Source organism: Pezoporus wallicus, unplaced genomic scaffold, assembly GCF_028554395.1.
Source record: "Pezoporus wallicus isolate ANWC-B61680 ecotype Strahan unplaced genomic scaffold, APGP_CSIRO_Pwel_v1 scaffold_7402, whole genome shotgun sequence".
Lineage (NCBI taxonomy): Eukaryota > Metazoa > Chordata > Aves > Psittaciformes > Psittacidae > Pezoporus > Pezoporus wallicus.
In genome coordinates, this window is record NW_026641037.1 from 1,368,204 (window position 1) to 1,511,975 (window position 143,772).

The window sequence follows — 143,772 nt, forward strand, 5'->3', positions numbered from 1 at the left end:
AATTCAAAAGCCAAGCAGTAAATTACTGCTTTTGAGATATTTAATTATTCACATCACAAGCTAGTGAGGGCTAAAACCCTTTTCCAGGGTCAGTGCCTGGAGGGTTTTGATCTAAGGATGAGGACCAGCCAGAAGCGTGAAGAGAGGAGCTGGCCAGGACCCTCCCACAGCTGGACCCACTGCAGGATACATGGCAAGGAAGGATCTCAGAAGTGATGTGATGACCCAGGAGCCTGCAGCTCAGTCAGAGATTCTCTGAGGGGGCCATGTTATTGATTTACAGCAGAAGACAAGCCCAAGTAGGGACAGACATGAAAATGTAAACCAAGCAACCCAGGTAGGTGAGATCACAGGGGCTCACCAGAACAGGCATGTCCTCATTCCACCAGGAGAAAAAGCTTTTCCACAGGTCTGGCTCATGTGACCACAACACAGAAGTTACCACACTTTCCCCTGAATGAAGAACAAAAAGAAATTCAGTTATTTCTTGGTTTGGTTTGATCACTGCCCTCTTTAGAACAAGATCCCTGCTAATGAACCCCTCATGGTTTCCTCACTCTCCTGGGAGATTCAGGGGGTATATTGGGTACAAACTTCAAAAACAACACACACACATTTTGAGCAAACCCCTGCCCAGCCTGGGTCTTCAAGCGAGGCCACCTATGCCTAGCCATGGAGTTTGTTTTCTTGTGCTGCTATGGGCAAGTTGCAAACTCACCTCTTTTTAGCCAACCTGCATGAAATGCCAAACCAGCAGCAGACTCACGCACTGCCTCTTGCAAAACAGGTGCTCACTTGAGACCTTTCCTCAAATGCCCTCCTCAAGTAATCGAAACTCAGAGGAATTTCAGTATGTGGCAGAGCCTGCATTTGCAATAAACTTCATTGAAGCGCCCTTGCAATACAGTGTTGGTTGGTGCCCAAGGGCATATCACCAGGTGTTTGCAGCACTCACCGCTTTGGTTTAATTCAAACAGTAACAGTGACACACCATTTCCATTGCAGTTTCATCTCTTCAGAAGGTTGTTGTGTACTTTAATTAGGATTTTACTGATTTCTTTGAGGTAGCAAGGGGCAAGAGTGGCAAATGACTTGTCGGGTGTTCGTGTTTCTATTTCTGGCGGGTAGAGCGAAAGCTTTAAAAAGCAACAGAAAAGCAGCACATGGTGCCTAAAGCTGCACCCAGCAATGAAGGGGCCGAAAGAAATGGAGAACAGTGCCTCAGGAAAGGCTCTGTGCCCTCTTGTGGAAAGCTATAAATACATCTTATTGCACCTTATAGCTAGATCTTCATGCTGCGGCCATACTGTGGCTCAGCTGTTGCCATGCCAAGGACTGGACCTGCACCACCATCCACCTAGCGAACCTGGCTGTGACAGACCTGGCCCTATCTCTTCTCTTTGCCCTTGCTCATCATCAACTACATCCTGCAGAACATGCGGCCTTTTGGAGAGCTGCTCTGCAAACAAGGAACATTTCTTGGTTTATGACAACTTGTACAGCAGCATCCTGCTGCTTACTTGCATCAGTGTCCACTGCTTTCTAGGCATCTCCTATCCCATCTGCTTCCTACCCTACCAGAGCTGGCACTTGGCTGCTACTGGCACGGATACATCCTGCATATTTGTGTTCCTGCAGCTCCTGCCCATCTTGATCTATGCTCGCAGTGGCATTATCAATAACCATGCTGTCTGCTACATGATGAGCCTTGAGACCCTCACAACTATTTCCCCTATGGCATGGCTCTCATCACATCTGTTTTCCTCTCTCCTTTTCTCATCATTTTAGTCTGCTATGGTCTGATGATCAGAAGTCTCACATGGCACTCTGGAGACACTAACCCCACCTTACTGCCGCCTGAGCCCAGTTGATCCAAACCATTCTCCTGGCCTGTGGGCTTTTTGCTGCCTGTTTACTGCCATTTCACATCAACCACAGAATTTACCTCTTCATTGACATGTATTGTGTAGCTGACTGCCAGCTCTTAAAGTGATAGAGTTTGCTCTACAAGATCTGGAGGCCACTGGTGGGCCTCAACAGCTACATTGACCCACTCCTCTACTTTCTTTCCAGTCAAACTAATGGAGCCAGGCTCACTTTGGAGCCGAGACTGCCCAAAGCAGGTCCTCTAGCCAGGCCTCCTGCGAACACAGAGGGGACAGATGCCCAGCAAGACTGACCCCTTGCTGAGGAAGCACATCCTGCTGCCCTCTAATAGTGATGCAGATCTGTTCCACTTCACCATATGTGATACTTGGAGAAAAGCCATAAAACTTACCTGCACAACAACTAAAAGACACCCAAAAAGCGTAATTTCAAATCCCCCAGAATGAGGGCAAACTAGCAAAGAGAAGTTTGCGAGAAGACGTCGTATTTTTATGAAGGACTGAAAGGCAAGTTGTCATCATTTCCTTGGCCAGCTGTAACCAAATAAAGCTGAAAAGCACCCTTTCCAAAAGGCACAGACACTGCTTCCAGTTGTTAAGAGGGCTGTAAAGAAAAAGATAGTGAATAACTTAGGAAGACACCGGAACAGAGGCAAGCAGTTGTCTCCAGCCATTAGCTAGATAATGAATTTTTTAAATGCTATGAGCATATTTCAGAAAGCTACTTCAAGGATGATTACCACCTAGCTGCTATCTCCTTGATAGGGTCCATCACATCAGCACCTTTGTTAAAGGGTAGCAACCCCTCCAGATGCTAGCCAGGACTATTCACACTAAATGCACTGTGGAAAGGGGTGGTTTTTTACCTTACACGTAGTGCATTTCAGAAAAGGTAACAGCACCTCCACAGTACCTTCAAACGCAGCTTGGCTGCCCTGCAGTTCATAACAACAGCAGGTGCCAAAGGTTTCAGGGAGTTCAGTAGCCAAGAAGCAGGGGTTTGCCTAACATAAGGCAATTAGAAATGTGAACACTCTTTTTGAACCCAAATGATTCTATGACCATATGGTCACATTTTAATGCCACACCTACAGCACAGTCACTGCCACTGCAGTAACAGTCTGGATCAAGCTGTTCTGTTCTCTCCACAAATGCAGCTCAATAAAATAGCTAACCCAGTGCTCAGAGGAGCATGGAGCTTCTAATTTCTTCCCTCCTAGAATGTCAGTTATGGGATAGAAACAAGCTATATGTACAAAACTTAATGTGCAAAAACCTGATAAGGACCTTGGCAGGTACCATAACAAAAACCTAATCTGTTGTTCCCAGGAAGTGCCAATTGCTTAGGATACAGGCAACTGCAGACCCACCGCTGCCCACAGTGGCTGAGTCACACTTCTTTGCTCAAGCCAGCTGGGGGCAGCAATTATTCAGAGAGGAAGCAAGGTGAGACAACAGGAGCTGCCAGCCACATGAGACCTAGAAAACACACTAAAAGCATAAGAGGAATTGTCCTTGAGGCTGAGAACAAATGATCCAACTGGGACGCTGCCTGACCACATCCCCCACAAGCATCAGAACAAAAAAAAAAGGCAGAAAAGCAGTCCCCTTCTACACCTGAGGAGCAGAGACAAGGTAGCAGAGGTAGGAGAAAGCAAGTTTAAGAAAACCCAAGAAACTGGGTCCTGTTTGTTCAAAACTTCTTCATAACATTCAACTTTCAGGACCTTTCAGCTCATTTGAATAGCTGTGCTTTGCCTCTTTGCTTGACCATCTGCACAACAGGAAAAGCAACAAAAGAGCACCTACAGTGGTAAGATACACAATGAAATATTAACCAGTTTTTTAACTGAGAAAGCCTACTGAAACATCCAACAATAACCCCTGAAGAAAAGACATGTCAAAAGGAGAAAAGACATTAAAAGATAACAAAAATAAAATCAGAACCAAACACCACACCCACTGGAAAAGAACAGAATCACCCAAAAGCCACAGCAGCTCTGGGAGCCCCCTATGCCCAGGGTTACCTCACATGAGAGCAGAAGTAATAGCAGAGATGGGTAACACCATTTATAGTCTTCATAAGTTACACCTCCCTTGGAAATGTGCTCAGATAAATTTAACAAAATACCACGTTGAACTACTGTTTATTACCATGTTTACTAACTCTTCTATAAATATCTCCAGACGAGTGTGCATATCCACCAGCAGATTTTAGTCAGACCATTACAGACCAGTAGAGCCCAACCCATAAAGTCGGTATTCAAAAAAAGCCCATCAAAGTCAGGAAAGTCATTCTCTGTACTCTACCAACAGCTTCTCAGGCTGGTGGGGGTAGAAGCCATTAAGGGAAGCTTTGCAGGGGCAAAAAATACCTGGCAGTCTTACAAAGATAAACAGCTTTCAGCTCGAGCCATTCCAAATTCACTGCAGCAGGACTTGCACAGACATTGTCAAGTAACACTGCAGCAGCACATGCTCAGACAGTCCCTGCCCTAGCCAAGGCAAGCAGCCCACTCACTTGCTGGAGCTGCTGGCCTTACCCCTCCTGCAACAATCACAATCCAATTTTCTCTATCAAAAAAGAAACTGCATTTCAGAATTTAAAACCCCATTTTCCTTTCGATAATCAACCTGAAACTATGAAGTACACATTGGATGTCTGAAGGACAAATAGTGTCATGACTTTCTAATGTAGGGCTAGAAGCAAAAGGACTGTTGATAGAAAGAGGAAGGCTTTACAAGGGAACAAAAGCCAGATAGCTCCCATGCTCCATATCCACAACTGAAAAAAGCAAGGTAAAAGGGAATCAATGGGCTGAAACCCCTCAAAAGCAAAGGCATTTGGAGTTGAGCTGATGCAGAAAGTTACACCATTTGCAGAAGTCCACCACAATACTTTAGCAAGATGCTTAAGGATACAGAGAATTTAGCAAGTTAAAATAAAGTTTCAAAAACACAAGTTCACAGTTGCTGTCTGTCATGCCACACACAAAATGCTGATCTACAGGTAATAGCGAAGGAGTTATCTACAACCATGACATGTCAGAATTAGGGGGAAGCAGGAGATGAAGCTAATGGGGGAAAGCTAAAGGAAATGAATAATAATCTAATTCCCTCCCTTCCCAAGTAAGGGAAATGCATCAACCCATCAGCAGGGGGGACTGAGGGAAACTTTGCCTTTGGATCCTCAAATATACACTTCCCCAGAAACTCTACATATTTCTCAGGGTAAATCAGAAATCATCCTTTGTTTAAAAAAAATTAAAAGGCATGTATAAGTCTCAACAATCACCAAGGGCAACAAAACATCACTAACCAGTCTGGTAAGAAAAACACTGGTGCCAGGGTCCATTTAAGACTTTTATTAAAAAAGATCCAGCAGTCACAAGTCTACAAGGAAACATAAACTGACTTGTATCAACCAGTCTCAGAGCTGATAGCATTCAGTTCTCACAGGGAGCACAGAAAGCACCAATAAGAATTATCACAGGTCAGTGTACTACCCCCCTTCAGCAGCAAGTTCAGCATAATTCAGATAGATTTTTCATAGATTGTTCTTCAAAATACAGAACTATTAACAAACATAGTCCTGCCTTATTCCTTCAGGAAGATGATCTTGGTTTTTCAGGAGCATGAAAGAAATCTTCACTGAAAAGTATCTTTAAAAAACCCCTTAAGACCGTAAGTTCCAGAAGGTCTGCTTAAATTACTGAAGGAAAAAAAAAAAAAAAAAATTACAAATATAACATTTTTTTTTTTATAACAAAGTACTTTCTCTGCAGTCAATCAGTCAAAGGCTCTTCAGCATTTTGGTGCACACAAGGACTCCCTGAAGTCAGCCAAGGAAAGCTCACTCCCTTGCGCACCTCACACTCTACAAGCGGCTCTTTCTTTGGTTTACCTAGTGTTCCAGCCAGCCAGATGCTCTTGCCTTTTAAAGAAAGATTAGATTTGTTTAGGAATAGTTTGTCCAATTACATCAGTGAGTCTTTATGAGTAACAAGTCAAAGACTGAACTCTGCAGGAGTTACTAGGAACTAGCTGTTCAGCAACAGACTTCCATAGTTTTAGTTACCACGTCTTAAAAATGTTATTTTTCACATTAATCAGGACTTACATGAGATTATTGCTAAATCCATGACCTAGCATTACATTTAAGAGCTAACATTTTTTGAACTGTAATACTGGAATTGCATAGTTTCCTCCGAAATACTTGAATGGTAGCCTTTCCTCACATTTTTCTGTAAGAAAAATGAAACAGACCATTGTCAAATATAGAAACAAAGTTGTCTAACTTGAGGCTAAATAACCCAGACCTATACCAAAGCTCATTTCACTACAATTTGATTACTGAAAGAAAGCTTTCACATTTCAGACATCGTTGTGTAGGAAGCTAAAGTCTTAGCTTTTGTCTCAAGCTACTCACTGAGCATCTTAGACAGGAGCATGTAGTACATAGCTCATGGGTTCAAATAAACAGACAGATGGTTCTTCATGAGCATCATGTGTGATAGGAGGAGGAGCTTAAGCCGAGCGTTTTAAAAATAGGATCTGTGTTTGCAGAAAAGCATGGTGCATCACTCTGCTTCTGCTGTGGTACTTGTCAGTACTGGAAACAAAGTTTTGTGTACTAGGAGATTCCATGTATTTCTGCTTTTGCAAGTAGGGCAAGACGCTATTTCAACACGCTTCTGTGTGCCATTGTTGATAAATAGGAACAGTAATTATCAGGTAGCTGCAAAAAGATAAAATTAAAAAAATCATGCATCATAATATGCCTTCTTCTCTGCTTACTAGGTTGACTCATTTTCTTCATTAGATTTTTAATTACCAGTGGTGAGACTTGATTTCTGAGAACAAGCATATATTTAGCATTTTAATCAGAGGTTGATTTCCTGGCTATTTGAAGCAAACAGAGTTCTTAAAATAATTATCTCATTGTTCTATTCCCAGTTATTAAAACCTCTACTTTGTTACTAATACCTGAGCGCCTAGTTTGGAGAGATATTTATTCCTTAAACTAAAGTCATCAGCTTTTGGCCGTAACTTAGCCAAGTCATCTTCATTTTGACGTCTGAGTTTCTCTTGTTCTTCTGCTCTGGAAAAGAAAATTGGTTTAAGATATTTGCACTGATGAGTGCAAACCCAAGCAACTTCTCTTGTGTATGCAGTTTTATTTTTAATAACTAGAATATTCTTGTAAAATTATAGATGAATACTGGATATCAGATTAAGTGAGACTAAGATGTGTATGGATTAATTCAGTGTAAAAAAGGAGAGAGGCTGTTTTCTGCAGTTTCCTTTTATTTAGATTGCAAGACTTTGGTAGAAAGGTAAACTTTTTGGTTTTCACAGATTACAATGTGCTCAGTGAGCTTTTCCAACAATTTTTACTATTTCTTTATTAAACAAGCTTTGACTCCTTAAAATAAAGATTACAATACAAAAAGAATCAACTGTCAAAAATGCAAATAAAAGACTGCTCAGCAGTCTTCAGAATTAACAGCAGTCTCCTACAAAAGTATTTGACCAGAGCATAATAGCTCTTTTCCCATACAAGTCTTAAAGAGAAACTCAAATGAAGCTCTAAATACATTCTGCTTAAGACAATGGTTTGTGTTAAGACAGTGATAAAGGCAATAAGTGACCCGTTTTTAAGCTCTGTAAGGCAATGAACCTTACTACAGAACATTAAATGCTATTACATTTAGAATTCTCAACCCTCAAGATGATAGTGCTGCGCATAAAAGACACTTTCGTGCTAGCCTTTATCTTAAGATGAACATGTTTGTCTCAGATTGCAGACTACCCTCTCCAATGACAGAGCTTAAACAGTGCAAAACGCTATAAACCCACTCTGTTCAAACTAAGAGATAACTTGGTATTGGTTAAAACTGATTACAAAGCATAAAATTCAGCCATTTACTGTAAACCCCCCTTGCATGTTAGTGGTTTTTCCAAAGAGCTAGTGTGCAGTGACCAAACTACACAACACTACAATTCTTCAAGTTGTCATGATGCTGATCAAATGCTCCCCACTTCTGGATGATATTTGCTATTCAAATTTCTTTTCTGAAAAAAATATTGTAATAAAAATTACTGAAAATATTGTTCTAAAGCACTATATCCCACAGCATACACAAATACAAAGCCATCTTTCATAGTAAATACTGGAAGTGTTACACATCTCACACAGGCCAGACAGACTGATAAACAGCTCTGCTTGGACAGAGAACTCCTCCTGGGTGCAAGGCTTTGGGGTTTGTTGGTGCATTTGCATTAAAAACTGCCTGTGACCTTTTTACTCAAGGATGATGTTCATCACAACTAAGCTAGGACACTCACCAGGTCTGGTGAGGTTTTAGTTTCCTTGAGTTTTCCTCAAGACTACTGTATAAAAAGCCCACAAATTAGGACAAAAAAAAAAAATTCACATTAAACCCCACAAGTCACCTAACTAGACCTTACTGACAGGCGTTTTGATTTTTGTTTCAAGTCAACCCCAGTTCCCTTAGCCATTCCTCATCAGACTTGTGCTTCAGGCCCTTCACCAGCTTTGCTGCTCTTCTCTGAATATGCTCCAGCACCTCAGTGTCTCTCTTGCAGCGAGGGGCCCAGAACCGAAGACAGTATTCAAGGTGTGGCATCAAAGTGCTGAGTGCAGGGGGACGATCACTGCCCTGGCCCTGCTGGCCACGCCATTTTTGATACAGGCCAGGGTGCTGTTGGCCTTCTTGGCTGCCTGGGCACAAACTGGCTCATGTTCAGTGGCCGTCAGCACCCCCAGGTCCTTTTCCACCAATACATAATTAAGTACATATGTTAAGTACATAATGGAGAAACTGGAGCAGAAGAATCTTTTGTTTCACCTTTAAGGTGACATCTGAATGGACTTTGCCATACAATGCTTTTCCCTTCCTCTTCCCCTGATACAAGGCAATTATTCTGAAACCCTTGACTCCCTTGTACAGCAGTCCATATGCATCAAGAGCTTTACCCTCATTTAGCATTCTCAGATAGCAAACAAAAAAAAAAAAGAAACAAGTATACTTTCTACTGTGCAGAGTGGATAAACTTAGGAGCTATCCCAACAGCAAGGGACTGATACCTTCATGTTTGATCAAGCAACACTTAAAAAGCAATACTACTCCATTCCAGCAGTTAGGGCTATGCACAGCAAAGGACCTTTAACACGTCACCCATGTTTTGTCAAGACCAAGGAAGAGAACTTTGCAAGTTACTATTCTGAAGTGTCACTTTCTTTATTTTCTGTAGAGAAGGAAGTAGGACGTACAAGTCTCCCACAGAATGAAATCTGCTTAATTGGATGAACAGTTGAAATTTGCCTATTTCGACAATTTCTGCCCTAAGCACACCTCAAGTGCTCCATCTCCTTTTAAAGGAAGTGGATTCCACATTATTGAAATACCAGCCCCATTTTCTTTCTAAAAATTTGAATTCTTTCACAGTAATCAACAATATCTGACAGAAATCTGATCACAAACTGTTTCATATTAGCATAGCAATTTAGACTCAAGTCACAGTTTTCAGAGACAAGCTGAATTAAGACTACTAAATAAGATAGCAACAGGAGCATGCTGAAACTGAAAGGTAAGTGACTGAAGTGCAGTTTCTTCTGAAGAGAAATCTAGCTTTTAATGACACTTCAAAAAAAGTTGGTCTATGCATTACCTAACATTAAATCCAGGTCACGTTTGCTGCTAACTGGGCCAGTTGCACACCATAAATGAAGTGCATTTTTAAATAAACAATACAACATTTTTTAAACACACTTCAGTTCCACTCAGTTGGAAGGCCACTAAAACAAAGAAGATAGCAAGGAAGAGTGCCAGGAAAGGACACCTGGTTAATTGCTACTTCCTCTAATTATCCATTTAGAGGAGGCAGGAATATGAAATCCTACTACTAACTGGTAAGAAAGAAAATAACATTCAGTACAAATGTCAGACCTACAAGAGACTGACTTCAGACAGTAATCTACTTAATCACTTCAGGTTAAACATTTCCTAAGGACACTGTTCTTTATACTTACTCAGCTGCAGCTGCTTTTTGCAGTTTTTCCCTTTTCTTCGCAGACCAGTTGAGATCACCACCTGCAACAGAAGTAGAATACACTTGAAACTTTTAAAATTGGTCTTTTTGTATTGTATCTTTGGTATCATACCTCTCTACAGAAGTTCTCTGAGCACTTTACAGAAGAAATCAGCAGAGTAATTACACAAAAGTAGAAACTGAGGTAAAGAGCAACGTTTTCATAATCATCTGAGCACGCAAATTCAGAACCCAAACTAAGCTCTCCAACCTGATCCAGTTTTCTGTTGAATAACAATGAAGTTTCTCTACAACTCACCATAACACTCCTGAAAACTAAAGAAAGTGGAAGCAACTTTGAAAAAAATAAATTAATATCCGTTCCAGGTCCTTCAGTAGTAACTGCTTCAAAAAACAGTTGAGAAAGAACACTGATATTTGAAGAAAAGTCTATAGAATTAACATATTTGCAGATATGCACACAGTCAAGTTTGATACACAGTTTAGAAAAAGCTGCAGAATACCCCACACATCTGTTCAAGCCAGCTGAAGGGATAGGTACCCCTGCCCTGTGACAAGGCTTCACATCACAGCAAGGTTCAGGGTGTTACACACTACAGCATTGACAAAGATGATGTTACAGAGACTGACTTCATCAAGAGATGCTCCTGGTACCAAAGCCATGAGCTATACAACACTACCTGCATATCAAGTTATCAAACTCAGCTTGATAACTTCAAGAATTATGATAAAAATAAGTATCAAGAGAAGCTGAAAACACTTGCTTACCTGTAAGGTGGTTCACAAAATACAGCATGACTACAGCTATTAGTGACACTAAAAAACAAACAAAAAACCAAAACCAAAACAACACAAAAAAAAAAAAAACACAAAAAAAGAAAGAGGAGCAGTTTTAGCCGACAAATTTACAACAGAAGAACAGCTTTAACATACAACTGAGCAACAACCAAGATTTTTCATGACAGTTGTAACTAATGGGAGATTTTTGTCAGCGGCATCTCTTAACTCCTTTGGAAAATTCCATTATGCTTGTAAATAGCATGGTAACTCAGAAAAGGTTGCTCTAGTTTTAGTTACATTAAAAACAGCCCTCAGACACAGCCTTTAAGAGTATCATTTACCTACCCTTTCACTCACTTCTCTTTTCTCAAGACATCAAAACTACTTACAATAAATCACTTCAATAAAACCACAAAACACTTCACTAGGTTTCAGTTACTTTCAACATCGCCCCAGTTGAAACCTCTACCTAACTGTAAGAAAGGAGGTATTACTGTCTTACAAGAAATATCAAGAAAAAAGCCTGATAAAGCTTCCTGAATGCACAGAATTCACTTCCAATGTTTTTAGTACTTACAGCAAACACAAGCACTGAAGAAGACTTCAAGAAACAAGTATCCTCTTGTGTCCAGAATCATCCCTGCTGCTATAGCAATAATTGCCAGACCGAGATTCTGGATGGACTGCATGCTAACACATAAACAAAGGATTACCACTGTGTAGAAATTCCTTTTTAAAGAAAACATTAATGACACTGGTCAAACAAGAAGATTAACTTCTCTCCGTTCACTATGACATATGACAGACACATGACTCTGCATTTTTGCAGGTTTCTGTGCACTGGATGGAGCTTTGAGCAACCTGGTTGGAAGGTGTCCCTGCTCATGGTGCAGGGTTGGAAGTACATGATATTTAACCCCCCTTCCAATCCTAACCATTCTATGATACTATGATCTACACAACCACATGCTCTACTACACATATGCTGAAACTACACTTCCTGCAAGATGGAACTTGGAGAAATTCATAACCATTAACATGTAACTGCTTGATATTCAGTGGTTTAATAGTATCAGGACATAGTCACTGTAAAGCAGCACAGATGGACAAATTTAAGTACTTACAAGCCATAAGCAGTTCCCAACTGGTGTTCTGGAACAACAAAGGCCACCATGGGCCACAGGGCACAGGCAAGCAGTGAGTACGCCACTCCTAGCAAACACTGGTGTGAAATAAGAACAATTCAACAGATATTAGATGACAAGCATTTCTGCTCTAAAGTTATAACAAATAAACATATTGATTTTCCCCTTCTCCCAAAAGGGAGAAAAACAAAACAAAAAACAAACAAAAAAAACCCAACACTTAACACCTTTTGCAATATTGGTCTAAATACATATGCACATTTAGAAGGAGAAAGAAGTTTTTCCAGGAGTGACCCACAAACTAAACCCTAATTAGCATTAAGAGCCTGACTTTAATACCTAATGGAAAAGATCAATGCTGCAACTCACTAGAAAATACCTGAAAAACAAGGTCCCTATTTTTAAACACTGATACGCTGGTAAGTACTGTATTTAAACCTGTAAACCTTAGTTCAAAAGCAATTTCTTAGTGAATCTGCCCTAGGAAGGGGAAATCAATAACAAAGCTTTTTATTGAAGTTTCCTGCTATCCAATACAGTGCATTAGAGACAGTTTAAGTAATAGTAATAAGCAGAACTACACCAAAAGAACAAGTTTCAGGAGAAAAGCAAGCATCTAGCACAGTAACCTAGCAATAGCTAGTGTAAGTAGTGTCCACAAAGCATGAGAACAGACCTCTGCAATACAGCACCATCAAAACACAGATACTGCGATGAACTAAAGACTTCTCTGAAAGGACAAGGAATTGCCACTCCATACAGACTTCCAGTCTAATCCCACCCTTCTAAGAAGCTGAACATCTCTTTGCACTAAACAGCTATAGAACTATTGCTACAGGCAGCAGCTGCCAGTCTTTTCCACCTCAAAACACACATAAATATCTAGTGCCTCTCTCCACAAAACACCAAAACCTGAAATGTTATCTTTAGGCCACAGATAGCTAATGATAGTTTTGCCTGTATTATGCATCCTTTGTTTTTTCACCGTCTTCATACTCACTTTCAAATAGTGTATCCTTCTTAAAGTTGGGGATATCAAAACAGGTTTTGAAGACTTTCTAAAGAGTCAAAGACAGTGGCTACTTATGCAAAACAATTCAGGATCAATTTTATTTCCTGTTTTATCATATATAGCTATAAGTCAGAAAGAATAGTTACCATTGCTATCCAGGGGTTCCAGAAGGTAAAAGCCAACATAATATGAGAAGCTAGTGTAGTTATTACAGCACATAAAACCCAGATGATATTCTTCCCAAGTTTATCCACCAGGAGTCCAAAGACTGGCGACATGGGTGCCGATATAATATACACAATACTACAAAAGAATAAAAATAGAGAACTGAACACTGTCTAGCCAGGGATAGCTTTAGGTGCTATACAGTACAGCTGTTTCCAGATAAAACACCATATTACCTTGTTACCTGTGAGGCCATAAGAAAAAATACACCAAAAATCCCCTGTAGCAACAGACTCCAGATTTCAAAACTCCCAAAATATCTGAGGACATGAAAACACTTGACATCCAAGGAAACAGTAACATACTCAGAGCTTTTGGAATCAGATACCACCAAGTGTTTTGTTGTTTGTTTTTATTTGTTTGGGGGTTTTCCACATCAAAAATTCATCTTCAGACTAGGAAAATTTAGTTTATTTAGTGTTGCTATTAAACTGCTTTTGTTACTCAGAAGAAAACAATAGCCTTCAGACAGAGCCTTTTCTTTCTAATTCCTCAGTGTGAATATGCAAGACAATTATGCCTTGAGACATCTGAAATCTATCTATCCACTTAATACAAGTCACCACATACAACAGTAGATCCAAAACCTCCCACATGGTCAGAGCCCAAAGATACACATCCCCCTAGAACACAGCAGCAGCACATTTACTTACTAAATCAACCACAGTATACCTGTTAATTGCACTTGCTTCTTGAGGTGAGAATTTGAATTTCTCAATAAAGAAAACCCTAAAGAAAAAAAAAAAAACAGATTTAGAAAAATGCACAGACATGAAAGCAAAATTAAGCTAGACACAAAATTAAACTAAAGACACAAGAACCTAGTGTACAAGAAAATTTAAAATATATATTAAAGCTATATAGGTTTGACATTAACATCCCACCACAGAGCGTCATTTATATTTCATTTAGGAGCTTATTATCAGACTCTACAAATTTGTGTCTAAGGACTATTCAAATTACACTTTGGGGAAAACAGCCAAAGTACATAACCAACATATAACCCAATAATAAGACATTAGCAGTAAGAGTATTCTAAGAGAGTGAGAATTTTTAGAATACAGAAGGATGCACAAGCAAAAAATAGACATCTGCATTGCTGACTGCAATGTCTCTCAGACTTTTCCATCTCACTCACTATAAAACACACATTGAGCTCAAGGGATCTGTTTTTAAATCCAAATATATTCAAAAGCCATTTGATGGAGATTGTAGGTCAAGTAATGTGGCTCAAAAGGGAAACCTACATATGAATGCCCCAAGTTTCAACATGATAAATATACCAAAGTCAGCACAGTAAGAGAACTTCAGTCCAAAGCTGTAACTATATTTAAACCCCCATGTCTCAGTTAATAGCTTACACATATGGAAGGAGTTCTATACGACAGCTGTCTGCAGCTTCCCACACCAAAACTCACGCCATGCTTTAAATCTGTACCAACTTTTAATCAGGAAATGGAGCATGCATTATGCTTTGGAGTTCTGACAGCTCAGCCTATGTTAAGCAATGGCATTTCCCACAAAGCTCGACAGATAAGGAAGACGTAAGAGCTGTGTTTATTTGTATCACAAGTATAGTGAACAATGTCACAGAACTATATGACAAACCACAGCACAGACTTGCTGGGAGACCAGGGATTCTGTAGGCATCTGTGATTCTTAAATACTAGTAGCAATAATGCTAGCATTTTCACCAGTATCTAGTTAAGCCCCTAGCCACATTCAAGGGGAATAGCTACATAAGTGGAAAATACTTACTTTCCAAGTCCAATGAAAGGAAAAACTGCTGCATAGTAACAGACACAGATTACAAATATAAGCCACAAGGACAAAGAGAAGTCCTTCACATCAGTTAGCTTAATCAGTTCACCTGGAGTGAGGCAAGAGACAATACTGTTTCAGCCAGCATAAGCATAGCTAAAATTCATCCACATTGACTAAACATTAAGGTGATCACAAGTCATTACTAACACATATATTCCTGCCACTGTCTACTCCCTTGTTTAAAATTTACACAGTCAGTTAAGAATATACAAGTGCTAAATCAACAATACCAAAGTCAAGAACAAATTGTCCCTTTTACATTAAGCTGAATGTACAAGTTCTCTAAAGCCTCCAAAAGTCTTATGCATCAGAATTAAATACAAACCACTTTTTCAAGGAAATCTTTACCCAGCTAGCAAAATTCATGTCTGAAGTTTCATGTTAAATGCTCTTACCTGGACCTCAAATTGAGTTTATTTTTTTACTTAGTCTGAATTCTCTCACATGGAAAACTCAAAACACCGCATGCTGACAGAGAACAGCTGCATGGTTTTGCACACTTACAAAATTCTAGACACAATGATGCAGATCAAATTGTTGTGAAGTGGGAAGCTCTCCGCATGCTTTATAAATAAAGCAGATTACAGTGCATCTGCCTGTAAACTGGTGTTTAAAACTCTGAAACTTCCTACTGATATTAAAAGGAACTAAAAATTATTATTAAAGACAACTGCAGAAAAAGACACAGCAGCCACTGAATTACCTAAAACACAAACCTGCACAGTGCACAGAGTGTAACTGAAAGGGTTTGCTCTAGAATGAAGCTGAAGGTAGGTTCAGCCACACCACGCTCCCACTCACCTGTTTTCCCTTGCTCTTTAGAAAGGAGCTTCTCTGCTCTCTTGTCCAGATAAGCAAGGATTAATGCACACATCAGTGAAAAGAGACATGTTACGCCACCTGCAAGAAGGCAATGCGACATGTTTAGTTGTTGAGTCAAGCAGCAATTCAGCTTTATGCACAACTAGCTTAGCATACCTTTACATATCTAACAAAAACTAGGTTTAACACCAGCTTCTCTTATATGTAAGACTTAATAGCTATACAACTCAAAGAATAAGGTGTAAATACTGAAGCCTACCACATGAGACATCTACCTTTGACTGGATTACAAACATGTAACTACATTCATTTTCTTTAAAATATTTATTTAAAACATTACCACTACTCCCACTCAGCACAGCCAAGCTCCTTATCTGCACCCTGTAATAAGAGAAAAAACCCTGTGCCTTGTTACCAGCACCAGGCCCTCAATACCCACAGCTGAAGGAAAAGATCCAAAGGCAGTGGAAATTTCACTTTTACACATCAGACAACTACATGCAAGCTTTGACATGATACCCTTCAGAAGTATTTTTCAAGTCTGTCCCTTACTCAAAGCACATGAAGTGTTTCATCTCCATAAGATATAAACCTGAGTTTGGCAAATAATCACACAACATTATAGCAGATGCAGTAATCATACACTCTGTATAAGAATATTAGCCATCGATACAAACAGTATTTGAACTGCTCTTCCTAGTCTCAAGCATACGCATCCTACTTTCAAGTTAGTGAGAAAACATTAACATGTATGCATTCTGTTAACATTCACAGGCCCAAAATAGCAGATGACATCAATTCGAAGTATTACTGACCTATCATGAGAGTTAACCCAAGAGTACTGGGACCAGTATACCCCAGAAGAGCTCGAACTCTAGAGTATATCCATCCCATGATATTCATGTTCACTGTGCTTCCCTAGGCAGAACAGACTCATGTGAACAATTATGCATTTCACAATCCTATTAATTCAAAAGGAACATTAGGCAAACTGCTTATGGAACACTGTTTCAAACAAACAGGTAAGACGCTACGCAGGGATCATAAACTATCAGCACCAATCATAAAATTATTTCCTGCTGTTTTGGTCACGTTTGTAACAAATTCATCATTGTAACAACAATATACCATCACAAACTGAAATTTTATAGAACTGTGTTTCAACAGAGATATTAAAGTGACATAAAATCCACATCATACACTGTGTTGGCTCAGAAACTAATTTAATTAAATTTAGTATCTCATGTTAAAGTAAACAGGATTGCCACCTGACAGGCACCAGGAAGAAGCACCTTCCCCCAACTCCCTTCTGTCCCTAGAAAAGGTGTCCATAGCTCCAAAATGAAGGCTAACAAGACAGTTAACTGCAGCTCAGCTGAGATGCAGCAACTGATAGTTAGCAACAGCCTGACCCAGCTGTGACTATCTAACTCTCTTTTGCTGAGGCAAATAACCTGCAGCGGTTTAAGATACCACAAGCTGCTGGAGGAGCCCTAACAGAAGAGGGATGTCTCTGCTCTCTTCATTCCCAGCCTGGTATATTAGTGTAAACCCAGCTCTAGCAGCAGTTTAAGTGCTTGTACCAACAATCAATCTGATGAAAAACAGCAATGTGACTGTCCCACCCAGCAGTCTATATTAATAACACCACCAGTCTTCTAAAGAAGTTTGACAGGTTCTAAGAAATCTTATTAAACCATTTCCTTGTGTATCCTTTGCCTATTTACTACAAAAACTACTCAGAAGCATTAGAAATGCTGTTTCCCACCTGTCTCACTGCCCATACAAACCGCACACCCTAAGGTCTACAAATTAAAGCTACACAGTTTTACACTTACAATTCTGGCCATGCTTAGCTGTAATCCAAACACAAGATTTAACTCCTTGCCTTTAAACCAGCTGACTGCATACGTGTTTTGTGCCACTGCTAAGGACTCTCCACCTATTCTAGAAAAGGAAGGCACAAAAGAAAACACATTAACTGCAACAGGCAAAGCAATAGGAAGCAGTCCATCAGCTGCTGGCAATTCCAAAATGACTATTTCAGAGAAATATATCTGTGTGTAAGTAGATCTAATGCATATATAGAAGACAACAGAATTCTTAAAAGGCAATTCAAAAAAAGAATTGCAAGGTCTTAAGTATAATTGAGAGTACAAGGTATCTTAAGTAGTCTTGAACCAATTATAATTGCCTTTGGTCATTTAGAGAAATTAAATCAGTAAGCAGCAGTTTATAATTTCTCTTCTGCAGTGTTATAAAACCTGACCTAAATGAAACCAAAAGTAGGCATCTTACCTGGAGTCAGAATTTCATAGAGTCATCTGCCCACCCCCCGTTCAGTTGGTCAGATTTTGTAACATTTTCATGCTCTGGCACATTTACATCTAGGAGGTTTTTCTTCTCACATTTGCTGCCACTGTAGCAGCCCTGTTGTATTTGCTGTTGCTTTCCTGAGTCTAAAGACTCAGGAAAGTAAGAATTAAAAAGAGTAACACAGTTTTATCAGCTTACTGAATGTACTATTTTTTCTGTTTTCTAACTTCAGACTAGACTGGGAACACAACTGAAGATCTTGCATACCTCAACTTTATAGATGCCTCAATATCCAGCGATTTTGTCTCCGAGCGTACACATGGTAGTGGTCTCTAGGACACAAAGCCAGTCCTTACCTCAGACAGCAAATACTACGCTCTTCTAGACTTACCCGAAAATGAATCTGCCTGCATCCATCAGCCAGAAAGTATTAAGGAGTGCTCCCAAAGCAAAAACTACCTGGCAAACAAGTGTTTAAGGAAAAATCTTGATTTTATATTTGAAGTATGGAACAAAGCAGAACCATCTCAAAACAGATACAAAAATGCTCTTTCTTTCCCAGATCTGCACAAATACTTCACACCCACTTCATTCCTAGCTTATAGCCTTTGCTCCCTTGGCCTTGTTCATCATTCAGCTGGCTAAACGATATCCAACCTGACCCACCCTGAAACTTAGCTTAGAAACACCTCTAAATGTTCAAGTCATGTTTCCACCATACCGTCATACCCGACCCAAATACACCTACATAGTAGTTTCACAACAAACAAATAAAACATTTGATTCCTTTACATTATTTCACTCATCTTCCAGGTCCCCTCTTCCCAGGTACCTCATCTGTTCCCAACTGCCCCAGTAAAACCCAGGGCTCACCCGTTTCATTCCTCTTCACCTGCCTACTCCCATCTGAAATACCCACCACTACACAAAAGGCCATCTGGGCTTTTTCTCCCCAGCCCCAGTAAAGAACATTCAGACAAGCATCACCCTTCACCCTCTCATTTGCACTTACCTGCCCAGCACAAACGAAGATACTAAATATTATAGTGCCCAACCTGTAAGGAAATTAAAATCACTTAATGCATAGCTAGAACCTTTTTTCCCTATAAGACACTACATTAGACCTACAGCAAGGGAACAAGTGGAACTAATATGCAATAAAAGATCCCTGTAATAAATGCTACAACTTGACAGCTTCCTTAAAAAAATGGTAGTACAGGATGCCATTTTTGAAGGAACTTTATTTAAGAGAAGGAAGCTCATTTATGCCAGTGGAATTTCCAAGATCATGTGAAAAAAGTTTGGAAAAGCTTATTATAATTTGAAAGGCATTATTATAATTTGAAAAACTCTGTATTACACAGCCTATACTTCACATGCACTTTAAGTTTTACCACCCATTGAAGGTAAGTGACACTATGATCACACCTACCGTATTCCAAAAGCTCTGTCTATCAGAAAACCTCCAAAGAAGCAGAGAACCACATTAGGCCAGGAATACCAAGCATAGAGTGCCATGAACTGAGCTGTGTTCACCTTCATATCCTACATAAAGGAGAGAGGAATTAAAAAAAAGTACTTACTCTTAAGGTAATTACAGGGACACCGAACAAGTATCTAAGCAAAGCTACTTAAGGAGCAGCAGCACGCTGTCCGACCCCGCCGCTGCCCGTGCTTCCCTCACCCCGTAACCCCGTTCTGGCCGAAGGCAGCCACTCACCCGTTGAACCTGCGTTTGGAGAGCCGCTGGATTGTCGTAGCAGAAGTAGCTGCCTGCAAAGAGAAGGGGATGCCTCAGAGCCCTGCCCCCAGTACCACAGGCACCCGCACGCCCCCGCCGCCACCCACCGAAGCCCAGGAAGCACATGAGCGTGAGGACAATGAGCCGGTGCGGCAAGCACCGCGGGTCGCAGGCGGAGGGCAGGGAACGGACGGGCTCCGCAGAACCGCCGCCATCGTCACCACCGACGGAACCCAGCAGCGACCGCTCCTCCTCGGCCATCGCAGCCGCCGTCACGTGATCTGCACACACGTGATCTCCCCGTGGCTCACGTGTCACGTTTCCATGGTAGCGGTCCGGCGGTTGGACTAAACCTGCTCCTGAGCTAAACAGGAGCCTAACAGCGGCAAAAAACTCCTTCAAATGCCCCCAAAGCAAACCCCTAAACAGACCTAATGGTATGGTGAGAGCATCAGCTACAGAAACCGTGCCCAGCATCGCAGCAATGACAAAACCTTATCTTAGGCACGCAGCTGGTGGGACATTATTCCAGGTTTCAGCACCTGTAGCCTCCTATTCTATGTAAAAGCATGTTAAGGGCAGGCCTGTCACTGACAAACGGCGAGCGAGGTCTGTGGAGAACGGTGTCTCTCTGCCCTCCGGCTGATTAAAGCCATAAAACCCGGGAGGTGTGTTTCGTTTTCCTGCTGGCAGATTGCCCATCCCGCGTGCTGCCTGTCTGGAGCTGGAGGTGCCAAGGAATAACGGCAGCCAGCACTTCGGCCCTGATATGTCCTGGCCTCCTCCACAGTTTCACCTGGCTTTCTCCTCCCATGATTAAGCTTCGGCTTTTTACCCCAGTATTTTTCTTGAGACACTCAAGAAGAATAAACCTCTTGTAACAGGTCTCAAACTCAAAAAACCCAACCACCACCACCACCACCCCCAAATAAAAAAAAATACTAAAATAAAAACAAAAGTAAAGTAAAAAGAAAGGTTAAGGGGTACATTGCAATAATCCTGTAATAAGCACACAGATGCAAAAGCTTGTAAAATTTCTTCATTGTCCCCCGTCCCGTGTCGTTCCCCCCCCCCCTTTTGGATAGTGAAGTCTTTTACTTTTTACTTTACTTTTTACTTTAGGTCCTAAAAGGTATTCCCATATTAGAGAAATCCTTGAAAAAGCTATTTATTCAATATAAAAAAGTCCAGTCTTCCATCAAATTTTATCTTCTTACACCAAAGATGACCTGAACCCACCAACTGAGGGATGGTGCTTTTTGATTAAAACATGTTCTTAATGATGGCAGAAATATTTGTTATTTAAGCCAAAGGATTTATTTACCTTTTCAGAGTGATAGAAAGAAAAAAGTGTCAAGTCTTATCTGAAATGACATGAACCAATATGTCCACCTTCCAGCTACTCAGTCATTAGTTCTATCTGCAACCATTCAAGAAAGTAAAATAAGTTTTCAAAACACGCTGGAACCATGTGCCTGTAGCGCAAACAAGCTCTGTCACAAACTACTATGGGGCATAAAATGCTTACTATTCACTTGATACACGTTTTTTTTAACAGAACTGTCAAAAGATAACTATGTTGTGAAATAATAGTGTCACATTTCCAACTGCCCTGAACTAGTCTAGATTTCTTGAAATCAGAGCAGCTCTTTCAGTTTAATATAGTCGCTTTTAAAAAACATGGTCTTAAACAGCAAGGCTTCCTGGCGAGAGCACCCACGCAACAAACCTGAGGGTTTCATTGCCGCTTGAGGGAGCTCAAAGGTAATGCGTGAACGTGCAGATCACCTTGAGTTTCATAGCGGGCATAATTAAAAGGAAATAGTTTATATACACAGATAAAGGGGATAACTTTGGAAAACGAAGTTATATGTAGCGAAGCCTATGTAAATATAGTCTTTTTTTTTTCCTAGCTAACCAGCCCAATTATTCCAGGAGACCGTTGCCATACCACCCAGTACTTTTCCAGGTCTCTGTGATCCACAGAACATTATTTGTTCATGCACACACTCTGGTTTCCCTCCAGGACACAAATACGGCTGTTGCAAAAAGCCAGAGCCCCCAGACTACACTCCCACTGTCATTCTCAGTAAGAAAACGCTGAGAAGCCTCAGGACACATCTGGATCCCTTATTGATACGGGTGAAGGGAGCCCCAGCCCACCCTGATCATGAAATACAGAGCCAGAGTCAAAAGAACTGACTTCTCTATGGCTGACAGCTGCTTCTTCATTATTTTGATTATTTTGAGCATAATCTTAAATCACAGGTATTTCAGAGGCATTATACTGTAAGTCAAGAAAGATAACCCTCACAACAAGAAACAAAACAGCCTATGCTATAAAATTCCAGGTAGTTGTACCCAGCAAAGTTCAACTCAACAAATCGGTAGAGTCCCAGATTAGTATCATCAGAAACATGTCCCTGTAACTATTTCTAAATGTCAGTTCAGAAGGCACAAGTAAATTCAGAGAAGTAGTAGTTAAAGCTGGAAGAGAGGTAACCAGCACACACTCAGAGGAGCCATTTTAATGCCTTATCACTGCTTAAGCAGTAATACTTTGATTTTATTATTTAAAGTATAATACTTTCATATTGATTTCAAATAAACCTAACATGTAACTTTCATGGGCAGTGACACAATGCCAGCACTTTGACGAAAGGACCCCACACAAACTATCTTCTGTAACTTTGGATCAATTGTATCAGTGAGGATATTTAAAGGATATTTAAAATCCCAGATTTCATCTCCTAGGGCTCAAAAAGGCTTTCTATCTCCATAATCATAGTAATAGGAAAACCACATAGTGAGTAGACCTATTAAACTGCAATTTCTCATGTAGGATGATAATATTATGGCCCAGATTCAGCTGTGTATGCCAATGGAAAGCATAGAAGTGAACAGCTTTCAGAGGCTTTAGGGACATCCTCACCAAAGCTCTTATTTGGTTGACTTCAATTAATCAATTAACTACCACAAAAAATTTTACAATCTTTCAAGCTGACTTGCGGATCAGGATTTTATCCTGGGCACCTCTCTTGCAGTGCTTTTTACATTAAAGACCAAAAAAATGCACTCTGCAAAAGCAGTTTTGAGAGCTTCTGACAAGCATGGTAGATTGGCTCTGCCAAGTACCATGGCAAAGGATACCTGGAAAAATAAATACTCAGCAAAGGATATCATCTTGACTGTCTGCAAACTTAGCAGTAAAATTTTAAGCACTGGCTTGATATCTTCTTGTTCCATTCAGTTTATGGAAAACTCTAACATTACAGTCCAAGGCTTCCTTACCGTAAGATGTCCTGTGTGCCACTGTTCCATCAACATGTAACAAACAGAAAAAGACTGTCTCCTTCCTTTTCCTGTAAAAACAGCGATAAAACAAGGCTAGATCAGCACAGGCGACCTGGAAGGTTGAATATTGTTTAGTGATTTCTCTCTAACTTTATTATTTAAACTAAAGAATACTGGGTTTGTTGTTTGTTGGGTTTGGGTTGTTTTTTTTTTGTTGTTGTTGTTTTTTTATCCAAGTCATTACCCAAATGAACTGTGCTACCCTGAAAACTTCAAGCTCATGATTTTATAATGTGTCTTGCTTTTTCATGACCTCTCTTCTGCTTGCTCTTGGGAAACCAGAGATCCACCTGAATTCACATATTCTGTGATATCCTAAGAAATAAACAAATAAGTGTTAACATCCCACTCTGCCAGTAAAGCCCTGTCATTCATTCGTAACAATTCCATTCATTCCTAAACACTTGCATTATTACCACTCTACGAACACTCTATTACTATCATACAAAACATATTCAAAGATGGAAGGATTAAGCTATTTAAGCTATTAAAAAAGCTACCCAAATAATTTTAAAATTACCACTTTGTGTTACTATTAAGCAGCTTCTAATGAGCATAATTAATTCAATACCAGAATAGTGAAGGTGATAATGGTGGAAGCATTCTTCACATGGACACCGTGGCAAGTTGTAGTACCACAAAGGGTTTCTGTGCTTTCATCCATCTGTGAGGGAATTTTCATAAACCTGAAACACATGCAATTAGATTATATTTAAAATCAAATATGTCAGTGGGTTTTTCATGTTTTTTTCATGGCTGTGTGCTTAAATATTTCATATTAAGCAAGACTGGATTGGTACTTTATCTTGTTCAGTATAACGTAGGACTCTTTACAGTACAGTAAGAAATTACGGTCATGTATCTGGAATATTGAACAGGAGAAAAAGAATATTTTCCCATTTGCTATTTCAAAATGCTTGCCACACCACCCCTCTCTTCCCAGTCACTTCTGTCTTCACCTTGGATATGACCTTGCTGTTTCCTGAAGCTTAATGGCTGTAATGTGCAGCGTGAGTTAAGGCTAAGACGATTCTCAAATGCATTGCAGGTGAGTGTTTATGTCACAAATAAATACAGCAGATTACTCTTAAACTCATACTTTAAAATGTTTATTACAGATGCAATTTCTGTCTTAACATAAATCAAAGTACTTAAAGTGCCATATGATACCAAATGCTTAGTTTAACAGCATAAAATTGAGTAAAAACTGTATATAGTACTTTATAGGTGCTATAAAATTCTTGTGCTTGTGGTCTCACCTTTTTGCATTGCCCAGATCAATCAAGTCCACTGAACACTCTTGGTAGTAAATACTCACGTGAAACAACAATTAGCTTTCAGAGTTTAGTTCTTCTAAGTTATTACTTTCTTCAGTGAACATGCTTCAAAATGTGACAAAATTGCAAAGAAGCAGGAACTGCATTTAACATGATTAAATTTACTTCACCATCATTAGACTATTACCCATTCTCTGAAAGAATCCTGTGCTTTGCCTCCAACATTCATTAGCGACTTATTATGAAAGATCTGTCATACATAGGCATGCAAACATTTTTTAAATCACTTCATGTGGTAATGAATGTGTTATTATAAAGCCCTCCATCTCCTGCCTTCTTCCTGTCTCACTAAAATATTATTGGACTTGTGTACAATCTCCTTAAGACATGTCTCATTTCTGTAAACAGCTGGGAAAAGGCTGAGAAAGCATTTTTGCATCATAAATCTATCTGAGACCAAAGATCTTGGCCTAAGGAACCTCTTGAGATTTGAAAGGATACTTTGCCGAAGCAAACACCTCCTCCCTTCTCAGCTGAGTCAAACAGCACTGAGCTTGGTGGGTTTATTGCTCCTTTTTCTAAGCACACTCATCAGAAAGATTGTTCTTTGTATTTTCCAAAATTACTTAAACCCCCTAGCTCTTCCCTAAGGCAAAGTGGGTACTAGGCTGTATCTCTAATAGCCAAATCTGCTCAGGCAATGTGTAAAAAAATACCTGCAGTGAGAGTAGAAGAGCATCATTAACTATGTGTGGCTTCTCAGCCGAGCCAGTACTCTCATGAGGGTTTCTTTTTAGTATTACTATCTGGGTACTTTGACATAGTAGGATGTAAAGAAAGAATCAGAGCAGACTGCTATAATACCTGCTAATTAACTTAATATTAAACTTCCTGTGAACTGGCTATCATTTGAAATAAGGCGATGCCAGAGACCTCTAAACCTTCACGTGCCATTCCCTTTCTGGACCACATTGCCCTGACTGCCTGGTTTCAGTGCCCAGGGATCTGTTTGCTCTGGTTTCCAGCACTGACCCTTCCTAGAGAGATGGGTACATGAATGCCTGCACTTCAATGGGCACTCATGTACCAACACAGACCAAAGTGAGGGACACTCACCAGGTGGATGCTCACTGCCTGAGCCCCAGGGACAGGCAGAAAGACAGGTACTGGCTTCCAGGGAAGTCACATGGGCCAAAGCATCACTAAGTCATGTAGCTCTAAATGTGGTGGCCGCTGTACATATGTGTAATAACTTCCCCCTCCAAAAGGCCTCTGGGTCTATCACCTTTCCTCAGAAATCACCATTTCTGCAGCTTTTTACTGTTTTTTCACAGGCTTATCTGCACAGGTGTTATTTTGAAGCTAGCCCATTCCCCAGCTGCTGGGTCTGGTGGCTTTATTGTATTGCTGTGAGAGAGTGCTTTCCACTTTCCCTGCATCACAGTGGAGACAGAAGCGAACAGAACAGTGTGATTTCAAGCACTCTGCAGGAGGGCACTGTATATGTTCTCCAGAGCTTAATTCACCTCTCTTATCCTGTTGCCTTCCTCAGTGCACCCAGAGAAGTTCACTTTGAAAAGAGTTATTATGTCTAATAAGCCTTCTAAGGAAAAAAATAGTTTATCAGAGGCTGCTTAGCATATATACTAATAATAAATATGTCCATGTAATAAATAAATATTACAATAATAAATATAAATAGAATAATATAGTAATAACTATAAACATAAATAAATAAACAATAATAAAATGTCCAGAGTTGGGAGAGGGGGGAATTCAGAACTTTTGGCTTTAGGGACTGCAGTTGAATTACTAGATAACACTTCTACTTCACTCAGCGTACAATTTTTCCTTTGTGCCTGCAAAAATTTTCCTCAGGATACACATATTCCTGTCTCTCACCACAGTAGCATTGTTTGTTAACAGCGCTAAGCTTTAAAACATCTCGAATTTACTTGGTTGAAATACTGAACAACTACAGATGTCTGAGAGGCATTGAACCGAAGTGTTTACTGGGTAGTTCATCACTGGGAAGATGCATTCTTGAAACACAAACTTTTTAGAAGCTCTACCGCTCCTTTCAGCAGGGTGGACATGAAGCACTCTGTAACTAAGCCCAGCAATTTCGGAAGGAAGCTTTGATTTTGAATAAAATGCTCAACCTTTGGTGTGTCACGCCACCACTGCTTGCTAGCCCGCTGCCCTGGGAATGAAGGAAGTTCACACCCTTGACAAGGGCTCTGTTTCCCTCCCTCTGGCTGAAGACCAAGTGAAGTGATGTAAAAGCACTCTTTGTCACCAGGGCTAGACTTTCCATTCTTTTGAAATGAAAGCATATAGAAATGCAGAGACGGCCGGGAGAAAGAAGCTGATTCCCACTGACTCCATTGCAGGCCTTGCTGTACACCCTTAATAGCCCTGTAAATATATAATGTGCATAGTTCACTGGACAGATATTATTCTGTTCTTAAATTGACGTATATTACTAATTTGGCTAGCAGGTAATTTTGGTAAAGAACTGGCAATTTGGCTAGCAATAGGCTGTCACACATTCGAAGTATCCAACAAGAACTTTCTAACTGCAACATAAAGCCTCAGGGTGTCGCCACCTAGCTCTGAATTTATCTCCCTCAGTAACTTGTATTCCAAAAGCAGACCTCCTGTCAAACTTCCCCTCCCCCCTCCCAAGACTGAGTATTTTATGCACATCAGGCAGTTCCTCATCAGGCATTTCCTCCACCCTCAAGTTACTGACCTTTTTTCTGGGGAGTTTCCAAGATGTGGGTAAGGTGGGTTGTTTTTCTTTCCTTCTCTTTCTAGACTGCAGCCCAGAGTCAAGCAGAACATTCCAGACAAACAGCTTTATTAAGTGGCACCGTTGTTCCCTGAACTTAGTGATTAATTCCTTTGCTGATACACCCAATCACTCACTTTCCTTTCCTTGCAAATGAATCCTCCTACCTTTGTGCAGTTCGCTTTTCACTGTCTCTCCTAGGCCCCAGATCTAAGGAACTGCTTTCCACTTCTGATCTGTGTATTTGTTTGAAACTAGTCTTTCACTATGCAGCCTTCTACTTGGAAGTCCTATTTATCGAGGTATAACCTGCCTCAGAATATGAGCTCTTTCCTGACAGCACCCTGGTAACTGTTGCTCCACTTTTCACACAGTCTTATCTAGCAATTGTTACTCCAAGGAAACACCCTGCCATCAATTTTTTGTTTCCTGATTTGCAGCCACTTCCCCTTGCTGCATTTCCCCAACATTTACATGAATTCTTATTCTAGCTGCAACACTTGCAGCAGGTAGCACAGAATAAGTAGATATTTCATTCACTGCAGGAATTCTCAAAATTCATTGAATCCTAGAACAGTCTGTGACCTTGTCAGCCCCTTTAGGCACTGGAAGCTGCTCTAGCATCTTCCCAGAGCCTTCCCTTTGCCAGGCTGAAAAACCCCAGCTCTCTCAACCTGTCTCCATAGGAGAGGTGCCCCAGACCTCAGATCATCTTTGTGGATCTATCACTCAGTATTCTATACCTGTAGTTGACTTGGTTATCTTAAATATTCTTACTGGGTTGAGACCATTCAAAACTGGGATATGCAAAATCAGTATCATTCTAATAATTCTGAGTCAGCTCCACATATCCAGCTTTAACTCTGAGAGTAAGAGGCTTTGTTCTGTTTCATGATCCCAGTAAAGTGATACTATGGGAAAGAGGAAATAAAAAAAACAACTAAATCACAAAAATCTCTTATTTAGAAGGAAAAAAGAGAAGTGGGAGGAAGCACAATCCTTTCCTCATTGGCAAAGAACTGGAAACTATCAGTTTATCTACCTGGAGAGGGGAGGAAAAAATTTCACAAACTGGTAATCAAAAATAAGATGAGGACAAAATATTCTGCCTAAGCATTTGTTAAAGGGGCTGGAGAAGAGCATGAAATGCACAGTTTTCTTTTTTACTTCCCTTCAAAGAATGAATGAAAAATTATTCTACACAGCAAGAAAATCACTTGTAATATAATTCAGAAAATATATTATTTCCCTTAGAAGCATCTTGCTCAACACTTGATTTCACATTTTCATTCCTTAGAGATTACAGTTCTTTGCATTTTTATATCTGTGTTCACCACCTTGTGGTTTTGAAGTACAAACAACTTCATAAATATTATTCATAGCATTAGAAAAAAAAAAAACCAAGTAGATTCATGTTCTTCCACACAAATGACAAGTGAATAAATACAAGTTATATGCGTGACTAACTGAAATATTACACTAACATTTCCTGGCACTATAGGAGTACCATGATTGCTACACACAGCTGTAATCAATACTGAGTAAATGCATGTTAAATTAACAGTATCCCTAGGCTAGAGTTTCACTCAAAGGTCATTTTAGCTTTGTTAGCTGGGAAGATTTCACCTGGTGTTGAGACACTTGGTTTCTGAGACCCTCCTTCCCTCCCTTCCTCCCTCACCTCCCTCTGGGCCAGAGCTGGGAAGCTGCCTGGACCCCAAGCTGGGGATCTGCCAGCTGAGGCTGAGCAGAGGACTCAGTTCTGACTCACTGCCAAGTAAGGTGCCCTTCCTTGACTTACACAGGTAGGAAAACCCATTCTGTCCATGTCACCTGTTTGCAACCCGAGTCAGACCTACCCACAGCAAATCACATGTGCTCCTGAGCTTCTTTCAGAAAGGATGAAATGAGCAGATTTCTTTGAAAATAGTGTTATATGAGCTAAGCAAATGAGCAAAAGTTCTGAGATGGTTCTTGTTGGAAATCATGCTATGCTTGCACAACCTTTCACTTACAACTTGTTTTATTTATATATTAACTTTTTCCATTTAGGGAAATCCTAATTATATCTACCTCTTAACACCAGCAGTAAGGCAGAAAGCAAAAATGGATCCCAGTGACATGAGAAGGCTGTGACCTTACCTCTCCTTGCTTCCATCAGGAATGAAATTGCCAATAATGTCAATAATTAAGTTACCATAACTAGATATATAAACCATGATCTCACTTGGATGAGTAAGGCAGATTACACTACGCTGAACTGGCTGTGGACATCTCCTGTGGACTCTGTTTTGATTACACACTGTTCAGACATGAGGTTTTTCCTTCTGAACTAAAACAAGTTGTCTGCTTTTTTAAACAGAAGATCAAACCTTCAGAGACAACCTCACACCACACTGGTGTCTGTATGGGAAACTTCTGAGCACCCCTCTTTGTCCCTTGAACATCCCCAGTATTCCCCATTGGCCTAGGAGGGATGGCCTGGAAAGGACCTGTATTGGCTTCTCCTATCCCGAGCTGCTGGAATTCCTTCTGTCTCAGGTGTTCCCAGTGTAAATAACTGCATGTACCATGAGTAGCAGCTTATGGATCCTAGCCTGTCCTGCCTGCATGCTCTGCACCTCAGCAACCTCAGGTGAATGCCAGCTGCCTGCTCAGAGATCCCTTGCATAGCCAGTGCTTTGCTCACACTTATCTTAGCCAGGGACCACATGGTAACCATTACATGAAGTCTTAGTTAAGAAAAAATTGAAGAGAAAAAAATACAAAGTTATCCTTTCTTGTAAGGAAAGCAAGTGCAATATTTTTTTCTGGACATTTGGTCGGTCAGTTCATGTGACATATCTACAATAAGATCCACAACCACAAAGCATTCAAACAAAATACAAGGCAGTGAACTGCTGTGACACTTTTATTTCAAATATCTAACATCTAACAACAAATGCCAAGCATACTGCTTTGTAAAATTATAGAGAATGTAAAATGGAAAGAGAAAACTGAACTAAGAAAAGGAAACAGATAAAAATCCAGCTTTTGAGAATGACGCCAAGTAGTAATATCCCATCCTGGCCCCCACACAAGACCTGAATTGTTTGCTTCTCTTGGCAAACTGCATAAAATCACACTTCTTCCAGTATGGTTATGCTCTAAACAATAAGTGCTTTGGGACAGATTTGGGCTCCAAGATCTCCACTTCAGTGCCTTGCTATCCAATTTACATATAACCCACTGGTGAACAAGAACTGACTCTTAATTTCTTTGGGGAATGTGTTGCTCGGAGTCTTTTCAAGTGCTGGTAACAACTGTATTGTTTTGCATGGCTTTTTCGTGCTGAATGGCAACATTTGCATCACCACAAAAAGAGAAGAAATAAATTAGTAGACCTTATATAACTTCTCTAAATCTGATTATTCCAGGGAATTAGAGAGTGAGTAGATTCATAGGAGGTGAGAGGGGTGGAAAAAGGTGCTTGCATCTAAAGCCTGATTTCTTACAGGCTACGGAGGAGGGGTGGCACCAGCAAGAACAAAGTACCCATGCTTCCTTCTCCTCTCACAGCCAAGCTGCAGACACAAGGCTGACCTCACAAAGGAACCAGAATTATATGGGGTTCTTATTAAAAAAAGAAAAAAGGAATATTTTACAATGACATTTTTAATGTCATTAAATTTCAGTAAAAAGGACATTGTCTTTGGTCATTCCCCAGACCAGAGTAACATGTACAGAATTCCCAAAGATGACACTTCTCTCCAGTCATTTAGTCCTGGATCATCTCAGTGTGACTGAAGATCTAGATCTGTATGTCTGAATAAGATTTAGATATTTTACTGTTTAGATTTAGATTATTTAGTCACAACTAATCACACTGAGGTTTGATAGTCAGGTGCTCAAAATCTCACTTTCCAAAGTCTGTTCACATGTACCAAAGTCATGCTGCAAACAAACCATAATTCTCCACCTTTGTATAATTTTTTTCCGTAGAACCTAAATTTTTAAGTTTTCTTCTCATTTAAAGGCTCCCTCTTACTATGCCCAGCTCTGCTTTTCTTGTTGAGCACTGATGAAACTCTTCTTGGTATGAGTATGCTCAAACAGATCTGTTATGGTTATTAAAAGCATTGTACGTGCCAAAATGTTTTGTCTGATAAAGTGAAAAACATTTCCAGGACCCTGAGATCCCTATCTGCTGTAAGCCTTGTGAAGAATTGGCCTAAAATAAAGTTACGTTGGTGGCTATTACCACTGGCAGATTGGTAATTTGGTAATTACTAGGAAGCACATCAGCCCAGGCAGAGCTTTAGCATGGAAAATTCCCAGGGTGAGGGTGGGATGTTCTTATCCCCAGACAGCAACTCTTTACCTTGGTATGTGCAACACACAGCACTTCTGTACAGCCTAGACACTGGTAAAATGAGCTTCACTTACTTGCTGCTGAAAGTTGCTTTGCCCCACAGAAGAACAAAGCAAAGCCAGGAACCCTGCACTTGTAACAACCACCCTGGGAGAAGGAGGCTAGAAAGAGGCTTTACCAGAAAACACAGCCTCTGGGTTTACACTTCCATGCTTCCCAGACTGTGCTTTTTCATGAATGTAATTAACAGGAAAACAAACTATCTTAATATAAGCTTTCACTCAAGTACAACTTTTCATATGGATCTCCCATAAGGGACCCTTCTGCCTCCTTCTGTAGCTACCCCAACATCATTTCAGCTTCTAGTCCAGTTTTTCATAGCTCTGACTCCCATTTTGCTGCACTTTCTGCTCAACAAGAAAGAACAAAGGTTTTTTTATAAGTTCCTTATACTGACACCTGAAAGAGCAATGCTGCTCTCAGCACATTCCCAGCCTTTATTCCCTGAGAATATTTCCCACAGACAGCCTCACACCCTGTGTTCCTCACAGGAAAAGTAATTTTCCTACAAAACTGAAGGGCTGGGATTTTCAGGGAGATTATGTTGTGGACATTAGGCTCAGGGGATAATGTTTTGATGGCCAGCCCTGGCCCCAGTGTGGACGTGGAAGGTGTCCAGCAGCACTGTGTAGCCCAGCAACCTGCCCCAAACACCAGTGCTTCCAGGAAATGGAAAAGAAACAGCAGTTTGAGCAACCCATGCACAGGTCCCATGGGACTGGGAAGAACTGGTGGATGAATCACTGCTCACAACACGTCTTCAAGGAAGTCAGCAGAAAATTAAATGGGCTCCAAATGCCACAATTAGCTCCCAGGGGCCGAATGGGACCCTTTGCTGGAGCCAACAGCCAGGTTTCAGCCTACAACCATACCATCCTGACCTTGATGTATGCAGCAACTGGCTTTGTCAGAGTTTGGGCAGGGTTGGCTTTAAGAAAAGAAAGTGTCCAGCAGTAAATGGTCTTGCTGATGCTGCATGATGTGTTGAATTGGTAAGAATATCTTTTGTTGCTGCAATGCTTTTCTCATTTATGTGTGCACTGGGTACACAGCAAATAGATTTAGCAACCAGGCATTGTTAAACTAAGTTATGCTCCTCCTTCAAGATTTATTTTATATGCTTACTATCAATATCTGCCACAGCAATCCTGCAATTTCTCTGATATAGCACTGCATGCTGTTCACAAAGTAACAATTTACTGTTGATGCTGTTGTCTTAGCTAGGATAAGCCATAGAGCCCAACAATGGTGCATCTAAAGTTCAGCTCCAGACAGCAACTCATTCCCAGAGCTTCTCACATGCTCCTGCATTCCCACCTGAGAGGCTGCTGCTTGTTCTCATTGCCTCTCAGCTATCAGATAAGCAAGAAAAAACAGGGGTAAAACCGAGGAGTTGATGTCTGCAATTCCTTTTCTGACCAGCAACTGCAAAGCTGCTCCCAACCCTGGAAACATGCTGGCCCCATAAACAGGTCATCTTTGGTTTAGTCTGACAAGTCTACCACAGCGTACTTCAGACATCCATTTTTCAATTCTGTGCTTTTATTTAATTAGACAGATTGATCAGGGAAAGATAAATTGCTTAAAGTGTCAGCAATACTGTCCTGAACAAGCCTGTCCTAAACTCATGCTGCCTCTTTACTTTGCTGCCAGATGGAAGCACAGTAAAAATAACTGCAGGGAAAAAAAAATCATTTTCCTAACACTTCACAGAACTAGTGAAAGGATTGGATGTGAATATTCAAGATGGTTATAAATATCTCAACAGAGAGATCGTACCTTTGTGTTCACATTTAAAATTTTGTTCCCTTCTCAAGCTCTCTGATGACCCCATGACTGACAGTGAGCTTTTAGAAAAGGACATTGCCACACTAAATCCTCACAACACAAACCTCACAAAAAAACCCAGAGAGGAATTGTATTGGCAAGGTGTAACTGTACAGTATCTAGCAGTATAAACAGATGCAGCTATCTAGAGACTTGGCAATTAATATCTGTCATATCCAGTATATACATATATATATATGTGTGTGTGTACAAACATGCAGAAACACACATATGCAGACGACAGCAAAGTCACACAAATTGCGGGCTAAGATCATATGCTCTATCAAAGTTATGGCTTTTTATAACCTTTACCCAGACAAAACCGTGGCTTTTCCTGTGATAAACAATCTTATTCTTGGGAGAGTCAACTGGTAAAAGATGGGCTGTGTGACTTCCTCAGGTGCATTCCCATCCCACTGTCTATGATTTTTGGTGTTATCTTCCACCATCTCGAATTCTGTTAATATAACAGCAGATTTCTGTTGTCATTTCTAGCTCATTTAAAACGTTTTTTGGTTTCATGATGTCATGTCATGATACGGTCTTCTATTTTCAGGCACCTTCATTATTTGTATAAGAAAATGTTTTCTGCCGCAATTAGCATAAGCAGTTAGATCATTCCTGCCAAAAATCTGTTTGAGTTAAGAGCGGGTGCCTGTGACTCTTTCACTGGGATTGCCAGGCATTTCCTCTTTGAATCAATAGGCTGCCTTCATAAGTGAAATATTAATATCAAACCCCCCGATTTAGTTTTTATGTCTAAGTCAAATTTACTCTGCTCCTTCTAAAATCCTACATTCACTGCAAATACGCAAAGTTGCTTAATTAGAATCCAGAAGGCTAGAAAAAATAATTCATTAAAAATAAATACCTAAATCATAACATCTGCATGCTGTCAGCAAAACACTAATCTATTCCAGTAGATTTTGGTTGTCTTTATAAACAAGCTCACAAACAGAAAAACGTGTCACTGAGGGTGCCTAGTTTGTAACACCACTTGTGAAAACCAGCTAGAGGTGCTTCCTTCTACCTTCATGTACAGCATGTTTCTTTCTGCCTTTTTATTCCTAATTCTTCAGTTACAGTAAAAGACATGCAGATCTGAGAATCTGCCCTGCCACTATAGTCAGACCCCTGAGCAGTGCCAGTGTTCACAAAGAGGAACTTGCACAACTTCATTAAAAAAGGTCACACTTCACCGATTTTATACTACAGAACCACGTAACTGTACTGGGCTCCACGTAGAAGGCTGAATGAAAGCTCTGCATGAGTAATATGAGGTTAAATCTGCCATCTTCTGACTGACAAATGTTCAGAGTGCAAAATGGGGATGGCATTTATGCCCATGAGAAAAAGTGGGTTAAAAGTATCACCCTCCCCGCTTTCGCTGCCTCCAGTGATATATTACCAAGCAAAACTCCATTGCTCTCACAAGTGCTTTGTAAAGTCCCTGGCCTTTTCCTCCCTGCCTGCTAACACATTTTCCTCTGCCTGTGCAAACTTGCAATTGCAGTCCGCACAGGGCCAGGCACTGACTGCTGAAAATGCTCAGCCACTACGAAAATACTTCATTTTTCTCCATCTGTCTGCAGCTTTTGCATCATAGCAAAGTTATAGCAGTTAAAAAGACATGTTTAACCTTCTGAAGAAAGCCTCTAGACTATGACATAGCAGCATATACAGAAACCAGAGCAACAAAGCAACTTGCATCCAACTTCTCAGTTTAAATCCTGTTACTTTGGTAACTTTAACTCATATTAGTACAACAGTCCAGTTAGAATCATAGAATCATAGAATAGTTAGGGTTGGAAAGGACCTTAAGATCATCTAGTTCCAAACCCCCTGCTGTGGGCAGGGACACCTCACACTAAACCATCTCACCCAAGGCTTCGTCCAACCTGGCCTTCAACACTGCCAGGGATGGAGCATTCACAACCTCCCTGGGCAACCCACTCCAGTGCCTCACCACCCTAACAGGAAAGAATTTCTTCCTTATATCCGATCTAAACTTCCCCTGTTTAAGTTTGAACCCGTTACCTCTTGTCCTGTAACTACAGTCCCTAGTTAAGAGTCCCTCCCCAGCATCCCTATGGGCCCCCTTCAGATACTGGAAGGCTGCTATGAGGTCTCCACGCAGCCTTCTCTTCTCCAGGCTGAACAGCCCCAACTTTCTCAGCCTGTCTTCATACAGGAGATGCTCCAGTCCCCTGATAATCCTCATGGCCCTTCTCTGGACTTGTTCCAACAGTTCCATGTCCTTTTTATGTTGAGGACACCAGAACTGCACACAATACTCCAGGCGAGGTCTCACGAGAGCAGAGTAGAGGGGCAGGATCACTTCCTTCGACCTGCTGGTCACGCTCAGTTTGATGCAGCCCAGGGTACGGTTGGGTTTCTGGGCTGCAAGTGCACACTGAAGCCGGCTCATGTTCATTTTCTCATCAACCAGCACCCTGAAGTCTTTCTCCGCAGGGCTGCTCTGAATCTCTTCTCTGCCCAACCTGTAGCTGTGCCTGGGACTGCTCCAACCTGTGGAGACAGTGTTCTCACGGGAGAATGCATAATTAGTACATAAACTCTGAATAATCCTGAAAGACACAGCAAGGCCATGAGAGGCCCAAAGAAGCTTAAGCAAGCAAGATAAGAAGAAGCTGGAATTCACTGTGTTAATGAGAACTGTGGACTGTTGGCAAGCTTTCGAGGTCAAGTTCTCACACCTGTGCTTAACCAATTATATGTTAGTCACTAAGGGTCTTCAAGACATGTATCCAATCATAATATGCCAAATCACTGTAAGTGCATGTAAGAAATAGTATATAAGAAGTTAAGGCTTTGTAATAAATTTGGCAATCGCTTGATCACATTGATCATCTCTGCGTTGTCCGTGACTCCCGCATAACAACTCCAACCCAGGTGTAGGACCTTGCACTTGTCATGGTTAAACTTCATAAGGTTGGCATCAGCCCACCTCACAAGCATGTCAAGGTCCCTCTGGATGGCCTTCCTTCCCTCCAGCGTATCAACCGAACCACACAGCTTGGTGTCATCGGCAAACTTGCTGAGGGCGCACTCAATCCCACTGTCCCTGTCAGCGACGAAGATGTTAAACAAGACCGGTCCCAACACTGATCCCTGAGGGACACCACTCGTTACTGGTCTCCAGTTATTAAAATTGATCTATTGTTGTATAGAAGCCAATAGATAGCAAGACTTTTAAATTTCCTCTGTCCAAAAATGTGAAGAAAATAAACCCAAGAAGTATGCAATCAGCAGTGTTTTTATTCAAAGTGAGTATTAACAGTATCTAACCAAGCATTCATTAGAAATCAAACTGGAAGATGCTACTGGGAGAAATCTGTTAGTAAAAATTAGCATGTCTGTCATAAGCAACAACCTATGGATGCATTTTAAAAATGTATCTTAGGCCTGTTTTGTTGAGATTTCATTGTGCTCTTTAAATGTTACCACTAGAATATATGTTTTTAATACTTATAATAGTTACCTTACTGAAGAGGCTCAGGGAACCAGAGGCCAGTAGCACAATGCTGGGGACAAGCCATAGATGTTGCCAAGGGAAGGAAATGGACTCGGTGGCAACAGGAGCATTTCCCATTATTGTGCTTTAAATATGCTCAACATTCACTCCCCTGCTATTGTTTTTCACATTCACCTTTGGAAGCAAGGTCAGCCAGGGCTACTTAAAAAAAGTCAAAAAAAAAGTCATTATAGATTTGAGCATGGAAAACTGCAATAATGGTCATGTCTTGCACAGAAAAATGTAACAGTTCTCCCTCTTTGTCTTTGACACAATAATTTCCCTTAAATCTTCTAGATTTGTTTAGACAAGATCAAGAATGGAATACTACCCTCAGTTAAAAATTCTTTCAAAAGGAAAGGATGAATGCAATCAGGGATTCAGGAAGGAAATGTTAACCACAATATTCACAGCAATACTTCAATCATATGTTAGACTTCTGTCAGTATATATCTATTTTGCTTCATATATGTATGAGGGTATGTTCTTTTCACAAACATATTACAGATCCGAAGCCCAGCCCTACAAAAGAGAAGATTATAGTGTCAGGCTCTAAAACTGGCAGCAAATCATATCATCTGAGAGGTTGAAAGAAATACTGCAGCACTTTATAATAATGCCTAATAACACTGATATCAGGCAAAATAAAACACAATGTTGGATATATTTTTCTTTAAAAATAAATAAATAAATAGATAAAAAATAACAAAACCATCCTAAACATAGTTTCATGTTGTAACCCAAACAGCAGATCTCACGCTAACACTGATTCAGTACAGACAGTCTGACATTAAAAAGCAACTCCCCCCAAAAAGGAAAATGGCAGTTGTGTTTTCCAACAGAAAATGTCAAATTTGCGTCTGTAAAATACAAAATATTAATCCAGTTTCTGCCATAAATTGCATTTTCTTAAAGTCCTGGGAGGGTATCAAGCCCAAATCCCTGACATTTCATTTTGATTTAGTGAAACAGCAGAATAATTTCCCAGATTACATTGTATTCCTGAGCAGAAGCAGCTTAGCTAATGAGATGCGTTTTGCTGGTGATAACAAACATAATGCAGGAAAGGTGGTCTCCAGGTGAAAAATTATGCCTTCTACACATTTTGGGAGAAAGCTGGTGACTGCTGAATGCCATTATGTCTGGATCTTGATATGCAAAAAGAAAAGCAAACTCAAGAAACAGATCCATGGTTTGTGCTGGAGCTGGGCATAAACACCTCCTGATATATACTAATATGTCAATCATTTCCAGGGAAGAGTTTAGTATCACATTCCCCATCAGTATAATATCAGTAAAAAGCTATAAAATTCTTAGGTCTTGACCTACCAATCTGCTGATGTGCAAAATTAGAGACCATGGTGCAGATTTTCTTAAAAACTGAAGATTTGAATATACCAAAGTCTTCTTTTCCCAGATCAGAACTACTGTTTAAGACTACACATGACATTTCTGGTTTTCATTTGCTCTATTTCTCATAGAAACTTGTAATATAAAGGACAAATGCTAAACAGTAATGCCATTACAGGATTTTCACCTAAACACAAACCCCCATTTTTACCACAGCATGTAGTGAGAGGTGATGGCACAAGCGGTCAGCTCACTCTCTGCTGTAGCATGATGCAGTTGTGCAGTGTTCAGCTCATGGCAGTGGAGCTTTGCCAGATACACAAACTCACTGAAATTTAACAGCAATGACAGTTGAAGAACTTTCTCTTTGTAGTCTCTCCAACTGGAATTAATGTCACTGAAAATTACTGTTTAGGGTTCCTCTACTGTTCTTTACAAACTCTTTCTTCCTTGAGCTTTAAATGACTGAAAGTCTTTTAGTCAGTCTTATTACAGGATCAAAGCTGCCGCCAAGCTTATAGCTTTCGGTTGTCACACAGATGATTTTTTTTTTCCAGTATATACAGTGTTTCAGTGACTACAATGGTCATGAAAAGCACCACATTGGCCACACTGAAGTCTGTGCTTTGTAAGCAATGCTGTTTCTCCATCTTTTCTTTAATCCTTAAACCTCACAGAGAGATTTGCATTTTGACTCCACAATCAATACTGCTGATTAAACCCAACTACGCAATTTGAAGAAATAAACACAATAGTTCTTATACGTTTACATGAGGAAACAAGTAGGTATTTGTTTGAACAGTATGACTAATCAAGAAAGAAAAGATCATTTTCCCTGAAGTTCTGGGAACATACAGTGATGCAGAAAAGGACAAAGGAGGAATTATTCCTAATCAGAATGAAGAAAAAGAGATTATCATGAGATAGAGCAATGATAAGAAAACTGCCATTGACCAATGACAGACATGCTGAGAAATGAAACTATTCATTAGGATGTAAAGGAGATAATACCTAGATATGTGAATTACTTAAAGAATGGGAGTCAGTTGCTCTGGTGATTTTATTTTGTATTCATCTAATGCTCAGAGTAAAAATCTAGTTCCAGTTTTTTTTTAAGACACATAAGTAGTATCTACAATAGCCAAATATGAACCTCACAATCAAAAAAACCCACCATAATATGGATTTTCGTTGGTTCTGTGACATGGTTTTAGAAGCTACTGAAGAGTAACCTGCCTTTATTGCTATCAGGGTGGTCAATCTGCTTCAGGACTGTATTTCCTGGGGGTACAGTAAACCCTGCAGAACAGTAAAATAAGTGTCCTGCAAATTGTCATCACACCATTTTATAGGTGTGAACTGGAAATTGAGTAATATATCTACTAGCATAAATACAGATGACAGTATTTAACTTGGAACAAATCATCAAGGGCAGTAAGTACAAAATTCAGTATTTGAAAATGCCACACATTAATTAGTTAATCTCCAAAATGCCTCCCTGTAACAAAACTTCTTACTAGAGAATTAACAATACCTATTTTCCAGCCTAATTAATATCCCTAGATAATCAAGAGAACCTTCCAATGGTGAATATGTTTTCGTCTGTGTTTCATCTTTTGTCTGAGAGATATCAGAAATTATGAAAAAAAAAAAACCCGAAAACACAGGATCACCTTATAGGTCCATCTGCCTAGAAGTTTTTGTTCAGGAGTGACAGAGCAGGATTGTCCCCAGCTGTGCTTCTACCAGTGATTCTCCCATTTTGGCTTTCAATTATACAAGACAGGGACCTTAGAGCTCAGCATCCACGGCTCCTAGGGAGAGCAGACCCTGGAAACAAGCACTGCAAAGGGCAGAGAGAACAGCATTCATAAAGGAGAGGACAAATGGGAGGGTATAGTGAGCAAAACACAGAAAATGTGTTTCATCTCAGTTGTTACTTCTGCTGGATCCTTTTAAACGCATCACCTTGCAAGAAAGACGGTTTGTGATACAGTGTTGTGGAATTTAGCGTAAGAATTCACTCGTTTGTCCTTACCTTATTTAAAACACTGAGCCGTCATTCCCTAATTATTGTGCAAATATTTAATGCCTTGTTTAAACATTGTGAAACTAAACACTTCAAAAATCATTGTTCTGTTGCAATAGTCATTCAGCAGTGATATACATCGAATCTTTATAAAACCAGTGTCAAAAAAGCCAGTATTTCCAGGGGATTTTTTGTTGCTATCAGCTATAAGTAAACGTTAAGCTCAAATAAATTAAAAAAGTTAGTGTGTGGGGCGAGGGGTTGTGACTTGGCATCCATCTGGATCTGCTGGGAGATTTAATTTAATCCAAATAGTGCATTAGGGGCTTTATTTTAGATCCCATCATTTGGAGATCTGAAACACTGCCCAAACATTTCTGGAGAAGTAGTATGGATGAAAGAGCAGAATGAAGGAATGAGAGACTCTAACCAAACATCACAGCTCTGCCTGACCTTACAGCTCTGACAGACTCTGTGACAGCCACCAGTGGTGTAAAATACTCAAATATTCTTGTAAACCTATCAGCATTTCATCTTTAATGGCTACTTTAATTTCTGTCAATTTTTAAACAGGCCTGAGCATGTGTCCAAGATCTATTTGTTACAGTTTTACAAGGCAGATTTGTGATCTCAGTTTATTAATAGGTAGTTTTTATTGCTTCTGTTTATTCTTGGCTCTGTGTGACTATATCTCACTGGGCATGTAAGGGATTTGTTTGTTGGGGCCAGTCTATAAACTAAGATTTCTTTGTTCCATACCTGTTCCATAATCAAGAGAAAATTATCCAAATAGGTTACCAAAATGTTCTTTGTCTCCTTTTTAATGTTAGAATAACAGTGATAGCAAACTGTAATGATTTACTCCCACTGGTTATAAAATATGGCCTTTCACTTTTCTTGGATTTAGGTAATTTTGCATATATTCCTATTTTCTAGCAAGATATCATTTCTGATTCCATTATTTAGCTCTTAAATTTATCCATCTGCTATAAGTCCACCTCATTTTTCCAGCCCAGCAACTCCCAAGCAAAGTCCATCCCAAGAAATACCCTCCAAACCTGTGATACTGACACACTGAGCAGCTTACTTTTCTGCCAAACTCCAGAAATGTGGCACTCATTTTGTATCCTTGATGAAGGTTAAGAAACTAAAAATAGCTGTGAAAGTAGTAAATCTGAGCTTTGTGACTATTCCCCAAGGTGGGTGACTTTAAATATGGTCCTATTATGAAAAAACAGCCCCAAGAAAACTGCAAAGAATCAGTGATGTGTATTGCATGAGTGGCTTGAAATGGCTGAAGATGCAGCACAGAGACACGCTGTTTTGTGCTGACTTCCCCAGGGGCATGCAAGACCACCAGTAAAGAGAGAAGATCCACACTGCATGTGCTTTGTGGTACTAAAATTGATGCTAGCACATCTACACTGCAACCACTGTTGATTTTGGGGGAAGTGCAATAAAAGAAGACCCTGTAAACGCTTACGTGTTCGAGAATTTCTGTGCTTCTCTGTTTCACTGGGTTCACAAAGGTTTTTTCTGCACATAAATAGTTGATGCTGTAAAAGATACTGATTTGACACACTAAAGCTATGGTAGAGTGAATCCCATAAGGCTTCAAACACCTTAGCAAACAGAGTGCAATGGGAGATTAACAGTGATCATCAAACATTCCTTTTGAACTAGAGGAGCTTCCAAGCAGCAAGACCAAAAGTCCTAACAGATAGTTCACTGGAAAAGTCTGCTAACAGCACAGGGGCAGTTAAAAGAGAGCTCAGAAGCATACTCATGACTGAACTTTATAGGATGTTGGTATGCATTGGAACAAGTCCAGAGAAGGGCCACGAGGTTGATCAGGGGACTGGAGCACCTCCCATATGAAGATAGGCTGAGAAAGTTGAGGCTGTTCAGCCTGGAGAAGAGAAGGCTGTGTAGAGACCTCATAGCAGCCTTCCAGGGGCCTATAGGGATGCTGGGGAGGGACTCTTCATTAGGGACTGTAGCAACAGGACAAGGGGTGCAAACTTAAACAGGGGAAGTTTAGATCGGATATAAGGAAGAAATTCTTTCCTGTTAGGGTGGTGAGGCACTGGAATGGGTTGCCCAGGGAGGTTGTGAATGCTCCATCCCTGGCAGTGTTGAAGGCCAGGCTGGACAAAGCCTTGGGTTCGTGTGAGGTGTCCCTGCCCATGGCAGGGGGGTTGGAACTAGATGATCTTAAGGTCCTTTCCAACCCTAACCATTCTATGATTCTACGATTAGAAAAGCAATATAAAACCATACAAAATAATGGAAACAGGTAGCATCAATCATTTTGCAAGGTTTTGGCTGGAAGGGGCTACTAGACCTTCTGGACTTACATAGGTATCGCAGTCCCTTATAAGCCAAGTGTTAATCCTGTATTGACCCAACTAAGTTGCACTTAAGTGATGGCTTTCACATCCTTTCTCTTTTCTTCATTTCCTGGCTCCAACAATTCTGGTAAAAAAAAAATCCTGTAAGTTTAATAGCAGACCCAGTCAAAGGCCTTGAAGGTAATTCATAGTGAGCATTTACTGGCTTCAACTGCTTTCTCCCTTCTTGTTTATTTTAATGTCAGTTCCCTATGGAACTATTACAACTACACAGCAAACTTCCCCAGAGGCCAACTGACACACAGGTTTTTATATAACTTGTCTACTGTACACTGACTCGGACCATAAGAGACTTCATTTTGGCTTTATCATAGCCTGCCCATTTGTCAAATCACAGCATATCATATATTTTGGGCGACAGTACCTGCAGGAAACAGTCTGTGTTGAGTCACATATACAAAACCCACTGCGAAAATTCTGATACCTGTGTGTGCAAGAATGGCATCTGCCACTGCTGACACCAAACATACTTGTCTATCTTTATTAAAAAAAAATAAATTAAAAGCATTCATAACCAGAAAGATTTAAAAATAGCCAGAAGCCTTCAAAACCAAGTTTCCCTGAAAAAAATGAGCCACACTAAAACAACATATGTATTTTTATGCCTATGCTTAACCATAGGCAAAATCAGCCCAGCAATACATGAGATGATCACTTACTCAAAGCTTGATTTATCCAGCAAAAAATCTGGATACTAATTAGACGGAAAATAAGCTCTTGTGATTAATTATTGGGAATAAAATAAAACCATAAATATTGTGGGATAGGAGGAAGCCATAAACAATTCAGTTAAAATCAAGTAAGAGAGCTTACTTTTAACTACAGCATGATGCTAAAGCTAGAACTGGAAAAGTTGAAAAACAAAATAAACTGAAGTTTGTCCAAATTCATTGTATTCATATGTATTACAGTCATCTGTCAGTGATTACAAGCCAGTGGGGTCTGTTGTATGCAAAGGATGTAGAAACAGTCTTCAAATATGAAACAAATTAGAAACAGCCTCTAAACAAGTGTTTGATGTATGAAAAAAGATAGTAAGAAAATTAAAACCTCAGAATGCTTTTTAGACCAGCTGCCTGAAACAAACCTCCTTTCCATTTCCAAAAGGTCTGAGTCAAATGTGACATAAGCATGATGCGAACCACCACACAATGTTAATACTAGGAAATTTGCCATCATGCAGTTAGCTAAAGAAGAACAGAAAAAGGAAGAGTGAGAGAGGCTTATTGATGGGTAACTTAGACCACTGCCATCCTTTGAGTCTGTATCAAGTTAACTGGGATGAGAGGTAAAAAGATATTCTATAAGGACAAAACCTACATGCACCACATACTAACTTAACTAAAATACGTATCTCCCTTCAAGGTAGATCTTTCACCCTGGTTTCTTTTGTTCAGCTGTTACATGCTGTAGAGCTCCATTTTCACAGTCACCAAAGAGTCTGAAGCAAATGAGCAGCGCCTAGCTTGAGGTCTGGCTGGTAGAGGATGCGCTTTCAGCTTTTAAAGGCCTCATAAAATCAGGGCTTAAAATAAATATTCTAAACATTATGTCTGTGTTTGCACATACTTAGGAATATCCCACTAGCCCTGACCTGGCCATATTCAGCATCTGAGCTTGTATTTCCCATGGTGAAATGTTTTGCAAATTCAGACTTGCATTTGATCAACAGCAAATTATAGCAACATAATCTTTGCAGTATTTTAGGAAACTGCCACGGATTGTCCCTGCTTTGTGATAGACTTTCTCTGTCCTTGTCAAACTGACCCTCAGGTCCTGGTTACTCACAGCCTCTTTGTTGCGCTCAGGAGGAAGGAAACAGCTGTATCACTGACAGCGATGCTGACTGAGACAGCAGGAAAAGGAGAACATAAGGGGGAAAAGGAAGCACATAGAAAGTCATAGGTGGGTCAGAGCCTCACAGCTCAGCACTGAGACACCAGAGGTTTGCAGGCTTTTACAGCACAAGTGGCAGAGAGCCAGATTTACAAGCTTTTACCTCTTTTTAAGCTCTTACCTCTTATTTGAGCCTCTGAACTTCCACAAAACCCAAGCCATCAGTCGTGAGCATGAAACATCTGTGCAGGGTGGGTTCAACTTCTTTCCTCAAACAGGGACAGCTGCAGCATGCAAGTACGCTATTGTCACGAGCTGGAGAACTGGCCCCCTGCAGCCCTCACCTCCTCCCTCCCCACCCTGTTTCACATCCTGCACCAAAGCTTTTCTTACCAGCCATCCCTGCTTGACCTTGCTGCTTGCCCTTCATGGCCTCTGCCCTACCTTCAGAGAGCCACTGTGAGAAATGTAGTGCACGAAGTGAACTGGTAGCATCAGGAGACCATTGACACTGATCAAATCCCTCCAGTGTCAGCTAAGAAGAATCACACTTTGAATTTAATTAAAAGTAACATCAGAGCTGTCATCGCAGCAGGGATAAATGAGAAAAGACTAGATCGCAGTTTCTTCTGGCTAAACAGAAAACACTGGAGAAAAAAATGGCACGTATCCCAATAAGGAAAAAGTTAACCTGCTCCCTTTGCAAAACTTTATAAACACTTTCCCCCTAAAATATATGAAAAATGCCATTATCCTCTCATAAGCAGCTGTGTGATGTCAAGACAAGCAGTGCATTGTAAAGCTGGGAGAGGTGCCAAATTAATCTAAAGTTAACCTTTCTATATGGGATATAACTCAAATGAAGATGAGAGGTTTGGCTCCCAAACTAGATAAAAGAACCTTAATTTGCTGCTTAAGTTATTGACTGTATCAGTTAAGACTGAAGGCAAAAAAAAAAAAAATCATCCCAAACCTCATAGTTGCACACTTTCTCATGGATGCCGAACTTACTGAAATTGAATTTACAAAAAACTTCATCATCTTCTAGGATGATTCCTATCAGAAAATAATTCTTTCATTTTTCTGTAGTACAAGTCCTGGGGGAAACTGCTACACAGATTCTGAGGATGAAGATAGAAAGCTAAATAATGTCAAAGAAAGAGATGGGAAAAACTAAATAATGTCAAAGAGAGAGAAGGTTCCATACTTTTGTCTGGAACCAAGAATAGTGCATGACAGAAAACCAACCATTAGGGTACAAGTACACTCAGATTAAAAAAAAAAAGATGGAGTAGTGTTCAGAGCCTTGCCTGCACCTGACACAGGCTCAAGGGACAACTGGACTACTCTGCAGAAGAGAAATCTACTGAAGGTTACTAACCACCCAGAAAACACCCCTACCACATCAGGAAAGCAAAGAGCTGTAAGTGGCAGAAAGCTGGGAGGGTATTCTTGGGAAGCATGAGCTATTTTTGCCTTGTTCTTCTGGTCCTCGCAAAGAAAAAGCTCTGTCCAAGGGTACTGGGTGAGATGAGCTCTTGGCTGGAGTCCATATGGTTGTCTTCATCCTACATTTTCACTCAAAACACAACCCATTTTTCTTGAGGTGCTTCAGAAATTGTAACAAAGAATTTGCTAACAAGCAATAAGAAGGAATAAACCAAGCTATAGAAGGGACAACGCAGAAACAGCACAGGGTTTCTAGGAAGGAAAGCTAAAAAAGAGAGGAATTACATTTGCATCTGTTACCCCAGTGGAAAGAAAGAAAGCAGCATGCCAGAGGATGTGAAGATACAAAATATTATTTATTGACAATATCTCAGGAAGGAAAATCATTATCACAACAAAGTGAGGGCAGTTAAATGAGTGAGGTGGCACAGAAAACAGTGTAATGAAGATTTTTTATTATTTTACTAATTATTTCCCTCACATAGGAAAGCCTCAAAAATACTGAATTTTAAGTTCTATGAAAAATCATTACAGTAATAAAGGCAACTTAATGCTCTATGGGAGACAGTTTGAGTCTTTAACAAGAGTTCTGATTTACTACTTTGATGCCCCAATGCAGAAGCATGCCCCACATGCAGAAGCGTAAAAACAGGTTCCCAGCTGTGCCCAATACAACCATCCATCTGCTCAAATGGTAATAGAGCAGACCATTAAAAACCCAGTATTTTTAGCTCAGGAAAAAACCCATACATACAATATGTTATCCCATATTCAGTCTCTCCAAAAGAGATGCTTCCAGCAGTAGCACACAGCAAGCTCACGTGTGTCCTAAAAATCATCTTAAGGCAATCTGGCTGCCAGGCTGCTGTCTCAGTTCATTTTCTTCACACTACAAGAGAGATGACATTCTGGTTCCAAAAAACTTCACTTAGTGAGATCTATTTCAGGGAGGAGTGCTTCATCTGCATCTTGTGCACAGTTTTTGGAATATTTCAGCTGCATCTCAGGGAAAGTCTGTCTATCTGTAAGCGAACCTGTTGAGTTTTAGGTAGTGTTGAGTTATGATAACTCTGAGGAGGCGATAACTTTTTTTCCCTAATAATTACCTGTATTTGTTCACATACGCATTATATGATTGCTCATCTGTCTCCAAGTGGCAGTCTCTCACTTCACACTGGCACTTCTTCTGGCTGAGGGGGCAGCGGTTTGTCTCGAGGGAGCCCTAGGGTCTCAGACTCCCCCAGTCCCCTGAAGCCCCCATGCGGGCTGCAGCAGGTGGGAGGGCTGAAGGGAGTAGGCGAAGAGACAGGAGTTTCCCCAGGCACTGACAGCGGAGGGAGGGGAGGGCGGGAGGTAGCGGGCCGGGCCCCCGCTATTAGTACCGGCCCTCGGCGGAGCCCGCCTCAGTGCGGAGCCTCCACGGCCTCTCAGCACCATGCAGGAGCTCAGCGCCGCGCCGCCCGCCGCCTTCCTCCTCCTCCTCTGCCTCAGCGTGCTGCTGCTGCCGGCTGCCGCGGCTACGGGCACCGAGCAGAAGCTGAGCCCCAGCAGCCGGCTGGCCGCGGGAGCGGCGCGGGTGGCCCTGCACTACCTCAACTTCCAAACGGCGTCCCCCGGGGCGCTGCAGGCGCTGGGGCAGGTCCGCAAGGCCACGCTGAAGGTAGGCGGGAAGCCGGCGCGGCAGGGCGGAAGGGTAGCGGGGTGGCTGTCGGTCCGGAGGAGAGCGGGGAGGGCGGGCGCGGTCTTTAAAACAGCGCTGGGAAAAGTCTAATTAACAATAATTACTGTAATAAAAGAGCGCGGCCCTCAGCGCGCCCCCTTCCGCAGGGGGTTCGGACCACCGGGTGCCCTCAGGAGGCGGCAGTCCCACCGCCTCTTCCCTCAGGGGGCACCTCCGAGGGGATCCGCCGCTAATGGTCACGATTTAAATAACCCCAAAATCCAAGCCGAGCGCCCCATATGGTGGTTGAGGGTGCCCCAAGTGCCCTGGCTTGGAATCAAAAGCAGCATAGCATGGAAACTGAGGAACAGAGCAGGCACATGAGGGAAAGAAAACAAGTTTGATAAGGGAATCTTTCCAGCAGAATCACTTCTGGAGTGATCATCTACTTTGTGAGAGTAGGGACAGAAAGGAATTGGCTTTCTCCTTCTAGAGACTGAGAGCTTCAACTAAAGGCAGCACAGTTCCCATCAGAAAACATGTCTTTAGTTTTACATGTCAAATTGAGGTGAGAGGCCTAGATAGAAGCAGCTATAGGGGCAGAGCTTTCATGTCATGAAGAGCTAGTCAGGGATGCTTGAGGCACCCTTGTCATGCTCTGTTCTCATCTTCTGGCCACAGGTTTTGCATCCTTCTCAGTTTCTGAAAGTAAGAGAACAGGGAAAAAAGCCTGGGAAACACTAAAAAAAGGAGATCTTACAACATTTGTCCTTCGGCATCTGCATGACATCTTCAATTCAGACCCTCACTCCTCAAACTGAGAATAAGATGCTGTAGTGTGAAATCTTCCAAGAAAGACGTTCCAAGCTAGCCTAAAACATTTAGGATGAGCCTCAGTCTTTCACATGTATCCCAGCTGGTAGCTGCACCAATTCAATGTGAAGCCTGTTTGAGTTGCACACAGTATTTAACAGACCAGAATAATTTCCAATTAAATTTGACAAAACACAAACTACCACATGAAAATTCAGAATGTGTGTGCTCTTTCAGCCTTGCACTGTATGAAGTAAGTATAGTGTTAGCCGTGCTACCTGTCAGGGAATGCAAACACCATGTCCTGCTGTGGATTTATCTGAGACACCACCCTTTAGGTAACCCTGTTCTCACCACCATTCCCAAACATGTCATTAAGCATATAGTTTAAAAGGTGCTGAGCATGCATGTGCTGGAATGACATTTCATTCTTCTTATGAAATTGCTGCAGATGCCTATGACAGAAATTTACTGTGATACTTGACACTTCTCTGTCGAAACTTACAAGTGCTCCTTCTGTATTTACTGGGCACTTTACTGGGTAGTGTGCATAGGTATATATGTGTATATTTACATATACAAATGCTTGTGCCTCTTTAACAGTATGTGCTGCTGGAAACAGTGCACTTGCCTAGTAAAGAGACATATCAGAAGTAAGGGGTTGGTGCAGATCCTCTTTCCAATCTCCATGTAACTATTTGCAAGGTAGTTTTGGTTGCAGGGAGAGAAAGGGATTTTTTCTGCCCGCAACGAGCCATCTGTCTTTTAATACAGGAAATAAAAAAAATGGTTCATAGAGAAGTGAAATGCCTCATTACTTCCTTACAGTACTGGATGTTGTAGGAGCTCTCTATAACCACTTTCTATAGTTTATTTCCCCTCTTTCTTTGCACACTGTGAAAAGAAGAGGAGAAATGTACTAGACATGGTCACTTCCTTCTTTTCTGTCCTCCACTGTAAACAATGAAAAGCATTTCCTGGAAGGAATGTGCTATATTATGTAAGTGGAAGAGACAGAAATGTCGAGGTTTGGGTTTTTGTTTATTTTTAAAGAAGGTTAGCTTCATATTGGTTGGTATATTACTGTATCTAGTAAAAACAGGATAACTTTATAATGGGATAATAGGATAATTTTATAATGGGATTCAATAATGAGCATCGTATTTTAAAAACTAACATTACTAGCCCACTAGCCAGTGGAACTGTGGTAATTAGAAACAGGACTGGAGACAAGTCACCAGTATGATAACTCTCTTAGATGTAAAGACATTTTCAAGTTCAGGTGAAATGAGACTTCTGTAATTTTTTTGTCCTAGCAACAAATAGTAGAGATACGCAAAATATATAATAAGTCCTACCTTGCCATTGGCTGCCGTTTTCTTTTTGTTGTCCCTTCTCATTCATGTGGGTTTTTAATTAAGTGAGTATCTTCCAGGAAACAGCAGCATGCACCACATGGAATAGTTGACAGAGGGACTTTAAAATACATGTTTTTAAAAGAGAAGCATTAGTGTTTGCCAGCTGCCTAGAATTCACGAGAGAAACTTTCAGAACACTGATGTAGTAGCAGTCTCCTATACCAAGCTGCCCTGGAATTAAATCATAGCTGAGCAGAAGGTATGTGGACCAGGAGACGAGGTGCAGAGGTAAAGCTAGGTAATGTCTTGGCTGAACTGCTACACTTGCTTAAATTGGACTATAAAATACAATTTTAAAGATATTTCTCTTCACAAGCTCACCTTGACACAAAACAGCATAACACCGTAACCATGATCCTAATATTAGAAGTCAATTAAAAGATTTCTATTTATTTCCAACAGTCAGTAGAATCCGTGGCAGGGTAGGTAAATTGTCTAGGGAAAGCTAGGTACAGAGAGGTTGAGAAATTATCCATCTCTGCTGGGTTTTCCTGCCTGCATGGGGTGACCTGGCTGCTTGTGGATCCATCCTCAGAACATCCTGAAGCTGCAAGCCACCAGAGTGGGCTTGCAGGGGCAGTGCTAGGGCTGCGAGGTAGGAATCCCCATGGGTGACGCTGCTCTCACTCCTCTCTGCAGTGCTAGCACCTCTACACTTAATAAGCAGGTCAGCCCTCTGATCTGGCAACCGAAAACTGGTCCCAGGGGAGAAATTATAGTGGGGAAACACACATAAGAGATGGAAACCTGCAGCAACGGGTGAGAGATGGATCACCCCTTTCTGTGCCAGTGGGGAGTTACAGCAGTGTACATCAATTGCAAAACCACCTCCTTTGGGACCTGGAATGAAACTGCTCCTAAATTGCTATTTTGGCCTTCACAGTACTAAAAATCTGTCATGAAAATTGCATTAATTTTGAGCCCAGAAATAAAAGAATCCCGTGACCCAGATATTCAGTGGAAAATTGACTTACTCACTTGTTTTCTTCTCTTTTGGACACATTGGCTGCTTTCAGCCAGAAATCATTGCATGATGTCGAATATTCCTGAGCTCAGATTTAACTCACACCATGTGATGGTTTATAGCGATGCACTTTGAAATTATAGTGGAAATACTTTTATAAAAGTTAAAATTGTTTCATGCCAAATATACCTTCTACCTCTCTCTGGTAGGATCAAAGTCCTGTGGGATGCATACCCAGACAACATGTTTTTTAGCTTTGTAGCACCACTTGAAAGCTTGAATCTAATTACTATTTTCAAAGTTATCACAGCTATAAAAATAGTATTTTCTTTAGCAGAGAGACCAGGTAACACCAATGTGAGAACAAAGAATATGGAAAGAATAGCTGAACATATTTGAAATGACCGAATATGCTAGACAGAAAACATCCAGTTTAACTATAAAAGTTTTGTTGCAGACTTTAAGACCCTGATGTTGTAATTGTGTTTAGGCAGCCTGTGGCACTATGTCCTTCAGGAAAAGTTTCAGCAGGAACCATTCTATCCCATCCATTATCATCAATTAAATCGGAGCTAAGTTTCTCCTCCTGCTTCAGAGGTGTTGTAGTCCACCTATTTCAGGTTCTCTCATCTGTGGTACTGGTGTCAAGAAAAGGAGTAAGCCTAGGTCACTGTGCTTAAAAAATACCCATACTTAATTAAATGAATGTTAGAAACAACAGCGGTAACACAGCTCTTGGGTAGCTTTTCAATAAACAGAAACTTAGGACTTAACTGTAGTGATTAGTGAGAGATTAGACCTTTCTTTCAGCCCCACAAATACCCAATTCTTTTGTCAGCCTGCATTTCAGAAAGACAGCTTTTACTATTTTGCTGTATCTCTTCATGTCACGCTCTCTGTCATTTCAAGGACTGCATTTTAGCTGATACACAAAACAAGGGCAGGAGAAGGGAAGAATGGAGGGGTGGAGAAGAAAGAGATATCTGAATTTGCCCTCTGTCCATTTCCTTCATTCCCTTCACGGTGTGATCAGGGTCCAGCTCCAGACTTGCCTCATCTTGAAGTTCAAGAGGGTGTTTTACAGAATTAGAGTAAGCAACTGAACCGATTTGTCCTCCTACCTGCAGCACATAACTCCATGTGTGTACTAAAGGCAAGTGCTGGGCTGATGGCCTTGCCCTGGGAGTGAAATTTTGCTAACGTTACGCTATTAATGGCTTCCAGGAAGAAAGTATCATGGTAACACAGAGGCCCAAGTTTAGATAAATAAACCATGTCCATTTGCTTTGGGTTCTAAGCTTCAAAATTATGCAAACAGCCAGAATTCCCTTCCTGTTTATCTGAGGAGTATTGTATTTAAAAACCAAATAAGACTAATAAATCAGCGCTGTTGCTGGAATAGTCACTTGATTTAAAAATATGCTTGAGAAGGCAGCTTGCTGCTCCGGTAAGATGCCTTTTCTACATTCTGCCTCATGCGCCACACAAAGAAAAGCCTGTGTAAAGATATATCCCCCACCAGCAGCAAACAGAACCAAGAAAAGGTTTATGACAAGGGAGAATGCCTCTTATTAAGCCAGGCAATAGATGCAAAAGGAATAAACTTTCAGACGCAAAAGTGACCTTGTATATCAGAAAGCTTGTCTAAGAAATCACAGCATAGCACACAGAAAGACTTTAGTTTACTTCTAGCTGATTTAATCAAAAGAAAGGATTGGAAATGTACCAAAACGTTAGATAACACATAATGTTATTTTATAAGGAAGTAGTTGAAGAAATAGAAACTTTTCAATACTATTTGTTACTCAGAGTCCCCACTCAAAAATACAGGAATTTCTAAAGTTAATATAAAAGTTGGTAGGAAAACAAGAGACTGACTAATGAAGTATAGACCAGATAATGCAGATACTTTTAATTGGCTCTGCTCTTTCATTATGGAATGAGACACTGATCCTGTTTTAGCGTAATTAATAGTTTTTATTGTCAACATTAAAAGCTAGTTTCTGTTTCAGCATGCTTTGGGCCGGGGCAGTCTCATATCCCACACCAAAAATATAATTTGTTAACTGAACAGTTTCTGTCAGCAACAGCAAAAAAAACCCCACCCAAATAAACAAACAAAAAAACCTGATAGCCAAGAAAATGGCATATCTCAAAGTTTACTCTTTTAAGGCTTTTCTGATGCATTACACTATAAGACATGCTACTGGCTGCTTTCCATAATCAAGGAGTATTCTTTTATTTCTTCCTTAACAAGCAAAATCTTGGATAGTTGATTGAGCAAGTTAGTGACTGGTATTTCCAGGGCAAAAAGAGCAGATCAGAATCCTGCTCTGCCATGCTGTGTAACAAAATCAGTCTCTTTCCAGTTGCTGTAGAAAAAAATAACTAGAAAAGTTAGCATCCTTAAGGCTAAATTAGTGTAAAGCCTTAGTGTAATTCCTGTTCAGCTGTGAATTAGTCAGCAAGATTTGATTCATTTATATATTCAGGGGCACTCTGATGTCCTGTGCAAAAAAGAAACCTCCTTGGAGGCTGAACACGGATCTGTAATTTTATGATTTTTAAAGTTATTCAGTATCGATCCACCCCATGAAGGACTTAAAGCTGCATTTTTCTACTTGTGAATCTCTCTGAGGAAAGGGTGCAAACCATCCCTTAATGTAAGGGCTATTTAACGGTAGTATTGAGATTCTTCGCAGTTTGCTGCTTAGGACTGTCTCAGTGCATCTCATCTGACCAGTTTCCTTGAGGTAGCCATGATGCCCTTGTTTCCATTATTCAGCACTCATGGCAAGTTACGCTACATAAGGCTATAGTTATGCCAATTGCTGAATCCTTCTCTCTTCCAGAGCATTCCAGATTCTGGTCACAAGTACTACCTGCAGTTCACTACCGAAGACTACAAAAGTGGGGTGAGTTTATGGTCCTCCATGTTTCTTCTGATAGTGTGTTAAATGAACTTCAATATCTTCATAACAGGTTACATTTAAGCGCTGTCATAAAAGGGTCTTTCACAACGGAAAGACTTACCTTTATGGTTCTACCTGTCTGTCCAGCATGGGGTATGGCTTGCGCTTGGAATCACTTGAGTATTTCATCTCATCAGCCCTCAGTCTCTGCCTGGGCCCAAGTGGTCAGAGCACAGTAGTCACCCACTTTGCTCAGTGCCTGAAGAGCCTGTTGTGTTTCAAATCACATTAGTCACATATAAACACCTGAGTGAAGTCCTGCAATGGCCCAAACTCGACATGACAGTATGGTCCCCATTATCCAGCTGTACCTCCTGCTGTGTACACCAAAATGAGAATACAGACTTAACAAGTTGTGTTTTTTCATTAGAGCCCCCCCTCCATTCATTCTGTCAGACAGTTGTCATTAGCAACTTTACTGTAAGCATCTGCTTTTCCATTGCACACACATGTGTTTTCAGAACTTATTATGAAGCATTATTTCAAGGCTGAAGTACAAAAGAGTCCCTGTTATCAATTGAGGTTATTTTTTGAGAACTCAAACATATTTCCAAGTCGACTTAGTGCTTTTCTGACACACTTTGATTAAAAAGGTCTGTTAAATCACTTTAGCCTCACGGGTTTAACGTATTTACTTTTCTGGGAAAAAAAACAACAAAAGAAAACCCCTACCAAGAAAGAAAATTATAGCCTTCTGAAGCCTCCTTTCTTGACCCTGCGCAGTTTTATACAAAGTATCTCACAAAGACATATACATATTCCATATGTATACTTCACATCATGTATCAAGGGGCTTTTTAAGAATGTGTTGCTGGTAAATAAAACCTTAATTAAAGACAACATGTTTAAATTCTCTCTTTCCAGGAAAATGCTGGGAGCTGCCTTGCTACAGTGTTGTATCCGAAGACAAAGTCTCCACCTGTTGTCAGTATCAAGTGCATGCAGAGCAAAGACCAGAGGCAAATCCAGGAAGAGGACAACAGACTTTACCAAAAACTCAGGCACCAAACAAAACCAATAACTGGAAACAATATTCCAGGTATGTTCCTCCAAATAGTTGACTGTATTTCATTTTATATTAAAGAGCCTGGGTGCTTTTAAGAACAGAAGCAAATGTACATGCATTTTAAAAAGGAGACACATGCATTTGCAGTAGCACCCTAATACCATAGAACTAACTATCAGAACAAGTCTACCTTGACAACAGTTCTTGGGGAGAAGAAAACCCACAACCCAACACCTGTTGTGAAAGTGTCTTGGATTTAAGAGCAAAGCCTGTGCAGTTTTATATTCAAGTAAATGCAGAACGTCCTCACGCGGTAACAGCTGCCTTAACCCACACCCCTTCCCCAGCTGAGGGGGCAATTCACAAGGGATGACTAACAGAATTTTTCCATCCTGGAAACAGAGCACTCCGGTCCCTCTTTTCCTCCCCACTAAGTAGGGGGTTCCACTGTCATGGATACTGGGCTTCTCCCCTCCCAGCAGGGACCCAGTAAGCAGAGTCTCTTGGCAATTTCAGTCCTGTCACGCTTTCATACTCTGACTGCAGGCTCAGCATCACTTTCCTCCCTGTTCAAGACTAAAACATCAAAAGCAAATGTTGCTTCCCAGGAGTAGTGCTGCACCAGGCAGAAGTGCTACGGGTTTATAATTTTCCCACTGGACAGAATCAGTCATTTTATATTACTCTTTCTCTCCCTTGCAGACAGCCATGGCAATATTGAACCTGCCCTGGAATCAGTGTGGGCTTTGGCTGTTGCTGGCAGCAGCTACATAATGTGGGAAAAGTCAAGAGAAAACTTGGACTATTTCATGGCACAAGTGAAGTCTGTGAAGCAGTGGGTAAGTGGAGCTAAGTGAAGTGGGTAAGCAAAGCGAAGCCTAGCCAGGCTGAAAGACAGCATCAGTCAGTGCCCAACCTGCATTCTCAGGGAACACACCTTACACCTGCAGCATAATGAACAGGAGTTCCCAAAGCTTTGTTTTCCCCCCATCGCCTCTGATCAATAGATAGCATTCAGTTTTTAATCCCTAGTTATTTAGAATGAGATCTGAGTTATTTTGAATGAGAATCTCTCTGAAGGAAAAATTAAAAAGCAGTGAGAATTCTCAAAGTTACTTGAGGGTTAGTCAATTAATTAGGACCAGAGTCAGCTGAGTTTCAGGTCAGAAAACAGATTGCACAGCCACGCCACAGTTAGTGCCTTCTAGGCAGGATATGCTCCTAATTCCCTGTCTCTCCACACACAAAACCTGCCTCACTGACCACAGCCATCTCGAGCCCTGTTCACCTCACCTCGCTCTCTAAGCAAGCTAAATACAGTCAAGTAAATCTGAGTAGCCTCTAAACTTTAACAGTATAACTTGTGTCTTTGGTAATTTTTTTCTTTTTGAAACATGCCCAGATAAGGAAAGATGATTTTACTGAGTTTGACTACACCGTCCTGCTTCATGAAATTCCAACACAGGTAAGAAAGTGCACGCATACACTACCTCCTTTCATTCACTGAGGAACAGCATCAAAATTGTAAGAGATGTGTATTTTTAATTCTCTTCTCCAGGACATTATCTCATGTCACATGCGCCTCACTTGGCTTCCTGGTCATCCTCTGAAAGTAAAATACTTCTGTGCTTCAGTAAACCATGGGCTGGAAGATGGATCTGGAATGGAATCTGGATCAGCTGCTGGGGTTCTACATGAAAAGGGACCCAATCTTTAAAAGCAATTGTCAGTTTTACATACCTATATTAAATGAGAAATCCTTGTATCAACAGACCTGGAGCTGCAATTTTTCTATACAAGCTGAACCATGAATGAGTGCTTTTGCTACTCTGTCTTGTTCCAAAATTAATTCCCATAGTTTCTTAAACTGCTGCACTCGTAGAGTTCTACATAAGAACCTTTGCTACTACATATATACACAGAGAAACATACACAAGTTCATTTTATGTCACTGACTTACCGTAGCTTTGAATAACATAGTTTGTAAACAAAGTTAATATATTGAGATAAAAAAACTTGAGAAATGTATTAATCTGTTGCTAAGAAATATTTGTTTACCGACTTTTGATTTTTTTTTTTTTTTTGGGGGGGGGGGGGGGGGGAGGGTGGCAGGGAGGGCTGTGCTAGGTCCATGCTGATTTTTTAACTTACAACTCCAATAAACCCAATACTGTTCTGCAGGATGGAGGCTGGGTTTCCTTCTGACACTGCTGTCTGACCTCAGCTGTCCATCTCCTGCTGTCCAGCCTCTAGAAGGACTCAGAGAGTGCAGGCTGCAACACATCTCCCCAGGAGGCCCTGGTAACCACCTTCTGCACAGCCTCATCCTGCTGAGGCACTGCTGTGCCCTGCAGCACCAGCTGACAAGAGTTTCTTCTCTCTTACTTGTGAAGGCAACTCAGAAAATACCGATATAAGGAAAACATGTTTTGGGGTCTGCCTGTGCTTGTCCCCATCCGAGAGTCCTGCATAGCAGTGCTGCTCAGGCAGAAATTGAGGGCACTAGCATTGTGTTTGCAGTTCTTTCTATTTCCCTGAACAAAAAACTGCCAACAGGACAGCTCTGTACGGATGAATTTCCACAGTGGGGTTTGGGGTGCAGAACACACCATCAAATAGCTCGTGGATTAAAGCTGCTACATCTTGTGCCTATCCTAAACACAGCAAAGTCCTCTGGTAATTATGTGATTTTATCCCATCATGCCCAAATCTCCACTTGCGGTCCAGCGGAGCTGCTGCTGCCTTGTCTCCATTTGCTCAGATAGTGCTAAACTGTCTCCAGTTTGCTTTTTCTTCCCCCCATGAGCAAGATTTCTCCCAGGTTACATTAACTCATTATCAGTAAGTACCTCTTCCTTCCGGAAACACGGCCTGTTTCTGGGATGATTTTGTTCTTTATAATTTGTGCTACATTGCGCTATCATTGATCTGTAACTGGAAACCATGATTTAAGATACTTAACATGACAGCTTTAACTATTTAGGCAGGTGATTTGTTAACCCCCACAAATTCAGGCATTTTACACAAGTGTATTACAGTCCAATGTACTTTTACTGACTGAAGCTTTTTATATCAGCACATAACAGGCATTACAATAAATTTCATGAAGCAGCATTTCACATACTCCTGGTGTTTTCCTTCAAGCTGGTAAAACATTCTCCATCATCTAAAGCATGAAATCAGAGCTTGTAATGGCAACATTTCTTAAAGAAACTGGTGATGAAAACATTTTTTAGAAGTAAAATAGCATAGATTTTGCACTTTGGGGCTCTACTTTAGCACACACCTAACTAACTGCAAGTTCAGTTCCCTTACCTCATGAGGCTCTCCAGACACCAAAGAGAGGATTGGGCACTTCTAACTTGCCAGACTGGTGTAACTGATTACTAATAAGCAACACAAACTCATGTCAGATGAGAAGCTGCACCGTAACTTCTGGAGAAGTAGCAAACCTGTTGGAACTCAAAGGCAAAATTTTCACCAGCTTCTTTAGGGCCAAGATTTCAGTCAGTGGGCCAGAACCCAGTATCATACAGCAAAATTCTTGGTTACATAATGCAGACATGGTCTGAGATAAGGCCTGGGCAGGTTCACAGTGAATTCTCCATGCTACAAAACCTACGCAGAGCCTGTTTGGAAGAGGCAGAGGCAAGAGAAGAGGAATCACTCTTTTCCCTCTTTGCTGCTAGGAAGAGTTCACCTAACTATGACATAATGTGAGCATTACCTAAAATTTGACTAAATAAAAGCCCCATCATGCTCAAAGAAACAAAGGCCAGGGTGTCCCAAGGCTCTCGCTCTCCACCCTACCTCCAGTGCCCCCTGTTTCCTGTGAGCCTTCCCTCACCCACAGATTTTCTTCCCGGTGCTTGAGCTGGGCCGACCATACTGTGCCAGGTCTGTAGAGAACCAGCGCTCCCCTGGATGCACCCATGAGCAAGGAATTCACTGCACAACTGGCCTCAACCAAGCACAACATAGAAGCCATATATATAAATAATAACTACCCATTTCTTCCTTGCATTGATTCTGCTTTTATAAGCCATCTTCGACTTTCGGTAAACATGCTGTATTTGCTTAAAAAAAAATCTCCAAATGTCACAAGAACCTGCAGGGCTTTTTGAGAAACAAGTCCCAGCTGAGTATTCTCACAAAACCAAAGCTATGAGTGTAAGGGAATCAAGAAGGATTTGGCCCAAAGCAAATCGTACTCATACACATTTTGCCTGTGTTTAGACAGCATTTAACCACCCATGACCGACCTCTCACTGTTCTTGAGGTTAAAGTAAGTAATTTTCACTGTCTGCCTGCAAAGGCTGAGAAGATGCCCAGCTGCTACAGTTCTGTCTGTGTCTGGTAACCATCAACCCTGATCCTGTGCCAGGAATGTGGCTAGTTTTGAACTGGAAATTCATTCTCTGTTTACTGGAAGTCTGCAAAAATATTGTTAAGCTGAGCGAGACAGGAAGGGAGACCATGCAAAGAAACCCCAGTATGGATCCACTGGTAGCAATTAACAAAAAAGTAAATAATGATAACTACTCTTTCTCACCTAACTATAGTACCCTTGTCTCAGCTCTCTTCTGAGTGACCAAGAACTATTCAAATGATTCCCAAGCTAGCATCAGCAGTAACATGTCCTCTTCATTGGAAGATTCTGGGAAAAGTAAACTTTGGTTTAGTTCTCTAACAAGAAAGCAAGGCCATAAAATAAATACATGTCACAGTGTCAGAAAGAGTTAACTTCTACATATACATTCTCCTCAATCCTCTTCAAATACCCCCTACTCTCAGCGACAGGCAGATCTGGTGACAAGAAAGACTCTGGAGGCTTCTGGCATGGTTTCTGAAGGATGTGGAGGGAAAAGTGACATTCATTCTCTGGAAGGGATGCTGGAAGTGCCGAAGGATCTGTGCTTGGAGGACATGTGAGAGAACGCTGAGCATGGGGTTGTGGCTTATCCCCCATACCTGCCCAGCAGGTCAGCGTTTGCCAAGTCTCCTGAATAAAAATTTTGAAACTTTCAAAACCAGGGAAACAGGAACTGGCCTAATTACAAAATAATGATGTATCAAGTAAAAAATTAAAATTATTTTACTACAAATGGATTAAGACAAATTAACATCTGTGTTTGAACATTTATATATTTTGTTAATGAGTAGCATTTACATGTGAACAATTGTGTAATCACCTGGTGGCTTCTGAGAACACCACAAAGGAAGGATACTACGACGAAATGCCAAGTCCAAGCCCTGCTGCAGCTTGCACTTATCCAGCCGGGCTTGACTGCTGCCACAGCTTGGGCAATGGAGCTTTGGGAGAATATTGTGAAAAAACATTCAACATACACGAGAGGAAAGGAGTCAGTTTTTGACTTTGCCCTTTTTTGCAGGGAGTCGCCCTGTTGCTTCGAGGTATTTGTTAATTACTTCTTCTTGAGTGCTGGGTGAACAGGGTTGGTATTTACAGTATTCCATTGTATATTCACCCTTTCCCTGTAGAGTTGGAGAAAGAACAGTCAAGGTAAGGACACAAACAGTGAAAACTTATTTAGCAGGCCACATCCTCATCTGTGAAATACATGCAGTAAGTGTGTATGACGAACCATACATCATGTACTGAGGCACATACATATGAGATACAAACTCACACAGTATCTGGACGTTGTTCCTGTGAACAAGACTTTAAGATCACCTGTGGTTCCTACCATATGAGTGTGACAATTCTTCTTCAAACCTAAAAGTGACTGTGGTATTAATACCAACCCATTTGAAGGCCTACAGAAAACCAACACTTTTGTGTCATCAGATGTGGAACAGTGGATATTATGTCACACACAGACTCACCCAATTCAAATGCATTCAAAGAGCATATAACTACAGCCATACAGATTCTAAAAAAAGGACACCTTAACTTTCTGGCACTGCTGCAAAAAAATCTCTTCTACCTGCAGACATCCATAATTTGAGGCGCATGCCTAAACTTTTCTAGCCTGTAAATTTAATACCTTTACTGATACCAACCACTCTGTATCGCTTACAACTCTGAATCTCTTCTATCCTCAAAGCATGAAAGAATTTTCTGGCCAGAAATGACACAGCTAATGATAGCTATGCTACTCAAAAAGCTACAGTTAACGTAACAGCAAAACCTCTAAGCTTATTTTCTGATTCTGCACTTGATTCTTATTGCTTTTACTGTTGCATACACTGTGTACAATGATGCAAATTAGCATACTTATTTACAGAAATAAACATGTTTTAGCAGAAAGTCCAGTGAGTACATACCTCTGTGCAAGATCTCAACTCAGTAGCATATCCGAACATATCATTCAGTGGCACCTAAAATCCCAAAATACTCTTCTTGTAAAAACAAGATGTTTTTCCATTAACTTTGGTTATCATCCAGTTAATCTCAATTACAATTGCAGAGTCAGCAAAATCTGGTGCTCTTTTTAAACAGCAGTGATCTAATTATCTATTTTTGTAAAATACCTCTTATTTCAACTGATTTGTATTCACAACGTTTTTCCAGCAGGAAACCCCCAAAATTCCATCAGAGTCTGAATGCCCCACATATTGAAATACCCCAGATTCAGTAGTCTGTGACAGCAAGCATGAGATTAAGCTTGAAATAACTCAAGACTGCACCTCTAAACAATTTATGAAGCAGAAGCAATGCAGTGTGTAGCCTGCCCTTAGCTAAGGCAAATGATGATTTACCTCATCACCTGCTGAGAACACACAGGTTTTTTTTGCGGAAAAAAAAAAAAAAGGAACATTGACGACAAGTAATTTGCGTTTATCTGCAATTATGATGTTAATGCAGGCAACAGCTAAAGGAAGACAGCAGACAAAAAGATCTTCCCCGAGCTCTGTGTGCCTGTATTGCTGCCCAGATTTGTTTCGGGTAGCACAGCTGGCCCATCCTGAGCAACCAGGGTGCTGTTTCTTTCTCTGCCATCATTTGACTTTAGGTCAGTAAACTGGCTTCTCTGGAGCAAGACAAATCTACAATAGGTTTACTAACACTGCACAGTACTTATCTGCTGAAAAACTAATGTCATGTTCATCCACGGAAAAACACAGCTACAAGTTTACATACATCAGACAGGAAGTAAAACAGTAAAGGGAGTTGAAAGGCAGCACAAGAAAGGAAAGGTCAGGAACCAGTAAACAACACAAACCTCAGCATAAAGAGTAAAGTAATCCTCTGCGCCATCTTGTCCTGTGATCACACCATGGCGGCGATTAATTCCAGCTATCACTGCTCCTTGGAATTCCGTGGGTGCCATCACCTCCACCGCCATAACGGGTTCAAGTATACGCACAGTGGCATTCTCCATAGCTGGAGTGGGAAAAAATAATTAAATAATCAAACATAAAAGAACAAGCCTGATGTAATTCAAGGTACCCCTGTGCATATCAAAGAGGTGTTTTATGGTTAATGTTAAGTGCTTTTCACATCAGTGGGGGAAAACAATAATCAACTATGTGAAATTTCAGCTCCCCTGCCTTTCATTCCTGAGACTGCAATGCCAGAAGGCACACAGTTTGATAAAATGTTCTTTCTGTAACTGTCTAAAAATGAAGCTGCTGGTATTTCTGTACTATAAACAGGATTTCTCCAAATAACCAAAAGAACTATTGTGCCTCCCTTAAAATTTCTATAAACTCTTGCAGATATTCTTCTCTACACAACTGGCTAAACTTTGAGTGTATCCATAGGAGACAACGGGCAAACAATGAACCTATAGAAATGAGTACATTAGATTCAGCTCCAACAATCAGGAAGCGAGCAGGACCACAGATCCAAATGACCAGATTTATACCTTGCTTCAGGGCTCCTTCTCCTGCTCTGATGAAAGAGATTTCATTGGAGTCCACCATGTGATGTGCACCATCTTCTAGGGCAAACCGCACTCCTGAGATCCTGTGCCCTGACACTAGACCTTTTTCACATGCTTCTCGGAATCCCTGTGAATAACATCTCCCAAGTTAGCAGTCTGTAGACCAAAACAAAGCCTAAAAAAAGAGCAGCATTAACAATAGCCTGCAAAAAAACATTAAACTTAAAAAACGAAGCAGTAGTAACAAAAAAAAACCCACCAAAACCTTTCATGATATCTAACAGCAAACCTGCATCTACCCAATGGACCTTCTTGCTTGGTAAGATAATGGGAGAAACAAACAGCAGGGAAAACTTCCCATTCCCAAGCATTTGAAAACTTTGTACTATCATTCATTGGCACCTCAGTTCAATATTGCTCTTTTTAAAAAACAGAAATCATGTACCAAGCTAAGGACAAGAAAAGGAAATGTCTCAGCTCAAAACTTTGCTTTGGTAAGAGACTGTACGATCAAAACCTAAAAGAATGCTCTTTACGGAAAGAACTACTCTAACCACTTAACTAAAGAACAAGAGTCTTTAAGACTGCAGGCTTTTTCAAGGATTTGGCAAAAATCTTTAAGTGTTGCATCATGTAGCAATGAAGGAATTGTTTTGGGTGAATCCATTATTGTAAGACTTCAAGGATCATGGTAGGTACTACTTAAATTAGGACATGGCAAGTTATACAGTTTCAGAGAGACAGGCAAAGAGGAAGGCTGAAGAAGAGAGAAAAATAAAGAACATCTGGTAATTCATGTAGGAAATCCAGCTTAATTACAGTTTCCTACATAGCCGGCCTCAGAGAAGTCACAAAAAAAAAGTTACATATTTCAGGGTTAGAGATGAGAATCGTGGGGCCACAATCAGAAGCAGAAGGGGGCCATTAAAAAGCAGATTCAACAGGAGGCTTGTTTGACTGCAAGACAGGAAAGCCTACCTTCTGTATGGAGGCACTGCTGTGTAAATAGAGCAAGCACACACCACCAAAGAAAACAAACTGCAGCTTCTAAATTAAGTGGAAAACCTAGGAATGTCAGAAATGAAGAAAAACCACACAAATGTTTCTGCTTCCACTGAAGTAATGGGAAAAGCTGCCTTGCCTTGGGTAAGACAGTCACAGTAAATGCGGACTGTATAGCAGGAAAACAACCAGTATTTTTTATATGTTATACACACAGAAAAATATTTTGTACCTTTTCAACAGCAGGCACGAATTGTTTTGGAATATTTGTCCCAATGGTTCTGTCTTCAAACTCTACTTTTGTGTAGTCCTCTGGATCCAGGGGCTCAAGCACACCTATAACTTTGCCATACTGGCCTGCTCCACCAGTCTGTTTCTTATGCGTATACTCAAACCTAGGAACAAAACCGTGTTACTCATTACACAAACCAGTTTTCTACAGAAAAAAAAAGTTCCCATTCTTCATGTTGTTTTATTTTGTTTGGTTCTGTGTAAACAAAATGGCTAAACGCCATGTAACAGCAGATTAAACAGCTTGAGGCTATTTAGCACCCAAAGAGGGAGCACCAGGACTCATCTTGCAAGCGGGAAGCTGAGAGATTGCGGTGAGTTAAATCTCACAAAACACAGACTCGGCAAGCAACGCTAATAAAGCCTGCTTACCTTTAGGCGTGTGCTTTTGTTGACTTGAGTAACAAGATTCTTACTGCTGTTTCTGCACATACCTGAATTTTCCACCCACAAAGTACTTTGATGTTAAGCACAGACGCTGAACAAGGGGATAATCAGGGAAAAAGCTTGTGAACACGAACTGGCAAACGATTTTTTTAAGCGAACCTGGAGAGATGTGAATCCTCTCCAGAACATCTGCCCGCGGTCCCACCGGCTGGGCTGCCAGCGGTTCCGCCCGTGAGCACTCGGTGCGGTGCCTGGGCGGTGGAATAACTCTCGTGTGTCAGGGCTGCTCCCCGCAGCGACCAGGACTGGAGGGGAGAGGCCAGACCCGGGCAAACCCGACCCGGCCCCGCTCCGCTCCGAGGCGCCGCGGGGGTGTGAGCCGCAGCCGGCGGGGCGGCCCCGCTCCGCCCCGGTCGCTTCCTGCGGGAGGAGGAAGCGGTTCCCCTTCGCCATGGAGCTGCCGCCGAGCCACTACTCCGCCACCCGGGCGGCGGCGCTGGCCGCCTGCTACCTCAGCTACCGGCGCGGGAGCCCCGGGCGCGGCCTGGCGCTGCGGGCCGTTCGCAGCGGCCGCAGGCAGGTGAGGGGCGGGCGGAGAGCCGGGGCAGGAAGCCGCGCCGGGCCGGAGCTCGAAGAGGGCGGCTGGCAGGTTATCTGCCTCCCGAAGGCGGGCAGGGCCGTCGCGTATCGCCTCGGAGGGGGCGGCTGGCAGGCTGCGAGCAGGGCAAGGCTGCCTCGGAAAGGCAACAGCACACACAGGCTTAATATAAGGAACCCAGTTAAAACTTACTTCGGTGTTAAGCCAAGCTGCACATTATTGGACAGAAAGACACAGCGAGCCCAAATACTGGACAAACACGTAGAATACAAGAATGGAGATGGATGAAGAGGTACTGATCAGGTGCAAATTAAACAAGTGATCTTAACATGGCAGGAAAAACTAGAATATCCTATCTCTGTATAGACCCTGTAGAGAATCACACTATTGCAGCACTTCACAGTAACTAGAATATTTTACACAATGCAAAGTCATTTCACAAAATAAATGTTCTTAATGTTTTTCTTATTTAGGACATTGATGGTGTTGGGCGTAAGTACTATCTGGAATTGGTGTTAGAAGATGTCCTTGACAAAGTGAGTTCACATGTATTTAATTAACACATTCTGTGGGCAGAAGTTGGCACTACTGGCACCTAATAAAAATGCAGCAGTTTATGCTGCTGATCCTAGATGAGGCCAGTGGACACACCAGTTAATAATACTTGACATCACGGTTCAGATTTTTCTATACCGCAAATCGGGAAGAAAAAAAAAAAAGCTAAATTTTACCATAACGGAACCCCCATTTCTTTCACCATAAAAGCCCTGAACATCTGGTACCTACCACTGTAACACAAGAAAATGTTTGAGGTATCACAGGGACATTTCAGTGTCATTCAGTTGAAAACTGCAGTTATTTGAACCCATTACTCCACCCGAAGAGCCCAAGTAACATTCTTTTGCACCACAATGATTGCCCCTTCTGTCACTGCAGAAAGAAAACTGCCCTTATAGTATATTCATAGATATACTATGAATTTAACCGTTTCTTAAATAATCAGCAAATCTGTATGGGCCAGACTTAGAGAAAAATGGCAACTACATAAAGAAAACAAAAATTTTAGAACTACAGATTACCAATATTATACGTCTATTTAATCAAATATTAATACACATAATTAACTCTGTAACAGGACAGTACTGTTAACTGCACAGCTGAGGTTCTTCATCATATGGGCAACAAAAACATTGCTCCAGATGTGCAATTCACAATTGAAGGAGAACTTAAGAACACAGATGAAGCAGATAACATATTCTACAATCGAATCAAGAGCCTGGAAAAAGAGCTTGTGGCAGAAAACATACCAGGTACAAAGAAGGGGTTTGGACAAGAAGGAAGGTTTTGAGGCAACATCTCCATCACCAGAAGCAAACCTAAGCTCAGCTGGTAGTGGTCCATGATCCCTATGGGACCCCTACTATGAAAGCCAGAGCTGAGGGGGATCGGGCCATTAGCCCTACTCTGAACACATGCTGACTCACTTTATCTTATTCACAGTGGTGTGTCAATCACAACACTAGTAGTTTTATTGACCATTTATGAAATACACAACCTCTATATGATTTATATGTGACTTCTCTTGAAAAATCACCTGCTACTGCCACCTCTTCCTTTACCAGCATACTGCTTACTGCTTGCACCTGTCCTTGGCATAGTACATCAGACACCCCCGCTCTAGTACTAGGGTCTGCTCTTACTTTAGAGCAACTGCTGCCTTGAAGACCTTATAGAATGTATATTAAGAGAAAAAAGTGGGAGAAAAACAGCGGTGATGCAGCAGCTCTTCCACAATTATAAAGAAGATCTGTGACACCCAGTGAGGAACCTAAGTGACTTTAGCACCAAACCTTACTATTAGGTGATAAGGTTCTGTTAATGGCTGCAACTCTGTGAACTTTGCTTTGTTATTTATTTTGTTTGCCAGACAACCACGGCAACACATCCCCAGAAATGGAGCCCATCCGGCTGCTAGCATGGGTTGCCTCTGGCTATGTGATATGGCAGAACTCCACTGAGAACACTAAGTTCCAACTTGCCCAAATTAAACATGTGAAGCAAGTGGTAAGTTATCATCAACGCTCTGAAAGAAAAATACCATCTATGAGCTAAGGAGTTGTGGCATGTACTGGATTACAGCTGTTAAGCAAGAAACCTCAGATGTAACTTAACTTCTCTGTCTGGTTCATTTTTAAGCCAGTGTTTAGTTTTTGTTCGACCTAATCCTTCTCTCTAACAAATCATAAATTCTTCAGTGTTTATTTAGATCACTTCTCTTCATAATTTTGCTTATAGAAGCCATGTTTTCTTGGCAAGAGCAGCATTTTACATTTGCTCAGTTAAGAAAATTGACTCTCCGCTTTAAGGTCATCACACTGATTACAGTTTTATATTACTTTCCTGCCTTCCATCTTTAATGCAGGCCAATCTGACAGTGTTCTTGCATCTGCATAATATGCATTGGAATACTGTCCTTTATATCTTGATCTACACCATGATCTAGCAATCAGTCACAGTAATACTGCTTGATGTCTCTGCAATAGCTGTGTCCAAACAAATAGCAATGGGCTGCACCTCAGATTCAGTAAAACAATCTACAGTGCTTCTGTTTGCACTACTGCAGTCTCCATCCATTTGCTAGTTCACCACAAAATGCTAATCAAGAAAGAAAGCATTGATGTAATTCCACTCTCATTATTAGCTGGTTTACTTTGTTCTCTCCAAACTTACTAATTTTTAAGTATCTGGGGGGTTGGGGCGGGGGGGGGGGGGGGAGGTAGGGTTACAGTTAGTAGGGTTAGGATACTTCAGAGCAAAATATTTTGTGTTTTCACTTATTTCTGAGTGGTTACAAGTGAAGTGTTTATTTTGAGCAGATCTGGATCTGCCCTAAGCTAAGCAATAAAAATAACTGGAAAATCTCACTGTAGCTGTTCAAATTAAGTCAGTTACTAGCTGCCACTATCAACAGGCCTTGGAAATGTCTTGCCTGGAACAGGCTTAACTAATAAAGTGACTTGCTTTCAGAAAAGCTGTGTTAGAGCAGGTTTGGGGTTTGTTTTTAAATTAACAGAATTTAATGGTAGATTCTCCCCATTCTTCTCTATTTGGAGAACATATAAGTTAAGAATAACTCTTACAGGGATGGTCAACTTGAAATTCAAGGAAATTTAGTATGCAAACTAGGGTAAAGAAGAAGGGTTTCATATTTAGAAAACCCAGTAGATCAGGATTCTTCAGAACCGACTTTTAGAGCCCAAATGTTCTGCCACTCAGAACAGACAGTGAATTCACATGAAATTCTGAGGATGAAAGAAATGCAGAAACTCATTCTGGGAGCACTGTTTGTTAAGGTTTTGCTCCCTCTGATGGCTATCTTAAAGCAATTCACAGATGCTGCAGGGCTGTGCATGAGCAAGATTAAAAAAACCCTCTTTAACAAACCAGATGAATTTAAGGACAAGGCAGACATAAGACTATTAAAGTAAACCAGCTGCCATTTCTCTTCGATAATTTTGTTCCTTTTCTTTTCCCTGAACAACAGATACATAAAGAGCATGTTCCAGTGGCCAGTGTATGCACTGTCAGTCACACAATCACTGGTAACTTGTAGAGCCTCTTATCCTATTGACCATTTTATTTAGTATTATTTGGGTTAAATTGACATCTTCTAGAATCAGGTGTTGCCTTCACAAATGAGTTCCCGAGATAAATCTAGCTTCTTTAAGGGAGGAATTAGCACAGGTTCCACATTCAGTCTCCAGTGCAATTTTTGACATCACAGAAATAGAAAACAGTATCTTTTTGTTTTGTTATAGTGACTAAGCTCCATTTGCTTTATTTGTTTCATTTGGTTATCATAAAAATTCTCTGATGTATTTCAAAGAGAACTGAGTCACTTTTTTTTAAGGCAAGGGGAAGCCCCTCATTCAGCCCTTTTCATCTTGTCTTTCCAGAAAAGAAGTGATGAGTATCTTGAATTTGACTACATGATTCTACTTCACGAAATGGTGTCCCAGGTAAAGTCTTCATTTCTAAAAAGACCTTTTTAGAGCAGACAGTAATTTTCAGCTATTTCTGGGCCTTCTTGGGAATGGCAGAAGTTCAATATACTGGTCATTCATGGCTCTCTCCTCCAGGGAGGTACTACTGCCAAACTGGCCAGAGATAAAGGGAAGCAGCAGCTGCCTGCATCCAGGACTGCTTAGCTGCATTCCAGCTGGAGCTACGGAGCGCTTCTATGCTAGAGGACAGCAGTGCTGGACCAGTATAGAGAGGCATCATCTAGCCCAGCAGTTCATGGAAGAAAGCAGCAGAAACTTTGGTTCCTAAACCAGCATTTACATTGGATGCTATTCTCCATCATAATTTTGAGATCTGAGCAAGTGTTTTCATAAGAAAAATACAGAAAACTTGAAAGAGAAGTTACCAATTACAACCTCCTGTAATAAATCATCCACTGATAATAGAGATCTCACTCCCACTTACAGCTCCACTGCTTCCTACCCCACTACATTCTCAAGTCGAGGCACCTGTAGCGCTTTTAGTTCCTAAATTTTCCATGAAGAAAAGATTCCAGAGAAGCAGTAGCTAACTCACTGCAGAACAAAAGCACAGGTTTTTCATTGTGCTCTGCAGTGAAGGGCAAGTGTCCCAAAATAGCAATAGCACTAACAATAAGAGGGGAAATCCAACACAGACATGCTCAAGCTGCAAAACTTGCTGAGATGAAAGAAAAATGTAGTTGCAGAAGCATGGAGCACAACACAGGCTGAAAGAAAACTTGCAGGAGACCTTCAGATATTTGGACAGGTCACAGGACTGTGTGTTACGGTGCCTACCCTGTGCTGTTGCTTGATCAAGTACTTATACTCAGGCCAGGTATGGCTGTATTGCAGCAGTAAATTCCTGTTTGGTATTGCCCAAAGTAAATACCACTTTCTACAGTGTTATTTTCTATCCACAGGAGATCATTCCCTGGCAAATGACAGTTCTCTGGCACCCACAGCATGGTGTTCAAGTGACACGGGAGAGCCGTCAGCCGAAACATGCATCGGAATAACGAACCACCCTATACAGCAATGGAAGAAGCTCAAATGCTACAATAATCGTTTGAATGGAGGCCAGATAAGTTGATGATGATACACAACCAAGGTACGAAGAAGTTAAGGACTTTGACTTCTTCCTCAGCTAAACTTTTCCTGTACATTGTGCTTTGATCTGATGATTCAAAGGGCAGTTTTCCTGCTACATAATCAAAGTTTGCATCAAAATATATTTAAATAAGCTGTGTTACCAGAAAGAATACTTACGGCACAGGGGCAGAGATGTTCTCCCTAAAGGCAACTTTTGGCTTTCCCATGGTGCAGGGGCAACCATATTCCCTTTCCATTCGCTGCAGGGGAAAATTAAATACATAATTATTCAGTTGGAACAATTTATTGGAAATCATTTTACTGACAGATCTTTTCTGACATGAGAAACTTAATCAGGGTTAACCAGGTTTTTAGGTTTGAGGTTGGAATGATTTTTGGTTTCTTGGTGTTTTTTTTAACATCACAAATTATTAACTGTCATTTTGCAGGCAACCTTGTTTAGGGCCTATAGCTTTAGATACAAGAAAAGGGAACAGCATTAGTTATTTTACTCAAATTTAAGTTTTTTAAAGACAAAATCCATTTTTAATTCATTCTGTCGGCATTTCAGATACATCTATTGTGTTAGACTAAAATACAGACATCAACTTGAAAGAAACAAATAAACCACTAACTATTCCCTCCTGCCTGCATAATTTCTTATTATGGAATGACACATTTAAAACCACAGAAACAGAGTATTTCTCCTGTAGGAAACTGCCAACAATAAAATTAATTATAAGCAAAGGCTGCTAAAGCAAAGTGTAGTGCTTAATACATTTTTAATGGATTTGAACCAAAGAGTAAAAATATTCCAGGCATAAGTTTCACTGAAACAGTTTACAAGGCTTCAAAATAGAACCACTGGAGAGGAAGAATCTTCAAAAGCTAAGAAGTTAAACTCTTCCCTAAGCAGCTAGCATTCACATTAATTAGTGCTTTCTGCTGGGAAGATCTCAAAATAGCTGTCACATGATAACCCTGATTACACTAAAGCAAATGGAGTTGTACACCTCCAAACATCTTGTAAACTTGATGCCCAATTACAAAATCGGGCATAAAGACTGGCATCAGTTAGGCCATCTGCAGATAAGATTCTGGTCGCAGCCAGAAAGCAAGGAGAATTCTTGATTGGAAAACCAGCAAAAGTAGAATCCATAGAATCTGCTTCCCACATTACCTGGGCATAGATTTCCAAGTGCAGTTCCCCCATTCCAGAAACAATGGTCTCTTTGCTCTCATCATCAAAATGGGTTCTGAAAGTGGGATCTTCCTTTGTAAAGCGGCCCAGGCCTTTTGCAAATTTATCAAAGTCATTCTGAAAAACAATTACACACGCAAGAAAACATTAACTCAATATCCAGAAGTTGCACAACAAAAAGGCCTGAAATTTTTCCTATTAACTGCTTAGCACTCTGACTCTCATGAGGTTACTTTCTGAAACACAGCCACACATTTGTAACTGTATTTATCCTTCCAGCTACTTTGAGTCCATGTTTACACAGGTCAAAGATGTGCATCTTCTTTATGGCTAAGTGATATCATTTAATGCAGTCACATGCTGCGTTATCTGAATGATATATTAAGTACTTCAGATAAAACATTTGAAAACACTGCTCATTTTAGTCTGCAGTTCCATATTTAACTGCAAACCTGCATAAAATTATAAAAGCAGCAAAGGAAGGTAACTCAGTCAGAAGAAGGTTGATTCAGACTCCTCCTACCTTGTTGGAAGGCTTCATAGCTACTGAAATGACAGGATCAGGGATGTGGATTGATTCCTGCAATGGCCATAAAGGAAGAGATCACACAACTGAGTTCCACTACACTTGCTGATGTCATTTCTCCAGAACAGTTTGGTCACAAGAACCCAGGCTTACAAACAGGGTATGACTGTTTTACTTATCTACCCTGTATCTAGTATCATAGTGTAACAAAACTATGTAACTCTCCCAAGGATTACTACAAGGCTGTAACATAATGCATGCTGTACTGGCAGCCACAGTATTTGCAACACCATTTCCTAAATGTACTGGATTTCACACTGGTGAGAAGTCTGCTTCCCGAGAGATTTTGTAAATATATATAAATATTTATATATATTTATATATATGTAAATATATATAAATAAAAAAAAAAAAAAAAACAACCCAAACTGATGTATGTAAATACATAGACAAATACATAGCTTAATCCTTTTGAGTAACAGCATCCACTTCTAACAGTTTGCTAACACTGAAATAGTATTTGATTTCAAGCATAGTAAACGGGTGTGTTATCTCTCTTGCCCATACCATGCTTCCATACACTCAGGCTGAAGCCTGAGTATAACAAATAGTCACAAGCCTGAGGTATAACAAATAGTCACAAGAAGTATTTGTGGTTGTATATACATCAGAAAATATTTAGACCGAACAGATGATTACAAACATACGACAAAATCCTGGCAGATTTCAATGCATGAGGCATACAGAAGAAAAGGTGTACTCACCATGGAAATGGCAGTACTGGTTTTATCAGTGAATGTATCCCCACTAGCGCAATCTATTCCAAACAGCGCACATATGTCCCCTGCATAAACTTCATTTACATCCTTAAGAAAGATAAGTTTACTATTTAGATAACACTGAAAGGCATCTTACAACCTACACCTGGTTTTAAGAAGATACATAAATAATGTGTTAAAATGCCTGAAGTTAAGCTCCTTTGAAAATTGAAGGTTTGATAAAATGCTCTGTAAATCTTTTTTCTCTTTATTCAAAGCACAAAAAAGATACCTCAGCTTGGATGCTAACTTACTCTAGTTTAAGGGTGTGAAGCAAGCAACATAGTATGTTTCATCAGGCAGTCCTGACCCACCTATAGAGTTCGGGAATCCTGAACAGGAAAGACTGGTATTTGCAGCTGTTTTCAGAATTGTATTCAGGAATCATGTGGAAGAAAACTTTGGCATGTATTTTGCCAATCCTATTTCCCCTCTCCCAAAAATACGGAGTATGAGGATAATACCACAGCTGGCTTTCTTTACCTATCACCTCAAAGCCATTTGATAATGCTTCTCGGGCAAAGATTCTTCCACTTCAGTGGACGTAATATACTAGAGATCATTCCAGTTTCTTGCAGAGCACTATTAAGTGCTAGAGGCAAGTATGAATTAACAACAAAAGCAGAACTCTCACATATCACATCGTTCAGAAATAGCTGAAAGGCCGGCAGCTCGTTTGGTGAGAGCAGTTCAAAAGGCAACCCATGTGGATTGTACCTCTCACTCTCACCTCCATGTTGTCCGAATGCATACGGACAAGTCTCTGTACGCGCACTCTCTTCCCAGTCCTAGTGTTATATATATAATCGGATTTCTTCAGCATCCCCTGATAAGCGCGAATATAGGTTAACTGCCCAAAACGTCCAGCCTGGAATAAAAATTCATTAGAAGTCAGATATAGTAATTCTGGGAGACAAAACTACTACTATTCAAAGCATCATCTGTGCTGACTGACTAAATGTTTCTGGTTTGAATTTACATACTGGATACGTAAATGAAACTTTTTTTGACATAGTCTCAGCTTTCCCTGGAATGGAACTTGGCATCTCCTGGCAATTTCTTTACTTCACCAGCTTTACCACTCCTAGATGTTCCCAGCAGAGGCGTACGCTACCTACCAATCTAGCCAGCCTATCCATATGAAATCTGAACTGCTACTCCCTAGGTAGCAAACAACTTGTTTGGTTAAAACTGTGTACTTTTTCCCCTCTGACTCTCTTGCATTCCATTGTTTTCAACTTCAAACAAAACCAGGAATTGTCTCTGAAAGTATCTGAAATAAGCCCACAAAACCCCCAAATTTTCAGGTTTTAACTAAGAAAATCATGAAATATTTGAGGGACATAACCCATTTTAAAATTTCTAAATTGGCAGTGTTCGACACATTAGTGGACTTTACGCTTGAAAGCGGTTTTTAAAAAGAAATAAAATTTAATTTAAATATAAGCTGACTTTTTTGTTTGTTTGTCTACAGAAGTTTTGGTAGTACCATCTTTTTGGACTCATTCTGTTTTCTACTGAAATCACCAACAATGAATCTGAATACCTTCCCTTCTCCTTCAAGGTTAGCACAATGAGATTACAATTTCTGCTCCACAGAACTCAGATCTTGGTAGCATGGAAAACTTGCAAGCAACTGAATAAATTAGCTAGGTAATGCTCTGGACATCCATTCTCCAGAAACTTTCAGTTTAGCCCTACTATATACACAGCAGCCAAGTGAAAAAGCAGTCACATGCACAAACAGGCACATTGAAAATACAAAGCTTTAAATGTGTGCTTTTCCCCTAAAATGAAAGGCATTTCCCAGGCATTAATGACAAGCCATCAGTAGCTTGCTGCAAGTAGAACTTGCATAAATCAACTTTTGCAGGAAATGCTTTGCTTCTCTACTGGGTTTGCTGCATTAGGAAGGAAAATGGTAACAGCTTACCTCCAGTTTAAAAGCAAGGCCTATAAAAGGTTGGGAATCATCTCGAGCAGAGTTCAAGAGGAACTTGGTTTTGTCCTCAGAATCCCTTAAAAATAGGGATGAAGAGGGGGTTTACATTGTGAAGCAAATATAGCAGTGTCCTTAAAACATAAGCCCTACCCCAGCAAGTCCCAAGGGCCTTCAGTTTCACAGGTTTATAAGAGAGGCCTAAAGATGCTGACATAATGTAGCTTCCATATGCAGCTCCCATATGCTCAGAAAGCATCTCAGAGAAACTGCAGCAGATCCCTAAAAGGAGGACAAAACCATGACAAGTTTCACTAGTCCTTCGTATCATCCAACTACTTTGCCCTGAAAGCAATTAATCATACGCTCAGACACAACTCATTGGCAAGTCTGGTTTTAGAGTGAAGAAAGAGACACTGCAGTATCTCTCCTGACAATGTGAAAAAACAATGTGAAAAAACATGTGAAGTTTAGTCTATTTTGCAGGCAGACATTAGGAGCAGTGAGAGGCATAGCAGCAGGGAGGAGTCATAAACTGTATTTATAGCACCATTTCTGTTCAGCTATGATTATACTGTCTGAACAATTTGAGGACATTATGAAGACCTGATGACCGCCTCTAAGCTACGACTGAAATGTTAAGGGCAATTTACTGGCTCAAATGTTGGGTTTCATGCTATTTAATTGTGAAGGTACATCTACTTCAACTACCACATCCAAAGAATAAAATGCTCTTTACGCACTGCTGTAAGTGTGAGTTTAAGGGTTGCCATTAATTTCTAACTACCTAATCAGATAATAATTTTTCAAATTTAACAAGTAACATGTTAAAAATACTAGCATAAACCCTCAAATGAGAGATGAGCTTCCTTAGTTTTAGCAGTTTGTGCAAAATTATGGTGGCATTACTTAATACAAATGGGAAATGATCATGGATTTTGTTAATATTGCCTGCTACATATTACACTGCTTTGAAGCCAGACTGCAAGACCCCTCCATATGCTCGCCACTATACTTACTGCTTGTTAAGGATAGCGTAGTTCTCAACCTCTGAAGGATTGGGGAGGTACTCCAGGACAGCATCCAGCAATGGCTGTACTCCTTTGTTCTTTAAAGCACTTCCCACAAGTACTGGGGTAAAGGACTTCTTCAGTGTTGCTCTTCTGATTGCAAGCTGGAAAATACCAGTGCTTTACTCTCCTCCTGCAACAACTTCAGAAGTCTGATGCAGTACCAACCAAGCAGCAGCCAGATGGTCTTTCTGCTGATCATCTCTACTCCTGGAGTAAAGTGCCCACCTCCACACAGTCTCCTGTACAACCCCTAAGCAGTGCTTCTCATAAAACTTGCCCACCACAATTCTAGAGAATTCTGTGAGATTTTCTTTATCCTTCATCTTAAATCCAACTTAAAAATGAAAATGCCTAAGATAAATACCAGGATAACCTCCAAATACTCAGAAAGAGTTTCTTGATTCTCTGCTGGTAAAGTCAGGGTTCCTTATTTCTGTTTTGGATGCCTCATTCCCCCTGTTTAGCTGATGTCAGGAAACAATACATGTTTAAATTTGTGAAAGTAAAAGGAGCTGCTTCAGTATCTCCATAGTTCTTTAAACTATGGAAAACTCTTCTGAAAGAGGCAGTTAGGTAGGGAAGGGATATTTGGGTAAGTGCCATGCTGAATGAATCATCACTTTTTTATGAACGATGTTTTAAAAGCATAACTGAAGAACCTCTTCACATTCATCTACAGACCTGCTGAAGTTGCACCAAGTGTCTTGGGAATCCTTCCAGGATATCCTGGCAAACTGAGCAAGATAAACTGCATGGTAATCTCATGGTTATTCAGCACCTCTCACCAAAGCATTACACAATATTGCAAAGTATAACTGAGAACCAACAGCTTCCATAACAGTGATCGTAGATATCTTCCATGAAGGTGGACAGAAACTATATGCCCCACCACGGAATTAATTACTGAAACAGATTGCCACTTCTGTCCCACCTCTCCCTGCCACTAGAGGATGCCATCTACCTGTGCTTACCGAGGCCCCCACTCCAACCAAATGCAGCTCCTATCATCTTTGATAAGCTAAAAGAAATGAATTCTCCTTGACAGAGCAAGTTAACCATATCATCTAACCTGGGAGTTATTTAAAGTACCCAAAGACAGATGGCTAAGCTATCTTCTTAATTAACAGAGAGAACAGTGATTCCTTAAATTTGTTGAGGTAATGACTTCACAAAAATAATACAAGGTAAAAATCCTACATCATCAATTCTGCTCATCTTGCCCATGTCTGTTCTCTAGAACATTGGAAATATGGCCGTGCTGAGGCCCAGTGTTGTTATTAGGCCACATGTTTTCAAACAAAGCAACATGACTGCAATTTGTCCTCATCAACAATTACCTCAGGGAAAAAAGTAATTTTATTTTCACATAAAGATTATAGTCACTGAGTGCCCGAATGAATACCTGGGGCACATCAGTTCCTTAAGTGCAGCATTATGGAGAGCAGCAAATTAGGTGATGCTTAAGCAGCTGATCTTCAGCAAACATCATATGCTATGACTGTGGCATCCAGGAGTGATACTTAGCATCATTTCCACAAAAAGATATTTCCAATGGAAACTTGGCTGCTGGCCACTGAAAGAAAATCCATCTTCAGGGACATATTAGTACAAATTAACCTGCATCTGCAGTACTACAGCCATTAGAGCTATAATTAATTGGCTTTCAGAACTGGGAAGCAGAGACATGCTGAATAGACAAATGTGTCTCCGTAACAGATTTTCTTTCCAGCAGGAGCTATTAAAAACAGCTTCTTGCTAAAAATCTCTCACCTCTTACAGCAATAGTGTATTCACACCAGTACCACTCCCTCTGCCAGGTGAAGGACAGATCCTTACAGGTATCTCAAACTGCTATTACATTTCTGTCTTTATCGAAGTAGAGAAGAGCTGCTTTGTAACAGGAATAGCTCAGGCTTCATAAAGTAACATTTCATTAATGGAATAACTAAATGTCTGGTTATCAATAAGAGGGATGTTTTCTTGGTACTTTAAAAAAAAAACTTGTGCTTTTGTCTCAAGCCAAGTTGGTATACATATTCCCGTTTATTCTTCCTGAGACTTTAATCACCAGTAGGTCAGCTAAACCAATTAAAAAATAACCCCAACCAAAACACCTCCAAAACCAAGGTTTGTAGCAAAGTTAAAATGAAATCAAAATTCAGAGGTCAGGAAGATTCAAATAACCAAACCTTAGAGGACTTGCAACACCCGTCAGCTTTGAGGGCTTGCCAGTCCTCTACCAACAGAGAGAGCAACCAACTTCCAGGCAAGCAAGCACTGCAAACCCTAACAGGGAAAGGACAACCACAGAGGCAATCAGGCACTGCTAACAAGCCAGATATTTAGAAGAGGACTTTCATTTCAAACCTATTTTTTAAAGCAGCAACCTCAGTGATCACATCTGACTCAAACTCAGCTAGCTTAGCAGGCTCCACTCAGAGAAACAGTTCATGCTTATAATGTTTATGTCTCAATTCAGCTTGTCTTCTTCAGCTCCCAGCTGTGGGCAAAGAAAAGCAAAAGGAAGTGGAAAGTGCGATGTCAGGCAGGCTCCAGGCCCCAGGGAGACTCTGTGCAACATCACTGCTCAAAACCAAGCTGTTCTATCTCCAACAGCAGCTCCCTTAGAAAAAGCCATCTGCCTGCGAGGCTCTTCACACCTCACTTTTTCATTTAATCACATCAGCAACTGCTTTCCTGCAGCAGTTTCAATTTTTGACGAATAACTATTAACAGCGGGCACTATGAGATTACTGCTTAAGTTAACTTCTGACATTAGCAAGAGGTGGTGGCAAACAGCAAGCTGCATCACAAAAATCCCCGCACTGAGCACTTAATGTGTTTTCCTCACATTAAGAGGAAAAAACAGCCATGTTTAGATCTAGCCCTTGGTATGGTTCCCCTGCACTAGTGTGTACCAAGGCACAAAGCCCAGCAGACTGCTGCATGTCAACAGCCACAGGTCATTGTCTTGAGTTACATATCCACCCCATGGGGCTGAGCAGTGAATGCAAACCAGCTTAGCACTTGTTCTGCAAGGGTACATGTCCTCAGGTTAACTTTATGCTCACGGCTCAGCAGAAGCAGGTCCACATGCAGCATAGGCTCTCTTACGCTTATGCTGGGATAGCCAAGCTTTGCACCTGTCCTGCCTAAAGCTAATACTGCAGTACCTCAAGAGGCATCATTAGTCAATGATAATCCCTAAAGAGGCTGCCATCACATGTAATGATCTGTAACAGTATGTGCAGTTTGCCAAGTCTGATACAGAACAGCCTAAGCAAAGGAACACACATTAGCCTGCTGTCCAGCCTCCCTGGAACTGCACAACAGACCTCATCCTGGACTGAACAGTGGCAGGACTTCCACAAAGACTGTGTAACCACAGCTGACCTTCCTAGGCCTCCCTGCCACCTTTTACTACATGGACATGGTCTTGAGGAAACAGCGACATCAAACTGTCACAAGAACAGGTAACTTTTAGTCTACAGCCATCTGATATTCAGAAAATGATGTTATTCATTACCTCTGTGAGCATCCTTTTTTGTTGGCATGTCTGCCACTTCATATCTGAAATATTTTAAAATTAATCATGTCCCAATTTCCCCCCACTTTCAAGAAATGTGACTCTCCTTTTTTTGAAAATTGTACTATGTCCTAGATTTATTTCCTCCAGCATTTCCAACTCAAATCATTCCAGTTTCCTTCTAATGTACTGCTCTCTTCACTTCAGAGGAACATAACCAATGCAAATACAAAACAAGGCAGGATTTCCTAGGCACAAAGACAACTTACAGCATCTCAACAACTGACTTGGTGTGGGACATGAAGTAAGTCAAAACCATCAAGCTGTAACAGAAGAAGGCAACAGAATGACAAAATTACTAGCTCTATCTTTGAGCCATTCGCTGGTCCCTGAAGGGCACACAGCAGCTCAGACTTCTCAGTGAAAAATCAAGAAATAAATCTGGAACAGGCCCTCAACAGGGAGTGAAGTGGGTGTCCACCTGTGGGAGGTGACACTCACACCAGAGAACTCAAGCAAAAATAATCTCTTCAAGACTTCAAGAACTTTTTTATTGGGAGATGAGAAAGGGAGGAAGACAGGGACAGAAAACAGTGAGGTAACAGTGCTATAGGGAGGGCCACCACAATAAAGTTACCTTTAACTCAGCAGGTGTAGGAATTTTCTCTTCCAAAAACAGCTCCCCAAGCTGATCATCTGAGTTAGCAACACATTCAATCAATTCCCGACGTCTCTCTGCAGCCTCAGCTCTAAATTCAGCTGGAATTTCATCATACCGAAGATTCTGGCTACACACACATTAAATAACATAACCACTTTAAAGGAATACCGTATGAACCAACCTTTCAATCACTAATCATTGTGATGACCTGCCTGACCAAGAAAATTCATTCTTGACATGGATATTGGTGGAGGGGTAAGAAATCACATAAGAATATCAACATGTTATCTTTGATGATTTAGCAGGTTTCTTCCCACTCATAGTAGGGAGTTTACAAGGATGCAGGGTAACCTGTTCAACAACCTCACCCACATCTTATCTTCATCCCAGAAACTCAGGCCAAACCCATGTTATCAGTTCCCGTTATAAAGCAAGTCTGCTATTTCTCAGGCTGGCAAGTGTGGCTATTCACACTACTTCAGTTAGCACACAATTTATGCCGCCACTGCCCATCACTAAACCCGACCCTGCAGAATCATTCTGCCATAACCTGAAGAGCTGAAAGGCCATATCTCAGCACTACCACAAGCCACATCCCTAACTTCCCAAAGAGCAGGCTTTTTCATCTCTGAAGAGAAACTGCAGGTAGCTGCAAAAAATGCCAGCTCTAGCTAAGAAATATGCAAGTTTCAAAACTTACCCAAGCTCACCATCAAAATATATAGCTTTTTCTTCAATGAGATCAATAATTCCTTTAAAGTTTCCCTCCAGCCCAATTGGAATCTGAACAAAAGCTGCATTGTGTTTTAACTTGGATCTGAAAAAGAGAACAAATACAAATCAGTTCAAGAAGAAAAAAAAAAAAAAAAGTAATTTCTATATATGTGCTCCAGATGGTCTTTGAACAACATATCGCTCCTACAAAATCACTCTCATTTCTCCTCTGGACAGTGCCAAAAATCTACCAATACTGATGAAAAATGCCCAGTTGCATTTTAACCTGAGTGACAGCCAGCCCTCTGTATCTCAATAGATATACTGAGTGACTTTCATGGGAAAGAAGGCCGTGCAAACTGGTTTCAGATAAATTACTTGATTTATGGGAGTTGCTTATCCCTTAATACATATTAATGCATTCATCTTATTTGATCATTTGATCTCACAGATCAAATTAGGCACAGAGAGACTGCAGGTAAGGAGCAAGTAAGACTTCTGTTATCCGAACTAGAAATCATCCCACCCTATGTCATCTCCCTCCTGTAAGCTGCAGTACATTTGCTACCAGGATCTAGGAAAAAATTAAAAAGCCATTTTCAAAGTGGCTCCAAATATAGTTCCATCAAAATAATAAATATCAAACCCCAAAATTTTGGTTACTGCAAGCTCAAGCTGACACTAACATTTGTTTTTCTTGAAAAATTGAGTTATTTTACAGGTCAGATCAAGATTTCTTCTCAAATCAGGTATTACCCTCTAGTTGGCAACTACAGATCTAAAAAAACCCTTTTCAATATTCTTCCTTAACCTGCTATGTGAATACTTCAGATTTATTTCACAAATAATTTTAAATGATAAATACCTCAACTGTTGTACTGCTCTGGCTGGACGAGAGCCCTGTCTGTCCAGTTTATTGATGAATGTTAAAAATGGCACATTGTAACGTTTCATTTGCCTGTTCACTGTTATTGTCTGGCACTGAACTCCTCCAACAGCACAGAGAACCAGAATAGCTCCATCAAGAACTCGCAAAGATCTCTCCACTTCAATTGTGAAGTCCACATGCCCTGAATAAAAAAAAAAAACATTATTTACAGATGAGAAAAGATAATGAGAAACTGTTTTTTCATACAGGCAGAAAAGAGCAACAGCCAACAGAATCATTCTGCAGCTGTACAGAAAGAGTCACATTAGCTCAGCTTGAGCGACTACTGACCACAAAGACAGCACCATGTTCTATGCATACATGAAAGAACAGCAATCCCAGCATGTTCAGAACTGCCCTTACCTGGTGTGTCTATGATGTTGATGTTGATGTCTTTCCACATGGTGTATGTTGCTGCGGATTGAATTGTGATTCCACGCTGTCGCTCTAGCTCCATTGAGTCCATGACAGCTCCAACTCCATCCTTACCTTTCACCTTAAGGAATAATAATAAAGTACTAAAACCAAAAAGGGGCTGGGGGAAATTCAGTCCAAGAGTTTACCAATAACCTTGCACATGCTAGAGTGATGCTTTCTATACTGAGCATCATCTTTCATGCAGTGAAGCAGATATGCCAACAGTTCTTGAGCTACAAGCAAGTCTTTTTCTTCAGCTCCATCTACAACTTTAATGTATTTGCCTTTTATGAGGTTCATTCCTGAAAAAGCTAATCAGAAGTCTGTGAAAATTATGCTTTACTGTGAATTTGACACAGTAACATACCTGAAGCTAAAGATTACCTCACTATGCACTGTTTCTCACAGCTATATTATCTCTTTGGCTATATCAAAAGAAAAACATATCTTCAATCATTTAATTATCGTGGAGATGGTAAAGAATTAAAGTCTTGAAATGAGATTAGAAGTATTCTGAAAGAGTGAGGACACTGCAGTAAAGGAGAGATTTCTTTTTATCCCCTTGCCCTCCTGTTATACACTCGGCCCTGGCAGGGTGTCTCTGGAGTCTTCTGAAAACCAACCTCATGCATCTGTGCAATCCTGCCCGTATAGAAAAGAATTCTCTCCGTTAATGTCGTCTTCCCTGAGTCGATGTGGGCTGAGATCCCAATGTTCCGGATCCTCTCATTGGGAAGGAATCCTGAAGAACAGTGCCTACAGGAGCTCAGGAGAAACTGAAAGGCAAGAAAATATTGTTGGTTTAGCTAGGAACAGATCGAACACAAACCACTGCATCAATAAATAAACCTCAGTCAACTGCCTTTCTATGGCTTCTGGCCAATCTACAATCAATGGGTCATTTGGAGCAAAACAGCCTTTCCAAGCTCCCACAGGGCCACCTCTAAGCTCCGCACCACACTCGAAGAAGCCAGGTGACACCTCCACGCCAAGTCCCGTGTTTCAATCCCACTCTATTCTCCTCTGTTCCTCCTCCTGTTCCTCTGACCGACCCGCTGCACGTTTCCCTGCGGCTCATACGGTGCTTTCAGACAGGTCTGTCCTCTCCCTGTCACCATCCCTTCACCTCAGCTCCTCTCCCGCCGCCGCAGGAACGGGAGGCTGGTGCGCCCGGGCACCGGCATCTACGTCCGGCCTCTCACAGTTCGCTCGGCCCTCGCAGGCTTCACCAGGCCCCGCAGTCCCGCGTCCCCTGGCCTCCTCCGCAGGGCGCCCGTACTGTCCCGCCCCAGCCCAGCCCAGCCCAGCCCAGCCCGGCCCGCGCCGCTGCAGCTGCCGCCCCTCACGAAACGGCCGCGGCCGGTACCTGCTGCCGCCGACGCCGCTGCTGCTTCTTCAGGTGCCCCCGCGCCAGGCCCGTCCCCAGCGCCCGCAGCATGGCTCCCGACCGCCGCCGAAGTCGGCCCACACCGCTTCCGGGGCTCCACGCATGCGGAGCGGGCCCGGCAGCAGCAGGGGGCGAGAGACTCGGGGAAGCGGCAGCCGAGACCGGATGTCGTCAGAGAGACTGGCCGCGGTGGGGAGCGGGAGAAGGGGGCTCCTGCTGGGTCAGGCCGTGATTATTTCTTGTGACTGACCCCAGTCACTACTTTAATTAACGACCTGGACACAGGGATTAGACTTTTAGCTACTGAAGCTCATCGAAGGCGATATTTGAAGACACAGAGTCATCAGAGCAGTGCTGTAACTGCAGGTTAAGGTTAGCCGACTCCACCAAACCAAATCAGCTTAATGCAGGCAAGCATTGAGCACAGGGCTACCCCTCACAGGCGTCCCTAATTAGACACGTCCAGAGCTGGACTCCTCATCAGAACAGCTGTGTGGCAGCACTGCACGAGAAAGGAAAATACACTCATGACAGGTAGGAAGATGGAGGTTGGAGCCCAGGTACAAGCTTGTAACATTGTGACCATTGGATTACAATAGCCAAATTTCAGTTAAGTCAGCATTAGAGATACACCACGTGTCCTCTGCATGACCTCTCTCTATAAATACCACAATAATAGAGAATTTAGGATCAGGTAAGAGCATGTCCGTGGTGGCTGTTAGAATGGATGGCATGCTGAGATTCATGCATCTGTGTTCTCAACTATAAAAATGTAAATGCCCAGTGCCGAGGATTACACTAAGCACAGCTGGTCTTTCACACCAGAGACCACTCCAGGAGCAGGTCTGAAGCAGAGACCCAGCCTTGCCACCCCCCACACAAATGCTCCCCCCATCTGTTTCCTCCTGGCACAGTGCTTTTTGTGTGGTAAATGCACCTTTTCCCTCTGGAAAGAGAGCAGCACACTTTCCCTCATTGCGTTGTTACTGGTATCATACATAAGAACGCTCTTAAGGAGGCCAAAATAAAAAATGCACTAGTCAACGTTGTGGTGTAAACAAAACAATAACCATAAATAAATAATTTTATTAAAGAATTACAGTTTCCAATGTTTCTATATAGAACAGCTGCTTTTGCATTACATTTTAAAAGACTGGCTTGTATAACAAAGTAACCTGTAATGAATATCAGCCTCCTTCCACTATAATTTTCAAACTGAAGTACATACTTGTTTTGTTGATTATATATACGTGGCATGGGGTTGTTTTTTTTTAATCTCAGTAAAGCACAGAAAAAACAAGTAACTTGCAAGATGAATACTCCTTTTTTTTCTGTTAAATAGTAGCAGCTCCCAAACCGAAGATTTCTTCTTAAGTTACAACAGTAACAAGGTTTTGACTTTTTTTGACTTGGAAGTTTAAGTGACACACCTGGAAAAATGCCTCCATGGCCTTATATTCTCAATGACATTAATTGCAAAATCAATGTTGTCTTCAGTGTACAGAAGATCAGGCCACAGAGGTGTACTCTTACTTTTGAAGCAGAGTAAAAGATTCGGAGTTCTGGCAGGTGCGACTTTGTTACACACAGTTCCAGCTCGTCCTTCCATCAGGAGTTGCTACTACCTCCTTACCACCCTCTTACCTTGCCCGCATGTGGAGTGGTTCAACAGCATAGATTTATTGTCACTAGTGTTTAATAATAGGAAGAGACTATTGCATTAAACAAGCAAATAAACAACTGTCTTGCCCTTGGCAGATTTCAATAGAAGTATTTTTGATTATCTGCACATTAATAAGCATAGAATTAAGTAATCCACGGAATCTGAAGAAAGATTAAATATGATTTAGAGGCCATTTGCTTTTTGGCCAAACAAAGATTAACTTATAAAACCTATTTTCTTTTATCATACAAATAGTGCCTTTTTAAGGCTATAATGTTTTAGCCTTGAAATATATGCTGATGCTATAATGTTATAGCCTACAGAAATTATTTGTGATACAGTATGGGGATCAATTCTGTGTGATAGAACAGCATACAAACCGAACATTTGTGATACAGAGACCTGTCCTCAGTCACACAGTTGGCTTTTCTCTGGAACATTAGACACCTTAACCAAACAAGACCAGCATTAGATGAAGTGTTAGATTTAAGATCATCCTACATTTGCTAAAGCAGGACACACAAGAATACAAACATGTTTCATCTCAGCTGAGGGGAAATGGTTTCCAGTATTCAGGGCTCTTTTAGCTTTTCAGGAGAGAAGAAATAGTGTAATCGTTCATTATCCAGTTAAACTTACTGCCAGCTCAACCAGTTTCTCATATTTATTTTTCTGGTCAGTAACTAGTAGTTACAGCTGTGTTTTAGGCCACAGCAGTATTATTACAGGATAATTAAAAGCTACTACAGAGACTCTTCAAGAATTAAAAATAATGGGCCACCTCCAAAGGAAATATACAAAGAATCAGAAATACAAAACCAACAATCTAGGCACAGAAGAGATGCAAGCACAGCTTATAAACATAAAAATGCTGATAAAACTAAAACTGATAAAATTTAAGTATTTGTTAATTTACTATTACACGTCATGCTAAAGCAGGGTAAATCTGGGGATTCTATAAAAGATTACAGTATGATTTTAAAGATAGATATGTAGATAGGTAGATATAGTGGCTACAGTGCATTCAAATTGCTATTAATTGCTATATCACCTAGAAAAATCAGTAATTATTTCAGCCACACAAAATAAAAAGAATTTCTGTGTAAGTTAAGAGTGTGGGGGAAAAATACTTGCATTACTTAATAGTTGCAGGCTTAATAAAAAGCCTGAGATTGTTACAGATGTAGCAGAAAAATTTTGTAAATCAAAGCATTTTTAATTTTCTTTTTAAAACAGAATTAGTGATAACCCATTAAAGTGCTTTTAAGTGGAAAATTGTTATGTTTTTAATTTACTGAAACTGGATGGTTTTACCAAGGATCTGAAGTTTTAAAGAACATTCAATTGTCAAAAGATCAGAGTAGTAAGGCACGCTAATACTTACTAAAACAAAAAACAGAGATTGGTCATATATATGTGTATACTTATACAAACATAAGCAATGCAGCACCATTATCTTCTCTGAAGAAACTCCATTCAAATGGAGAATGGAAGCAATTTATTTTTTGCTGCTTCTGATGGGGACATGTGTTCCTTTCACACTGAGATTCTCCAAAGAACCTCGGGGCTCCCTGAATCCTGCAATTGCCAGTGGTTTCTCTCTGAAACAAGAGCCAACAAAAAAAATCACAACCACCATAAAATAAGGGGATGGGAGAATGTATATTTTGTTAGTTACTTAAGTGGAGGTATAGTTATTTTAGTTGTAACACAGATTTGATTCTTTCTCAAAAACTCCTTCCATTGTTACCACCATAGGGTTGGACCGATTCCTCATCTTACACACTCTGATGGCAAGAAAGAACCAGCTTAGTCTGAAAACTGAAACTGAAGGTAAAGTAGCCTCCATAATAAACCTCTAGAATTGGAGGGGTGCCACAGGGAAAGTGCTCTGTGTAGTCTACCAAAGAGGACAACCTCCCTTCTGTAGCATTCTCTACCAAACATGCAGCTGATGAAGGCAAGACAACTTGCACTGACACTATCTGTCAGTAGTAGAGGGGAAAAAACTGAAGCTTGGCAGATAGCAGTTTATGCAGGGGAGCTCCTGCATTTACTGATAAAGACCTCATTTCTACACATACTCCCCGATTTTAAGATTAGGAGAGGTCTCATTTGAAATCTAACTCTGCAAAGAGGGGTGTGTCTGTCTCCAACTATATGGAAAACATCTTCCCTTTTACCCAAGGGAAGAGATCAGCCTAGCCCTCAATATGGATTATAGCTTAAAGCAGCTCACCTAGTTTAATGACTGTGTGGACAGCTGCAACATTTGTACATGGTTTAGCTAAGAGCATTGGCCTGTTCTCTAGAGCAGACACCATCTTCATTAAGATGTTTTCTAAGTCAAATATACTAAATTTCTTCAGAATTTAGCAACAAAATACCGCCTTACACTGTTTGTTGTGGCACCATGAAAAGGAATAAACCACACTTTTTCATCAGATTGCCAGCAACACTGTTTGCATGTGAACAGATTGCTTCAGAATTCAACTTTCATTCTGCTACTAGTATTTATTTATTCTGGTAGGAAGCTCTTTTTACCTCCTTAATCCATCTCCCTTAGGTATGTGATGAGTACTTCTGTATTTTGGAGCTTCTAAAGTGCATCTAGTTCTAGATGGCTTGAACTTCATAATCTCATTCTGCCACTCTTCATCAAAGGTCTGGGCCTCATCTGAAAAAAACAAAGTTCACTTTTTAATAAATGCTAACGAGGTAGGGGAAAAAATAAAATGTATTGAAAATTAGGGGTTTTGAACAGTGTTTTTTAAACTTGTGAGCCATGATTCTCCACATGGCCTTCAAACTATTTCTAGGGGATCTGTAAAAGACTACTAAAAGCTTACTGCCAGTAGGCTTATGTTTGGAAGATAAAAATTAAAAAACACTCCACAAAACAAAACACTGCTGTAAAAATACAGGCACACTTTAACCACACATCTCAAACATGTATTAGCCACCAACACACAGCAAATAACAAAATTCTGTTAAAAGTTTGTTTGAAACCATAAAATATTATGAAAAGTACTTTCAAATGCAAGCAGGGGTTGTACAAATAAACAATACCAATTGCATTACAACACATTTTCAATTATAAATGGCCACTGTAACCGCAGTTTCCAAATTTATATCAGCTAAGGAAACCTGATTTGCAGACTCTCAGACTGTCTGAAAAACAGTCCCTTTTAAGACGTCTCAAGCTGGAACTTCAAAACTGGTATGTGAAACAACAGCGTAAAGCCCATTAGGGACTGCATAAAAGAGACATACTTTCATCCAAGTTGATGAATTCTTGGTTCATTTCTTCATCACCAGTCTTGCTGTTCTTTGATTTTTTAATGACATGAGCACGATCATTAATGTGATGACCAATAGCCATTTTTTCCAGCCCACTTTCAGAATCCTTAAGTGCCTTTCTTGTCTCCTTAACCTGTACAAAAAAGGGAAGTAAATGTCTTTCCAACCAAAAAAAAGTTAAAAAAAAATAATCTTTTTTCCCCAAAAGGATTTTTATCTTTCTTTTGAAAAATTTACGTTTTACAGGGTTTTCCAATTTACTGTGTTAGCTGAACATACACCAACACACAGATCAAGTCTGTTCCTCTTGCCAACAGACAGGAAGATTAAACAAGAACTCCTAAAGCTCCCTGAGAAACGTACATACTGGATATTAATTGTTGGGGAAAAAAAAACCCTAATCTAAATATACTACGCGCAGACAAGTCTTCAACATTCTCCTTGGCAACAGAAGGAATAACCAATGCCAATATTCTCAGCATGAAGGGACAACTAATTACTAGGTTGTCATGTTGACTGGCTTGAAACCCAGGCGACCACTTATCACTGTGTTCATGGGTATATTATTAGAACCTTTTTGATAGCCGAGTGTCTGCTTGAACTTGAACATATCCCACAGCCAGTCATGCTCAACGGTCTTTACTGCTCACATATAGTCTTTCGTGAACCTTGCTTCAGGGTTCAAATTCAAATTTCTTAGCAGAATTAGATGCAACAGCTGCAAGGAAGTCAATGAAAGGGCATCTTCATCTGAAGCATTACATAAGCATTTAAAAGAGCTTGAATAACGGGGATGACTTGAAGCCCTGTTTTGCATAAATAAGCTGCTTCTTGTATCTTACATTTTGGACAGAAATTTAATGTAAAAGAAGAGTATTAGCTGTAGTAAAGAGAAAGACACTGGAGACTGACTTGAAGAATCAGCTGTTCTGGCACTCAATTTTTCCAGTCTGATAGACATACAATTTATTTAGATGCATACTTAGAAGCATACAAATTATAAGGAAGAAAACTGCACTTCAGCTTCAGAAACCTTTAATATAGAGCAGTGTTTAAAAAGACATATGTTTTTCTAAATTATAAGAGTAACTGTCTCCAGGAAAAAGAACCTTAAGGAAGCTGCAGTTTGGCATAGATGAAATTTTGGTAATTACATACCACCTTTTTGCTGGATCTCAGGACTACTTACACCTCCTGGAGCTGTGCGTGTCTGAGATGAAGCCTGGAAAACTTTTGGTGGTTCATCTCCTATTTTGGAGTATGTCATCACAGAGGAGGAGCTAAACGTGTGCGCGTCTGGATGGATGGACAGGTCATCCTACAAGCAATGTAGACTTATTAATAAAAAAATGAAACTTGTGGATAATAGGCACTTCTTACATTCTGACACTATCTCATTGTGAAAAGAATACCCCTCTGAAAAATTAACCCTCACTCCTGGCACCACAGATGCTGCCGGTTGAGAAGAGAACTCGGCATTTGATATACCCTCACTCTTGTCCTAGCCTTGTCTGGCCACAGGTCTCCCATGCCAGGGAACATGGTCCAAAGCCTGGGCAGCAATAAGCAAATGCTCGAATGCTTGCCCTGGCATAGTTTAGTAATGAAGATACATAACCTGTAACATAAGTCTTGCCACATACAGTATATAATGTGTGTAAAGAGTTCAGGTGAAATAGGACTTGAGCAACAATGGTTACAAGCCATTTTACAAGGCCAATAAAACAGTAAATTTACTGAGCAACACTTTAATAGCTATCAGTGTTATCTTCAAAGACTGTGAAGAAAGAAGAAAGAAGCAGCACTGCAAATAAAATCAGAGAAAAACCTATATGGAGGGTGACATTTATGCTTTGTGGTTTTTGTTTTTAAATGTCCAGTAAAGCTTTAAATCGCTCCTTCGCTTAAGGTGTCAGCTCTGGCAACAGGCAGAGACCAGATAACTTACAGCAGTTCTAACCCCTAGAAAATCAAGCATACGCTTAAAATACTGTTGTTAGCAAATAATCAATGACAGCATAAAGAATTATAACCACGATATAGTGTGGGGGGAAAATTTTAAATTCCTCCTGTTTAAGACTAATAACTTTTATTTTGGCAGGACTTTGAGTAATATTTTAAACAGCTATTGTTCTCCAAGACAATTAATTTTAGACCAATTTTTAATTTAAAAAAAAACACAACACAAAAAACAAACTCAAAAAACAAACAAACTTACAAATTTTCTTTGCATTTCCAGCATACTGTTTCTCATATTTGACACCATCCTGTCCATTGCAAAAAATGGGTCCCCAAAATCTGTATCCTAATAAAAGACATTAAAATTAAAACATAGTCTAGAACTCCTCAAGTTCTGAAGCTGTTTCCACATGCATTTTCTAATGCAAATAAGACCATCAGAAAGGTTTTCAAAGGCTGCAATTCATAGACATAGACAGGCCAAAATGCATCTTTTCAACTAAAAAAAATTGTAAGCTAACATGGGGAGCTTGCTTGTTAAGTTGGAGATACTGGTAAGACAGAAGTCAAAGATTTGACACCTGAATGTGAAAATAAGCTCATCGTGTAGACAGTTTACAAGAACTATTTTCAAATACCTTCTAACCTAACTAGCTTCTGCTGTAAAAAGGACTATATGACACTCCATGCCTTATAATCTACTGAAGATCAAATTATCTCTATTATGTAAAATCCCTTAATGCATATGGAGTCACACTGAAAATGCATCCCAGCAGACACAGCTGTTCCTTTGCAGAAGTAGTGTACATTACTCATAAAGGGCAGTGGGGAAAAAAAAACAGAGAATCATAACTTGGTATTTTAATGGCAGCTTAATTACTTGATGCTACAGATGTAATCAACAAAACATTTGTTATTTCTACATGACGGCAGAAGATCCAGTGTTGCACAAAAGATAGATATTAAGACAGGTTTACATGCACAGAATTTTATTAATAGGACATGTAGCTGATGGCATATACTGATGAGAGCTGTCTTTTTAATAAAATGAAATAAAACAAAAAAAAAAAAAAAAAAAGCATAGACAGGGAGACAGAAAGCAAGGAAAGGGTGAACTCTCTTAAGTGACCATCTGGGAAGACAGCAATTCTGTCCCAAAGGAGCATCCTCCTCTGGGCTCCTCTCCAGTGCAGCAGGTGGTGATAAGTATTTTCATCATGCCTTTCCGTTCCTACTACAAGCTTTTCCTCAGAACCAGTTCATACTCCCTACTGGGCTGCCTGGTTTCCAACAGGAGCAGCTTTGGTTGGAGCACACTACTTAAGAGCAAACACCACACACTGATGGGTTGGTGAGTTTAGGCACATGTGCACGTAGCTGCTTCCCAGGACAGCCGCTGTGCCACCACCACACTCTGGTCCACAGGTACAAGACTGTGACAAGAGCAGGGAAAACTGCTCCCATGAGCTCCTCAAAACCTAGCAGCTTTGTCAAGAGGCTGGTTGCTGGGCTGCACATGGCAGCCCTTTGCGCTACTGAAGTGCTTCAAAACACCAGGATGCTAATTACAATTGCAGACATCCCACATTCCTCGGACTACTGGAAACACATAAATTGAATTTAAAAGTTTAAAAATAAAACCTGCAGCTTAAGCATAAAACTAAGTAAAACTCAGATACAGAAATTTTTTTTTCTTGAGTAGGAAGAAATATGAATCCTTAAAGGGTTATCAAAACCTCTGGCAATACTGATAGATAATTTAGGGCATCAATTCACAGCAAGTGTCAGTAACTCCAGAAAACTGCCTTCTACAGTTAGAAAGCTGGGTGTTCACCAATGCCACTGCCTAGTAATCAGCTGTACCTGTGGAATTACATGCCATAGATTGCAGCAAGAGGGTAAAACCATAATCTGTGCAGTTAGTAGCAAAAGAACTTTGATTAGCTTTTTGCATCGGCAAGATGCAAATTTGTGCCTTTGTAATGTCATATTTATATCCTTAGATCTGTAAAGTCAAAGACGCATGATTATTTTTGTCTGCTCTGCAAGTGAGAACCACTCTCTTAACCAATGGGTTTCAATCTGAGGACTCTTTAAAGCCTTCCAAAGGCAGTAGTCAGAGTTTGGAGTCTCCAGAGATTAAGTACAATCAGGTACATCACTGAGTAGAAAAAGCCAGCTGCTAAGCAATAACTTTTCCAGTCTTGGTATCAGCCTATTTAATCTACCCCAGCATTTTCACTTAAGAATTAAAAAAAAAAATAAAGAATATCTTTCTTGAATTATACTGTTCCATATATGTAAACACCAACAAAAGCAGTTTGTAAGCACACCAAGACTCGCCTTTGTCCATGCTTTAGTTATGCAGACAGTACACACATACTAGCAAGAACTAAAAGGATTATTGGTCCTGGGATACTAACCACTCTACCAAAGCCTGCAAAGGGCATGATGCCACAGCTTGTTGCCTGGAAGAAAAAGGACCAGCATCTTTCAGTTATACCTGTTATCAGGCAGCAGAAGTAACTTTCATATACACCAGGTAATATTAAACATTTTCAATCAAACAGAAACAGTCACTCAAAAGGACCTTGGTAATTTATAGTGTGCTATGCCAATATAATATGAAGTAGTCTCCGGTTAATATATTTACACTATTGATATTGGAAAGCAATAGCTGTCACCACATTTAATAAATCCTATTCACATGTATGTACTAGAAGAACTTAAAGCTACAAGTTGAGAAACATTTGTTTACCATAGTAACCTCTGTGCCAAAATTATTTAAAACATTGCACAGTGCTTCACACATCACCCACTTCTCTGACAACACTTCATTCTAGTCATGCAATAGAACCCCACTGCTGACAGTTGATGAAAATCAACAGATCAATAGTCCCTTAATGTAACATAATTAAATTTTAGAAGGTTGGCGTACAATTTTAGAGCTTAAAAAAATTAAGTGGTGCAGTTGGCCTGTTAACAAGCACTCTTTATGTATTAAAACTGATCAATGCAAATAGAAAGATATTTCTTTAAAATATCTATACATTCCTTACAATAAAATGAAGTCTAACTTCAGCAGTTAAGTCAACGGTTTCTGAGATCATTGCACAGAAATTCCAGGTAAATTTATCATCATATACAGAACCCCCTGAAGACAAATCCCCACAAGCAAATTATATTCTTCTGCAGTTGTATAAACAGATGTAGCTATAAACACCAACAAATATAGTTCCTGTTTGACCAACTGATATTGAATATCCCTATATGACAGGGCAATGAGACGCTGGACAACACACTGATGTTTCCAGGAAGCTAAGATTGGAGAGTTACATAAAAGCCACCTAAATAAAGAAGTACTAAACACTTTACAGTAACTTTTAAGTACAAAAGGAATTGACCACTTCTTGGAGTACCTTTAAGAACTCTTCCAGATTGCAGTTCTGTCTAATATGTATTGAAAGAATATCATATATATTTATATGTTACATATATCAAGTGCAAAAGGCTATCCTCGGAAATAAAGTTTATAAACTTTGTTTTATAATACATGCTAAAAGTGGCTAAATAGTTGCCTAACATATAGGACCATCAGATACCATAACAAAACTGAATGACAGTATCTTTTAAGATGTTTTACCCCATTCATTGTGCTAAAAACTGACATTGCAAACCTGCTTGAAAAAGGAAAAGCATGTTCAAATTTGAATGTTATACTGATACACATTGTGTTTTTGCAACAAGTTCTTTTCCTCATAAAGCAGTTTTAGACACGCTAGTTTACTTAAACATAGAATGACAATATCAGTAATCAATATGGGTAACTTTAACAAAGTGGTTTTTACATGGTAGTAAAGATACCCATTTTTTCCTACACAAAACTAATTATTTTAAGTATCTGAGTCACTTCTGAAGGGAAACCAGTAAAAGCGGTTTGCAACTACTACAATGCTCAAGTAATCAGTGCCAAGCCTTCTGTGACATCTGACAGCTCTGAGGTGAAACACGAGGAACATCAAAAGATTTTAGCAGGTGTGGAATTCTTCTGTGCTTATCAAAATAACACAGTGCTTTTGTGCCTTTAACTTCTTTCTGTAACCATAGATAAAGGTTTCCTGTGTCTCACATCTGTCCCTCACCACCAAGTACAAGGGACAAAAACTTCCTAGCTATTAGGATAAGGTTTAAAGTATCCTTTTTCTGAAGGAAAATGAAGGCCGATCTGATTTTAGGCATCTACTGAAACAAGGCCTAAGAATCTGCTTCAGTAGAGGAAATATCATGCCCTAATTAGATTCAGCAGCATCTATATTTGAAACTAACTGGCAACGTATGAGCAGAGAGGAAAGAATCTGACAGTTACCCTTTTGACTTGCAGGTGATAGTCTGTGTTTTAGCTGTGTTTATTAAGGTCTAACTATCTAGGTTTGAACAACCACCACGAAATCTGGCCAAGTTCCACAAGCTCTTGCAATGAGTCTCGTCTTCCAACTCTTTTTTTTTGGGGGGGGGAGGGGGGCAGGGATAGTTGTGTTTTTTTGAATGGTTTGGGATTTTTTTTTTTAATTAAATATGATTCACTAAAGTAAGAGATCATTCAGCTGCAAAATATTTATCCTGGTGGAGGGGAAGGAACCAACTTCCAAAGTGTATCCTTTCTAAATACAGCAATTCACAAGGTTTAGCTACAGAAGCATAAGATATAATTGTCCTGCATGCCATAAAGTTAAAAAAAACTACTTTACGCAAAACACAGATCACTGCCAACTTCTTCAGTTTCAGCTGGTAATTTATAGAAATACTAGATTTCATATCAGTTTCTCTGATCCCAAGTGGCTGAAACACAGGTTTTTGTTAAATCAAACTAACATGAGTAACTAGACAGAAGATACTAAGTTGCAGAGTGAAGGCATAAGTATCAAGGTACCTTTTAAAGAAAGTTAGAATAAAAAGGAAGAGTTCAGAGAAGGCTCTGTTTCTGGACATTTTTAATGCCTTTCTGTAACAGACATTTCATACATAACATTTATTAAACCAAACATTTGATAAGATTGTTTAGTTTGTTTCATTAAATACTGTATATTCAATGTTCAATAATACAGACTTGTCCTAACAGAAGCTTGTCAGTGTGAAGTAACAGGCTATTAACAAACCAAGAGAGATTATTCACGTATTACTTGGCAACGAAACAATCTGACCAAGGTTGTAACAGGCCCCTGTTTCCACTGGACCAAATTTAACAGAAATGGAAATGTGAAGCCAACCATACTACCAGTAAATGTAAATTCCATGTAGCAATCCTTAGAGATTAAGAAAATACTTACTCTGCGATTTCCTCTTAGAGCAACCCGAGAGTCCTGGTGTGCTCTTCGATCTACTGTTCTCTCCCCACCATCTGTTATACTGAGAAATGGATCTCGTCCAAAAGGATCAGAAAAGCTTCTCATCATCTGCCGCATATATTCATGGTGGGCAGCAAAAGGATCTCTGAAAAAGAGATATTTTGCACAGAAAGTCATCAGGTTTTATTCCAAGCTACAGAAAATTGCCCCAAAATTGTTAAAATGCAATTTTATTAATCATACGATATGGTTCTTTATTTAAATTCTGACTTTAACAGGACCCGACTGGGCAATCTCCTGTTTCTCACAAACTCTCACTTCTTTCACTTCCCATCTCTCACATTGGTTGGATGTTCTAGTTCTTTTGTCTTCTCAGCTGCCTTCATGGCTTTCCTACACTCTTGTGTGTCCATATTGCTTTTTCTCTTTCCTCACCTTCCCCAAAAAATATTTCAGCCTTTGCAACCATCTTTCACTCCAGCCTATGTTTACCATCTGCCACAAACTATAAAACTGATCCATGTTTTATCACTACTTCTACCTCCAACCCCTGACATTAAAAGATTTTTTTTTCCTCTCTCCTTTTTTGACTTCAATCTCTCAAAGCTTACTATGGTACTACTCACTGAACTCATTATGTCCCACCAGATTTCATCACCATCACCCCTCAAATTTTTTTGCTGGCCACTTCCATTCTACTTCTCATCCTCTTTGACCCACATGCTCAAAAATGTATACAATCCTCTCCATCTCCTTTACTTTAGTCACCCACTATTGTATCACTTTTTACCCCCTCCATAAATCATGTTCTCGTACCCCTTTTCTCTGCCTAGGAAGAAAGATTCTTACTGGCTTTTTGCTTTCCTACTAGTTTTCTCCCTCTTCTCTCTAAACACTCAGCCTCTGCTTCCAAAAACCTGTAGGTTTTTAGAACCTCCCGAGTAATCCCAAAGATTGGCTTGCAGGTAGAACACTGCTCAAGTTGCCCTCCATTACTACTTCATTCTTTGCATTCTCTAATTTGGGCATGTGCTAAATATTTCTAACCAAAAAAAGATCAAAATACGATTTTGCCAGAAGCACAATACATGATCAGTACTGCTGCCTGTGGTCCAAGGCTACTTCATACAAAAAATACAGGTGATTTCCTCCCTTCATCTCCAGTCTAATTTCCCCCCTTTGCTAGTCCACTGAAAGCCATTTTATTAACAATCATTTCCCAGGTATGTTTACTTAGACTTAATCGCACCTCATCTTCCTTCCTATCAATTTCCTGGCACTCCCCAGACAGCTCACACCCTCATTCTCTCCAGGACACCACAGCCTTTCCTGTAAAATCTGCCTCTGTGAAGAAGACCTTCAGGTTGTTCCTCTGACTTTAACAGCCAATCATCTCTTTCAAGTCTCTTGAACAGCTTTTCTATTCTCTCCTCCCTTATCTTCAATCCTATGAAAACTAATTTCCATGCCATGTGGCCACTTTGATCTCTCCACTATATACACTCTCTTTCTTGTGCCAGAGTTGCACTAAAAGGTGCAAAGAAATAGGGCTACAAATGTATGCTGGATTAATTTTCAAACAAGATTTTTTAACACAATATCCCTTTAAGCTATGCCCATACTTAACTCACTTCAATGCAAAGGGACCTGTATAGAAGTAGTTTTATCATTGTCGTTAAGCAGACCCTAATCTACCCCACTCACATGACAACCAGCTTTAACTTCAGCCCTAGCGTGATAAGCAGCTTGCACACAGCAAGCGTCCCCTCACGTTTCACAGGATGAAGAACAGATGGAAAAAGTCACTGCACAAGCCAAGATGAGGGAAGCACACAAGCACTACACTGCAGTAGACATGTACTTCCAGCAAATCTCTTCTGACACCACAAACTTCAGACAGGTTTGGTTATCAAAACTCAAACTGTATTCCATCAGTTATATATATATATAACAAAATTTCTCTCCAGTCTCTTCCAGTTCAAAAGGACACTCAAGTTATCTACAACACATCATAAGCAAAATAAGATTTCATGGACTGAATGTAGACAAGAAAACTTGGTTTAATTTAATGTGCATTAACATACTGTAATACACCTCATCTGACAAAATAATGCTTCATACCTTGTGAAATTGTCCTTTTTGCATTATTTCAGTTTCTCTGGCAACTTCTCTTGGCCATTCACGCTCCACTACGTCTAATTGATACACTTATACCTGCATCTAAAACTGGGGTTTTATGTTTTTTTGTTGTTTTTTTTGTTGTTTTTTTAATGAAGGTCTGTGAAGCAATTCAGAAATACAGCTTCTTACTATCAGAGACAGGGAAGTAAGAGATACACTGTGACAGATTCAGGAACAGAAGTGAAGCCTCCCAGTTCCCCAGGGACATTTTAGGGAGCTATTCATAAAAAGATCTAGTGTTGTCAAGCTTCGAAACAAATGCTACAATTTTGATATGCTCTAGAGTAGGGCAAAACCAATGGGAAGTCAACAGAGAATCTGTCTGGAAAACATATGTCCTGGTACAGTGTAAGTCAGCATGTGTTTCTGGTCAGTTTAAAAATCAGTGTCCTAGAACAATTAATTCAGTTTGTTATTTTTGAAAACTGTACTTTGTATTAGATACATTTTATTTGTTTATTTATTTAGGAACTTATGTAAGCCTGAAGCTGCAGAATCACACTAAAGGTAACACCTGGGCAATAAAACAAGAGCTGTCTGTTGGTGAATTAAAAACAGAGGCCAACTGCACTTGGCAGAGAAGATGCAACTTCTGCACCTGTCCAGGCTATCAGCGATGAAACTCGGGGGGGGGGGGGGCCTGGGCAGCATTTTGACTGACTGACTGGTGCTTCCCCAGGACAGCTGCTCACAGACAGAGCTATTTCTTTTAACCCAGGCACTTTTTCCAGTTCAGCAGTCAAAATCTCTCCTTAAGAGGCAATAGAAGCCTATTATTACTCTATTTTGGAAGCCAATCTTATCTGAAGCAATAAGCTAATTCCTTAACTACATGCAAAACAGATTTAAAAGGGCAGTGCCAAGAACATTAATCTCAAAATCCATCTCTCATCTCTTTCACACACACTCCCTTCCATTATCTTCTGCAGTCATCTTTTCTCCCTAGTTTTAAACTGTATCAGTGACTGCAATAAAATAAATGAAAGGAAAGCAACTAATACTTCAAAAGCATGCTACAAAATACTACAAACAAGACTTAATTTCTATTATTATTTTAGTTTTATGCAGAGGAAATTTTCTTCATGTAACTGATGAGTTGTTATACTAGCGCACATATTCCTAGAAACCAAGTGTACTAATCAATTGTGCAGCTTTAGAAGCTATCCCACGGCTAGAAACATGTTTCTGCAACTAAGCAGTAGATTCTCCTTTAAGAGGTACAAACGCAACCTCAGCTAGACTACCCAGTAGCTAAGAGATACAGTCAACAAACCCACATCACAAGGTCCTAAGTGTTACCCTGCCTTGTCCACCCACCAGCACTATACCTTATCTTTGCTTGTAATCAAGTTCCACATAGTTTTTCCTAAAGACACGATGCCTTTATTGGTACTTACTAAAATCATTCAGGCTCCTTTGAGCTGTACTATCCCATTCTTACCCGCTACAGATCAATTTCTGATGAAGGATATAAAATGGGGCCAGACTAGATACTTCAGCAGTTTTGACTATCCTAACACAGGATAGGGGAACATTTGCACGACACACTACTTGGATTTGGGTTCCCGTGGGAAAAGAAGATTCCTATGAGAAATATCGTGATTTCAGAGTTGAGTACATAGACATGCTCTACCCCAAGCACTATCATTGTGCTTGCAGTACGGAGATCAAAAAAAAGCAAGTCTGCTGAGCTGAAGCATAAGGATCCACTCAGAAAATCAGCACAAGGAAACAGCTTGCCTTTACTGATCTCATGTAGACATTGGCAAAGTTCTAATGCAAGAACACCTGGTGTAACCTTTAGTGTGTGCATTGACAAAAGTCCAGAAAGTCTGTGGCAAAAAGGAAAAAACAAAGCCAAAAAAACCCAGAGAAGCGAGAACATATAGCACCTGTCCACTTCCTAAGAAACTTTAGGAAAAAGAAACCCAAAAACAAAAGCAAGAAACTCAAACCAACGGAGGTGAAGACTTCTGTAGATGCCACTATAAAATTACGACCAAATTCCCTACTGCACAGTAAGGATTACGAGCGCTGCTGAAGAGGGGCCACTAGCAACAGTTTATCCCCCTCCCCCTAGTTCTAACATGCACTCCGCACCCTCGTTTGTTTCGGGGAACGGGGGGAGCACGGCTAGGAACCGTATCGGTGGCTTAACCCCGCGCAGATACGAGTGCTCCAAGGCGACGGGAACCCCGAAACGCTGCTTCAGGCTACGGCCACCTCACACCCACTCGCAACCCCCATAACCCCAGCACGGGGCTCCAGAGGCCGCCCGCCACCTCCCAACCCGGCGCCCCGGGGCCGCAGCGGGCCCCTCACCGGAAGAAGGGGTCCTCCTCGAAGCGGCGTCCCAGACCCCCGAACATGGCTGCGGCTCTCGGCGGTGTGAGCGCCACCGGCCCCTCAGCCCCTCACGGCGGCGCCCGTTGCCCCACGTGACGCCTCCCGCCGCCGCCACTGGCCGCCGCAGCCGTGGCGAGCAGGGCGGGGCGGGGCTCACAGGGAGCCGCTGTTGCTGTGGCAACGGTCGCCGCCGCGCGGCCCCGCGCCCGCACGTTGGTGCCGGGCCCACAGCAGCGCCCGGCGGGGAGCGCAGCCGGGCCCTGGGCGCGTCCCGACGCGTGCCCCACGCTGATCTCTGGGCTGCCGCTCCCGAAGGCCCCTTTTGCCCGGCGAGGCCCTGCCCGGCTTGCGAGGGTGCGGGCCCGGGCGTGATGGACTGCCGGCCTCACCACAGCGTCTGTCGGGCGTTTGCGGCCCGATGCTGTCGGCGCTGCTCAGGCCGCTGCCCTGTCCTCAGCCATGTTAAATGTAACGGTGTTTTTTCCAGTAGGTGGCAGTAAAATAAAGCGGCCGTTTCGGGAGGCGGGCCGCGTCCTGTTTCCTGCGGCCATGGACAGGGGGCAGCCCTTGGGCGCGCAGGGACGCTCCAGCGGAACGCACTAGGGGCCGCGCTACAGCAGCGCTAAACAGCTGTTCCAGCAAAACAGAGCCATGAGGAAGAACTGGGGCCGGGGTGGAGTGCGGGTGTTTGACCGCAGTTGCTGCGGTGGCCGTCACAGCTGTGTGTGGGTCAGGATTACACCAAAATGGGCAGCATGACAAGCAGCATGGCCAGCAGGTCGAGGGAGGTGATTCTGCCCCTCTACTCCACTCTCATGAGACCCCACCTGCAGTGCTGCATCCAGCTCGGGCCTGCAAAACAACAGAGATGTGGACCTGTTGGAGCAAGTCCAGAGGAGGCCACAAAGATGCTCAGGGGCTGGAGCTCCTCTCCTATGGAGATAGGCTGAGAGAGCTGGGCTTCTTCGGCCTGGGGAAGAGAAAGCTCTGGGACACCTTAGTGTCTCCTGGTGCCTAAACGGGCTGACAAGAAGCCCAGAGAGGGACTTTTTACAAGGGCCTGTAGGATCAGGATAAGGGGGTAATAGCTTTAAACTGACAGAGGGGAGATTTAGGTTAGGTATTAGCTATGGCTGCCCCATCACTGGCAGTGTTCAAGGACAGGTTGGACAGGGCTTGGAGCAACCTGCTGTAATGGAAGTTGTCTCTGCCTGTGGCAGGAGGTTGCAGCTGGGTGAGCTTTAAGGTTCCTTCCAACCCAAACCACTCTATGATTCTGTTATTACCTTTCAGTCCACACCAGATGAGCAATGACAAAGCATATCCAGTTCCGGAAGCTTTACAGAGTTGCTGGCTGGATAGCAGTTCTTTGTGTATTGCTTAACTGTGCCTCCTTTTGGAGTGAGAATGGTTAGAGTTACTGGTTAAACAGAGAGGGAAAAAGAGCTCTTTGTCTCCTTAGGAAGAAGCAGTCCCACAGTTGACTGTAAAGGAAAAACTCCTCAGCAAACCCTGTCACTAGGCAGGTGTGGCACAGGATGGTTTCAGTAAAAGGATGGAGTAAATAACACGGGGAGTGTTAGCTAGGTTTCCTGAAGAGCTGAGTGGTTGTGAACACGTAGAGGTGTGTATAACTGCGGTTACATACAAACTTTCATCTGAAGGAGTACAGTTTGAAAGAACCGGAGGTACCAGAGGAGAATCGTGGAGAAAAACATGTATGTGTTTTGAAAAATTATTCTTGTGTAGATGGCAAAGTTTCTCAGAGCTGTGAGCCTGGGGGTTGTTTCCTCTCTTGCATCTCCTGTCAAGCAGCAGGTGAAGGCTCTTCTCACATCTATTTCAATATTCCAGTGTCTAGGGGAAAGATAGAAAATGTGCCCCAGACAACCAGGTGGGATTAGACAGCATCAGGATATTTATATGGCAGTGATGAAAGTAACTTCTTTGTTCCACTAAGATCCATCACGCTGCAGAAACAGCTCTGCTGGTATTTGGCCCAAAGTGGAAAACCGACATAAAAGATGAATGAACTGAGCCTGCAATATTTTTGAAAAATATCTGTAATTGGGTGAGCATTGATTTTGCTGTCTACTGATGTAGACTTCTCTTTAGATCCTAGCAAGTGGTGATATTGCAGCCTTACGATGCACTCCAAGGTGGAGCAGCTGTTACAGTGAAAATGTTTATGCTGACTGACTGGTGGGCAGGGAAGCGTGACAGGAAAAGGGTTACCCATTGATTACCCAGGTGAAGCCCCTGAATTGTTTGTACATTTCTGATGAAAGATTAGCAAATAAACCAAATCAGGTGTTAGCCGTGGAAGTGAACTTTGCCGCTTTGGGGCTTTCTATAACGAAATCTTGTGCCAGTTATGATGTTCTCAAAGAACTTTTTTATTGCTCAGAGACAGAATTTCAGCTTTGTTTCAAACCACACACAAAAATATTACAAATGTTGTAGTAATGTCATCCTCTGCACTTTAGTTAGTCTTTCAGTACTAAAAGTTCTTTCAAACTCCTCTGAAGCTAGAGCAAATTCAAACTAGAGATGCAATAAACAGTAGCTTTTCCATAGTGATTAGGACACATTAGTCATTTATTAATTATTTGTCATTATATTTCTCTTAATAGAAGATGCCCTGGATCAGTTTGTTTCTGCTGTTGTAGTAGTTCATTAATATCCACGGCATGGTATGCTAGAATATTCACTTATTACTACAAACCAGCAAGGTGAATTTTCTTTAATATAGTTAGCATGTCAAATACAAAATCCTGCAAACTCATATCCTCCTGGAGCTTTATTTTCTCAAAATATTTGTTTTGGTGTGGTCATTTGCAGCCTTCTACCGAAACCTACCTAGGTTTTTACCAGTATGTATTTACAGTTTCTGAACACAGATACCAAACAGACTACAACTTCTGTTAGTACTGTGCACCCTTTGTGTGAATTCAGCCTTGTAAAAAGAAACCTCTTTTGTACTATGATGAAACAGAAATGTGGAGCTTTCCCATGGCTGTTCAGAATACATTGTATCATCTACAGTTTGCTATTTAATTTTATGCAGACTCCAACTCCAAAGGAGATTTCTTTCCAAGTCAGAGCAGATCCGGAGCTGGATTACTGTGCAGATAACTAAGCGATATGAGTTCCAGTTAGTGTTAATTTTTCAGCTGCTAGTGGGAAGATGGGCCCCGTTAGAAGTGAGCTCATTATGAGAGGCTTACTAACACGATAAAGTCAGTACTCTATTTGCACAGTGATATCTCTAATTGCTCAGGCCTTCTTATGGTTTGTGTCTGCTTGAGTTAGATTTCTTTTGTGTAGATAAAAAGACTTCTGTAAGAAATCACCTTGGTGCTACAGCACTGTCAGTCTGGAGGGCATCTCCAATGAGATTAATGATGTCTGCCTTAATATAAAAAAACTTAGCATAAATGAGATTATGGTTTCTGCTGAAACCTGCCAACTCTTATTCATTTGCAGTAAATATTATCTTTAATTAAAAGTTTTAAGGTATCTTGTTCCTGAACTAATGAGATCTACAGTGATTTCCCTTAGGAATTAATTTACCTTCTTAATTCCTATTCATTTTGGTGATATGACTATTTAAATCTGATTCAGACTTCAGAGCTTTGTTGAACATACTCATCTAGCACAAAAGGTCATTTTGCCATATTGACGTTTTGTTGGTATTTATAATTCTCTGTTCTCCCTTGATTCTAAAGATATGTCTTTAGGTTCCTCCTCCAAACATTTTCTACTAACACTTCTGTTCGTCTTAACTCTTTACGCTGAGAGCTCTTTTCCTCAGCTATTTCACTTTTGCTTGTGTTTTCTATTCCATCCAGAGTACAAAACAATTATAGTAACGCTGAAGAGCCTGATTGTGCTCAACTTATTTAGAATAGCACAGCTTTGTAAGATAAATATGTGGAAAACATTGGGTGCAATTGCTGAGAAATACAGGAATATTTCTGCCTTAATATCTGGTCAGTCATTAGCTGTGCTTTCTCTACAAGGATTATTTTTAACCAGTAGGGATGCTTAACACCTAGAGGTGAAAATTGCATTCCTACGTATGTGTTTAAATAGGCAAAGTGCCAGCCAGCAACTGGTTTGTGAGAATGAGAGCCAGACCCCATTCTAAGATTGTCCATCAAAGGATGACGTTGCTAGCTGGATTTAAAAATATATAATTCTTATAACTAAATTACAGGGTTCTCTTGTTTTAAAAATAAATGCATATCAAAATTAGAAAGTAACAAAAAGAAATATCTGGTTTGCATACAGAAAGAAGACACCATGAAAAAAGAAAGAATCAATACTTCTTAGTTCATTATCAGGAGACTTTTCTATTGATATCTCATCTGAATCACGAGACATGCTGTCAGTCTCTTCACTGGTGCTTGAAGATGCCAGGTCTGCCACTATAATGAGATGTCAGATGGTTTAAAACTGGGGTAATAACTTCATTTACCTAATGAAATAAATAGAGCAAGACAGAAGTAAACCTATCTCTCAGAGTTGACCAGAGGTGATTTTGTTCTTGTCTCTTCAGAAATACATTGTCAGCCTTGAGTAGACAAGCTGAACCATACTTTATGTAAGATGCAAACTGGGGAAGATTAATCCCTGCTTGTAGAGGAAGAGATCTCTGTCTTCTACTGTTATTCTAACATTTTCTATTTTCCCACCCAAGAATCTGTGAGAGGAAACATTTCTGTGTTCACCCCTGAGACTCTTTTTGGGCTCTGTATATAGTTAGGAAATATCTTTAAAATCTATTTTTCTGTCTTTCAAATTGAAAAAAAAAAATCCAACAAAAAAACCCCAACCCAAAGTGGAAAAAAAGAATATTAATCATAGACTGGAGTAGAAACTCATGGCTGCAGGAGATTCCTTGCACCACCAGTGGGTAAGAAATGTGTTTTATGGCATCAGCAGAGCAAGCACTGGTACTAGCTATATATAGAATTGTCACCGACTTACACAAGTTGTTGATAATCCTCCATTTATAACTTACTAGCAGACCAACTTCCTCCCATCACACACAAATTAGAGGATTATCAATAATGCATGAACTAATAAATAATGCTTGCATGCTGTTGTCAGGGCAACAAATATCATTTAGACTGCAACAGAAATCCTCATCTTGTGATTTCAAGCCTTCTGTATCTGTAAGGCTCCAGTGAAGTAAAATGATGTGGTTTGTGTGTGTTTCTTTGAGTCAGCTGAAAGAACCAGTGAAGTATATCCTGTTAGATGTGCAGAAATGTGAGAGATCCCTTTTAAAAATCAGTATTTCATTTCATTTACATATTTAATAGCTGTTTACAAAATACCAATATGAACAACGTAGGAACTGCCACACTGGATTACCTGGTAAGTCTCCGTGGCATCCAGTGTCTTATTTATGAGTTACCTGGGCTAGATGTTTTATCAGAAACTACTACAAAGTGCCCAACAGTTGTGTGTGACACAGCCTGCCCCTGACCTGTTGCACTATCAGTGTACGAACTCATTTCCAAGACCTGGAGGATAAGCAGTTTCTTTTTCAAAGCATTTCGATGTTACTCCTTAAATCATCTATAGAAGCAATAATCCATTTGAGAGTTTTTAAGTTTTTGGCTTTAATTACATCTTGTGGCAGCGAAATCCCAAGTTTAATTTTTCATCACGTGAAACAACATTACTTTTAATCTGCCCTAATTTTGTGACCTTTCCCTCTGTCTTCACCTCTTGTTTTTGTTTAGTGGAGTGAAAACTGAGACATATAAATATATATATTCTTGTTATTAAAAAGTCAACAGACCCCAAAACCAGCCAAGACCTGGCCCCAGTGGGAGCATTTATTATTGATTCTAGGATTTGATCCAAAAATAATATTTGTTTAAATGGGCTCCATTGCCATCATGTACAGTTACTATTGATTTGTAAAAATCTTGGCAGCACATGTTAAAGTATTAGGAAGCAGAGGGAGTTTTGTTCTTGAGTTACTGAAGTAATTTGCAGCTATCTCATTTTGCCATTCTCAATGGCCAAAACCCCCCAAAATACACATGGAAGACACTGAACTTCATCAGTCTTCTGTGAATGACTTGTTTATTTCTTAAACCTGGCAACTTCTCTTTTGGCACTGGAAGAGAAAAAAAAAACACATACTCTAATCTCAGCATCATGGCATTTATGATTTCTCTGATGACTGGGGCAAAGCCACTTGGCTTTGGTGCTTCTTTTGGCAGTGCATTAGGCTAACAGCAAGACGTGTGGGAGATGACTGGCTTCTCCTCAAACCTGTGCACCAAGAGAGGAGACCCTGTTCTGCCGAGCTCTGTGGTGGGGGCATTTCTCTCACAACCAGGGAAAGATGGAAACAAATTGCTGGCACTGGGAGTAAATGCAGCAAATGTGTTCCTGGGGCAAAGTCTTTATCAGGTTAATGGTGAAGATTGCCAAAATTGAGCTCAGAATTTGGCCACGGCCTCAAGCTGTAACATAAGACAAAACGCAACACACCCCCAGGCTGTAAGTCAGCTAGGTAGCAATTGCTGCTTGATTTACCCTGTGCCTGCAAGAGACAATTTCCATAGGAAACCAAAAAGCACACTTTTCCTTCTGCAGGTGGTTTGCACCAGGTGAAGCCAAAGTTCTCCACTGTTTAAAATCTGTGACCACAGTTTGGACAGTAGTGTGTTTTTCCAAGCAGTTGCACTAATTCAAAAGGTCTTGCCTGCCTTAGGCTGTTTGTCTGTAAAACTAAAAATGAATCTTGATAGTTGAGCAGCCATTTCAATTAGTCCTGTATAAACCAAGTATATTAAAAGCACAAGTTATCACAACATCAAGTTATACAGCTCGGAATATGATGAGTTTCACAGGTGAGGCAAGAATTAATTGTCAGTTTTAATTGTCAAGAAGAGTTTTCGCTGTTCACCTAAGGAAAAAAATGCCCAGCTTCTATTACACAATTACTTTTAAATGACATTTTTGCAAGACTTCAAAGAGTGTAGGAAAATGTTCAGCTCTGTTTACTCAACTATTGAGAACGAGCACAGTATATTAAAAATAGGTCCTTTTCCTGAATTATTTTGGGAAAAAAAGGGTAACAGCGCTCAGGAGCTCTGATCAGCTCCAAGCTGTGTATTTCCATGCACTGCCCAGCAATGTCAGGAACAAGGTTGAAGGTAATTCGAGAGGACTCAGACAATCAGTGCTCAGGCCCCAGTCAGCTCTGTAAGGATCAGCAGTTACTATTTAAATTTAAAATGTATTGGCATAAATGAGGTATCCTTACTTCTTACCGTTAAGCTCTTTTACAGATAGGCTTAAAGATGCAGCGCAATTTCCAGGGGCTTAAGCGTATTTTTAGTGGAAGTGGCCTTTTGACAGTGTTGCTACAAAGCTGATTACATTCCACCTGTAATGTCAGCCCCGTGCAGAGTCTTTTGCAAAGGCGGTTTGTTATAAATTGTTTGTAAATGTCAGATAAAAGCATCGTTTTACTGCAAGCAACTAGAGGTAGATGTGTAATAACATTCACATTAATATTTTATTTAAATATATACTCAATTCTCATAGTCACCCAGCTCTGCAACTTGTATGAAGACTGAAATAAGACAGCAATAATTTATAAAAGAAATACTCTAAAATCCGCTGAAAAGGTAACAAAAAATGCAATTTGACATTTTTGCAAATGTTAGCTGTATTTACTTTCCAGTAATAGCAATTAGCAAGATTTGTTTATGCCTTCCTTTCAGAACTGTGACGTGGAAATCCAGCCACTGCCTCCAGAGATGTGGAGATCTGCAGTGTCCAGAGGAAGGTGCCCGTGCCCACCCCCGCCCCCCATTCCCCTTCTCCCCTCTGCTCCAGAAGCTGCTGTGCTGGTGAGTGAGGGGCAGCTGACATTGGGCAGCCAATTTTGCTGACAAGGGAGGGGAAGGATCCACTTTTCCTTCCTATAAACTCCCCCAGGGACTGTGCCATGTAGTAAATATTTGGATATTACCTTTTGGGGCTGTATTTTTTTATTTGGAAAGATGTAGAATGTAAGGCACCAGAAAACTATGAGGCAAACTGCTCTGTCTGGTTATCCTGACTCCAGCTCTGTTTAGGAAGTAAAAAGGTACATTTGGTTTACACGCTTCTCATCTCTATGGCCTTTCTAGGCAGCACCAAGGTGCGGAGCGACAACTGCTCTGGAACAGCAGAGACATCTAGTGGGAATCAGATTTTTACTGTGACAGCTCAGCAGAGACGCCACCTTTCAAACCATAGCCTTTACATTATAGTGTGTTCAGAACTGGTGCCCAAGGGCTGAAAGGCTTCTTATTACTATCCTTACAACCATGCAGCCTCAGTCTATATTCCATTTCTGAAGGAGCCAAGATGTGATTTTGATTTTCACCTGGGTTTAAATCATGGCATGACCACCATTTCCAGCTCACAAGGCTCTCACCTTGAGCAGGGAGCCCAGCCTGGAGCAAAGCACAGCTCAGGGCTGGTGTTCGCACTGAGCTCCCTCCTCCACTGCCTGGGCCGAGCTTCGGCTCCTGCTTCCTTCTAGAAAGAGTAGATGTATCGTGTCACATCTCACCCCGGAGTGGCAATTCCAGAGTGACTCAGTGTCTTAAGTCTGCTCCCCAGCGTCATACAATCTGGCCCAGCCACTGCTGCTCTTTTTTCCTATGTTTTAGCAAAGGAGGAACACAAGGAGGGGAGGGAACAGCCAGCAGAAAAGAAATTAGGCAATGCTATGGCAAGTCAACATCACAAATGGTGAATATTTTAAATTCTGGAGTAATAATAATCCTCACATTGCTTTTATTACTGCTGCAAGCTGAAAAGGCACCACAGCCCTGTGTCATATGTGGATTAAGTCATAGGTTCAAGCTGATCTCTCCTGAAACAGGTTTCTGAAGTTCAAGGATCTCCACTAAAAATAACTTCCTTCTCGTAACTTGACAAATGGAAAATTGTAATCATTGAGAAGGTTGGTTTTGGGTTACTGATGGAAGCATGGCCTTCAGGATCATCCAGTCCTGCTCATATCAGAGCGACTGAAGCAGAAGTAGCAAAATTTGATCTCCTGGCTGACAGCGTTTACTTACATATCATTATTTTAGTAGCAATAATCTTTCTAAAATATTGTAATAATAATAATAAAAACTAAATACACCTCCTTTTCAAGCAATTATCATAACAAAAATAGTTGTGGAGATGCTAGATAAGAAATCAGAAAGGGCTAGTGAACATTTTACCTGAAAGTTATCAAATCAAAATCAGCCTGGTTTGATTTTAATTGACGGTGGCTGTGCAGCAGGCTAAGTGAAATGAGTTTGCTAATGTAATTTCTAGGGGTAGAGGTCTTTGCTGACTACCAGAAGTCTGAATGGCTCAAGTTACAGCATTATCTTTTCACTCCTACGCACCATTCATCCGAGTCAGATTTAAGGTAGTTTGGCATTAGGAGGAACTTTGTGTTAGAGCTGATTGTATTAGAGACACCCCATCATGAGTCCTGAATGACAAAACCATGCCACTGCTGTCTCTACAACCTGCAAAACACAGCTACAGGTCCCATGTTTTAGTTGGATAACTAACAAACAGCTGTTTCTTTCCCCTTCTTAATCAGGAATCCATTCCCTTTCACCAGGAGCACAGAGCAAAGTGGAAAGCCAAACAAATAAAGTTCCATAGGCAAGAGTCCTAAATGCTAAATGTGAGAACATCAGAAGACCTTAGAAGCAAAGAAACTAAGTGGAAAGGTGTCACTCTTTTTTCGATCAGGAAAAGCATGGCTTGTGAGTCAGCAGTGCATTTTTCCACGTTAGTGGCGATTAATTTGTACACATTGACACGAGTTTCATGTCCATGCTATGACACAGTTAATTAGATTTGTACCTGACTGACTAGGTAACACGTGCTAGTTTTTCCTCATACACAAAGGCCCCACACATGGAATGGTGGGGTGCACACGTATTTGGAGTCAATCAATTTATAAATGTGTCCAAGTCTTGTAAAATAATTTTAAGCAATGTTTGTCAAAATTCTCCATAGTTGTGCATAGGTGGTTACAGAGTTAAGATTATTTCTGATATTGCTGCCTTCTTCCATATTTCATTTCTGACACTCAAATATCTTCCTACCTTTGACAGGAAAATGAATAATTTATCACAGGATGCTATTCAAGTAAAAGCAAAATAGTTTACACAACCTGAATCAAAAGTGCTGCAGTCTGAAGATTTACACTTACAACCCTACGCCTGGCCTTATGCAACCTTCCTTTTACTCCACAGGAGCAAACGCAGGGGAAGAGTGTTGATTTTTGCTGAAAGTTTAAGCTGTGGAATCAGCAATGACAGGTTCTCAGAAAGGTAGAACACTGCTCTGGCGCCCCTTAGAGAGGGCTCAGCTTAGGAAAGCGCTGAGCCTCCCTGCAAGTGAATCTGGCAAAGGGCCACCTGCATCTCCATGATCAGTGTTTTGAGTATTCAGCCTAGCCATACCCAGTGAGACATCCACAGTAAAATTAAAGCTTACTTGCAAGACACAACATGTAGTATTGCTGAGGCCGTGAGTCAGCTCCATGTGACCTCTCACCTCCAGGACACACACTTGAGCATCGCTGACTTGCTTTAGGCATCTTTAGAGATCTGTATTACATGAACTTGTGGACTGTAACAAGGACAGTACATTTTCTGATTTGTAACAGACATTATCTAGGTAAAACCACAATTCCTTCATCTCCCAACACCAGTGACTTCATGAACTTCAAGTATGCACAGGAAATGTTCAAAGTAGGAACACAGATAGGGTGACAGAATATAGGTCCTAAGCAGAAAAAAAATGCCTCTTCTTAAATGAACACAGACACTGGGCCAATAAACAAGCTACATATTTAATGAAAACCACAGAGTTCTGAGTAATTATTTATCAGTTCTTCTAATAACTAATCTGCAACTGGAACTATAAAAATCAACTTTATAATGATTTGCTCTGTTTCAAATTCTGCTTGGCATGTTTCAGTACATACTTCTGTTCAGTTCAGATTACTTAAATGCTATTTCCATTTTCTTTCCAGGTATTGTTCAGAGTTCTCCTCCAGCATGGATCTGCTAGACAAATGTAGATGTTGATTTATGAGCAATAGTAGGTACACCCTATTATTACCACTAAGTCTTACTTATGTATAACAGACCAGCTTTCAGAATTTTTTAATATCCTGTAGTGTTGTGAATTACATAAAAGGAATAATTTTGCATACAATAAAAATACCAAAATTATCCAACATAATGCATGAAAAAAGAGTAATTTACACTTGTACCTTGCATGGAGATCAAACAGTTTTTATTTACTATGAAAGAAACACAGAAGGATATTAGAAAACAGAACAATGACAAATATTTACCATTTGAAAATGCTGAAATGAAACACGGGAAACAATTTTTTTCCCACTTTTTGTTAAAGAAAGGGCAGTATTGAAACAGCCATTTTAATGCAGGACCAAGTCAAACTAACACATTTCAGAAAGATAAAGTAAAAACATGTCAGAATGCAAATTTAATACATTTTCCTTTTATATCAGTGATTTAAAGAAATAAAGATACCAAAGAACATTCCCAGAATCATCCTTCCTTTTTTATTTTTTTTCTCACCACAGATTTGAGAACAAGGAAAAATAACACCATAAAAAAGCTTTATGAATTTCTTCATTCACATGGGAAAGCTGATCCAGGTCATTTCCAGTAAGGTATGTCCAGAGTTATGTCCAGGTTAGTCTCCTACTGATGTAATAGTTTTCTCACAGCTTTGCTAGATACCTCAGAAGAAATACTACTGTATTTTCTTTGGTTGATCTCTGGCCTTTAGTGGAATGAAGGACAGATTTTTTTTTTTGTAAGTGTAGTTGGGCTAAATCTGATAGATTCAAGTAAGACTAATAATTCAGTATTTTAAAGTCACACTCAGACAAAGGGAAGCTTCGTAGACTGAAAACAGTCACTGTACAGAAACAGGTACGCCACTAGTCTGGTCAACAAAAGTCTGTACCACTACACACAATAATCTTTCTATTATTTCCCATTAAGAGTTCACAGAAAGCCTCTTATAGAGGCTCTTGTAGATTATCAAACAATTTTATGTGCTTAAAATTGCTCAGAAAAAATTATTTCTTGAAACCTGTTGAAAACTTTGTTATTTTGTTTTAAAGAGTAACATTTTTTTTTCCCCAGATGGTAAGAGTAGTGGGTAGATGTTCAAGGAAACATTTCTTTCCCCTCAAGCCCACCACAAGTGAGGAACTACGCTAATGCTGGAGCAGCTGGATCAACCCATCAATTTAGAAGAGCCCCTCAGCAAGGAGATTGTCTACAGATGTTCAGGATACTGCAATGCACAGTGGAAGGAAGAAGAGATAACAGTGAAATCATTTGCCCTGAATCCTCCTCCTGCTGCAGCAGATGCAATGGCCCAGGGTGATACCGCTCGCACCCCTACTGTTGGTGCACTAGTCAGTCTGAACTTTGCCAGTCTTATTTTTGCATTTTTCTTTAAACTGCTGCATGATTATATATATATTTTTGATTGGAAGCTATAAGATTACATCTTCTTGGGATGCCAAGTTTTTTGCACCCCAGAGGAATTCAGTACAAAAAGAGAAAATTACCCTGCTCTGACAGCCTGCTCATCTACAGCGGATAACTCTGCAATACAAGTCACCGATCAATGAGTCTGGGAGAAAAACGGAAGACACAACATTCTTGTGCCTTCAGATGAAATCTTTATTTTCTGTACAACTCATACTGACTATTAAAATCTACTCAAAAGAGAAAAATAAAACAATTTCATGGTAGGATTTCTTAATGTTCATGGAGAGCAGGTATGTGATGGTCGCAGTGGTTTGCTCAGGCCACTGGACTGCCCATCAGCCGTTCTTGCCGGAGAGCAATCAGCCTCTGAAACCACTTCTCTTCTGCTTCTGCCTTCTCGATAAACAGCTGACAGAGAAGGGGGAGAGGAAGAAAAGCAGGAACAACTCATTAACTTTCTCTTTATTTGCTATACTATGTTGAAACATGTGCAGACTATTTTGGTGCCCAAAGGCACCCAGCTGCACAGGGGTGTTAAAATACAAAGGTGACAGAAATACATTCATAAAGGTAGTGACTTTTAAGAATCAGAAAGCCAAGACATTCCAATTTCAGTCTTCTCCTGAAACAGCAAGTTTGCCATATTGTACAGGTCTCAACGGTTGTTAGCCATGTTCACTATACAGAACTCGGATTAGTTTATTTACTGAAAGTCATTTATAACTTGCTAATACTTAAAAAAACCTCTACTGTAAGTACTCCTATTTCCAATTACAAAGGATAAGTTTAGCCATAATGATTTAAAATGATCTTAAGTTTGTCATGTATTTAAAGCTTTACAATCTGGCAAGGTCGACAAGTTCTGGGTCTTTCACCAGGTTTCCAACTACAGAAATTTTTTATCGAACAGGGATTTTTATATGAACGGTATCTTAATTTCCCCTGCATTCAATTACTGCGCTACTTTTTTATAAAATTTGTTTGTAGTTCTAAAACTGTATCACTAGTGAACTTCTTTTGTAATTATTTTCTGTCAGATGGTGCAAGGAGTGTGATCCTGTTTAAGCCAATAAACGGCCCATTAGCTAACGGTCTTCAGACCACAGGTTATTTGATGAGCAGCAAAGCAAAATGGTTGTTAGTTATATGAAGTTATGTGCTCTTTTTCAGTGGGCTGTCTTGTTCTAAAGACGAAGTAAATATTGGCACACTTACATTTGGATGTGCTAAAGAATTATCATCTTGATATTTGATGGCAGTAGGAATATTGGCAGATGGTCGTTCTTTTTCAGGGGCAGATGTATCAACAGCTCCCACTCCGATAGTTACAGGTTCATACTGTAGTTCGGCAGGTTCTGTTGACTAAAAAGAAAGAAACACATCTGAGTATTTTATCTTCAAACTCCCAAAGGTGGCAGAATTGTAATTGAGTGCTCAGCTTTCCTCTTATTGCAATGAATGCCCACGAAAGGATCTTCATGCAAATAGTTCTCAGCATGGTCAGTGGGACACACTGGGCATGGACTAAAGTTCAAACTAAGCACATGAACTGAAAAAAAAAACCCCAAACTCATTGCCTTGGGCAATGAGAGAGCTTGCAGAACCTTAGCTTTGGCGTTTTGGATCACTTCTGAAGAGGCTGCAGGAACTTCTTGGAGACTTTGAAAAGGCAAGAAAATGCAAGTTCTTGGGGAAACAAACAGTGGTAACTCAAAAATTCAGATGGAAAACCTGAACAAAACTTTTGCCTGCATACTTCCAAAACCAAAAGCGTCCAAGTTCCCTAGAAGATCTGACAGCCAAAAGGCAGGTAAAATTCTGGAAACTGGATGTCCCCTGTTAAGTTTTTGGACAGCTGACTGAAACCAATGCCAGTTTGGATCAGGGAGTAAACCTGATCTTAAAGTCTGGCTTCAGTTAAGCAGAATAAAAAAAATACAGACCTCTACCTTTAATTACAGTGTAAATGTCTGATTACGTCTGGATTTTAATTCTACTTTTCCTATGAGAAAAAAAAAATCTTCATGGATTTATATTATTTTAAAAGAACTTTTAAAAAATGGAGTTGCTCACCATATGTAAGTATACTGTCAAAACAGCCAATTTCCCTGAAATTCTTACACATTAAAATTTGCTCTTTGAACACCACACCAAGAACATTGAAGAGTTGTTGGTGGGATTTAAGATTGTCAACACTGACGCTCTTTCATCAATGGAAACTTTAATAGTGCAGCTTCCACGTGACTTTGAAAGGATTGTGCACCAAGAAAGGATATTGAAAACTTACCTTTTTGACTTCTTTACTTGATCTGAATGTCTGTGGAACAAAGGAGTCACTTTCAATAGCTTCAATTTCTTTTGCTCGTTTCACTTGCTCTACCAGGGTGGCTTGGTCTACAAAGAGCAGGTGTAATGTCAGTATACATTAGTGTAAGTCTATGATAAATGCCATGTCTAAGCAGTGCCTTGAATATATTTTACAACAGTACGTAACAGAAATAAAAAATCTCAACTTATAATGCAGCCTAAAACCTGTTACAAAGAAAAACTCCTTTAGTAAAAGCAACAGTAAGGTGGCCATTCTTGTTCAATGCATGGTATCATTCAAGATGCCAATTTAAGAACTTGCTGGAGATGTCCTTGCAGAATAACTGCTAGGTTTATGACATGAGTATTTCCCAGAGAACATGAGGATTCAGGAACAGTGCAGACAACTCAGGAGTTCAATCCATATGGAGCAGTAAAACTACTTCCGCTTGTATGGAGGTGAACTTTGCTCCAGCTGTGGATGTCCTGAAATATGTGCCACCACCTGTGTCCTCCTCATGACAAGCTAAGTGATTAGTTTGGCATTAAGAGTTCCATCATTAGATGAATTTCACAAAAAAAAAATAATCTTAGAATCTGGTAATAAAATATTCCTAACATAAACACTAAATATTGTGTGCTCATACAATTCTCTGGTGACCGAATTGCAGCTGTTTAACCAAATGAGCAAAATTGCTTCTGAATTGTACTGTGAGGCCTTACAGTACATGTAGATTCCACAAGATATTTTTGAATCCCAGGCTGAGACTTGATTTTGTCAAAGCGAACGCTGCTCCCAGTGACTTTATGGCAAAGAAGAGCAGCTCCTGCCACCCTTGGTATGAGCTACGTTAAACACATAACTGGGGTGCTGTCAGATAGGTTTTACTAGTTCTTTCACGGCTCAAACAGGTGATCTTCTGGTTTAGAAGATGTAGACTGGTGCCAGACTAGACTGGCAGGAAGCTCAGAGTATTCATAAATGCAAGATGCACTTCTTTTTAAAAATCACACTAGTGATGGGTGACAGTGAAGTTTTGTGTCACAGCTACGTTGATCTAAGCTGCCAAAGGGATGGTCTGTCTTCGCTCTCTCCTGCACCTGTTGTGCAGTCTGGTGTTGCTCCTTTCACCAAAAGCTGAGTGATTGAATTAGCTCCCTTGCAAGGTGAAAGCTTGAACTTGTGCCACAGCCCAAGAAAACACCACATCATCCCTGAAACTTGATGCCAGACTTGAAATGCAGCAACAACATCATGCATAGGCTGGTCTGGTACAAACTGTCTTCTAGATCAAATTCGGTTTCAAAAGGTTTTGTTCTACTGGCCTTGATGTCAGAGCGGGTGTACCTGCCCCAGCCAAAGTCCAGAGGCCAGCTGCCTGCTAACACTACAGCATAAATTCAGATTGGCTTTTTGTATAGTTTGAAAGTGCAGCCATGTCTGTCCTGCACTGACAGGATACTGAGGACATGAGTTTGAGTCACAGAATCAGTCTTAAGCGACAAAGTGAAAAGGAGAGTGCCAAAAAGGAGAGGATGAAACAGTGCTATTTTTGCAGGTGATCAGATAGTTCATGAGCACATATAAAAATACCTTAAACAATATACAAACCACAAATTTAAATAAACGAGCAACTGTAATTATACATTGGTAGCACATACATATGTATGTATAAAAGATTACATTTCTTTTTCTAAAGAAACCGAAGTATATTTAAACTCAGGAAAAGTGCTTGCAGACCAAAAGAGGTTGCAAAATTATTGAGAAACTCAGAAGTACCAAATTCTTTTCCTGTATACAAAATTCTAAATCCAAGTTCATCTAGATATACACATGCACTGCAAAATGCTTTCCATTTTGCACAAGAAAAAATATATGTAACTTCCATCCTTTTGCAATGACTAACCACTGAAACTCATTTCAGTCTAGTAATGACAAGTAAGTGGAGCTTCACACGAGCAAATAAACTAACAGCAGCTCAGAAATATTCCTGGAATGGACCTGTGCTTGCTAAATTAACAACTTCATTTTTTACCAAGAGGTTGTACTGCAAACCTGCTTTATCCTCAGTCCTGGGTGGTGCATTACAGTACACCCGGCACAAAGTATCTGCTTTACTGTTTGTTTCATTTTCTGCTTCTTCAGATTCAGCGCTCCGTTCATCTTCCCTACCTACTTCTATACCTAGCTGCAGTGACAAACAAATCCTGAATTCATTCTGCTAACTGAAGGCTTTTGTTCACAATTTTAACCACTTTATCTCCATCTTACTTATGAAAACCATTTGCTTTATATGTAGTATACTGGGGCCAGTCCAAGATGGCTGAGGTGCAGAAGCAGGGAGGAGTGGATGGTTTGTGCTGTGAGCAGCATGCATTTGTAAAATGGGTAAGGCAGACAAAATATAAGAAGAGTCAGAACTTTCAAGTAGCAAACAAGAAGCTGCCTCAATGCTTAAAAATTATTTGGGAATATTGTTTGGTCTTTATGGATCTGACTAACTCTCCTTGAATGCCCAGTCACGAGCCCCTGGGAAGGTTTAGTGGAAGCCTCAGTGAGGCTTAGGGCAAGAGCTGTGCTATAGTAAAGTGCATAAGTAACACCTGAGGTCTGATTTTTTGGAATTTAGAAGAAAAAAAAAATAAAATAATCACTTGCTTGCAGTTAAGCTTGTGTTTAAAAGTTATGCTGCCTCGCTGCTGAAGTCTTCGCTTTTAAAAAGGATCGCATGGGAAGTATGAGAACAAATATGCTAATGCCCTACTAGGGAGAGGAAATTGTAATCCATCAAGCTCTTGGGCCTGAGAATAAATAAAGGAATGGTAAGGTGTACCTGGTAGTCACAGTGTTAAATCCCGGTATCAAAGAAAGGCAGGTGAATGTAGATTTAAAATCAGCTCTTATTTCACTAAACCTCCCCTCAGCTCGCAGCCTGTTGTAGTATCTTAAATGAATCTTACACAAACCTGCGGGAATGACGAATTATTAAGGGGCAAAAATCGCTAAATGTTGAGAATTACATCAGTGACATTAACTTGGGGAAAATGGACTGAAGGAAGCACAACCCATTAGTGTCTGATTTTTCTGACAAACACATTACTGGTAGATAAAATGACTTCCATATGTTGTTTGTCAGATGTCAGTAGAAAGGATATGTATTTCATAGTAAAATCAAAAATAATGGAGTCAGAAAGCTAAGAGGCTACAGACCAAAACAAAAATCAATACTAACTCATTGCACAGCAAGTCTTTTTACTGTGTTATGGTGACAAATATAAACTAAATCTTGTTTAGCCCTAAAACTAGGGCTTGTTGAGGCCATTTTTTATGAAAACGCAATTCCAGCAGCGCCTACAATTACCAGACCTGTCACCAGCTCTTTCGCTGACACTTGGCTGCGGCCATACCAGCCTCCCTGCAGGGTGCCATGGGGTGCTGTGGGGTGCAGCTTGTGCCCAGGCCAGCCCTCAACGCCTGCTGCACTCCTCCATTGTTGTTTATACCCCTTATTGTAAAAGGGATGCTACTAGGGAACATCTGATTTTATAGGAAGCCAAGGATTTTTGCCCCATTTACCCCAGCCACAGAGGATTTACCTGGGAAAGCCGTCCTTCAGAGGTGATTCAATATTTTACACTTCTGATCTGTATTTACATCTATTTACATCTTCCCATGTCTACATAAATATACACACTCATCTTTTATAGCTCCTATTTTCGTATTGAATCAGTCTATTAGCAGTAACTTGAAATGTCACTTTAGGAATAAAATGTGAGTTAAACCTTTAGATGCCGCCCAAAAATTTCACATGCACAATAATCAGGAACACTTGAGAATCAGAGGAAAGGAAAAGTAAGTTGCCTGCAAGCTCTGTGTAAAATATTTCCATTTCTCTCTGCTTATTTCTAAAGACAAGACTGTTGATGAGGCATGCCAAGAATTTAACAAGCATTGAAATAGAAGCATTAAATGACTGATAATATCTTGTGAATGCCCCACTAAGTAAAAACATATGTGAAATATTTCTTGTCTAATCTTTAGGTGTAAATTTGTGATGCTTACTGGATGAATTGCTAATTCTATAATCCTGACCACAGAAATGAACCTGTGCCTTTAACTAAAGAGTTTTCTTTCAAGTGGGTCTAACTTAAGAATCAAAGCTATGACATAATTAACCTAAAATATTCCTCGGAATAAATAATTCTTTATATTTTACCAATTATATTTAAAGTGATATAGCTGGTTAATTTAAATGACCCATTTAAAATATAACGCATTTTAAGTAATATGCTTTAAAATACAGAAAAAAGTTGCAATTGTACTGCTTTTTTGTTTATGAGTTGAGGATTAAAAGAAGAAACCACAAATAGACAGCAGGCTAAACAAATCAGCTAAAGAGGAAAAGAGTTTCCCCTTCATCCCATTTTATTTAGGGTTAGCTTAGGCGATACTGTGTAAGTTTTATACAATTTTATGTATACAACTGTATGGATAGTCACAAATGCATTATGGAACTGCGTGTTGGCTCGAGAGAACCGTTGCTTTTCACACGCCCAGTGCTTTTTAATTGCTTCCTGTTTTTATTTTAGCTGTGCAAACGGACATGTTCAAAGAAAAAAGAAGTTTTTATCTGGACAAGCTGCAGCGGAAGAGACAGAAAAACTACACGGTGCTGAGACATACTGTCTGCCACAGCGCAGTGCATGGGAATATTGCTATGGAACAAAATGAAAGCACCAGGAAGCGGAGGGAAAGTCCAGCAGGAGTGGTGGGATTCACTTCATTTGTGTCACTACGAGACTGTACGAAACTTGGGGCTCTGATTTTCAGCCATTTCCTGCCCGCCCCTCGGATCTTTTCTCTGCGCAGGACACAATCCGCGATGCTAACGGGGGCTCCCCCCTGCCACTGGCGCACACGCTGGTGTTTGCAGAGCGTGACCTCAAGCCCTGACACCTTTCCCCGTGTCCGAGCGCCGAGGTCCAGGGACGCCTGGGGTGGCCGCCAAAGCTACGAGGAAGACCCGACTGGTGCCTTCCCCACCGCCCCTCGGCGCGAGACCTCCGGCACCCGCCAGCCCAGCACAACAAACGCGCCAAGGCACGAACAGCGCTCGCACGCTCCCGTGTTAACGCCATGAGCTCCCCCCCGACCCCGATCCCTTCTCCTCCGGCCCGCTGGAGCCGGGGAAAGCCCTCTGAGGCGGCGGAGCGCGGGCGATGCTGGCCTCACCGCGGCTTCCCACGGGCAGGCTCGCAGCCGTTAGAGGGAGGCACCGCCACGCACAACGCCGGCCGCAGCCCGCCTTTGTCTGGGGCGGTGGGAAAACCGCGATGGTGAGCCCCGGAGGTGCTGCGGGCACAGCATCCGTCCCTGCATCCACCCCCGCTGGGCCGCCCGCAGCGCGGCAGCCGGAGGGGAAGTGGGGATTAGCTTCAAAACTACCTCTTCCCTCTAACAATTTTAACTCGGGATACACGCTGCTTGACGCCGCTAACGTTTCCAGATCCCCTCCGCGGTGTCAAAGCGCTGTTTCAACACTTGGCCACACTATTTCCCAGCTCTTGAGGTTTCCGGAGAACTAACTTTTTCCAGGCGAAGTCACAGAAACTATAAAACATACCCCAAATAGAGCACCTGTGGCCAGAGAAAGTTTTTAGTATTGATTTGTATTCTGCAAACTTAATTGTAAGTACTCTGGTAGTACAATTATAATGCGTTTAAATAGCAACTTGTAAGTACTCTAGCACTCTAACAGTACTACAGTACTTGCAATATGGTATTTTCATACATCATGTATTATCGTATTATATATCACGTAATATTCTATACGGCACTTTATATATTTTAATGCAGTAAAATATATATTTAATGTACTAAATATACATTCTATTTAGTATGTAGTACATAATATAGTATAAAATATATAATGCAGTACTTATTAAAGAAAGTATTAGAGTACTTACAATTTTCTATCTTAATAAATTATAACCTAGCTTTCACAGTATTTTAAAACAAGTCTGGATACTAATAGGTTTTTCTTTAAAAAGAATGGAAATACGTAGTGTAAAATTGAGCAGAAAATATGATGGGAAACTTTAGCAGTTGAGTTCTGGATTTAAGAACATTTAATTTAAGCAACTTAGGAACACTGGGATTCCTGCTGTAGCCACACATTTAAACTGCATGCAGGTTACCCTCGCTGTTGCACTTTTCACACACATGCTAGTTCCTACATTCGCTCACATTTTGAGGCCTTTTGGGGTATTTTTGAACATATTCTCAGAAGAAATCAAACTTGGCTAACAAAGCATTAGCAAACAGCCCTAACATGTTTAAAATTGCCAGAGGTTTTCCTTCCATTAATAGGGGGAGCAAAAGAACGCCCGGGTGGGAGTGGAGCGGGCCAGCTCGGGGCCAGCGAGCCGGCTGCCCCACCACACACCCAGAGCCGCACAGCAGCACCCGCCGGGAGAGGCGGCGCAGCCGGTGCAGGGCACACCGCATTTGTCACTGTGGCTAATATCAGAGCCTCGCCGCTCTTTTTTCTCAGCACACAAAAGCAAGATATGTAATTCAATGCTCAATTTACCCTTGTCTCGTAGGAGATTTTTCCCCACTAATTGATAGAAATTAAGCCATTAATCAAGCCACTAGCCATCATTCAAACCAGGGAAGATGAATACAAACTTTCATCATAACCACCTTCCCCATTTTAGTGTTCATTAGCATTAATTTTTAATGCAATTATGCTATTCTTTTACGCTGAGCTCATAAATTACTGCTCTTTTGTGCTCGCTGGCCTTGTAAAATCCAAGGTAATGCTCTGAGCTCTGATCTTAAAGGCAATTACTGGGTTCTTCTATCTTTTATATATCTCTATCCCAAATAACCTCTATATTGTATGCACAAACTAACGAGTGTTATATTACACATAATATATAACAATTTGTCTATGTTAAACCTATAAACATATCTATTATACAAATGCAGATGAATAAATTTCTGCATCTAGCCACAACCCGCTATATAGAGGAGCTAACTCTACAGAGTTGGATATTGTATTGGACGTACAATAATGAAAAAAATCTGGTGCATTGTAGGCTACAGCAGGAATAAGACGAGTAGCTGAACCTGGGCACAGTGCAAGATGTGCAGAACAGTAAGGCTGAAACTTCGCAGTGTCCAGGCTTTTGCATTTTTGGTTTACACGTCAAAAGCAGTGTTAAAAGTTGAAGACGGGTGATTGTACGTGCCCCGTGATTTTCCTTGTTTTTCCCTACTGCATGTTATCATGTGTGGCAACATCTGCAGAGTCTTTCCAAGATGCGCTATTGAACAATTCCACAGTATCACACACTGACACACGGTGCCACTGTGATGCTCGGTGTCAGTAACTTCCATGCTTTTATTCCAGTCCATATATTGATTCTCAGTAACACATCAGGGGAAATGCACAGCAGCTACAACCACCTCTGGTTGCCCTCAAACACTGTATTACCATTTAAGTGGCTAAAAATGAAATGTAGAGTAGTAAATTATTGTTTGTTTGGTTTTAATTATTTTTCCACTTCTTTCCTGGGTTAGGCCTTTAGCTGGCACATAAAATAATGCCATTCACACCAGCTAAACATCTGTCTAGCACCAATAAAATACCCTACATGTATTTGAAATCCCATTTCATCAAGGTCTTAGCCAGCATAAACAAGACAATTCTCAGTTAAGACCCATGCTTATCCCACATATTCACTCTGGTCTCTCAGATAAATACCCATTTGACATGCGGTAAGTACACATGCAATGCTGGCACAGCCACCAAGATCCACAAAAAAACATTTTTTAACAGAAAATAAAAGACTCCACAAAAGGGATTGTGGTTTAAGGAAATGGACACAATTTCAGTCAAATCTGACCAACAGAACTGTCTCCGCCAGCTTCACAGGCTCCTTAATTCATCCCTGTTTTTTTGTGAACGTGGACATGAGCTTCTCACCGAGATGCTCTAACCTGCTTCTTCATGATGCAGGCTGCCAGCACAGCTCTGAACAGTCACGGTGCTGGCACAATCGCTGCCCAAAACAGGGTGGGCAGCAAAAGACATCTAATCCAGTAAACCCATCAACATGATGCTCTCTGCACATACTTCCTCACTCTGAGGTAAGCAGCACGGAGGTAGGGGTGTGAATATGGATGTGGCTGTCATATGTAAACTGCAGCCGGCCAAATAAATGAATGTATTTTGCAATTTAGACTCTTTTATTCCCAGTCTATCAATCTGCCCCTGACTGAGCTTGTAACACTACAAATCCTGAAACAGTTTTCAGAGACTCACCTGGTGACAAAAACAACACACAAAGGAAACCCGATGGAAACCAAAGGAAGGCTGCAAGGCAGGTGGGTTCCAGAATGGAAATCTTGCCACCCAGGCTGGTCACCTTGGCCCACCACAAAAACATTCCTATTTTTTCTCCCTCATTTGGTATAAAATAAACACCCGAGATACCAAAAATACAGTAGCCAAAGTTTTTGAGAGGTCCTGCAGAGCCCACTTGGAAAAGATTGTTTTAAATCCATACTGATGACCCTGTTAGACCACTGCTTTAGACATCTTTTTCTCTCTATATATAGATTATACATTGCCCTGGTAACAATAATTTTAGCAAAGACTGCCTCACCCATCCTGCTACAAGATCCTGCTTTGAGCTGCAAGTTTGTCAAGCCTGAAATGTTTTGGGTTAAAGTCTTTGGATGCTCATCTCTACCCCAGGCTTAATATTCTACAGAAGACTTCAGTCCAGTGGGTCCAGCTGTTTATGAAGACAGTGAAATGGTATTGATTTGCCAGTTGTTGGCAAACTTGACTTCTAAACATTCAGTTACTGCTTTTGCCCTGCTATTCAAAATTCGCCTTCATTTAGTCAAATCTTAAATCCCTTACTCCTGCTTTACCAAGATTTTTTATTTTCAGCCCCAAAAGACTGAAGATAGGCTTAATATACACAGCACTGCATGGTTTGCTATGTCTAACACATATGTACAAGCTTAAAATCCTCAGACTTTACTATAAATGCTGCTGCTGCTTCAGATGATAGTGAAGAAAGACAGTTTCCCTGGAGCTCTTTGCAACTTCTGAAGTAGGGATGAAACCACACCAAGCAGAAGCGAAAAAGGGAGTAGGTGTGTTGCACAAACTGGAAAATGCACAGCAAAGAAGATCAGGGTTAAAGGGATAGCTGGCAATGTTAACTGCAGTTAACATGCTCTGAAGAACTGCATTTGATACAAGACTGTTCCTCCCATTTCATGGGGGTAATCACAGCATGGCCATTGACCACCCTGCCCATTTTCTGCATGAAACACAAGGGCTGGACCAGGCTCCTGCCCCAAACGTGGCAACGGAAGTAAATGGGAGCAGGGTTTGGGTACAAAAAATGCAAGATTAAGTATGGTGGAGACAATGTTCTAAATTAAAAGTTCTCCAGAATTAAAACCCTGTTATACTTCAATCTCTGCTCTCAAAACTCCAGAATTAATAATGCTGTTGTGAGGATAAATTAATGTTCATGACATGTTCAGATCCCGTAGTGATGAGTCCCTGGAACAGCCTGTGAAGAAATTTGTACTGCTGCTTTTAAGATGAGGTTTGAATAGCTACAGTCAAATAAAGTACAGACCTGCATACTGAATGATAAGAATATAAAATAATTAACTAAAGACTGTCCAAAATGAAACAACACGGACTGAGGCAGAGACCCTGCAAAAAATTTGCAATTAAGCAGTTTAAAAGTCGTAACGCTTGATTCTGTTTCTTTTCTTAATTTCCAAGCATTTGATTTGGTTTAATGCAGAAGTATGGTTTTGGTGTGTGCATGCATGAAGGTACACCTGCACTTGTACACACGCAGATGTGCTTTGTCCTAGACACAGCTCAAAATAGGGCTGTAGCTATAATGCATGGGCTCAAACATCTCCGCTAATGAGCACATTACTAAGTGAGACACCAAAAGGAAAAAAAGAGTAAGAAGGGTTTCAACATTGGGTTAGCCTTTTGGCTTATATCTTTAAGGATATTTCTCTGCTCCGTACCTCTAATTTAGCTAATTCCATTCACTCTCGTTGAGAAGGGAGCCTTCCCGGGACACAACCAACCTTTTTTCCTGTGGGTCCTTCCTCTTCACAAGGCAGACAGTATTATCAAGCGAGTAGGACCTGCCACACCCCAGCCTAGGTATCCCCAGAGGGCACATTCCTACCAGGCACCATGCATCAGCACCAAGCTGTATTTCAGTGTAACTGGAGAAGCACGAGGAGGAACGCTGGCTAACTGGGATGGGCTGCAGGCTAATCAAAGACTTTAAAAATGAAATAAAAAAACCTCAAGCAGACAACTTTCTGACAACTGTTAACAGATAAAACAATTACTCAATTCCTTCCCCGAGGAATGCGCGCACTGAAGTAATTTTCCCCACATCCCAGTACATGGAGCCCCTGAAGGCCTCTTTCCTGATGGAAAAAAGGGGTTGGTACTGGTCAGGGTGGGGTAAAGCGTCCCTCCAGCTTTCTATTGCTGTTGGCATGAGTAGTTTAAGCCAGACTCAGTCCAAGAGAACATAAAACCTAAGTGGCTGGCTGCACAGCTCTATTTTTTGTTTTGCTTTTCATCAGCATAAATCTTCACAGGAAGGGCATTGGTCGGTTACTTTGGCAAAGAGTTCCATCCATGGCTGGTCCCTGCCCAGGGAAGCCCTGGATCTGGGCAACTCCTGCAATTCCAAAGCCTGGGACAGGACTAAGTGCTAGACTTAGGGACAAGGCTTAGCCTGGTGCTTGCTTGCACAAGGCTTAGTGCACTGGTGTAACCAACCTGGCTCCTCAGGACATGCCATGCACTCTATCTGCTGTTTATCTGCCTTCTGCTGTGCATTTTGGTTGTTTCTGTCGCATTGGTTCGCTTTTCCATTTTTCACACATTTCCCACATCTCAAAACCAGCGTTCAGTTCATCCTCACCCTTGTAAAATTTATTTTCCCTGTATATTAAATATATTTCTGTTTAAAAAGAAACCGATGATTTGGAGACAAATACAAAGTGGTATTTCACTGCTGGAAGGAGCCTATGCATGATGTGGTTTGACTGTCAAAATGTAGATCTGGGAATTTTGCCATGTTAAATCCTAGGAACGCAGGCCCAGGAACGAGCTAATACCGTAATGCTTCAATGTGAAGGAAAGAAAACATAACTCAATTAAAATATATACTTTGGGGATTTTTCTGACACTATATACTTGGGAAAGCTGCCATCTACCCTGACCTTTCTGTTATAATTATGTATGTCATCTTAAGTATCATTAATTTAGTCTGTATTTCACTCATCCTACATGTTTACCAAGTGTCTGGATTTTTTCTTTGACTTTAAAAACCTATCTTTTCCTGTGAATAAAAATAATGAAATAAAATGAAATGAATGACACAACTTTCTTGCAAGTACTTTGGAGAATAGGAATATAGACTTTAAAATAATAACTACCAAATATTTAGATATTTGATGCTTTGAACGTATGTATTTCTTTTAAATTGAGTGTGATGACTTACACATGTACTTAGAGGAAATGCATATATTTCTGTGGCACTGTAGTCTAAGTCAAAAAGACAAGCCTCTTCTGACTGCAAATAATGAATTCCTTTAAAGTCCATAGAGCCATTTCTCATTTACACTGAACGATGTATTCAATTACTCCTCTAAGTATACATTTTAACATAAAATTAGACTACAGTTATGGTATACTTATAGATAGATTTGACTGTTCCTGCTTTTTAACTCTATATTATACTGTTTAATTACGAAGCACGGTCCTTATTACTAAATGGCTTAAATAACTAAATGATCTCAAATGCTACACAGTTTTTAAGAGGGCCCTTTAACATATGGATTATTTTCCACTGTAATTTTGCAGAAAGCCTCGCAGACACCAGAGGACAGCACCCACAGTAATCATGGCACCAGTGCAGAAACCACCTGCATCTGTTTCCATTATGCTGTACCAACCTAGAAAGAGGATGAAGGCAGCTGTTTGCACACCCACGATCAGTACTTCAGTATAGTTCATTAGCATGAGAAATTGTGGAGTATGCACATGTTCGAGTTAAAATAACCATGATTTTTTTTTTTTTCATAGGGTACTGAGCAGGCTGAATGCTGATTCAGAGCTGCCAGGCTGGTGGGGCAGGGTGAGACTCCTTCCCACAGACACACAGCACCTCCTAAAGCCCTCCCTGGCAGATCATCCTTTTCTTATTTGAGAAGCTCTAAAATATGGCCTTGGAGACCATAATCCTTCATTTATAGTTCACAAGGCAGCTATTTTCAGAATCTCAGCATCTGCTAATTGTGCGCTGATCCCCAGAATAATGTGGTACCAACAGATCAAAACCTGGGTCTCAAGTAAACTGGGGTGGCAGCACCTACTCAATAGCTACAGCTTTTGAGAAGCACAAAAGCAGGCAAAGATTAAAGCAAGATGCTACAAGTTTTATCCATCATAAAGATGTATTAAATGTAAAAGACACCCTCTCCCCCAAAATACACTCAGCTTCTAAAAGGCTGTCTACCTTTCACTTAGCAATAGCTTTGCTTCAAATTTTCACAACTTACAGCCCAGGAAAACATCTATAATACTTGATAATTTTCCAGCTGGTAAACTGATTTCTTTATTGCCTTCTAATGCACCACTCCAGTTTTGAGGTTCTCAGTTTGCATCACAGACACAAACAAAACAGCTAACAGCTTTACGAAATTGTCCTTACTCCTGAAGTCCAGAAAGCAGTCTCTATACCTACAAAATTTGTTTATATAAACCACAGTGAGTACCACAGTTATTTTTAGGTATTATTTTCTAAATATATCTAGATTTTGCAGCCATCTCAAAATTCTTCAACTATGTTTAATTAATTACTTGACAAAGAGTTTGAACTACAAATGTAAATACTGCACACTTGTCTTGAGAATAATGAAAAAAAATGTATGCATGTTTTTACACGTCTGTAAGTCTATTATCTCAGAGATGCACCTTTATGCTTCACAGTTCCCTTTTTAAGAATAAACCCAAGAAAGCATAACCATACACTTGGAGAATGAAAAGAAAATGAGTGGAATATTTCCGGAAACTGAAGAATAGGCTCTGCTGTCTTCTGCTTTGGTTCCTGTGTTTCCCCCCAGCTGGGAGCTGTGATGTAAATTGATTTCTTTATTTCTTATTTGCTTCAAAATCAATGGGAGCACCACTCCAGTTCTGAGGTCCTTGGTTTGCATCACAGACACAAACAATACAACTAACAGCTTTAGGAAATTGTCATTTCTGCTAGAAGCCAGAAAGCAGAGTCTTTATCTAAGAACCCCATTTATACAAACCACTGTAAACCACACCAAGACTTGCCATGGGAGAGCACGCCACAAGTTAGCTGAGTCTCTGCTGTCACCACATCTCTGACTTAATAACCCTGTGACAAGAGACCCCAAAAGTGATATTTTGCATCTAGAGCTGCTGTGGAAACTCAGATCAACTATAAACACACGTTATGAAACCGTTTCTGGTGGTGATGGTGTAATAGTTTTTGACTGAATTGATTGTTCCCTGACAATACGCGACTCAGGCTTGCAAATGCATCAACTAGGCAATGAGGAGCTATTAACTCTATTGATTTCCTGATTTCAATTGATAGCTAACAGGCCAAAGCTACACATCAATATTTGCGTAACTAATACCCAAGAGCTAACAATTTTGACAAATGAACACCTCAATAGACCAAACAGTGCAAATTAATGGAAATTTAAAGAACAAACCTCAGGATTTAAGTGAAATATTTAAGCAATGGATAAATATGCTTTATATTTCTGAGGAATTGTGGCATTTATATGGGGGAAATAAGTAAATATATAGAAAATTGCAGAAGAATGCTACATTCTTGGTACTTAAACCATGGGATTCAGCAGTACTGAACAGCAAACCCAAGACTTCAGCTCCTAAAATAGACCATTTCAAAATGGATAATTGAAAATTGAGTAGTTTTGAATAATTTGCTAAATCAGACAAAATACGTGCATATTAAAATGGTTGTACCATGTTTGTAACATCTCCAGATTACACATTTCTGTATATAGTTATTATCATGACTGGAAAACAACATTTTGCAATCCTCCCTCCCCTGGTTTTGGAGTTTTAGTGTTTGTTTCTTTTTATTTATTTTTTAATTAAAGTTTGAATGTCAAAAAAGCAGCAGAAAAAATACAGCTTCCTCCTAAGCAGGATGATTGCTTTTCTTTTTTTCTTTAATAGACAAAATGAATGCCTGAAGTAGAGGAGATGACGATTACATCTGCCATGTGCGTGGTGCCTGCATGTCCAGTCACCCTCCTTCAAGGAGCTTTTCACCTGTGATCAAACTGGAAGACTTGTCTACCTCTTCCTATTTTCTTTGGACAAAATAAACCCAGTTCCATCAAATGCTGTCCACAACCTGTATTTTCTAGATCTCTCACCATTCTCCTCATGCTCTGTCTTTGCTGCCCAGGATTATTCACAGGGCTTCCAAGAGGACTGATAATCAGATCTTTCTACTTCCCAAGAGAAGAACTCTCATCCCTTTATGCTGCCTGCTCATTTCATACACCGCTGTTCATTTTCCCTTTTAGAAGCAGCTTTTCAATACATAGCTATAAATTTTTTTTCAAATGACTTAAGTCAGATAACTAATTACATGATTGCTTTACAATCCCATTACCTTAACTGATGCTTGTCTCAGACTTTCCTTTAGTACAAATAAATGCCATAAAGATGTCAGTAAAATACACAATGAAATACAGAAGCCATTTTTGGTTTTCATCTCTTAAATTATGAAAACAATTTAAAGACTTTTAATTTGCAGAAAAAAAAGAAACCCAAAGCAAACAAGAAATTTAATCAGGAATTGCCCTGTGAGAGAGACTGTAAGTTTACCTGTATTTTCACTTTTAGACTAGAAGTTAAAATCTGAATATATGATGGTCTTCTGCAGTTGGCTTATATGAGTGTGCCCCACTTCAAACACCTTCTTAAAGATAGCAATGAAACAGAACTGAGGTGGCAGTTTTTAATCTAAAATATGTCTTTGAAAGGATTTAAAATCAATTTTTTTTTTTTTAACATGATGCTAATGAAACGCAGTGACTCACACTACATACCCACAAAGGGAAAACAACTTCCTGTTTGCTAGCTGAAGTTGTAGCTTTGAACCAGAACTACCAACTTATGGAGGGAGAACCTCCTTAGTGCTTTACCTGGATATCTTGGATATCTTTACAGACATGAAAGTAAAATCTTAATTATACCTGCTATATTTTCTAGAATAAAATTACTCAAATATCAGCTTCAAAACTCTTCTAATATTTATGCACATTTTATTGATGCTGTATCTCTCCTTAAAGAAGCCTATGTATTAATGTGCTTCTTTCCAAGAGAAAATTTACCTGCTTTTTTCCTCCTAATTTAATTTTATAAAAAGGAAAAAAGACAAATATTGCTTTGTATTTTCATACAGAGGCAAAGCAAGACACTTCCACAGACGATACAAGGGAAGTTATTATTTTTAATCTACTTTTCCTTCAATTTCCATACAATTTTCCGGTAACCACCTGCAGGCTTCGTGCATTGCTTCTCTGTTCATGGATTTTCAGTTAATGCGTTAAATAAAGCCAAATTTTAGACTATTCATATGCAAACAGAAGGATCAAAATAAAGCATTCTTCCCAGGTGAAGTATGCATGTTCATAACACTGAACAAGAGTAGCAAGATTTCAGGCAGCCCCCATTCCCTCCATGAAGTACAGCTGGCTCAAAGCAAATACAGGCAAGACCAGCATGCAGTGCTGGTGTACACTAAAATATGCCACATTTATGATAATAAAATCATGGTTTCTTGCCATTTTCTTTGCCATTTCTGTAATCACCAAGGATAAGCTTATTAAATTGAAAGATTTGCAGGTTGAACATCTTGCTGATCATCAGATCACTTCATATTAGCTTAAATAAATATAATAAAAGGATTTTTTAATTTTTTTTTTAAGTTTTCCTCAAAAACTTAGTTCTGCAGAGTTCAAGCCTGCATTAGAAATATACCTGGAAAAGTCCATCTTCTGCATGCATGAATCAAGCACTCAGGAAGCCTTTACAGTCAAAGGCTATTTCATATCAACACAACCCTATTTTCTGCTCATGAAATTCCATTCTGGCTCACGTTTTTTACACAAACTCAGACAGCAAGTGGGTAGAAGGCATCCAAGATATTTTGAGGACAGATTGGCCATCTCACAAAGGAACTCATGGCAGTACATAATGTTTCCTAGCGGGAGATGCCGGGACCTTCCCTGATCAATAGAGCCCTGTATTAGCACACTTCTCATTTTTACAACACCTAAAGTGGAAACTGGCATTTAATGGCTTGTGTAGGTTTTCTGACAAATGGCCACTCCATCTATTGTACTTGCTTTATTCCCGTTAGAACTTCATCTTCAAAACCATATTTTACACAGACAACCTGCAGCCGGAAATCCAGTCAACAAAATCTGAAGAGCACAATACAAATGGCCACCTTAGAAAAGCACAAAACCAGAGGTGCACAAGCAGGGGCTTCCTCCAGCAAACATGCAATTTCTGCAACACAAAATTTTTCAAGATCAGTTTTCTCCACTTATTTCCACCTCCAAGAAACCCCAGTCCTTGCAAGCATTTGATAAGCCAGTCAGGTTCAATGGTGATTTCACTGCATTAGATTAATGCACACTACCCCTAATAATTTTTGTCTAATTAAATCACGGCAGCAATATTCCTAATGGTTCCACATTTTGCAAACAATCAGGCTTGTTCAGCCCATCAGCAGTCAGAGATGCCACTCGAGGTGCCTTGGGGTGGACATGGCCCTTGCCTGTCCTGCTGCCCCACAGGTAGAGCCTGGGGAAGCACATGGGAACCCCCACCCTATGGACACCTCGCCTACTCAGCCTACCCGCCTTCCCAAGAACTGACCGAAAGAACTGATTATTTTAACAACCAAAATAATGACAGGAAAAATCAATCTATCCCAGTTTGGTTTTTTTTTCCCCTTAAAACCCTCATTCTGTTCTTTTTATAGTTTATACTTACAGTATTTAAAAAACCCTATAAATACTGCTTTTCAGGGCTTTAAGGGCAGCTGGTCTAGGGCTGGGTGCTTATCTGCAGCTTTGGGGCTACACTGTGAATTTAACAAAGCTTTAAGTTAAACACATTTTTCAATAACTTTGCCACTCTTCCAGCCCTGCTACCAAGTGACTATTGATAAAGGAATATTTTTACCCAAAACACTATGCAACCTTTGCAAGTTAGCAACATTGAACAGCTCAAAATGCCTTTCCTTCTGTGTGTCCCTACTATGCCCTCTTGCTCTTCCCCGCTGGCAATGCCAATTAGACTTCTGAGAGCTGCTCATTATATTGCCACAGCCAAATGGGATATAATTTCCCACATCTTTAACTTACCAGGTCACTTATGATTTGAAATTTTATTTATGTCAACTCTGGATTTAAATGCTGTTACACAACAGAGAAAATGTCCTTCATGTAAAACTCAAGCATGATTTTACTGGTGGGACTTAACTGTTCTTCTAAATGCATGAACTGAAACCTCAGCTCTGCTAGAGACATCCATAGGCAATTTCCCTCTTTGTTTATACCCTTATTTTTCAAATGCTTCAGACTACACATTTGCTCAGAGGAGCATGACTGCAGCAGTAGTAAGTTTCTTCCCTAACTTTTTTTGCACAAACTGAACAATGTTGGTATTTTCAAACACTTCTACAGCACAGTCTCACTGCTTACTGACAAAATACCTTACAGCAACATCCTTCCCTGTCACAGCGGTGTAAATGTCATGAGCCTAGTACAGCAACCTCAACTAGACATTACAGAGGTAATTTCCATTCCTTTTAATTCAGTGCACAGAAAAAACCACAAACTGTAATAAAACCACACATAACTAAAATCAACCCTGGTGATGACAAGAATTTGACATTTGACTACATTAATGGTCTCCAGCTCAAAATCATATAAGAAAACATACTTTTTAAAAGCAAAAGCATTTTCTTTCTCTTTCTTGAGAATTTTGCCAATAAAGCAACATACTGTTGCAACAAACCTTCCTTTTTGGAACTTTGCTGGTGCTGTTAAAACATAAATACACTTTCCAGGTCAAGCACTCATTAAGACCAAGCTGAATGGGAGATTCCAAATCCAAGCTATCCTGGCCACATGCACACACTCAAATTGAAGCAGAAAGTGTCCCTGACTGCTTCAATGCCCCCAGTTAGCTGAGCATCCCATTCACCATGGCTGATGGGAAGCACATGGGGTTTCACATCTCTGTCATAGGGGAAGATAGTAGAATCAAAAAATGGTTTGGGTTGGAAAGGACCTGAAAGACCATCTAGTTCCCATCTCCCTGCCATAGGCAGGGACACCTTCCACTAGATCAGGCTGCTCCAAGCTCAGTCCAACCTGGCCTTGAACTTTGCCAGGGATGGGGCAGCCACAGCTTCTCTGGGCAACCTGTGCCAGGGCCTCAGCACCTTCACAGTAAAGAATTTCTTCCTAATGTCTAATGTAAATCTCCCTTCTGTCAGGCTAAAGCCATTCCCCCTTGTCCTATCCCTACATGCCCTTGTAAAAAGTTCCTCTCCAGCTGTCTTGCCTGCCCCTTTAGGCACTGGAAGCTGCTCCAAGGTCCCTCCAAAGCCTTCTCTTCCGCAGGCTGACCAACCCCAGCTCTCTCAGCCTGTCTCCATAGGAGAGGTGCTCCAGGCCTCTGAGTGTCTTTGTGGCCTCCTCTGGACTAGCTCAAAGAGGTCCACACCCTTCTTATGTTGGGGGCCCCAGAGCTGGATGCAACACTGCAGAGGGGGTCTCAGGAGAGTGGAGTAGGGGGGGAGAATCCTCTCTGTTGACCTGCTGGTTCCAGAGTTGGGCTGCAGAGGAGCAGAGGGAGCACACACAGCCCTCTGGCTGTGTTAGGTGAGCCTGGAGCACCAGCCGCACCAGTGAAACCTGGACTACATTACATCAGACAGCAGACCTCCAGGGACTGACCTGCAGCAGGATGGGACACCAGGATCAGGGAATCTCCAGGGAGGGCAGGAAAGTAAAAGAAAGAGGTACAAAATGGGAAAAGGCAGAAGATTACGGGCAGGCACAAAGCAGTCTAAAATTTAAGGAACACACTTAAAAGTGGTTATTAATTACAGAAGCTTTAATAAAAAGCCTGGAATTGATTACTCAAATAGCCATTAGCTATGGGGCTCGATTGATCCCCTTTTGATCAGCTCTGTTGAGGAAGAATATGGTCACAGAGAGTGGCCAGTAAAGGCACCACATTTCATACTGCAATTTTATCCCTCATGGTTTTTGTTATTATGTGGATGCTCTTCCTAATATGCTGCACTATGCCACTGCAACCACACAAAACTTCACATTTTTATCTTATCCTTGATTTGTTTCTGCTTACTTTTAATTTTAAAACGTCAATAAAAAGATTAAACGCACATAAAAAAAGATCACAGTGTGTGCCAGATGCTGAAACATCCTCCAGAGACTGGAAGCACAACACCAGGTGTTTGTGTCAGACTAATGAAGCAGCACTGGCACACAAGGGACGGGAAGGATGGAGCTGCAGAGACTTACACTTAGCTTAAAATCTGCCATTGTGAAGGGAAAACTGGAAATATTTGGAAGTACAATTCTGATAGAACAGTAAAAAAAATCATATCTATACTAAATATATATACTAAATAATTTGGAGACTTAACAGACTGATTTCAGGTCATTGCCATAACAATGAACTTCAATAAAATTTACTGAACATAAGCTATGACCTAAGGCAATAACTAATGAACTTAAGGGCATCCTAATATATTCCTGTAAAGTACTTTAACTTATTACAGCTACATAGCCTGACCTCATGCAATCAAACCTTTTCGTCACAGATTCAACCTCTGTTTTGAATACCAGCTGCATCCAGGTACAGTCTTTTAACTTTAACTAAAGGAAGTGTTAAGTAGAATAGCTGGTTTCTCACAGGTAAGCCAGTGGTTATATTCTCCATATGGAAACTCTTGTCCAGGAAGTTACAGATGAGAAAAAATAGAGCTTATTGTTCATGATACGTGCAGAATTTATAATTAAGGGATCTTATAAAAGCTGAGTCCTCCAGGCTTTCTTGTATGTACTAACTTTTCTTTTGTCACCCCCATCACTCAAAATCCATGCAGGCTTTACATCCTCAGCCTTCAAAGTACCTGCTTTGGCCAAGGCACGGGGATGAATTCATCCTGCTCATTAAGCGATGCAGTGTAGGAGGCAGAGGAGAGCACTCCTGGCAGCTCCCTCTGTCTATGGAGGACTTTTAGTAGGAAATTCTGATCTCAGTTTGCTGCCACAGAGAGTTCAGTAAGCCAGTACGAACTCAAAGGACAGCGCTAATGGCATCACACTGGTGCAGTACCAGGCAGCACATGCATGCAGAAGACACAGTAGAAGCAAATCTTCTGATGCTTTCAGTATCTAATTAAACTGTCTTACTTGAGAAAATAGCATTTTATTCACATTACTTAGTAAAAAGGGAGTTCTCCGAATTTCTTCGTCTGAATTTCTAATAATACTACTGTGTGAAGCTGGAAAAGTAGAACAATTAAAAATGTAGCTCTGAGACTATGCAGTGTATGGGATTGATTCAGGACAAGGATCAGACTAGTTTAGTGATAACACCTTAGTCAAACCAGACTTTGAGGAACTGAAAATCTGGAGTCAAATACTACAACTCAGGCTCATCACATTCATATAATCCCCATTTCATACATTTTCCATCAATTATTTAACCTTTACCATTTTGTTTTCTCTATCATTCCTTCATGGCAAGCCCTTACTAATGCTGTCCCTTTGCATTTCTGAGATAAGTGGCAGAAGATAGTAAAGAAAATGTTGAGATTCTTCCCAAACTGATTGAAATGAATCCTTAGTGCATGCAAATTATTTCCTTTTAAAAATCTTTTAAACTAGATTTACATATCAATTTGATAGGAAATATAAAGAAAGGAGAAAAGATACTTTAAAACCACCTACTCTGTGTGTGTTTGTATACGCTAATTTAACTAAATCCATAAAATATACTGTTTTAAAAGTCCATTTAGGCTACAATACATCAGTTGTGCAAAGTACTATTTTCTTGCTGTGATTTAAATCCTATTAATCCATGTGTTCCAAACCTGCCCTAAATGGCACATTCCCTACCAGGACTGCTGCGAGAACACTTCAGACACAAACCCCATCTTCTCTGGACTCCATCTTTACCTTCCTTGCTAATGCGAAGCTGAACTAGCAAGAGAAGAATTCCTAAAGCAGCACATACATCTTGTTAAATCTGTGAATAACACATCAGAGATTTGTTTTATTTCTCTGTTTAAAGAACAATTGTCTCCTAGCACTAAACGCTTTAACACCTTTACTTGCATTCACTCGTCCCTCCTGCCCACGTGGGCTTCATTTGCAAGCCTATTCAAAATGATATTTTCCAAGCATGTGCCACACGACTTGTTCATATAAATGGAACAAATTAAACTGTCTCCACACATATCCTATCACATTTGTAGCCCTGATTTCTCTCCTTAACACGTGGCCAAGGCACCGTATTATCTGCCTGCAGAGGTTGACCTCAGGATATTAGATTCTGCCACATAGCTCTCTTGTACTAAACCGAGGGGAAACACTTAATCACCTCTGCCTTTTCAGGAAAAAATCAACTTTAAATTTGCCATGATGAAAAATCAATAAACCAGTAATTGCTTGGCTTATCATTGCGTGGAGGAACAAATTGGGAAGCGAAGCTTAGCGTCCACACAGATTTCACTGAAACACACGGAGTTTCAGGATCACTAAGCCAGAAAAGGAAAAGGTCTCAGAGTGATAATTAAATCTACTCATGCTGATTTTCTGCCAAATTTATTTCCCCAGAGTATATAAAAATGTTTCACTGCTTACTGGGTAGGCATAACTAATCAATTCAACACTGGGCCAACACACACGAGAAACAGAAAATGCAAATTCCAGGATAAAGGCATCAGGACAATACCCACCCTAGCACAAGCCCCACCGTCACATCGATTTACCTATTGATTGATTGCCACAGAACAAACCATATTTAGTTGCATTCTGGAAAACTTCTTTGCCTTGTTATCTGATGTAAACTGTTCTCTATGTGCCATCTGCACTGTGGGCAGCACGCTGCTGTGAGCCCCGGCAGTGCAGCGGCATCCCCACTTCCTCCTCCCCAGACAACAGCAGAACATGTGCTTCATGACAAGATGCATTCTAAATTGAAAATTTAAAAATATTATTATATGTGGTATACTAAGAGAAATGGTTAAAAAATCTCACGGTAATGCAGCCTAACACATTAGAATTTGCCTCTTGTGGAGCATTGTGCGCTTTATTTCAACTACTGTTATTACCCATTTCAGCTACTTTGAACCTGGCTTGCAAGGCCCAGAGTGCCAATAAAGTTTGGCAGTAAAATCCCCTTAAGATTTTGATGTCACTTTTCAAGCAGTCCCAAATGAAAACACGTAAACAAAGTAGAAAAAGCCCACCATTGAAAATACTCTTGTAAAAGTAGCGCACCTTTTTGTTAATAGACCTAATTTCATGCAGCAAATTAGCATAGTTCCAATGGAAGTGCAAATGTAATGAAACAGAAAAATTCAAATGAGATGGAGGGAGCCTTTTTCTTTCTTTGCCTTTTTGTCACCAAAAAAAAAATCATTTTGCTGTGTGTCCTTCAACTGGCTATAGGGACTATGGTAATTAAAACACTTAAAACAGCACAAGCCCCCAGTCTCTAATCTGGAGCTCAGGTCAGCTGTCTGTAGATTCTAATTTGTCCTCGATTTGTATTCATGACAGAAAAATGCTGCATATTTAACAGCAAATCAGCAGGAGGGGGCATTGGTGGGCTTGGAGGTCAAATAATTTGATTTCCAAGTAGATTACATGTAACATCCAACATCTAATCTCACACCTGATTTGGCAATAAAATTACAATAAAAGTATTGTTAAGACACACTTGCTATAGGGTGGGGGTGAATAACCGGTTTTCATGGACTGAGGAAAACTTGTTTTATTGGCACAGTCGGTTTTGCTTACTGCAGCAGGGAAGCTCAACTTTTCCTGAGTAAAGGTTACAGTGGTGTCACAGGTGCTTGCTGCCTACACAGGCTGACAGCCCAGAAATTACCTCTTGGAGAGTTATATTTCAAACCATAAAATAGTGGATATTGGAGAAATAACTTTTTTTTTTGAAAATTCAAATTTTAGAAGAAAAAAAATTAATAACCTTTGAAAATTGTTTACAACAGTTTATTGATGAATCTATGGAAATTTTAGCAAACACTCTTGTTTGAAGACAGACAGAATAAGGTTCATCAGTCAACAGCTACAAAAGCACAGGGCAACTGTTATAACTAGGCACTCCTTACAGGACTTAATAAAACTTCATTACCAACATTTCAACCACAAGGACTTGGTGGAACAAGCAGGGAATTACTATTAATAATTATGCACATAATAAAATAGCTGCATTAGTTAAAAAAAAAAATAAAATCAATTGATCTTTTTCACTCTTTTCCCCTCAGTTATGCAACAGGAACTAATCCAGTGAAAATTTAATGACCAAAAATATAGAACATTTTTCTCTACATAACCAAAAATAGAAAACAAAACCTAAATCAGTCTAAAGTGTGTAAATAATCACAACAGGTTTTGTACAGAGCATGTGAAAGCTGGGAATGAGAGAAAATATAAGTGCATCTTTGTCCACCTGACATCTCCAAGCAGCTATAGGTAAGCTGTGAATTAGAAAATAACAAATCAAAGAGGGTTCAAAATTAGCTACAAAAGCCATATGAAGAAGTGAGAACTAAGACAAACTTGTGAATGCTCTTTGTGCAAGCAAAAGATGCCAGTGGTACCCAGCAGATCAAAGCTGCATGGCTGAGAGGAACACACTGTAGTGCACATACCACAATGAATGCAAGAAGGATAAATGTCTTATTTGTAAATACACAGGGGACATAAAACTACAAAACATGATGTTTTCCATTGTGCAGTTTCTCTGGACATTTTGCATGGACTTGGTCTCTTAAACACTTGATACACAATGTAGTAAGACTATTTATTTTCCAGTGAAAATAAAACATTTTGTTCTTAATTGGTAGCTAACTCCTTAGACAAATTGATGAATTTTACTTTACAAGCTTCTCTTCAGGAAACATTTTCTATTCATTTTAGAACAGTGTAACATTCTTACAACTTTTTCAAAGACACCACAGGACAGTTTTTATGGTGCTTATTAAAAAACTGAAAAGAAGTTTTCCTCCTGCTTTTGCTGTAAATTACCATTGTTCCCAATTCACTAACCAACCCTTTTTTTCCCCTTCGTATTTCCACAGTCACCCTTTATAATCACCGTAGGCAAAGCATTTGCTAGCACATGAGCCACTCACAATAGAATGCAATGAAAAAAACACATATGTACCTTTCAAAACATACACTGCAAATTTGTGCCATGGACACCCAACCACCTCACACCACTGAGCCACCACGTCCCACAGCACCCAGCTGGGAGCCTGTCTCTACAATTTGTACAGCAAATCTCCCTTTTCAGTTGTAAACACTGCAGGTGGAAAGGCTCCTTCACATGCCCAGCACGGCTGGCCAGCTTCAAAACCCAGCTACTGAGGTGTGGAGAGGGCACAGGGGGCTAGTTTGGTCCCGTTTTCATCCAGACCCACAAGTGCCCCTTTCCCTTCCTTCCTCTTGCACACAACACACAGCTGGGCTATCCCACTTGTCCATTTGCCTTTCCTTCTTTGGTATCATACATACCTTCTCCAAGTAGGATTAACTCTGACTATGAATTAATTCCTCTTAGCATCCCATAGTCACAAAAAATAAAGTAAATGATTAGTTAGATTTTTTTATTTTGATTGGAATTCATTACAGCTATGGATTCAAAGTAGGGTAATTTTCCTGAGTTACCTTTTGTAGGTAAGTCCTAAATTATCATAGCATAGACATTAATGAAATACTTCCTACCACTTGGAAAACTTTTAAATGTTCCTTGCAGACAGATATTACTTCACTAACTCAAAATTTTCAATATTGCCTGTGAAGCAGTGAGAGCTGAGGGCTTTAAAAACTTTTTGCTCAAAGACAGAAAACCCACCTTGATGTATTTTAAGATAAACTTATGATATTTTACAAAGTAGACTTTCTAGTTTCAAGGAGACTTCACCACACAGACTCAGAGCTGAACTGTGATCTCAGGAACCTGGGGAGGATGCTTTGTTTTACCAGTTGTCTCTACTTCTAGGTGAATAACAGCAATTCAGTTGTGATGTTGACTGTGTCTGGGTTAGTGGGCATAATGCAATTCTGCCAAGGGAAATTAGCCCTTTATGAAGTTGTGAAAGATACACAAAGCTTAAAGTCAGCAGAGTTCGTAACCTAATTTTTAAAGATTTGTTAGAGATCCCCAGACCAGAAACACTAGGTATCTACTAAAGTATCATCCTTATCACTATTACAGAAAATGCATTTCTACATATATCTCTGAAACATTACATTTCTGAATATAATACTGAATTACATTACTGAACACTACATTTCTGAACATCATATTTCTGAATACAAATGGTAAATTTACACACCCCAAGAGAAAACCAGCTTAGTATAGTGGTCGTCTAATGTAACAGGCTTTCATTTCACCATCAACCCCAGATCAGCTCCTGATGGACAGCTGCATGATCGTTTGTCACATCTCACTGGCAGTTTTTAATGCATCCTCTGTGCAGTGACCAAACCATATAGCACAGCAGCAAAGCTAGGAGACAAAGATTTGCTGTCAGTTGACCCTGGCTAGCACCCACACAGCTCTTGCTCACTGTCCCCGGCACAACAGAGGACAGAACAGGTAGAGATAATCCCAGTTTAGTAAGTGAAAGAAATGGAAAAAAACCCCAAGCAATGCTTACCACCTCTCTCCAGCAGCCTGATGCCCAGCCAGTATCAGTAATAACCACCTTGGAGGACAAGCAGAATGATTACTTAGGAAGAAGTTGGGAGAAGCAAAAAAAAAAATCTGAGGGCAATTCTGTGTCAGTCCCTTTCAAGCACTATGGCAGAAAAGAGGAGCTCTTCCCATTTGTAGCTCATTTAAGTGATCAGAAGAAGAATTAAAAAGATTTCAAGTACTGTCTTGCATACAAGTCAGAAAAGAGATCACCTGAACTTTGAGCCATCTGAAGCCATCACAAGACAGAGGCAACTTCTGCAAGCACACAACTGCTCAGGAACAGAAAAAGTTTGTTCATCTATGTTCTGAGGTTCTAATTCATTTACTAAGATGATATTCATCTAATTTTGCTCCACCTAATCCTTCTAGAAAGCCAGCGAAAGACTCCGCAGATGGACAATGTAGTAAAGAGGGCGAAACAGCTGCCGTCTGATCTTACAAGCGGCCCTCCACTATTATGAAAAGAAGGAATTAACATCAGTGAGCTATTAGATTAGGAAGAAATTCTTTCCTGTGAGGGTGGTGAGGCACTGGCACAGGTTGCCCAGAGAAGCTGTGGCTGCCCCATCCCTGGCAGTGTTCAAGGCCAGGTTGGATGGGGCTTGGAGCAACCTGGTCTAGTGGGAGGGTGTCCCTGCCTATGACAGGGATTTGGACTAGATAGTCTTTAAGGTCCCTTCCAATCCAAACCACTCCATGGTTCTATGCCTTTTTAGTGCACAGGAATCTTTTTTAAGGCACAGGTGGGCACTTTGGTATTCCCTATGGGAAGTCATCATGAAGATATTTCTAAAACATGTCTGACCTTATTATATTTCTATAAACCCACTCTGCTTACTTTGTCATGAGACAAACTGGAAGAAGTCTACTTTCATTTTGCAAGTGCTCTGGATCCTCTATTAGATACAAAGAATTGCCACTCTCGGCTGCATCAGGGCATCACCTCTCTGAAACGCCCTCATTCCAAACTTGGGACTTTTTTTCTTTAAATGCGTCCTGGATTCCTGTCCTACAGACTGAAGACCTCTTCATACCCAATGCTCTATTTAAAGAGCTATGCTGAGAGTGTAATGGACTCCTGGTGTAGCTCAAGTAAACCCCACAGACTTCAAAGGCACAGAGCCACCTGCAGTGCACTGCTCGGCTTGCAGAACGAGCAGTAGGAATGAACACTGCTTTGAAGTTGTCCATGAACCTGTGTTACCAGCTTTTACTTGAGACACCTCCGAATTGCTCCCAGTTTAGCTTTAATCTGTTATGAGCCCCTCAAGCACATGTCCCACAGCAGCAGGACTGTGAGGCTCTCCAGTGGTGACTGTCAGGCGGGGTGAATCCTCTGGAGCAGGCAATGCTTGTATTGGGAATACTCTTAGATCTATCCCATTTAGATTGGATGCAGGAGCATCAATTTGTCTCTGACAATAAGTTCTTGCAGTGCACCCCTGATAATATAATTAGAAAATTAACATAAAAGAAAGTATTTCCTTCAGATGTAACAACTGCCCAATACTCTTTGAAGTGAAAAAAGGCTTAGCATCCATTTCACTGTTTTTTTAAACATCATTAAACTAAAAGTTTATTAAATGTGAACACCTCCAACCTCTTTCAAACACAGAAAGAAATGCAATTGATTGGCTCAGATTTTTCAAAGATAATTACATAGTATTTTCCATTCCTGTGAAGCACAGCAGGGACTTCGGGGGTCCAAGATACTCAGTAAGACCAGAATATTATACCTAAAACTGCACAGGGTAGCAGAAGCTACTTTGCCAGGAACAAAATAAGCCTGTAACTGCCAGGAACTTGGTTTGAGTGAAAGCTGAATGCCAAACTGACCAGTTGTCTGAAGCTGAGCCTTATGGGTGAACAGCAGTCAGCACCAAACAAAGCATGACATCATAAAGCCAGTAACATAGTGCAAAAACAGGATTAAACTGAAGAACAAGAGGTGGCAATTACATCCACTATTAGATGTGTGAATTTGGGGATTTCTGGACCTTTTTTTAAGCAGTCAGTATGTGCTAGTTGGTTTGGATTTACCTGATAATGCAAAGCAAATTTTTTCAACTATTTTCAGGGGACAAAACCCCCACCAACCAAAACAAAAAGCAGATGAAGGGCATCAATCACATGAATTTTTAATAAAGATTACATTACAGTTTTTAAATACTTAGCCTATTTCATTCTAAGTTCAACAGCTCAGAGGTTATTAACAAACAGGGGGTGGGAAATGTAAAAACATATAAATCCTGTAGGATAGCAACCAACTGAATCAGACCTGCAAAGTGTACTTAATTTTCTCACTCACACAAGAGGATTTAAAGAAGCTTGTTTGTATCTGAAGTGCAAATAAGCTTTAAATTGCCTTCAGAAATCATTGAGGTTGGAGCTCCAGCTAAAGAAAAAATAGGTAAGGAATAATATGAGAGAAATTTCATAGAATCACAGAATCATAGAATGGCTTGGGTTGGAAGGCACCTTAAAGATCATCTAGTTTCAAGCCCCTGCC

The 143,772-nt window shown here is 40.5% G+C and overlaps 6 protein-coding genes and 4 long non-coding RNA genes across 18 annotated transcripts in view; 4 read left to right on the plus strand and 6 right to left on the minus strand.

The window, feature by feature from the left end:
* Positions 1-6,315: 6,315 nt before the first annotated feature.
* On the minus strand, positions 6,316-20,088 carry MFSD1 (major facilitator superfamily domain containing 1). Of its 3 annotated transcripts, XM_057421804.1 has the most exons (17): positions 19,935-20,088; positions 19,807-19,859; positions 19,519-19,631; positions 19,099-19,141; positions 18,478-18,545; positions 17,609-17,717; positions 16,586-16,688; positions 15,750-15,848; positions 14,883-14,994; positions 13,797-13,853; positions 13,046-13,202; positions 11,867-11,964; positions 11,320-11,432; positions 10,731-10,778; positions 9,943-10,003; positions 6,873-6,987; positions 6,316-6,624 (listed from the first exon to the last, which is right to left on the minus strand). In XM_057421804.1, exons 1-17 carry the CDS (start codon positions 20,086-20,088, stop codon positions 6,565-6,567), a joined length of 1,563 nt encoding a protein of 520 aa, XP_057277787.1. In that variant the 3' UTR covers positions 6,316-6,564. The 3 variants fall into 3 exon arrangements, with proteins under 3 accessions (XP_057277787.1, XP_057277788.1, XP_057277789.1); XM_057421805.1 differs by lacking the exons at positions 6,316-6,624; positions 6,873-6,987 and adding an exon at positions 7,176-7,961; XM_057421806.1 differs by lacking the exons at positions 6,316-6,624; positions 6,873-6,987 and adding an exon at positions 8,117-9,158.
* Positions 20,089-47,507: 27,419 nt separating this feature from the next.
* Positions 47,508-56,961, plus strand: RARRES1 (retinoic acid receptor responder 1). Its single transcript, XM_057421827.1, has 6 exons — positions 47,508-47,760; positions 53,808-53,870; positions 54,792-54,966; positions 55,636-55,772; positions 56,336-56,398; positions 56,492-56,961. The coding sequence occupies exons 1-6, from the start codon at positions 47,536-47,538 to the stop codon at positions 56,648-56,650; spliced, it is 822 nt and encodes a 273-aa protein (XP_057277810.1). The 5' UTR covers positions 47,508-47,535; the 3' UTR covers positions 56,651-56,961.
* On the minus strand, positions 52,688-54,057 carry LOC130605951 (uncharacterized). Its single transcript, XR_008973834.1, has 2 exons — positions 53,989-54,057; positions 52,688-53,327 (listed from the first exon to the last, which is right to left on the minus strand). It is a non-coding gene; the product is annotated as an uncharacterized LOC130605951 (long non-coding RNA).
* On the minus strand, positions 54,972-56,504 carry LOC130605950 (uncharacterized). The gene is made up of 2 exons (XR_008973833.1): positions 56,424-56,504; positions 54,972-55,499 (listed from the first exon to the last, which is right to left on the minus strand). It is a non-coding gene; the product is annotated as an uncharacterized LOC130605950 (long non-coding RNA).
* Positions 56,962-57,965: 1,004 nt separating the features above from the next.
* GFM1 (G elongation factor mitochondrial 1) lies at positions 57,966-83,514 on the minus strand. The gene is made up of 18 exons (XM_057421803.1): positions 83,366-83,514; positions 82,623-82,775; positions 81,946-82,078; positions 81,520-81,724; positions 80,641-80,757; positions 79,917-80,067; positions 75,700-75,854; positions 74,675-74,759; positions 73,472-73,609; positions 72,688-72,789; positions 71,921-71,977; positions 71,377-71,514; positions 70,374-70,456; positions 64,018-64,180; positions 62,766-62,910; positions 62,121-62,281; positions 61,222-61,275; positions 57,966-60,429 (listed from the first exon to the last, which is right to left on the minus strand). The coding sequence occupies exons 1-18, from the start codon at positions 83,435-83,437 to the stop codon at positions 60,298-60,300; spliced, it is 2,244 nt and encodes a 747-aa protein (XP_057277786.1). The 5' UTR covers positions 83,438-83,514; the 3' UTR covers positions 57,966-60,297.
* Positions 64,849-70,349, plus strand: LXN (latexin). Its single transcript, XM_057421828.1, has 6 exons — positions 64,849-65,043; positions 65,535-65,597; positions 66,197-66,371; positions 66,989-67,125; positions 69,018-69,080; positions 70,028-70,349. The coding sequence occupies exons 1-6, from the start codon at positions 64,915-64,917 to the stop codon at positions 70,121-70,123; spliced, it is 663 nt and encodes a 220-aa protein (XP_057277811.1). The 5' UTR covers positions 64,849-64,914; the 3' UTR covers positions 70,124-70,349.
* Positions 83,515-83,706: 192 nt separating the features above from the next.
* On the plus strand, positions 83,707-95,895 carry LOC130605946 (uncharacterized). Of its 2 annotated transcripts, none has more exons than XR_008973829.1 (3): positions 83,707-83,752; positions 86,808-86,882; positions 95,656-95,895. It is a non-coding gene; the product is annotated as an uncharacterized LOC130605946 (long non-coding RNA). The 2 variants fall into 2 exon arrangements; XR_008973830.1 differs by lacking the exon at positions 83,707-83,752 and adding an exon at positions 83,841-83,920.
* MLF1 (myeloid leukemia factor 1) lies at positions 84,453-100,314 on the minus strand. Of its 2 annotated transcripts, XM_057421825.1 has the most exons (8): positions 100,157-100,314; positions 95,636-95,798; positions 92,732-92,776; positions 90,568-90,654; positions 89,539-89,667; positions 88,323-88,482; positions 87,594-87,726; positions 84,453-86,650 (listed from the first exon to the last, which is right to left on the minus strand). In XM_057421825.1, the coding sequence occupies exons 1-8, from the start codon at positions 100,201-100,203 to the stop codon at positions 86,548-86,550; spliced, it is 867 nt and encodes a 288-aa protein (XP_057277808.1). In that variant the 5' UTR covers positions 100,204-100,314; the 3' UTR covers positions 84,453-86,547. The 2 variants fall into 2 exon arrangements, with proteins under 2 accessions (XP_057277808.1, XP_057277809.1); XM_057421826.1 differs by lacking the exon at positions 92,732-92,776.
* A 9,628-nt stretch (positions 100,315-109,942) lies between these two features.
* On the plus strand, positions 109,943-112,061 carry LOC130605948 (uncharacterized). The gene is made up of 3 exons (XR_008973831.1): positions 109,943-110,011; positions 111,267-111,334; positions 111,846-112,061. It is a non-coding gene; the product is annotated as an uncharacterized LOC130605948 (long non-coding RNA).
* An 880-nt stretch (positions 112,062-112,941) lies between these two features.
* RSRC1 (arginine and serine rich coiled-coil 1) overlaps positions 112,942-143,772 on the minus strand; it is a 167,715-nt gene continuing 136,884 nt past the window's right edge. For all 5 annotated transcript variants that reach the window (XM_057421824.1, XM_057421820.1, XM_057421821.1 and 2 more), the window contains 3 exons: positions 115,061-115,167; positions 113,989-114,135; positions 112,942-113,181 (listed from right to left, as the gene is read on the minus strand). In XM_057421824.1, coding sequence (XP_057277807.1) covers positions 113,089-113,181; positions 113,989-114,135; positions 115,061-115,167 — 347 coding nt within the window. In that variant the 3' untranslated portion in view covers positions 112,942-113,088. The remainder of the gene's footprint in view (positions 113,182-113,988; positions 114,136-115,060; positions 115,168-143,772) is intronic.

Bases quoted from the DNA above. Each gene is read 5' to 3' on its own strand.
- RARRES1 (XM_057421827.1), top strand. From the start codon at position 47,536: ATGCAGGAGCTCAGCGCCGCGCCGCCCGCCGCCTTCCTCCTCCTCCTC. The intron at 55,773-56,335 runs GTAAGTGGAGCT...AAACATGCCCAG, and splicing joins TGAAGTCTGTGAAGCAGTGG to ATAAGGAAAGATGATTTTAC. The intron at 56,399-56,491 runs GTAAGAAAGTGC...TCTCTTCTCCAG, and splicing joins TTCATGAAATTCCAACACAG to GACATTATCTCATGTCACAT.
- LXN (XM_057421828.1), top strand. From the start codon at position 64,915: ATGGAGCTGCCGCCGAGCCACTACTCCGCCACCCGGGCGGCGGCGCTG. The intron at 66,372-66,988 runs GTACAAAGAAGG...TTTGTTTGCCAG, and splicing joins TGTGGCAGAAAACATACCAG to ACAACCACGGCAACACATCC. The intron at 67,126-69,017 runs GTAAGTTATCAT...TTGTCTTTCCAG, and splicing joins TTAAACATGTGAAGCAAGTG to AAAAGAAGTGATGAGTATCT.
- MLF1 (XM_057421825.1), bottom strand. From the start codon at position 100,203: ATGTTCGGGGGTCTGGGACGCCGCTTCGAGGAGGACCCCTTCTTCCG. The intron at 92,777-95,635 runs GTAAGTATTTTC...TTTTTCTTCCAG, and splicing joins CTCTAAGAGGAAATCGCAGA to GCAACAAGCTGTGGCATCAT. The intron at 86,651-87,593 runs GTAAAAAGAGCT...CTCTTGTTTCAG, and splicing joins AAGGGAGATGGATTAAGGAG to AGAGAAACCACTGGCAATTG.
- GFM1 (XM_057421803.1), bottom strand. From the start codon at position 83,437: ATGCTGCGGGCGCTGGGGACGGGCCTGGCGCGGGGGCACCTGAAGAAG. The intron at 81,725-81,945 runs GTAAGGGCAGTT...TTTTTTATTCAG, and splicing joins CAACATCATAGACACACCAG to GGCATGTGGACTTCACAATT. The intron at 74,760-75,699 runs GTAAGTATAGTG...CCTATTTTTAAG, and splicing joins TACGCTATCCTTAACAAGCA to GGATTCTGAGGACAAAACCA.
- MFSD1 (XM_057421804.1), bottom strand. From the start codon at position 20,088: ATGGCCGAGGAGGAGCGGTCGCTGCTGGGTTCCGTCGGTGGTGACGAT. The intron at 19,142-19,518 runs GTAGGTGTGATC...ATTTCCTTACAG, and splicing joins GACAGAGCTTTTGGAATACG to GTTGGGCACTATAATATTTA. The intron at 13,854-14,882 runs GTAAGTATTTTC...TTTTTTCTTTAG, and splicing joins CCTTTCATTGGACTTGGAAA to GGTTTTCTTTATTGAGAAAT.